The sequence below is a fragment of the Rhinopithecus roxellana genome, chromosome 20, assembly GCF_007565055.1.
Source record: "Rhinopithecus roxellana isolate Shanxi Qingling chromosome 20, ASM756505v1, whole genome shotgun sequence".
Taxonomy (NCBI): domain Eukaryota; kingdom Metazoa; phylum Chordata; class Mammalia; order Primates; family Cercopithecidae; genus Rhinopithecus; species Rhinopithecus roxellana.
Window position 1 is genome coordinate 63,493,071 of NC_044568.1, and position 105,980 is coordinate 63,599,050.

A 105,980-nucleotide genomic window follows, 5' to 3' on the forward strand; every position below is an offset into this window, starting at 1 on the left:
TGGCCTGAACCCGGGAAGCAGAGCTTGCAGTGAGCCAATATTGAGCCACTGCACTCCAGCCTGGGCGACAGAGCTAGACTCTGTCTCAAAAAATAAATAAATAAATAAATAAAATAAATAACTTAGGTAAATGTAATAGGATAAATGTCTATAAATGAACTTTTCAAGTAATTTGAAATTTTTAAGTTACGTTACATTAAATAAAATAATAGATATTCGTTAAATGTCTGGGTCAATTTGTTTCATTAAAAACTAATATTTTTAATGAAATACAGGAACACACTTGTATTTATATTCAGTAATTTGGTTCATTTAAAAATATTATTTTAAAATAATATTCAATTTAATTGAATATTACTCAATTTAATTGAATATTAAATATTAATTAATTAATATTAAATAATAAGTAAAATATTATTTTAATGAACCAAATTACTGACTATAAATACAAGTGTGTTCTTTGATGCTTACATTTTGTAAAATATTATATTTATTGGGTCTATTAATACATGCAAAAATTTTATTATGGAAAAACATGTTTTTAAAAATTACGAAATGGCAGCCAGGAGGACTACTTGAAGCCAGTTCAAGACCAGCCTGGACAACATAGCAAGACCCTTTCTCTATGAAAAAATGTAGAAATTAGCCAGGTGTAGTGGTACACCACCTGTAGTCTTAGCTATTTCAGAGGCTGAGGCAAGAGGGTCACTTGAGCCCAGGAGTTTGAGGGTGCAGTGAGCTACGATCACACCACTGCACTCCAGCCTGGGCAATAGAGCAAGACCTTGCCTGGGATAGTAACTCTTTCCTTCAACCTTTTCATCAACTCTTGTAACTTTTTTTTCTCCAATTCTGACTGCCCTGATGACCTGACACTGAAATGTTTATCTTAAAGGCCTAGAAGAATAATGCTTTCTATTACTGTAACTTGATTCTGTATTCTTGGCTACTCTTGATGTGTCTGAATTGTTGCCAGAAAACTTCTCATTCTGTTACTAAGAATCACCTATTCCCCTTCTCAAGGCACAAGTTTTCTTGTTTGTTTACTTTCTTCCTTTTTTTTTTTTTTTTTTTAGATGGAGTCTTGCTCTGTTGCCAGGCTGGAGTACAGTGGTGTGATCTCAGCTCACCGCAACCTCTGCCTCCCGGTTTCAAGCGATTCCTCTGTCTCAGCCTCCCAAGTAGCTGTAACTACTGGTGTGCACCACCACGCCCGGCTAATTTTTTGTATTTTAGTAGAGACAGGGTTTTACCATGTTGGCCAGGATCTCATTATCCTCCCACCTCGGCCTTCCAAAGTGCTGGGATTACAGGCACGAGCCACCGTGCCTGGCCCCTTAGATTCTTAAGTTATATTGGTCTGTAGTTTCTTTTCTTGTGTCTTTATCTGGCTTTAGTATCAGAGTAATGCTGGTTTCTTAAAATGAGTTGGGAAGTGTTTCCTCCTCTCCTATTTTTGGAAGAGTTTAAGAATGATTGGTGCTAATTTATTTTTAAATGTTTGGTAGAAAACACCGCATGTTCTCGCTCATAAGTGGGAGTTGAACAATGAGAACGCATCGACACAGGGAAGTGAACATCACACACCAGGGCCTGTTGGATGGTGGGGGACTGGCGGAGGGATAGCATTAGGAGAAATACCTAGTGTAGGTAATGGGTTGATGGGTGCAGCAAACCACCGTGGCACGTGTATACCTATGTAACAAACCTGCACATTCTGCACGTGTACCCCAGAACTTAAAGTATAATAAAAAATATATATAATAAATAAAATACAAGTCTCCAAGAAAGAAAAAAAAATGTTTGGTAGAATTCACCATGAAACTATTAGGCCTGGACTTTTCTTGTTTGGACGAGTTTTTGATTATTAATTCAATTTCTTTCCTTGTTGTAGGTATGTTCAGATTTTCTATTTCTCATTAAGTGAATTAGGTCAATTTTGTGTGTCTGGGAATTTGTCCATCTCCTCTAGGTTATCTAATTGGTTGGCAAACAATTGTTCATAGTTTTCTCTCATAGTCCTTTTTATTTCTATAAGGTAGATAGTAAGGTCCCCACTTTCATTTCTGATTTAACTTATTTTCATCTTCTCTCTTTTTGTTTTAGTTTAGCTAAAGGTTCGTCAATTTTATTAATCTTTTCAAAGAACTAACTTTTAGTTTCATTGATTTTCTCTTTTCTGATCTTGATTATTTCCTCCCTTCTGCTAGTTTTGGGTTTGGTTTGCTTTTCTTTTTCTAGTTCCTTATAGAGTTGGGATAATGATTTGAGATCTTCTCTCTCTCCTTTTTTTTTTTTGAGACGGAGTCTCGCTCTGTCGCCCAGGCTGGAGTACAGTGGCACAATCTTGGCTCACTAAAACCTCTGCCTCCTGGATTCAAGCGATTCTCCTGCCTCAGCCTCCCGAGTAGCTGAGATTACAGGCACCCGCCACCACGCCAGGCTGATTTTTTTTTTTTTTTTTTTTTTGTATTTTTAGTAGAGACGGGGTTTCACCATGTTGGCCAGGCTGGTCTTGAACTCCTAACCTTGAGATCCGCCTGCCTCGGCCTCCCAAAGTGCTGGGATTACAGACGTGAGCCACCGCGCCGGGCCTCTCTCTTTTTTTCCTTTTGTAGCCATGTATAGCTATAAACTATCCTTCGAGGACTACTTTTGCTGCATCCTGTAAGTTTTGGTATGTTGTATCTTTTATTTTATTTGTCTCTAAGTGCTTTCTAATCTCCCTTGTGGTTTCTTCTTTGACCCACTAGTTGTTTAAGTGTATGTTGTTTAATTTCTACATATTTGTGAATATTCCAGTTCTCTGTCTTATTTATTTCTAGTTTTATTCTATTGTAGTCAAAGAAGGTACTTTGTATGATTTTGATCTCTTTAAATTTATTGAGCAAAATATATCTTCATTTCCCTTGAGAAAATTTCCTCTTTGACTCATGAGTTATTTAGAGGCGTATTGTTTGATATGTGATTTGCAAATATTTTCTCCCAATCTGTAATTTGTCTTTTCATCCTCTTAAAAGGAACTTTGCAGAGCAAGTTTCAAATTTTGATCGTCTGATTTATCATTTTTTAATTTTTTTTTTTTTTTTGAGATGGCATCTCTGTCGCCCAGGCTGGAATGCAGTGGCACAATCTTAGCTCCCTGCAAGTTCCGCCTCCCGGGTTCACGTCATTCTCCTGCCTCAGCCTCCTGAGTAGCTGGGACTACAGGCGCCCGCCACCACGCCCGGCTAATTTTTTGTATTTTTGTAGTAGAGACGGGGTTTCACTGTGTGAGCCAGGATGGTCTCGATCTCCTGACCTCGTGATCTGCCCGCCTTGGTCTCCCAAAGTGCTGGAATTACAGGTGTGAGCCACCACACCCGGCCATCATTTTTTAATTTTAAGAATAATGGCTTTGGGGCTGGGCGCAGTGGTTCATGCCTGTAATCCCAGCACTTTGGGAGGCTAAGGCAGGTGGATCACTTGAGGTCAGGAGCTCGAGACCAGCCTGGCCAATATGCTGAAACCCCGTCTCTACCAAAAAAAAAAAAAAAAAAAAAAAAAAAAAAAGATTAGCTGAGCGTGGTGGCACATGCCTGTAGCCCCAGTTTGTTGGGAGGCTGAGGCAGGAGAATTGCTTGAGCCCTGAGGTGGGGGTTTCAGTAAGCTGAGGTCACGCCACTGTACTCCAGCCCGGCAACAGAGGGAGACTCCGTCTCAAAAAAAAAAAAAAAAAAAAAGAAGAAGAAGAAAAAGAAAAAAAATAATAATGGCTTTGGTGTCATGCCTAAGAATTCTTCTTCTAGCCTTAGGTCCTGAAGATTTTCTTCTACATGTTCTTCTTCAAGTTTTTGTTTGTTTGTTTTTAATTTTTGTGAGTTTTTTTTTTTCAAATGGCAACTCCAAGATAAAGCCAAATTATTTTCAATATTGTACAATTTTTAGTATGAATAACCATTCTGATTAAATAGACTCATTTGGCCAGGCATGGTGGCTCATGCTTATAATCCCAACACTTTGGGAGGCCAACGCATAAGGATTGCTTGAGTTCAGAAGTTCAAGATCAGCCTGGGCAACACAGGGAGACCCCTGTCTCTACTAAAAGTAAAAAAATTTTTAAAGGCTCATTTAAACTTTTTTCAAACATTGACGCTTTCTCAACAGGAAATGTCTTTTAATTCTGCACAGTTCTCTCTGCTTTCTTCTAAAAGGTTCCTTGTTTTACATTTTACATTTAAATCTATGATCCATTCAGGCAATTTTTGCATAGAATATGAGGTTTAGGTGAAGTTCATTTTTTTGTCCAGTTACTCCATCACCATTTGAACACCACATATCTGGCAAAGGACTAATATCTAGAATATTTAAACTCTCAGAACTCAAGTTTTTAAAAAAGAATTCAACTAAAACTGGGCAAAAGACATGGATGGACATTTCACCAATGAGGCTAAACAGATGGCAAATAAGTACAGGAAGACATGTACATCATCACCAGGCACTAAAGAAATGCCAATTAAAACCATGATGAGGCCGGGTGTGGTGGCTCACGCCTATAATCCCAGCACTTTGGGAGGCCAAGGTGGGTGGATCACCTGAGGTCAGGAGTTCAAGACCAGTCTGGCCAATATGGTGAAACCCTGTCTTACTAAAAATACAAAAAATAGACAAGTGTGCTGGTGCACTTCTGTAGTCCCAGCTACTTGGGAGGCTGAGGCTGGGGAATTACTGGAACCCAGGAGGTGGAGGTTGCATTGAGCTGAGATAGTGCCACTGCGCTCCAGCCTGGGCAACAGAGTGAGACTCCATCTCAAAATAAAACAAAACAAAACAAAAAAACGTGATGATGTATCACTATTCACCGGTTAGAATAGCTAAAAATTCAGACAGGGACAAAACAAAATGCTGCTGCAGATGCAGAGAAACTGAATGTCTTGCACATTGATGGTGGTACAGTTAAAAAAAGAAAAGAAAAGAAAAAAATTCCAAAAGGTTATACATTGTATGATTTTGTTTATAGCAGATCAGTATAGTCATCCTGTAGCTGCTGTGAATGTTGACAGCTGAAGACTCACACAGCTTCCCCCTCATCCGGAAGGACTGCCCTGGGCAGAAAGGAGGCTGCCTCTTGTTCCAGAGCTTCATGTTGCAGATTTCCCCATGGAGCCTCCACTGACTACATCCTTGTTTCACTTTTTCTTCCCCTGCGCTATCCTACCCACTGCTCTCCTGAGAGCCTTCCTTCAATAAATCACATGCCCCTGTGTTACCTGTTGAAGGTGTCCGGGTTCTTGGAGTCTTGAACAAAGAATTGGGCAATAGGCACAAACAAAGCAAGGAAAAAATGAAGCAACAAAAGCAGAGATTTATTGAAAACAAAGGTACACTCCACAGGCTGGGAGCCAGCCTGAGCATAGGGGCTCAAGAGTTCCATTACAGAATTTTCTGGGGTTTAAATACCCTCTAGAGGTTTCCACTGGTTACTTGGTATACACCCTATGTAAATGAAGAAGAGGAAGTTAAGTTGCTAAGTCACTTACTCAGTGAACACCATATGTAAATGAAGAAAATATTTCCTGTCATAGCCTACGTGTTTCCATTTTATCTAGTTCTAGGAAGTCAGCGTGAATCAGCTTTATGTCCCTGCCTGCAGACCCTATTCTCCTGCCTCACCTGAATCTCTCCACCTAAGACAGGAAGAAAAATGGTGGTTCAGGAGAGGAAGAACAATAGCAGGGCGGAGAATCACCAAGGCGGGGTTCAAGTGAGTCTCCCCTCTCAGGCTCCCGAGTAGCTGGGATTCCAGGCATGCACCACCATGTCCAGCTAATTTTTGTATTTTTAGTAGAGACAGGGTTTCCCCCATGTTGGCCGGGATAGTCTCGAACTCCTGACCTCAGGTCATCCGGCCACCTCAGCCTCCCAAAGGGCTGGGATTACAAGCATGAGCCACTGCGCCCAGCCCCCAGTTCTGTTCTTTCAGAGGCAAATAGTCTGTTGAGTAAACGTGTGACACTACTTAGACTTTCTAGCTGAAGATGTAGTTAATCTTAAGAAAACCTGACTCACACTATAAGGATGTTCTGCGATGACCTTAAAGGAGGAAGTGATTTTTTTTCCACTTTGGTCTCTTCCCTAGTACCCTCCCCGCCCCGCCAATATTATCCAGCACAGAGAAGTGAACACCAGAAGCTTCTCTCCAACTTGCAGTTTTTCTCTAAACTTCCAGTCCTTCCCACACCGTGTCCTGGTTATGGTAGTTGCTGAGAACTTATTCTATTCTGAATCCCCAGCCCCGAAAGAAGGCCTGGCCCTGACGTGTACAGCGTAGTTACGGAGTGACTTTAAGGAAGGCAAGGAGAGTGTGGAAAGGACGGGAGGAGCATAGCAGGAGGAAGGGAGGGCTCGTGGCTCTGAGCTTCCTAGAAAGCGGCTCTAGGGAGCTGGGGCACCGTGAGCCTGGCGGTTGGCAGCTGAGCCAGGTCGGAGGGGGAAGTGTCGCAGCATTCCCTGCAGGCGTCCCAGACCTGAGGCACTGGCCTCCGCAGGGCACAGGACAGAAACAGCCGTCCAAGTAGCTGAGTGGAGGGACCCTGCTCAAGTGCAGCTGCAGTGGCCGGGGTTTCCCTCAGGTAGGATCGGGGCTCCTTGTCGCCGCCAGCCACGTGTGGTGTCGGGTACAGCCAGTGGAGCGCAGGGCGCGGACACCAGGGAAGGGGGTGCAGGGGAACTCCCGCGGGCCTCGTGTTTGCAGACTTCTCCCTTGGGCAGGAGGCGGTCGTGGGAAAGAAGGCGGAAGAGCGAGCTTTTTGGAACTCGGCACGGGACAGATTGGACGCACATCCCTCCGGAGGCACGAAGGTGAGCATGGGGTCTCCCCAGGAGGCGGCCGGGCCGAGGGGCTGCAGCCAGATTCCTGGGCAGTGATGGGAAGAACCGGGGATGAGGTGGCCCGGTCCGAGTTCCTGGAACTCAGCACCGAGTTGGTTTCATTTCCTCGGCTCTGATGGTGGAACTGCCTGCTCGGATCTCGCACTACCTTCTGTCAAAGCGAGAGGCCCAGTAGCGGTGAGGGTCGTGGAGGACAGGGACACGAGAACAAGTAACCTGATGTCTTCTCAGAAAAAGGAAGCCTTCAGGTTTGCAGGCTGAAGGTGAGAGAAAGAGAGACAGAGAGAGAGGGGGAAGAGGTAAATGTCTGATAATCTTTATTTTATTTTTATTTTTTGGAGGGAAGAGGTGAATTTGAATTGTTATTGCCATTTAAAGATTTTTCACTTTTAAAATTAGTAACCTGTTTTCTCATAGTAACATATGAACATAATCCCCTTTTTCTTTTTATGTATTTATTATTAGAGATGGGGTCTCCCTCTGTTGCCCAGGCTGGAGTGCAGTAGTACAATCATAGCTCACTGCAGCCTCCGAAACTCCTGGGCTCAAGTGATCCTCCCGCCAGATCCTCCCAAGTAGCTAGGACTACAAGGTACACACCATCAGACCCAGTTAAATTTTTTTTTTTGCATTTTTTGGTAGAGCCAGGGTCTCACTTTTTTACCCAGGCTGGTCTCAAACTCCTGGGCTCAGGTGATCCTCCTACTTCACCCTCCTGAAGTGCTGGGATTACAGGTGTGAGCCACTGCGGCTGGCCTGAACATATTCTTAGTTGTTTGTTTTACATATTATAAATAGCACTGCAGTGAACATCTTAGTAGCCATCTGTCTACACACACAAGCTTTTCTACATCATAAGTTCCTAGAAATTCAAATTGCCCAGTCTACCCATGTATATATTTATATTCTCTTTCTTCCCTTAGAGCTCATATACTTAATAAGCCCTTAAACAATTGAAGTCATTGTAGGGAGCTTTTTTCCCGACGTTTTGCCGTTTTTAATGTATTTTAATATCATACAGGCAAGTCCCCTTTTCTTTATTTTTTAAAATCCTGGTTATCCCTACTAATTTCCTGTTTCAAATGAACTTTTCATTTTGTTTCAATGCCAAAATATGTCATTAGATGTCTTACTGGAACTGCATTAAATTGGATTTAAATTTGGGAAGGATTGCTGGGTTGGTCTATTTTAGTCTTCCCAGCCAGAAACATGACACTTCTTCTCTTTCCTCCTTTCTTCAAGCTTTGTTTTGTGCAATTTTCTTTTTTTTTTTTTTTTTTTTTTTTTTTTTTCCTTTTGAGATGGATGATCTCGGCTCAGTGCAACCTCCACCTCCCGGGTTCAAGCAATTCTCCTCCCTCAGCCTCCCGAGTAGCTGGGATTAAAGGCACCTGCTACCATGCTCAGCTAATTTTAGTATCTTTAGTAGAGATGGAATTTCACCATGTTGGCCAGGCTGATCTCAAACTCCCAACTTCAGGTGATCCACCTGCCTCAGCTTCCCAAAGTACTGAGATTACAGGCGTGAGCCACTGCGCCCGCTACAATTTTCTTCATACCATGCCATCATTGTATAATTATTTTAAATTGTTTGTCACTTCTATGGGTGCGATATTTTCCCCACTTTCCTTTCTGATTAGTTAGTGCTGAGATATGGCTTTCTGATGAGGCTGGTAGTAAGATAACTGGAGCCTGGAGCTAAGAAGCTAAAATTTGCAAGATTCCTTGAACAACATTGTCACATGTGCTTCTGTTTCTGGTGCAACAGAGAAAGCGTAAAACCCTTTGCCCTCACAATTCCCAAGAAATAGCCTTGAAGATACCTGCCTAGCTCTGCCTCCCGGGTTCACGCCATTCTCCTGCCTCAGCCTCCTGAGTAGCTGGGACTACAGGCGCCTGCCACCTCGCCCGGCTAATTTTTTCTATTTTTAGTAGAGACGGGGTTTCACCATGTTAGCCAGGATGGTCTCGATCTCCTGACCTCGTGATCCGCCCGTCTCGGCCTCCCAAGGTGCTGGGATTACAGGCTTGAGCCACCGCACCCGACCGAGATCCGTTAGTCTTTTTAGGATTGCCCTAATAACTCTTACCTCCCTTGCCTAATCACTGTAACTCTCAGGCAGCAAAAATGCAAATATATCAATTGCTCATTTATTTAGTTTCACTTCTGCCAGTGCCTCACTCATGTTTTAAAGACATATTTGGGCTCCAGACCAAGCTGTTATTTAATCCATAAACTGGTGGTAATACTTAACCTACCTTTTTCACTGAGTTGTTAAAAAAAAAAAAAAGGCCAGGTGCGGTGGCTCACACCTGTAATCCCAGCACTTTGGGAGGCTGAGGCAGGTGGATCACAAGGTCAGGAGTTCAAGATCAGCCTGGCCAACATGGTGAAACCCCGCCTCTAATAAAAACTACAAAAATTAGCCGAGCGTAGTGGCAGGCACCTGTGGTTCCAGCTACTCGGGAGGCTGAGGCAGAAGAATCGCTTGAACCCGGGGGGGTGGAGGTTGCAGTGAGCCGCGATTGTGTCACTGCACTTCAGCCTGGGTGACAGGGCGAGACTCTATCTCAAAAAATAAAAACAACTAACTTTGTTTTTTGTTGTCATTGTTATTGGTGGTAGTGGTGGTATTTTTGAAACACAGTCTTATTCTGTTGCCCAGGCTGGATGGAGTCAGTGGCACACTCATGGCTCACTGCAGCCTTGACCTCCCAGCCTCAATCAATTCTCCCTCCTCAGGTTCTGGAGTAGCTGGGACTACAGGCAAGCACCACCACATCCAGCACATTTTTGTGGTTTTTTTTAGAGACAGGGTTTCACCATGTTGCCCAGGCTGGTCTCGAACTCAGGCTCATGTGATCCCCCGGCCTCAGCCTCACAAAGTGCTGGGATTACAGGTTTGAGCCATCACACCCTACCCTAACTTTATTTAAAATACTTTGAAAACTGGTTTCATGGCTTTGTGATTATTTGAATGCAACTTCCCTGAACCACAGTATCTTCACTTTTCACCTGTTTGTTTTTTCTAGACAGGGTCTCTCTCTGTTTCCCAGGCTGGAGTGCAGTGGTGTCATCATAGCTCACTGCAGCCTTGACCTCGTAGGCTCAAGCAATTCTCCCACCTCAGCCTCCTGAGTAACTGGGACTACAGGTCCCAGCTAATTTTTGCATTTTTAGTAGAGATAGGTCTCGCTGTGTTGCCCAGAATGGTCTGGAACTCCTGGCCTCAAGCAATCCTCCCACCTTTACCTCCCAAAATGTTGGGATAACAGGCATGAACTACCATGCCCAGCCAGTATCTTCATCTGTTAAATGAAAATAACCGGCCGGGCACGGTGGCTCAAGCCTGTAATCCCAGCGCTTTGGGAGGCCGAGACGGGCGGATCACGAGGTCAGAAGATCGAGACCATCCTGGCTAACATGGTGAAACCCCGTCTCTACTAAAAAATACAAAAAACTAGCCGGGTGAGGTGGCGGGCGCCTGTAGTCCCAGCTACTCGGGAGGCTGAGGCAGGAGAATGGCGTAAACCCGGGAGGCGGAGCTTGCAGTGAGCTGAGATCCGGCCACTGAACTCCAGCCCGGGCGACAGAGCGAGACTCCGTCTCAAAAAAATAAAAAATAAAAATAAAATAAAATAAAATTAAATTAAAAAAAAAAAAAAAAAGAAAATAACCATGGAGAGCTGGGGGTTCCAGAGCACTTAGGATGTAGTAGGTGAATTGAGAGATCTAGCATCATCATTATTATCATCATTCATTGCTGAACACAGTTGGCTTTAGTTGCAAATAAAGCAAACATGATTCCAACTGCCTTAAACAATCAGGGAGGTAATTGGTCCATGAAACCTGTAGTTAGGGGATGGGGTCAGGGTCAGCTCAAACCAGTTGCTCGATGTTGTCATCAAGGACTCAGATTCTTTCTCCCTTTCCATTCTACTATGCTCAGGTTAGCCTCATTCCAAGCTTTAGGATCAGGGCTCTGTGTTTCCTCACTCATGTTCAGACAAGAGAGAGAGGTTGAGAGTAGGAAGCTGGCACTGCAGCCTCAACCTCCTAGGCTCAAGAAATCCTCCTATCTCAACTTCCCAGGCAGCTGAGACTAGAGGTGTGTGCCATCATACCAGGCTAATTTATTATATATATAATATATATGGAATATTATATATGTATTACAATATATATGTAATATATTACATTTTTTTTGAGATAGTGCAACCTCTGCCCCCTGGGTTCAAGCAATTCTTCTGACTCAGCCTTCTGAGTAGCTGGAATTACAGGCATGCACCTCAACACCCAGCTAATTTTTGTATTTTTAGTAGAGACGGGGTTTCACCATGTTTGCCAGGCTGGTTTCCAACTCCTGACCTCAAGTGATCTGCCCTCCTCAGCCTTCCAAAGTGCTGGGATTACAGGTGTGAGCCACTGCGCCCAGCCAATTTTATATTTTATTTATTTTATTTTATTATATTTTTTATTTTTCTAGAGAAAGGGTCTCACTTTGCTGTCCAGACTGATCTGGAACTCCTGGCCTCAAGCAATCCTCCTGCCTCTTCCTCTCAAAGTGTTGGGATTACCGGTGGGAGCCACCTTGCTCAGCTGCATTTTTCTTAAAGGACTGTAGGAAGAAACTGAAGAAATTTTTGTAGGAAAAATGAAAGATAGACAGTCCACATGTTTTAAGAAAAAGATAAAGAAACATACTTATCTGTGGCAGTAAAGACTAGCCCAGCTCACTTCACTCATTTGAATTACCTGCCTGGCCCCTGAAACCTCTATGCTTTAGCAGGATATATTTGTAATAGGCAAAACTGATGTAAACATACCGACCTGAAAATTTACATGCAATACAAGTTTATTCCTTGATCACTTAACAGTCCATGACAGACGTTCCAGATCTGTGGGTAGCTCTTCTCCAAGCGATGATCCAGGGACTCAGGACCCTTCTTGGGGCTCCACCACCCCTAGGGCCGCTTCATCACACGCAGCCAGCCAGCAAAGGGAGAGTGTGTGGAGGCAGCAAAGTTGCCCCAGTCCGAAGTAGAGCGGGTCACATGCACTTAAACCCCATTGGTGTGAACTAGTCACACGGCCACATCACGCTGCAAGGAAAGCTGGGAGATGTCGTTCCGGCTGGACCAGCTCTTCCCAGCTACAACTCTATTATTGTGGGAGGGCAGAACAGGTTTTGGTGGGCAGCAAACCATCTCCATCTTGCATGAAAATGCTAGGGAGACCTCCTCAGGCATTTAAATCACAGACCCCTTTGATTCTTTCTTAGCCAAGTAGTGAATATGCAGGAGATTTGGGGATTTCACCAAATTACATTCATTTCTTCCAGGCATGGAAAATTTGAAGCACATTATCACCCTTGGCCAGGTCATCCACAAACAGTGTGAAGAGATGAAATACTGCAAGAAACAGTGCCGGCGCCTGGGCCACCGTGTCCTCGGCCTGGTCAAGTCTCTGGAGATGCTCCAGGACCAAGGAAAGAGGAGCGTGCCCTCTGAGGAGTTAACCGCAGCCATGAACTGCTTCAAGGCTGCCCTGGAGGAGGCTAATGGGGAGATAGAAAAGTTCAGCAATAGATCCAATATCTGCAGGTTTCTAACAGCAAGCCAGGACAAAATACTCTTCAAGGACGTGAACAAGAACCTGAATGATGTCTGGAAGGAGCTCTCGCTGTTACTTCAGATTGAGCAACGCATGCCTGTTTCACGCATAAGCCAAGGAGCATCCTGGGCACAGGAAGATGAGCAGGATGCAGACGAAGACAGGCGAGCCTTCCAGATGCTAAGAAGGGGCAAGTTGGGTTTTTGGTGGGGAGTGGGAGTGCAGTTGAACACATTTTAGCCTCACTTTAATTCACCAAAGGAGCAGCAAGGATGAAGTTTGAGCAGCTGTAACATACTTGTAGCTCAAAACTCCTAACATCCTTTGGCCCAGATATATGGCGGGGGCTGGTGAAATTTGGGCAAGTCAGTGTAGAGGAGTTGTTTGTTTTGTTTCGTTTTTTGAGACAGGGTCTCTTTTGCACGGGCTGGAGGACAGTGGCACAATCATAGCTCACCGTAGCCTCAGGCTCAAGTGATTCTCCCACCTCAGCCTCTGGAGTAGCTGGGACTATAGGTGTGCATGCCACCATGCCCAGCTAATTTTTATTTTCTTTTTTGCAAATAGAGAGTCTCACTATGTTGCCCAGGCTGGAGTAGAACTCCTGGCCTCAAGTGATCCTCTTGCCTCAGCCTCCCAAAGTGCTGGGATTACAGGCACCTAGGAGGTCGAGGCTGCAGTGAGCCATGATTATTCCACTGCTCTGCAGTCTGGGTGACAGAGCGAGATCCTGTCTCCAAAATCAAAGGGTGGAGGGGGGCCAGCATGAGAAGTAAATCTCCCTCCTTGACCTCGGGGGCCCCATTTCCCATTCTGAGGACGTGAGACCTTCAGTACTGAAACTGGGGAAGTCTAATGGATACCATATAGACAAACTGATAATCTAATCCATTGTTGCTAGAAGGATATTTGTGCAACCTTTATCAAAATGTGAGATACAATCACACGATCTACCAGTTTCTTGAATACCCTTCTGGAGATTTAAGTATATATATTTTATTGTTGTCACACAGTCAGCATCATACCAAACACATTGTTCTGTTTCTTCTTTTCTCATTAAATAATTTTAAATATCTCCCATGTAAATATCCATAGAATTATATAGCTTGTTTTCCTACTTGGCATCTATCCTACTGTTTTGTTTTGTTGTATGATCATACCAGCAGCATACAAATTCAAAAACAACCCAATACATACACCCATCATTTTTTCCCATTTTTTGTGATAAAATATACGTAATATAAAATTTACCATTTCAACCATTTTTAGATGCCAATTCAGTGGCATCAAGTATATTCACATGGTTCTGAAACCATCACCACCATCTATCACCAGAACTTTTTTTCTTTTCTTTCTTTCTTTCTTTTCTTTTCTTTTCTTTTTTTTTTTTTTTTTTTGAGACAGAGTCTTGCTCTATCACCCAGGCTGGAGAGCAGTGGCACAGTCTTGGCTCACTGCAACCTCTGCCTCCTGGGTTCAAGCAATTCTTGTGCCTCAGCCACCCGAGTAGTTGGGATTACAGGCATGTGCCACCACACCCAGCTTACTTTTGTATTTTTAGTAGAGACGGGGTTTTACCATCTCTACTGACCAGTTTGACCAGGCTGGTCTCAAACTCCTGACCTCAAGTAATCTGCCTGACTCAGCCTCCCAAAGTGCTAGGTTACAGGCATGAGCCACCACGCCTGGCCTATTTCAAGATATCTTTATGAGAAATTCCCGGAAGTGGAATTATTAGGTAAAATCACTAGGTCAAAGACTATAGGCATTTTAAATTTTGATAGAAGTTGCACAGATATTACTCCTACCAACAATGCATGAGGTTATCTTCTTCTCTATACTTTTCCCATAAGAGACTTTCCCACTTTTGGTAGTCAGGGTTTCATGTCCCCAGAACTCAGTCCTGGGCAGAAAGGGATGGTTGACCACTGTAAATAGTGTGTTGTGGCCGGGCGCGGTGGCTCAAGCCTGTAATCCCAGCACTTTGGGAGGCCGAGATGGGCGGATCACGAGGTCAGGAGATCGAGACCATCCTGGCTAACACGGTGAAACCCCGTCTCTACTAAAAATACAAAAAAAAACTAGCCGGGCGAGGTGGCGGACGCCTGTAGTCCCAGCTACTCCGGAGGCTGAGGCAGGAGAATGGCATAAACTCGGGAGGCGGAGCTTGCAGTGAGCTGAGATCTGGCCACTGCACTCCAGCCTAGGCGACAGAGCGAGACTCCGTCTCAACAAAAAAAAAAGAAAAAAAAAATAGTGTGTTGTAAATTTTCCAACATGTTTCTGAGTATATAAATCAGGATAGATTTGATTATGCTATAGTTTAAAAAAAAAACAACAACTCAGTGTTCTAAAAAAACAAGTTTATTTCTCATTCAGGCAAAGTCCAGGGGACTCTCCAAGGTGAATGTCCTCCTTCTAGGACACTTTCAATAGTATAGCACTCCCATGTTGACACAAACTGTCTTCACTTCCAAAGCAGCCAGGTTGGAACCTTATGCAGAGTCAGTTCAATGCTCCCTCTGGGAAGTGACAGATATCTCTTTCCTTCATTTCTTAGCCAAAGTGAGTTACCCAACTATGCTTTAATGCATTTCTTATATGCTTAGAAGTAGAAATCTGAATATTGGTGATCAGTAGTAATCCCATCATAATGAATATGATAGGTAAAAAATGATATCTCAACAGTTTTAATTAGCATTTTAGTTTTGATTGGCATGTGATTTTAATTTGTTTTGAGCATTCACTGCCCTTTTTTCCTGCAGATAATGAAGAAATAGAAGCTTCACTGAGACGATTAGAAATCAACATGAAAGAAATCAAGGAAACTTTGAGGCAGTGTAAGTTTTCATGTGCCCTGCTGTTTCTGATGGCCCCCAAACTAGAAGTCATCAATTTACTGGGACCCCAGCCTCCCCCTACCCCTGCATTTGTCCATTTTCTGTGCTGGATGACTGGAAGCAGCCCACAGGTTTGGGGATCCATTCATGGCTAGCCCAGGCTTCTGTCCATGGACTAACATCCAGAGGGGGCTTCTTGACCAGTAAGATATCTTCTTTTTTTTTTTTTTTTTTTTTGAGACGGAGTCTCGCTCTGCCACCCAGGCTGGAGTGTAGTGGCCGGATCTCAGCTCACTGCAAGCTCCGCCCCCCGGGGTTTACACCATTCTCCTGCCTCAGCCTCCCGAGTAGCTGGGACTACAGGCGCCCGCCACCTCGCCCGGCTAGTTTTCTGTATTTTTAGTAGAGACGGGGTTTCACGGTGTTAGCCAGGAGGGTCTCGATCTCCTGACCTCGTGATCCGCCCGTCTCGGCCTCCCAGAGTGCTGGGATTACAGGCTTGAGCCACCGCGCCCGGCCTATTCATAGAGATTTTTAAGTACTTTGACAGCTATTAGAAGATATCTTACTGGGCCGGGCGCGGTGGCTCAAGCCTGTAATCCTAGCACTTTGGGAGGCCGAGACGGGCGGATCACGAGGTCAGGAGATCGAGACCCTCCTGGCTAACACCGTGAAACCCCGTCTCTACTAAAAATACAGAAAACTAGCCGGGCGAGGTGGCGGGCGCCTGTAGTCCCAGCTACTCGGGAGGCTGAGGCAGGAGAATGGCGTGAACCTGGGAGGCGGAGCTTGCAGTGAGCTGAGATCCGGCCACTGCACTCCAGCCTGGGCGACACAGCAAGACTCCGTCTCAAAAAAAAAAAAAAAAAAAAAAAAATCTCTATGAATAGCATCAAAGCTTCAGTTCGGTGGCTGAATTTCCAAGAAAAAATTCAAATCAAATTTAAAATGCCCACTCATTCATTCATTCAACAAAACTGTGAGTATCTGTTTTATGCCAGAGGCCATGCAAAGAGGGGACTAAGATGCAGAGAAGGACACTGCCTTCCAGGAGCGCATGGGGTAGAGGAGAAAAGAGGAAAGACAGACAGTGAACACACAACAGCAAGGTTACCGAGCTTGAACTATGTCCCTAACTACTAGATCTGAAATGACTAGACCAGATGCCAGATGCTCAAATGCCAAGCTCTGGGTAACAGAAATAGAGATCCTTCCAGGATGAGATAGACGAGTCTGGATGAGGGTTAAGGCTGGAAGGACATGTGGGATTTGAAGAGGAGAGAAAAGAAGTGGATGACACATTCTGTTAACTATCCAACTGTGTCTCTACTGGCCACTCAGAGGCACTGGAGCCGCTCCCTTGGGCTGAGTCGATCAGAAGCCCCAGCCACGACCAACTCTGGTTCATATTGTAGAGCTTCCCACTCACACATCACAAGGATGCCACCTCCCTTAGGACCCCTTCCTCTGCTCATTGACTCTTTTGTCTTCTTTCCTCTTGGGGCTGAGGTCAGATTTACTACCAAAATGCATGCAGGAGATCCCACAAGAGCAAATCAAGGAGATCAAGAAGGAGCAGCTTTCAGGATCCCCGTGGATTCTGCTAAGGAAAAATAAAGTCAGCACATTTTATAAAGGAGAATACCACAGAGCTCCAGTGACCATAAAAGTATTCAACAACCCCCAGGCTGGCAGCATTGCGTAAGTTGTTTTGTGTGGTTCTCTCGTGTGTACCAATAATTATTCTCTGTAACTCTCCAGGGACAGAGGGGTAATGTCTCCATTTTTAGATGAGGAAGCCTCGGCCTCAAAGGGTTAAATGACTGCTCTCCACTATTAAAGAGCAGTCTTGACTTAAATACATCTTTCCGCCTCAGTTCTAGTCTTCTCTCCTTTATTCATGTATATATTTAAAAAAAAACAAAAAAACTTTCTCTTCCAACCCTGTTTCCCAGTTGCTCATCCCCTCCCCAGACAGTAATTCTAGTGTGTTTTGTTTGTATCTGTTCTTGTAAAATGTATGCATACATTTTTCCTGTTCACAACTGGTAGAGTTACATGTCTGTTGCCTCCTTTCCTCACTTTTCTCACTCAACATCATGAAACATGTTCCATCATTGGACTCCTTAATTTCTGTCTGCCATCCATGGTGAAGATCCCCATTTTGACAATTTTTTATTTTTATTTTTATTTTTTTTTTGAGACAAGGTCTCACTCTGTTGTCCAGGCTGGAGTGCAGTGGTGAGATCATAGCTCATTGCAGCCTTAACCTCCCAGGCGCCAGCAATCCTCACACCTCAGCCTCCCAAGTAGCTGGGACAGCAGGTGTGCACCACCATGCTTGGCTAATTTTTAAATTTTTTGTAGAGACAGGGTCCCACTGTGTTGCCCAGGCTGGTCTGGAACTCCTGGACTCAAGCGCCTCCTGCCTCAGCCTTCCAAAGTGCTGGAATAACAGGCGTGAGCCATATATTTTGTCTAATTTTTGTTTTTCCAGTGATGGAACCCAGTCAACTACCAACTTCTTCCCACCAAAAAGATGCCATACTAAGTATCCCTTTAGGGACCTGTATGAGAATTCTTTGGGATATAGCACCAGGACAGAAAATGATGGGCCACAGGATATGTGTATATTAAGTGACTAAGTACTACCAGGCAACTCTTCAGAACAGAGTGTCTATGCCTGCACTCCCACAAGCAACCTCATTAACCCTTAGTGTTATCCAGCTTTCTAATTACTTTCATCCTTCTAGTTATAAAGTGATCAATATCTTATAGTTATTTGAACTTTCATTTCTGTTTTTACTAATGAATTCAAGCCCTTATTTACATGTTTTAGCTATTTGGGTTTTCTCTTCCATAGATTGCCTATTCATATCCTCTGCCCTTTTTTCCATCACGGTTGCTGCTTTTGTCTTGTCTGTTTGTAGATCTTTGTATATTGTGGAAATCAAGCACTTGTCAGCTTTAGATATTGCAAGCTTTTTATTTGTGCTCTGGAGGTACCCTTCTCCACCTCTAGATCTTAAAGGCATTCTATATTTTCTTCTCTTAACTTTACAGTTTTATTTTTTATATTTAGGTTTTAATCCACATTAATCCACCTACTAGAATCTACCTTTGTATGTGACATTATGTAGGGCCAACTTTTATTTTTAGCCACATAGTCAGTTTTCTCTATACCATCTATTAAGTGGTCTGTCTTTTCCTTGCTGATTTGTGGTACCATATTTATTGTATATTAAGTTTTTATGTAGACATGGATCTGACTCCGATCTCTCTAATCTTTCCCACTGATCAATTTGTCTGTTTCTGTACCAATGACACACTGTCACTGTGTTTTTCATATGACTTTGCAGTAAGTTTTGGTATCTGGTAAAAGAACTTCCTCCTGATTCTTCTTTTTCGGTTTGACTTAGCTAAATAAATATCAAAGAAAGTTTTATCACACTCCTCAAAATACGATCAAGATTTTGATTGAGACCGTATTTTTAACAGTTTTATTGAGATATATTTTACATACCATAAGATTTACCTATTTAAAATGTACAGCTTAATGACTTTAAGTATATTTACAGGCTGGGTGCAGTAGCTCACACCTGTAATCCCAGCACTTTGGGAAGCCAAAGCGGGCAGATCACCTGAGGTCAGGAGTTCAAGACCAGCCTGGCCAACATGGGGAAACCCCGTCTCTACTAAAAAATACAAAAATTAGCTGGGCATGGTGGCATGAGCCTATAATCCCAGCCACTTGGGAGGCTGAGGCAGGAGAATCACTTGACCCTTGGAGGCCAAGGTTGCAGTGAGCTGAGATTGTGCCACTGCACTCCAGCCTGGGTGACAGAGCAAGAGAAGAAGAAGAAGAAAGAAGAAGAAGAAAGAAGAAAGAAGAAGAAGAAGAAAGAAGAAGAAGAAAGAAGAAAGAAGAAAGAAGAATAGATGAAGAGAAGAACAGGGGAAGGGGGGAAGGGAGGAGGAAAGGGGAGGATGAAGAAGACAGGAAGAGGAGATAAGCCAAATAAGACCAGAATAAGAATAAGAAAAGAATAATAAGCATAAAGAAGAAGAGAGAAGGAAGGGAGGGAGGGAGAGAGAGAAGGAGGGAAACCCTATACCACTAGCAGTTATTCCTCATTCACCCCCATCACCACCATCCTGAGCCCCAGGCAACACTCCTACCTTCTGTCTCTATAGATTTGCCTTTTCCAAATCTTTAATGTCAGTGGAATAATATAATACGTGATATGTTGAGTCTGGCTTCTTTCACTTAGCATGATGTTTTCAAGGTTCATCTATATTGTAGCAAGTATCATTTCTTCATTCCTTTTTATGGCTGAATGATAGTCTGTTGTATGGACATCTTATTTATCCATTGATCAGTTGATGAACCCTGTGTTTTTTCCACTTTTTGATTATTATGAATAATGTTTCTGTGTACATTCACATACAGGTTTTGGGGTTTTTTTTATTTTGTTCTGTTTAACATAGAGTCTTGCTCTTTCACTCATGCTGGAGTGTAGTGGTGTGACATCAGCTCAACCGCAACCTCCACCTCCTGGGTTCAAGCAATTCTCATGCCTCAGCCTCCGGAGTAGCTGGGACTACAGGCATGCACCAACATGCCCAGCTAATTTTTGTATTATTAGTGGTGACGAGTTTTGCCATGTTGGCCAGGCTGGTCTGAAACTCGTAACCTCAAGTGATCCACCCACCTTGGCCTCCCCAAATGCTGGGGTTACAGGCTTGAGCCACTGCACCTGGCCCTCCTGTGTTTTCTTCTAAGAGTTTATAGTTTTGGCTGTTATATTTAGGTTTCCAATGTTGAGTTAATTTTGGTGTATTTTATAAGGTCATTCAACTTCATTTTTCTGCATGTTGATATCCAGATGTCCCAGAACCATTTGTTTAAAAGACTGTGCTGGCCTGGCACTGCAGCTCACATTTGTAATCCTAGCACTTTGGGAGGCCGAGGCAGGTGGATCACTTGAGGTCAGGAGTTCGAGACCAGCCTACCCAACATGGTGAAACCCCATCTCTACTAAAAATACAAAAGTTAGCTGGGCGTTGGCTGGGCACAGTGGCTCATGCCTGTAATCCTAGCACTTTGGGAGGCCAACGTGGGCAGATCACCAGGTCAGGAGATCAAGACCATCCTGGCTAACATAGTGAAACCCCATCTCTACTAAAAATACAAAAAATTAGCCAGGCGTGGTGGCAGGCGCCTGTAGTCCCAGCTACTTGGGAGGCTGAGGCAGTAGAATTGTTTGAACCCAGGAGGCAGGTGTTGCAGTGAGCAGAAATTGCACCACTGCACTCTAGCCTGGGTGACAGAGCGCGTTCCAAAAAAAAAAAAAAAAAAAAAACTGTGAAAAATCAACTGGCTTTATATGTATGACTTTACTTCTGGACTCCCAATTCTATTCCATTGATCTATTTGTCTAGTCTTATGATAGCACTATACTGTCTTCATTACGGTAGCCTTGTGATATGTTTGAAATTGAGAAGTATGAGTCTTCCAGCTTTGTTCTTTTTTTGCAAGACTGTCTTGGCTATCCTGAATTCCTTTCATTTCCATACAAATTTTAGGAATATCTTGTCAATTTCTGTTTTCGTTTTTGCTTTTTTTTTTTTTTTTTTTTTTTGGCAACTACAAATTGGGTAAGGATTGCATTGAACCTGTAGGTCAATTTGGAAAATGTTATCATCTTAATGATACAAAGTCTTCCTATTCAAGAACATGGGACATCTTTCCATTTCTTTAGCTCTTTTGAAATTTCTTGCCAGGTGCAGTGACTCATGCCTATAATCCCAGCACTTTGGGAGGCTGAGGCAGGAGGATCACCTGAGGTCAGGAGTTCGAGACTAGTCTGGCCAACATGGTGAAACCCCGTCTCTAGTAAAAATACAAAAATTAGCTGGGCGTGGTGGCAGGTGCCTGTAATCCCAGCTATTCGGGAGGCTGAGGCAGGAGAATCGCTTGAACCTGGGAGGCAGAGGTTGCAGTGAGCCGAGATCCCACCATTGCACTCCAGCCTAGGCAACAAGAGTGAGACTCCATCTCAAAAAACAAACAAACAAACCAAAACAAAATTCTTTCAAAAATTTAGGTACAAAATTTTCAGGGTAAGACTTGCACTTCTTTTATAAATTTATTGCTAAGTATTTCATTCCCTTTATGCTATTGGAAATGACAATTTTTAATTTAATCTTTTGATTGTTAATTGCTAGCAGATAGAAATACAATTGATTTTTGTAGGTTCTGAACCTGCCCTGTTTCTCTGACAGACCTTGGACAAGCCTCCTTTACCCTTTGAGTCTAAGACTCAAAGTGAATGAACAGATTGGATTGAGTTGGTGGTTCCAGTGATCCTCTTTAATAATTTACCTGCCCACATTTTTTAAGGCCCACGTTTTGGAAGGAATTTTGGTTATAAGATTTCACTTAATAAATATCCTTATTTGGCCGGGCGCGGTGGCTCAAGCCTGTAGTCCCAGCACTTTGGGAGGCCGAGACGGGCAGATCATGAGGTCAGGAGATCAAGACCATCCTGGCTAACACGGTGAAACCTGGTCTCTACTGAAAAAATACAAAAAACTAGCCGGGCCAGGTGGCGGGTGCTTGTAGTCCCAGTTACTCGGGAGGCTGAGACAGGAGAATGGCGTAAACCCGGGAGGCAGAGCTTGCAGTGAGCTGAGATCTGGCCACTGCACTCCAGCCCGGGCATCAGAGCGAGACTCCGTCTCAAAAAATAAATAAATAAATAAATAAATAAATAGCCTTATTTTTATTAATCAAAGACACACATCACAGGCTGGGCACAGTGACTCATACCTGTAATCCCAGCACTTTGGGAGGCGGAGGTGGGCTGATCACTTGAGGCCAGGAGTTTGACACCAGCCTGGCCAACATGGTGAAACCACGTCTCTACAAAAAAAATACAAAAATTAGCCAAGCATGGGGGCACGCACCTGCAGTTCCAGCTACTCAGGTGGCTGAGGCATGAGAATCGCTTCAACCTGGGAGGTGGAGGCTGCAGTGAGCCAAGATCGCACCACTGCACTCCAGCCTGGGCGACAGAGCAAGACCCTGTCTCCAATTAAAAAAAAAAAAAAAAAGACAATCACCACGACCTGTCAGAGTATATGCTAAACAACAGATTACAGCCTAAAAACAATAACAAATACTTGACTTTTTAGTTTGCCTAGGAAAGCCCTGTAGGTCATAAAAATACAACTCTATCAGACTATTTTAATTAGTGAAAAGATATTAACAAGCCCCATTAATATCTCACAGACCCCGAGGGACTAATTGTGCTGCTACAGGCACCCGAGGGGTTCTACATGTTGTCATCAGTAGCTGAGCTCATGCTGGCACCAGTTCTTACCTCCAGGAGATGCTGATACCCCCACCCCCACATACACAGAGGGTCACTACATTGAATGTTCTCTAAGGAACCTTCCAGTTCTGAAATCCCAATTTCTCCCTTTATCCTCATAGAATAGTGAGGCAGACTTTCAACGATGAGATCAAAACCATGAAGAAATTTGAATCTCCCAACATCCTGCGTATATTTGGGATTTGCATTGATGAAACAGGTAAGGAATGCTTCTGGGATTGGTCAAGCTTTGGATGGCCTGGAATATACCTCCTGTGTTTTAATGTGTTGCACTTTTTTTAAAGAACACCACAAAGGGTGGAATCTACAAAGTGTGATTATTATCAATGTTAATTTTTTTTTCATCCCAAGATGCATGTTCTCATCTTCTTTTAGGAGAGCAGGGCTGAAGGCTGAGGGTTGGTTTGCACTAACATGGCCACGTCTTCTCCTTTCAGCCCACTGGGAAATAAGGGGGTGCATGTTTAGATGCCAGCCTGGAAGAGGGGTGCATCTTGTTGCTCTAAAACATTATAAAGCTGCCAGGTGCAGTGGCTCACACCTATTATCCCAGCACTTTGGTAAGCCAAGACAGGCAGGTCACATGAGGTCAGGAGTTCAAGACCAGCCTGGCCAACATGGTGAAACCCCATCTCTACTAAAAATACAAAAATTAGCTGGGTCTGGTGGCAGGCACCAGTAGTCTCAGCTACTCAGGAGGCTGAGGTGGGAGAACTGCTTGAGCTACTCAGGTGGCTGAGGTGAGAGAATTGGGAAGCAGAGATTGCAGTGAGCTGAGGGTGCACCATTGCACTCCAGCCTGGGCAACAGAGCAAGACTCAGTCTCAAAAATAAAAACAAAAATAAAAATAAATTATAAAGCTGTCTGACTCGGCCGGGCGTGGTGGCTCAAGCCTGTAATCCCAGCACTTTGGGAGGCCGAGGCGGGCGGATCACGAGGTCAGGAGATCGAGACTGTCCTGGCTAACATGGTGAAACCTCGTCTCTACTAAAAAATACAAAAAACTAGCCGGGCGCGTTGGCGGGCGCCTGTAGTCCCCGCTACTTGGGAGGCTGAGGCAGGAGAATGGTGTGAACCTGGGAGGCGGAGCTTGCAGTGAGCTGAGATCCGGCCACTGCACTCCAGCCTGGGTGACAGAGCCAGACTCCGTCTCAAAAAAAAAAAAAAAAAGCTGTCTGACCCAAACAAGGAAAACACCCTTGGTCATCATTACTGTAGATCAAATCTAAAAGCAAAATTAACTTACCTGGCTGGGTGCAGTGGCTCATACCTGTAATCCCAGCACTTTGGGAGGCCGAGGCAGGTGGATCACAGGGTCAGGAGCTCGAGACCATCCTGGCCAACATGGTGAAACCCCGTCTCTACTAAAAATACAAAAATTAGCTGGGTGTGGTGGCACGTGCTGTAGTCCCAGCTACTCAGGAGGCTGAGGCAGGAGAATTGCTTGAAACCAGGAGGCGGAGGTTGCAGTGAGCCGAGATCACACCACTGCACTCTAGTCAGAGCAACAAAGTGAGACTCTGTCTCTAAAAAAAAAAAAAGTAACTTACCCCTTTACCAAGAGCCTCATGTGACAGGCTCTTTTTTTTTTTTCTCAATGTGACTACATTTTCTCTCATGGAATGACCCCTCCTGCTGGTCATGTTATGCTGCTCTTGACTAGAGAGAGGACAGAGCAACTCCTGTCTTATCCCCTTTGGAAGTTGCTCCACAGCCTCAGGCCAACTTGATTTCAGAGTGTGGAATCCCAATCTAAAAGCAAACGTAGGTCGGGTGTGGTGGCTCACATCTGTAATCCCAGCACTTTGGGAGGCCGAAGCAGGTGGATCATCTGAGGTCAGTTGTTCGAGAGCAGCCTGGCCAACATGCGGAAACCCTGTCTCTACTAAAAATACAAAAATTAGCTGGGTGTGGTGGTGGGTGCCTGTAATCCCAGCTACTTGGGAGGCTGAGGCAGGAGAATTGCATGAACCTGGGAGGCAGAGGTTGCACTGAGCCGGTATCATGCCACTGCACTCCAGCCTGGGTGACAGAGCTAGACACTGTCTTAAAAAAATTAAAAAATAAAACATAAAGGCAAATGTTCAGCAATGTTTATTCTCCTTGGGGACCGCTGAGGTGCCTGGCCCAGTCATACGTCAGTTTTGCAACTCAGGCCCATGAACAGGGATGTCGACTTCTTGCCTGAGTCCTCACCTGCCCCTGCCATGTGCACCCCACTCATTCCTCCCACACAGATGTACAAAGCTCCTTGTGAGCACCGTGTGAACAAGACAGACATATTTCCTGCCTTCTTGGGCTTCCAGCTGAGTGAGGAAGACCTTCCCCAAATAACTGCTCAAGAAAATTTAGAATTATACCAAGAAAAGGAGATGGAAGTAAAAAAAGAAAAAGAATTTTTTTTTTTTTTTTTTGAGACAGAGTCTCACTCTGTCTCTCAGGCTGGAGTGCAGTGGTGCGATCTGCTCACTGCAACCTCCACCTCCTAGGTTCAAGCAATTCTTCTGCTTCAGCCTCCCTAGTAGCTGTGACTACAGGCATGTGCCACCACACCTGGCTAATTTTTACATTTTTCGTAGAGACAAGGTTTCATCACGTTGGCCAGTCTGGTCTCAAACTCCTGGCCTCAAGTGATCCACCCGCTTCAGCCTCCCAAAGAGCCGGGATTACAGGCGTGAGTCACCACGCCTGGCAGAACATTTTTTTTTTTTTTTTTTGAGATGGAGTCTTGCTCTGTTGCCCAGGCTGGAGTGCAGTGGTACGATCTCTGTTCACTGCAACCTCTGCCTCGCAGTTTCAAGTGATTCTCCTGCCTCAGCCTCCCAAGTAACTGGGATTACAGGCACCTGCCACCACACCCAGCTACTTTTTGTATTTTTAGTAGAGACAGAGTTTCACCATGTAGGGCAGGCTGATCTCAAACTCCTGACCTCGGTCTCCCAAAGTGCTGGGATTACAGGTATGAGCCACCACACCCAGCCAATTTTTTTTTTTTTAAGGTAGAATTACGACAAGCCAAGTATTATGGAGAAGAGGATGGGAATTCTGGGCATATTTGGTCTGTTCAAGGAGGCTGGGGAGCAAAACTGTGGGCTGAATTGGGGGAGAAATGGGACTCACAGCAGAGCCAAGTCTATATCTGTACTGAGGCTGGGAGAGGTGGGCTAAGGACAGGGGAAGCTTTGAGTAGGGCAGGTCCTCATAGTGCCTGGCTTCTTTCCACCAGTGACTCCACCTCAATTCTCCATCGTCATGGAGTACTGTGAACTCGGGACCGTGAGGGAGCTGTTGGATAGGGAAGAAGACCTCCCACTCAGCAAGCGCATCGTCCTAGTCCTGGGGGCAGCCCAAGGCCTATACTGGTACGACGGGGTGAAAAGGTGCCAATAAGGGTTGGACGGGTCTGTCCACACTTCTGATACTCTCAGAGATGGTGAGAGAGCAGGCCGGAAGCTCCAGACAGTCTCTGTCCCATACGCTGTTTTACTATTTATTTTGATTACAGATAGGAGGGAGGAAGGAGGCTTAACCCAGGGAACACCAGCTCCCAGAACTGACGGTTGACTTTGATGTACACACTGCACTTATAGAGTTAGATAAGCCCTAATTTTGGAGTGGACAGATTTAGCATAAAAGTAAACATATCCAGTTAAATTTGAATGTTAGGAAAGCAATGAATCATTTTTTAGTATAAGTGCATCCTAAATATTGCATGGTATATACTTATACTAAATATCAAAAATATCAAATTTTATTTTATTTTATTTTATGTTTTGAGACAGGGTCTCACTCTCTTGCCCAGGCTGGAGTGCAGTGATGTGATCATAGCTCACTCAACCTCTCCCGAGCTCAGGCATTCTCCCACCTTAGCCTCCTGAGTAACTGGGACTATAGGCGCACACCCCTCAGCCAATTTTTTTTTTAATATTTTTTGTAGAGACAAGATTTTGCCATGATGCCTAAGCTGATCTTGAACTACTGGGCTCAAGCAATCATCCTGCCTCAGCTTTCCAAAGTGCTGGGATTACAGGCATGAGTCACTGCACCCAGTCCCAAATTTTGGATACACATTTCTTTTTTTTTCTTTTCTTTTTTTTTTTTTTTGAGACAGAGTCTCGCTTTGTTGCCCAGGCTGGAGTGCAGTGGTGCAATCTTGGCTTACTCCAAGCTCCGCCTCCCAGGTTCATTCCATTCTCCTGCCTCAGCCTCCTGAGTAGCTGGGACTACAGGCTACAAAATAGCCACCACACCTGGCTAATTTTTTTGTATTTTTAGTAGAGACGGGTTTTCACTGTGTTAGCCAGGATGGTCTCGATCTCATGACCTTGTGATCTGCCTGCATCGGCCTCCCAAAGTGCTGGGATTACAGGCATGAGCCGCCACCCCCGGTCACATTTCTTTTTAGTACAAGTATGTCATAAACAATTTATGGGCATAGATATATATATATATATTAGTACATGAATATGTATGTTAATTGCTTATCAGAAACTCAAATTTAATGGAGTATCTTGTGTTTTATTCAGCAAGTCTACCTATTCTCACCTGCAGAATCTATGGATTCTTAATCCCAAGGGTCCCCAAAGGTTAGTCCCTCACAAACCACCTGCAGGGTTTTAACTATATTACTACCAGTGTTATTTACTTAACATTTTTCATTACATTGACTCACTTTTTAAAAATCTGAATAAAGGCCAGGCGCGGTGGCTCATGCCTGTAATCCCAGCACTTTGAGAGGCCGAGGCGGGTGGATCACTTAAGGTCAGGAGTTCAAGACCAGCCTGGCCAACATGACGAACCCCTGTTTCTACTAAAAATACAGAAATTAGCCCAGCATGGTGCCGCAGGCCTGTAATCCCCAGCTACTCAGGAGGCTCGAAGCACAAGAATCACTTGAACCCAGGAGGCTGAGGTTTCAGTGAACTGATATACCACTGCACTCCAGCCTGGGTGACAAAGCAAGACTCCATCTCAAAAAAAAAAAAAAAAAATTGAAATAAAGTTTTTAAAAAGGACACTTTCTATTACTGCCATAAATTGAAAACCATGTCACTTGCCAAAAGTAGGTAACCACAAATGAAACCAAAACAATGTAATTAAATTCTGGCTGGATGAGGCTGCCTGCCAGAAGTTCTGTGGTCCAACCCACATTCTCTTTGTACAACGGAGATACTGGCAGAGTTAGACAAGTGTTAAGGATACCCAACATGAAGGCCGGGCGTAGTAGCTCACGCCTGTAATCCTAGCACTTTGGGAGGCTGAGGTGGGTAGATCACGAGGTCAGGAGATCAAGACCATCCTGCCCAACATGGTGAAACCTTGTCTCTCCTAAGAATACAAAAATTAGCTAGGCATGGTAGCAGGTGCCTGTAGTCCCAACTACTCAGGAGGCTGAGGCAGGAGAATCACTTGAACCTGGGAGGCAGAGGTTGCAGTGAGCCGAGATCACGCTACTGCACTCCAGTCCAGCAACAGAGTAAGACTCTGTCTCAAAAAAAAAAAAAAAAAAAAAAACACCAAACCCCAACTTTCTCCTTGATGTAATCAAAAGACTGGAGCAAATTGAAAGGAGAGTAATTTTCCCTTTATAAAATCTTGCATATCACCTTATCCCATACTTTTGGAAACACTGTCTTAGCTATTAATTTGAAATTATCAAGTTTGTTTCTTCTCAACTCCCTAAACTAGTGAGTTTAAGGAGAAATATTTTTGGCTGTTGTAGGGGACACTCTTAATATCCCCTCCAAATGACCTCTGATCCTTTTTACTAGCTCTATATACCCACCCCCTCTCAGCTCGCTTTGCTACTAAAAGTTAACAGCTGTAATCTTCAGAGGATTGCCTGTGGGCACTGGAGCTCTTTCACCCTTACAGACAGCTGAAAGTGCTCACGAGTTTTATATCCATCTGCCCCTGCCCTCCCCAACACAGTCCATAACCACTGACTGGTGTGAATGCAAAAGTCCAGTTCCTTTGCCTCCTGTGGGACATGCTCTGAGTTATAATTGTGCCCACAGGTCTCCATGAGACCACCTGAGCCTGGGATTTCACCTGAAATCAACCTCTTGTATGATTTCTTCTCCCATCCTGCTTCCTCCACTCCCTCAACCGTTTCTCCTGGGAGCACCTTCTTTTCGTTTGTTTGGGGGACTTTGGGAGTTTTTTTTTTTGAGACAGAGTCTCACTTTGTCGCCAAGGCTGGAGTGCAGTGGCATGATCTCGGCTCACTGCAACCTCCAGCTCCTGGGTGCAAGCAATTCTCCTGCCTCAGCCTCCCGAGTAGCTGGGATTACAGGCGCATGCCGCCATGCCCAGCTAATTTTTTGTAGTTTTATTAATAGCAGAGACGGGGTTTCACCATGTTGGCCAGGCTGGTCTCAAACTCCTGACCTCAAGTGATCCATCCACCTTGGTCTCCCAAAGTGTGGGATTACAGGCATGAGCCACTGTGCCTGGCCAAGGGAGCACCTTCTTGATATAATCCCTCGTACGTAAACCATGGCTCATGATCTGCTTCTGGGAGAATCTAAGCTCAGGCAGACACCATGACCACAACCCAACCTGGGACGCAGGGGCTTTGTGAAACCAAAACCCTTGTTTGGAAGTCAGCAGGACCCCAGCTCCACATTCTGTTTTGACCTGAAGGATCCCAGCAAGGTCCAGCGACCCAGCCATGCCTCTGCACACTCGGATCTGCCCAGCACTTCCCAGGCAAAGCAACACAGAGGCACCTTTGTCCTTTTCTACCTAAAGACACCCCTGATGCCAGATTACATGCACTTCAGAAGGGCTGTCATGCCCCCTTGTGCTATGAATCTCATCTCTGCTCCATACTTGCGGCTTGCGATTCTCAAACTTTGCCTCTGCATCCCAGTTTTTCGCATCTCTCTGTGGACAGGCACCCATGGTACTGTCCAGCCTCATTAGCCCAGTCATGATTGTCAGTCCCCCCAAGAAAGTTTGGGCAAAGGTCACTAATGCTCCCTGCCTTTGGCTGTGTCAGGCTACACCATTCAGAAGAACCTGAACTCCACGGAAAAATCAGAAGCTCAAACTTCCTGGTAACTCAAGGCTATCAAGTGAAGGTGAGTGTGCCCTCCAGGGGGTGCTTTGGGTCAAACCTGCATGAATGGTGCTAGGAGAGGGGCACGAATGTCTCAGAAAGGCTTGATTTTTGCCTTAGTTTATTTATTAATTAATTTATTTAGAGACGAGTCTCTTTCTGTCACCCGGGCTGGAGTGCAGTGAGTGAGATCGCCCCACTGTAACCTCTGCTTCCCAGGTCCAAGCGATTCTCCTGCCTCAGCCTCCCAGGTAGCTGGGATTATAGTCAAACACCACCACTCCCGACTAATTTTTGCATTTTTAATAGAGATAGGGTTTTACCGTGTTGGCCAGGTTGGTTTTGAACTCCTGGCCTGAAGTGATCCGCCCACCTCAGCCTCCCAAAGTGCTGGGATTACAGGCATGAGCCATCATGTCCAGCCTTGCCTTATTTTTAGAACTGAGTTCAATTTTAGTTTTTTAGTTTCAGAACTAAGTTCAACTTTCTGTGTGCCCACCACACAACAGACTCCATCTATGCCTCCTGTTCTGATGACTGCCTTCCCTCACTGCCCATTTAGCAGGGATGGGCTAAAAGTCATTTCCCCTTAGATGTCTGGACACCACTTCTGTGTCCCTATAACACACAACGGGGGATCTTCTTAGGTCTAAGGACTCAGACTCACAGGATAGGTCTAGGCCATACTTGTCATTCAGTTACTTAAAAGGATGTCCTGCAGAAAACACAGTGTCGGCAGCGCCAAACCTTTCCCTCCAGGGTGAGTCCTCACAGTCATCCAGGAGATACTCTCTTTGTCAGAGCCATAGGTGCTGGAGAAAGTGGCTCCCATTAGGTGGGTGTGGGTCATCCAGGCTTAGCAGCCCATGACCTGCAGGAGTCAGCATCTCTGATAACAACTCTGCAGGCATGCCTTCCAGTGTTTCTGCAAGGGACATGTCAGTTGCTGTTTTAAGAGCTGCCACATCTGGGCGTGGTGGCTCACGCCTGTAATCCCAACACTTTGGGAGGCTAAGACAGGTGGATCGCCTGAGGTCAGGAGTTCAAGACCAGCCTGGCCAACATAGTGAAACCCCATCTCTACTAAAAATACAAAAAATTAGCAGCCGTGGTGGCAGATGCCTGTAATCCCAGCTCCTAAGGAGGCTGAGGCAGGAGAATTGCTTGAACCCAGGAAGCAAGGTTTGCAGTGAGCCTAGATTGTGCTGTTGCACTCCAGTCCGGGCAACAAGAGCAAAACTCCATCTCCAAAAAAAAAAAAAAAGAAAAAAGAAAAGAGCTGCTACATGGCCGGGCATGGTGGCTTATGCCTGTAATCCCCACACTTTGGAAGGGAAGGCAGGAGGATCAGTTGAGCCCAGGAGTTCAAGACCAGCCTGGGCTACACAGTGAGACCTCCCCGTCTTCAAAAAATTTAAAAATCAGCCAGTCATGGCGGTGCACACCTGTAATTCCAGCTACTCAGGAGAGTGAGGCAGGAGGAGGATGGCTAGAGCCCAGGAGGTCAAGGCTGCAGTGAGCTATGTTTACGCCACTGCACCCTAGACTGGACAACAAAATGAGACCCTGTCTCAAAAAGTAAAAAAGAAAAATTGCTACAAAGCATTCCCATCAGCTGTTTACTGTGTAGTCCACTTACCCCCTTGATCCTGCCCAGAAGCTATCTAACAATCAGCAGTCATTTTTACTTTTATCATCAGCAACATTACTAAGGGCCATAGGTGACAGTCTACCTTTATCAGATTTCTAGGGGAACATAGCTAAGAAGTTCACTGAAAGTCAGATTTTCATACAGAAGAGGAAAAGATTTTGTGAACTCGGTGTCCATAATTCCCAAATGCTAAAAGAATTTTAGCGTTTTTCTTTGTCATCCATGGCTGGTTTTCTTTCTTCCAGTCTTATGAGTGTCAGAGACAGCCCTCAGTTAACAGCAGACAGGCCTTTTTTGTGTTTCAAATGTCTTTCCCCCTCTGCAGTGGTCACAGAAGTACTCCCAAAACACTGTGTCCACTTCTCTCACGCTCTTCACCCAGCCTGACTATGAGATGCGCTATTCCGCCTTTCACCCCTGGTATCCCATATGGCGCTAGATGTCAGAGAATGTCGGTGCTCAGGAAATGTGTGAGCAAGTGAATGAATGAATGAATGAAGGTGGATGAGCCATCTAAGTGCCTTATCCCTTTTCTCACATTGCCCACATGGTACCTGGCTGAGTTAGGGGCTAGCAGCCTTCTGTACACCAATGGTGTCAATGGCAGGTGTGCATGGGACAAGAACATACGCTCTCACTGATTGTGCTGTGGTTTAAGAACACCACGTGACCACGCAGGGGTGGGGGGATGACTCATACTCATCACACCAAAGCCGAAGGATCAGGCTGACCCCCCATAGGGTCAGATAGTATAGACGGAATGCCCCTATGCCATTTTTCCATCTGCTTCTCTGGGAAAAGGTGAGCCAGGCAGTGGCTCTATGATACCTCTCCACTCTCACTGAGTGGAGTTCAGTCCTTAACTGAGAAACCCCTATATTTTAACATAGTCATACTAGCAACAACTACAACTTAGCAGGTCTTACCGGTGCTTTATAACCATTATCTCAAGTAATCCCCCCTGTCATCACCCCATATTATAGAGAAGAAATCTCTTTGTGTTTTTCTTGGTCACTGCACTATGTTAAGTTGAACCCATAATGTTAACCAATAGAGTAGCCACACAGACAGAAGTCACTACAGGAAATAAATCCCTAAAGTAAAAGACAATTCCCTGGCAATTGTGTGTAGCAACAATCCCTGCCCTTTACTCATCTACCCAAGATCTTGCTTGTTTCTTTCTGTCTCTAAGTTGCCTCTCTGTCTAGCTTGCAGGATTTGAGTTGAGGCAAACACAGACTTCCATCAGTTTGAAAACTAAGAGAGAAAAGACAGACAGAGTCAAATCTACAGCATATATCTCACCTCAGAAACTGGAAAATATATATCATCGATATGACGTAAAGTCTGAAATATACAGGTACATTCATGTTCTGGTACAGATTCTAACTCAGATGTGCATGATAGGAAAACCCAAATCAAACTCCTCCAAGGACTACCTAAACTCAACTCTGTTGAATTAAATTGGGTAGTAATAAAAAAATTCACTGAGTTTTCTGGCAGTGGCTAGAGGGACAGGGGAAAGGGGAGACTAGTTATGGTTGTTCAGTTTCTTGGTTTTCTTTTAGCTTTGGAATCGTCCTCTGGGAAATCATCACTGGAAGGATCCCGTTTGAAGGTGAAGGCTGGCTCAGCCAGTGCTGGGCTTGTGTCCCCTGCCAATAGACCAGAAACTCCCCACCAGTGCTGCCCCTGGCAATTTGTTGTTTCATGTTGGAACCGCCTGGGCTGGTCAGTGGAATCGTTGGAAGCTCTTGTTGTTTCCATACTCAGAGTCCCTAGTTCTGATGCCAGCCATCAGCATCCAGAGAGATGTACGAGTACCGGAGTAGTTTTTTGAGGCTCTCATGCTATCATTTCCAGGCTGTAATTCTGAGAAGATCTACGAGCTGGTGGCTGTGAAGCGGCAGCAGGAGCCGCTGGGTGAAGACTGCCCTTCAGAGCTGCGGGAGATCATTGATGAGTGCCGGGCCCATGATCCCTCTGTGCGGCCCTCTGTGGATGGTAGGGTTCTTTCTGGTGTAAAGAGCGTGAGCCCCATGCTTATTTCACATTTGTGAAAGATTTCCTTTTCACCAGCTCCAAGGCAGTAGTTTACCATGAGGGGTGATTTTATCCGGGGAACATTTAGCAATGTCTGAAAGCATTTTTGTTTGTTATAAGGCCAGAGTGTTAGGATGGGGTGCGCTACTGTCATCTAGTGAATAAAGGCCAAGGATGATGGTTAAGCGCAGTTGATCACGCCTGTAATCCCAGCACTTTGGGAGGTTGAGATGGGCGGATCATATGAGGTCAGGAGTTTGAGACCAGCCTGGCCAACATGGTGAAACCTCATCTTACTAAAATTAGCCGGCCATGGTGGTACATGCCTGTAATCCCAGCTACTCAGGAGGCTGAGCCACGAGAATCTCTTGAACCTAGGAGGTGGAGGTTGCAGTGAGCCGAGATCACGCCACTGTACCACTGCACTCCAGTCTGGGCTACAGAGCAAGACTCCATCTCAAAAAAAAATGTTGGCCGGGCACGGTGGCTCACGCCTGTAATCCCAACACTTTAGGAGGCCAAGGTGGGTGGATCACCTGAGGTCAGGAGTTCGAGACCACCCTGGCCAGCATGATGAAACCTCGTCTCTACTAAAAATACAAAAATTAGCCAGGTATGTTGGCACATTCCTGTAGTCCTAGCTACTCGGGAGACTGAGGCGGGAGAATCACTTGAACCTGGGAGGCAGAGGTTTCAGAGAGCTGAGATCGCGCCATGGCACTCCAGCCTGGGCAACAGGGCGAGACTCCGTCTCAAAAAAAAGAATGCTATTCAACATCCTACAATGCATAGGACAGCCCACCACAGCAAAGAACTATCTGGCCCAAATGTCAATAGTGTAAGGGCTTCCAAAGGGCACTGTTTTATCCAAAGTGGTTTGGAAGGGCAGATTACTTTCCTCCTGCCTATTTCCTTCCTTTCTTTTTGTCTGTATCTGTCTATTTATCTTTTTTCTTTTTCTTTTTTTTTTTTTAGACAAGAGGTCTCATTACGTTGCCCAGGCCAGAGTATGGTGGCTATTCACAGGCAGGATCATGGCACTCTACAGCCTTGAACTCCTGGGCTCAAGTGATCCTCCTACCTCAGTCTCTAAAGTAGCTGGGACAACAGGCACCACCACAGCAGGCATTATCTTGTTGTCTTTTTGTCTTTCTATCTCTCTTTTTCTTCTGTCTTGCTTTATTTTTGCCTATCTTTCTCCTCTTTTCATCCCTCCTTGTCTGCCTGCCTTCCTTTTTTCAGCATCCTTGGGATTATCTCCTTGACGCAGACTTTTATCTCACTACATCATCAGCTGCTTCTCCATAGCTTCCTTACACTGTCTCCGTCCCTGGAAACATCTCTCTCTCCTATCCTAGACCTAAATCTCGCAGACTTTCCACAAAGCCCATACAAAAAAGAGAAGGGGCCGGGTGCTGTGGCTCATGCCTGTAATCTCAGCCCTTTGGGAGACCGAGGCGGGCAGATCACTTGAAGTCAGGATTTCAACACCAGCCTGGCCAACATAGTGAAATCCCATCTCTACTAAAAATACAAAAATTAACTGGGCGTAATGACACACACCTGTAATCCCAGTTACTCGGGAAGCTGAGGCAGAAGAATTGCTTGAACCCCAGAGGCAGAGGTTGCAGTGAGCTGAGATCATGCCACTGCACTCCAGCCCAGGCAACAGAGGAAGACTCGGAAAAAGGAAGGAAGGGAGGGAGGGAGGGAGAGAGGACGGAAGGAAGGAAAGAAGGAGCCATGAGTCCAGACTTTTGAGGCAGCTTCCAAGAATGTTCTCTCTACTTACAGAAGTCTCTAGCGTGAGGACTATTCTTCAAGGCCTTCTCACAGATAGTCTGTCGGGAAAACCTCTCACACTACCCGAGAGGGTCTCATCTGTCATCTCTCCTCTCCCTTCATCCACATCCCTATGTTTCAGAATGAAAAATCAAAGTCACAGCATAGTTTCTGTCTGAAACTTTCTCTTTATCACCACAGAGCAGAAGTGCAGACTTCATGATGCTTCCTGAAAAATTGGTCTTTAGGTGGATGATAAGCCAACAGTGATTTATACAATGCCGTCTTCCACTTCACTCTCTCCTCTGTCTTCTTTCTTCTTCTACCAAGCTCCCTTACAACCTAGAGTCCTCCTAGTATTAAGGAATCTAACACCAGAGACTAATTCACACTAAGATGTGAGTTTACCCCTTCCTATGAGGTGTTTGTGTTTTAAAAGTTGATCAAGTAAGATAACTTTATATCACAAAGGCATGAGTGCTGATGGTGGTTTAGGCGCCAGCCAGACCAGGGGGAATGCAGTTTCTAAGCAACTGTGCAATGTAGAAATGTCTTTGTGTTTCTAACTTGGCTCTCAGCTCCCTGCTCTGGTCTAATTTTCTGTTCATTCATCCACAGAAATCTTAAAGAAACTCTCTATCTTTACTAAGTAGTGTATCGAAATCTAAACCAAGGATTCCCTGGACAAGAAGCTGGCAGAGGCACAAATTGGACATCTCTCTCTCTCATATCCTTTGGTATTGAGTTATTTGTGGGTGCAAGGAGTGGGAGCATTTCTCTGTTACAAATAGAAAATAATTCCAGTCATACAGGACACATCCCACTCCAAATGATATTTCCAAAAACATATCTCTGACAGTAATTTTGATAGATGGTTTGTCAAATGTATCTTTCTGGGTGTCCATACCTCTTGGCAATGTAATTTGCAGCTCCTCCCATCCACAAATGAAGTCTCTTTCCCCACCATTTGAATCTGGGCTGGCACTGGCACTTGATTTGATCAATAGAATGTGGAAGAAGTGACTGTGTACCAGTTCCAAGCCTAGGTTTCAAGAGGCCTTTTAAATGTCTGTTGCAATGTTACCCAGCCATGAACATGTTGAGTGAGCATGCTGGAGAATGAAAGACCACATGAAGCAGAAACATGCTTTCCTAGCTGAAGTCATACTAGACCAACCAACATGGCAGCTAACACATGAATGAGGACAATCAAGACCAGAAGAACCACTCAAGCAGAGCCCAGTCCAAATTGCCCATTCACACAATCAGGAGCTAAATAAATTACTGTTGTCTTAACACTAAGTTTTGGGGTGGTTTGTTACACAACAGAAGTAACTGGGCAAACACTGTTCAATTCTTCCTCTTGCCCAAGGAATCAAGTACAAACTTCCTATTCAGATATCCATAGCCTTATGGATATCACCCATACCATACTTTCCAACCTGACTTTCCAATCATATCCCAGAGTTCTCCTACCAGAGATTGCAAACTCTAATACCTTTAGGGCCTAGGAAGGAACCTAAATGAATGCTTTGTGCCTAGAGGGGGCTTTAGTGAACAGATGAGCAAGAACAGCATCTGCTCAACTCCAGTCTAAACTTTGACACATAGAATGGGATTCCAACATTTCCAGAGTTTTCCATTTTGTCAAAAGAGCTAGAAAGTTTGATTTTTCTGTGATGTCCTTATTTTTAAAGGTTAGTATCTCATTAAACCTTATTTTAGGCTGGGCACGATGGCTCACGCCTGAAATCCCAGCACTTTGGGAGGCCAAAGCAGGAGGATCACCTGAGGTCAGGACTTCAAGACCAGCCTTGCCAACACGGTGAAGCCCTGTTTCTACTAAAAATACAAAAATTAGCTGGGTGTGGTGGCCACATGCCTGTAATCCCAGTTACTCAGGAGGCTGAGGCATGAGAATCGTTTAAACCTGGGAGGTGGAGGTTGCAGTGAGGCATGATTGCACCACTGCACTCCAGCCTGAGTGACAGAGTGAGACCCCGTCTCAAAAAAAAAAAAAATTATTTTAATGCTGATAGGACAAACAAAAAATGTCCATATAGGAGCTGCCAGATTTTAATCCCTGCCAGACTCAAACCTATGTTTGTGGTGCTTTCATTCTAGATTTCTTTTTTTTTTTTTTTGAGACATAGTTTCACTCTTGTTGCCCAGACTGGAATGCAATAGTGTGATCTTGGCTCACTGCAACCTCTGCTTCCCAGGTTTAAGTGATTCTCCTGCCTCAGCCTCCCAAGTGTCTGGGATTACAGGTGTGCATCACCATACCCGGCTAATTTTGTATTTTTAGTAGAGACGGGGTTTCACCGTGTTGGTCAGGCTGGTCTCGAGCTCCTGACCTCAAGTTATCTGCCTGCCTCGGCCTCCCAAAGTGCTGGGATTATAGACATGAGCCACCATGCCTGGTCTCATTCTAGATTTCTTATACTTTTGTTCATGGTGTGTGCTTTGCCTAGGATACACTAACCCCTGCCTCTAAAGTTACATTTTTTTCAGAACTCATTCTAAATCATTCAACAGCAAATGTGCTAGCCATTGTTTCAATCACTGAGAAGGCAGCAATAAAAATACATTTGGATCTTGTATTCTAGTAATCATCTGTGATGAATAAAATTATGGCTGATTTTTATTATTATTATTATGAGACAGGGTTTCACTGTGTTGACTAGATTAGTCTTGAACTTCTGGGTATTACTATTTTCTTTCCTTCCTTTTTTCTCTGTTTTTTTTTTTTTTTTTTTTTTTTTTTTTTTTTTTTTTTTTTTGAGGCAGAGTCTGCTGTGTTGCCCAGGCTGGTCTGGAACTCCTGACCTCAAGGGATCCTCCCACTTAGTCTGCTCCCAAAGTGCTGGGATTACAGGCATGAGCCTCCATGCCCAGCCATGTTTTCATCTTTAAAATCATTTGTTCTATTTACTGTAGAAGTTACAGTGAAAATTCTCCTTGGTAGATGAATTATTCATACTCTGGCAGACCCACAATTATTATAGGTGAATTTACTGTAAAACTGAGAAAGCTGAATTTTCAGGGCCTTTTACTTACACAGGATGCCTTCCAAGGCTCTGTACCTGATTTTTCCCAACACTTATGTATGAAAATTTCCAGATACACAGAAAAGTCAGTGCAATGGTACTGTGAATAACCATACACCTATCACCTAAACTCTACAACTATTTATTATATTTGTTTTATCACATACCCGTTTATCTACTTGTGCCTCTTTCTATCCATTAATCCATCCTAATTTTGTATGCACTTCATTCCTAAACACTTCCGCATTTATGCCATTAGCTGAAGTTTACCTCTGTATGGGCTTTTTTTTGGGGGGGGGGTGGAAAGGTAAGTTTTTGCTGTGAAAAATTTGTGTGAAATGCACAAATCTTAAAGATAGCATTTAGATGAGTTTTGCCAAATGCATACATATGAGTAATCCGAACCCTATCAAGATAATGAACATTATGGCCGGGTGTGGTGGCTCATGCCTGTAATTCCAGCACTTAGGGGGGCTGAGGCAGGTGGATCACCTGAGGTCAGGAGTTCAAGACCAGCCTGGCCAATATAGTGAAACCCTATCTCTACTAAAAATACAAAAATTTGCTGGTCATGGTGGCACAAGCCTGTAGTCCCAGCTACTCGGGAGGCTGAGGCAGGAGAATCACCTGATCCTGGGAGGCAGAGGTTGCAGTGAGCTGAGATTGCCATTGCACTCCAGCCTGGGTGACAAGAGTGACACCCTATCTAAAAAAAAAAAGTTCCAGAGCTAAAAAAGATTATTGATATGGCACAAAGTGATCTACTAGTCCAAAGTTCAAAAACATTTTAATGAAGTCCATTTATATATATTTTGTTTGCTTTCCAATGGAATACTATGTTTATTGAGGCAAAATCACATTATTTTTAGTTCTTGGAGTCAACAAGCATACACAAATGTTCTTCAACACAGTTATTAAAAACACAAGACCAAGTTGAATGTGCCAAAGAGATACCACTCAGTTGGGTTTTCTAGAGCCATCAGGAAGAAAATTAGAGAAGGGATTTACGTGGTTGGTTTCCATAGCTTGATAGACCAAACACTAAAAAAACTGCCACAACAACAAACAGCAGAATTTTTATCCATACAGGAATGGAGCATCCCTTTTTTTTGTATTTTCTCACTTGACATCTGTCAAGGGAACATAGTTACGAACATATTTAGATGAAAATGACTCCTCCATCCTCAAATCACTGAGTTCTAATGGCCGGCCTGGAGCTCCTTTGATTGGTCTGCGGCAACTAGCACTAATTCTTGTTGGTGTAGCTGCTTCACAGGGGAACGTTTCCTTAGGAATGTCCCTTTCTACTCTTCCTGTGTTTTTTCTCTCACTTCAGCCCTTGTCAATGGTTTATTTGGTGTTCTTCTGGGTATGTCTGAGAATTCAGTGACTGGCAGAATAGGAGATGCATGCTTGAAATTTCCATTCACCCTATTGACAACTAAGGATTCATTGTCTGAAGCCATTATAGTTTCATCTATGGGAGTACTCGCTGAAATTACTGCACCATCTATACGAAAATATTCTGAAGCGTGCACCCTTTTCTTTGAAATTCTTCTTGACTCTTTTGTAGATTCCCTAGTTAATAATGCCTGCAGAGGTCTGCCTTTTGGAGATCCACTTGTTCATTCAGTCCCAGTTATTCCAGCTTGAGAATAGCTCTTGTTATGCTCAACTCTTCTTTGTTTGAGGGTTACTGGAGTCTTTGCCCTTCAGCCGTTCTCTCTTCTCGAGCTTGAGCTCTATTTTAGGGTCTTCTTCATTGTCACTATATGTGTCAGAATCATTACTTCCATTCTGCCTTGCATTTTCTGCTGAAGAAGAAATTGTTGGCAGAGGAGAAGATCTTGATTCTGTTCCTTGCTCCCTCGCTTTCAAAAGCTTTTTCTCACATAGCTTCCTGGTTGTTCCCACAATAGGACCAGGATTCACTCCGTATTTCACAAGCTGATCCAAAAGATCTTCATTAATGGGTTCTGTTACATCTAGATCGTCTTTATCATCTTGTCTGGGTTTATCAGTTTTCTTTGTGGCTTTCCTGTCGGCGGCCGGCCCGGAGCCGAGACGGATGTGGGCTCGCGCTCCTCGTAGCTGGAGAATTCCGGGGGCCCGTTGCTGTTGGCGCTGGTGGCGAGCGGCGGCCCTGCCAAGTGATTTGAGACTGTTTAGTAGCTCAGATCCATTACAGCTGTTTGAGATTGAAGAGACTGTGTAGGCAAAGTCTTTTGCGTGAGCTCTTCAACCCCATGAGAGGATACATATGAACTGGACTGTCCTACGCCTCTTTACAGGGTCCGAAATTCAAAATATTGAAATATTTAGAAATTATTCGATTAACTACTATCCTTTGGATACAGATAACTCCTTCACTAAAGCGTTAGGGACAAGCAGCAGGAGTCACAGTTTTTTTTTTTTTTTTTGAGGCAGAGTCTCACTCTGTCGCCGGGGCTGGAGTGCAGTGGCCGGATCTCAGCTCACTGCAAGCTCCGCCTCCCGGGTTTACGCCATTCTCCTGCCTCAGCCTCCCAAGTAGCTGGGACTACAGGCGCCCGCCACCTCGCCCGGCTAGTTTTTTGTATTTTTAGTAGAGACGGGGTTTCACCGTGTTAGCCAGGATGGTCTCGATCTCCTGACCTCGTGATCCGCCCGTCTCGGCCTCCCAAAGTGCTGGGATTACAGGCTTGAGCCACCGCGCCCGGCCGGAGTCACAGTTTTAATATTTTCATCTCCATTCCAAAATGGGTCGAGAAATCATATAACTTTCTCCCGCCAGAAAGTTCAAATAAAACGCGCTGGAAAAAAAAAAAAAAAAAAAAAAAACCCTTTTATTTTTCCGGGGCGGGCACAAGGTGACGGACGTAGATTGCTGCCAATTGTAGGAGGCTTCCTCGAGAGCGGTCCCGCCTCGTCAGTTTATGAACAACTAGCCAATGAGAGCGCCGCTGGTTCAGCTAGCGGGGACCCATTGAAGAAGAAGAGTGAGTATTGGCCACAGCCTAGGGCTTCTGTCCAATAGGAGCATACCTGCCGGCGGCTCTGGCGGGAGCTTCAGCGGCTCCGGAAGTGGCCGTTGGCGTAGGTGCATTCGGAGTTCTGCTGTGGTAACTAGAGAGTCTTCGGTGGGCTCGCGAGCCAGGCCGCGGCCTGCTGGTTTCAGGTGAGGAGGGGTCTTGCTTCTCCCCAGGCCTTGGGCCTCTAACTCCGGGATAAACTTCCCCACGCCTGATTCCTGGATTGGGGTCCAGGAGACACCCCACGAGGTGGGCTGCACGCGGGCTTGGAACCCGGCAGCCTGAGAGGATTCGGGCCCTCTGGGCGGCGCCAATGGTCGGGTCTGAGGAGCCCGAACCCTAGCGCTTATCTGGGTTGCTGGGCGTTGGGGGCTGGGCATGCGGGAGCTCGGGGCGATGTCGGAAGGAGCCGAGTTCGCTGTTGCGGGGCGTGCCCTGGCCAGGGTGGGAGGTCGCCCGGCCCTTCCCCCGAGAGCCTAGCCTCGGGCTCCTCAGCGGCGATGCCTGCGTCCGCTCTGCGCTCCGTTACTTCATCACTTTAAAGTTGACGGAAGAACTGCATTTTTAATTTCATCATGGAAACTGTGTCGTAAAGACTTGTATTATCCCTATTTTACAGGCGAACAAGTTGAGTCGAGGTTTCCCCATGTAGTAAAAGAACAAGGATTTAATATTTCTTTCTCTCTCTGTCTCTGTCCCTCTCCCTCTCCCTCCCCCTCTCCCCCTCCCCCCTCTCTGCCCCCTCTCTGCCCCTTCTCCTGCCCCCTCCCTCCTCCCCCTCCCTCCTCCCCCCCTCCCTGCTCCCCCCCTCCCTGCTCTCTCTCCCTCTCCCCGCGCCCTCCCCCCTCCCCCTCCCTCCCTCCCTCCCTCCCTTCCTTTTTCATGTTAAATAAACTAAGTCCAGTCAAGCCGGGCGCAGTGGCTCAAGTCTGTAATCCCAGCACTTTGGCCGAGGCAGGCAGATCACCTGAAGTCGGGAGTTCGAGACCAGCCTGACCAACATGGAGAAACCCCGTCTCTACTGAAAATACAAAATTAGCCAGGCTTGGTGGCGGGTGCCTGTAATCCCAGTTACTCGGGAGGCTGAGGCAGGTGAATCGCTTGAACCCAGAGGCAGAGTTTGCGGTGAGCCGAGATCACACCATTGCACTCCAGCCTGGGCAACAAGAGTGAAACTCCATCTAAAAAAAAAAAAAAACCTAAGAAACGAAGGGAAGTCTCCCTGTTGCGCCCAGGCTGGAAGAGCTCACTGCAGTCTCGAACTCCCATGCCCCAGGGATCCTCCCGCCTCTGCTTCCCACAATAGATGGGACCACAGGTGCTCACCACCACGCACAGCTCATTGTTTTCTTTTTCTTTCTTTTTTTTTTTTTTTTTAAGACGGATTCTTATTCTGTCGCCCATGCTGGAGTGCAATGGCCCGGTCTCGGCTCACTGTAACCTCTGCCTCCCGGGTTCAAGCGATTCTCCTGCCTCAGCCTCCGAAGTAGCTGGGATTACAGGAATGTGCCACCACACCTGGTTAATTTTTGTATTTTTAGTGGAGACGAGGTTTCACCATATTGGCCAGGCCAGTCTGGGACTCCGACCTCAAGTGGTCCGCCCTCGGCCTCCCAAAGTGCTGGGATTACAGGTGTGAGCCACCGCACCTGACCTGTTCTATTTTTCTTTTTCGATAGAAATGGGAATTTCACTGTGTTGCCCAAGCTGGTCTTGAACACCGGAGCGTAAGCGATCCATCCGCCTGGGCATCCCAATATCCGGGGATCACAGGCGTGACCCTCCGTGCTGGCCAGAGCAAAGATTTGAACCGAGGTTGGCCCGACTTCCCCTGCCCACCTCCTCTCAACCTTTAATTGAGGGGCTTTCATCCTGCCTGTTGTGGGCATTGATTGAAACCTGAAGAATAAAGATGACAAGTCTGAGGTTAACGTTTTGGACCCCGACACAGCACACATAAAAAGAAGCATTTGTGTGACATGCTCAAGGTTTGGGGTGCACAGCCCATGGTCTCTTGCTCTGGGCACCTCCAACTGGCCTACAGTGGTTAAGAAGCTTCGGCTCCAGAACCACACCGTTCTATAGAACTTCGTGCGACAAGGAAAATGTTCTGTATTTCTGCTGTCCAGAATGGGAGCCACCCGCCCTAATAGTGGGTCTCTAGCACTTGAAATGTGTCCTGCGCGACAAAGGAACTTTCTTTCTTTCTTTTTTTTTTTTTTGAGACGGAGTCTTACTCTGTCTCCCGGGCTGGAGTGCAGTGGTGTAATCTCGGCTCACTGTAACCTCCACCCTCCAGGTTCAAGGGGTTCTTCTGCCTCAGCCTCCCGAGTAGCTGGGACCACAGGTGCATACCATCACGCCTGGCTAATTGTATTTTTTGTAGAGACGCGATTTTGCCATGTTGCCCAGGCTGGTCTCCAACTCCTGGTCCCAAGCTACCTGCCTCAGTCTCCCAAAGTGCTGGGATTAATAGGTGTGGGCCCCAGCTCCTGGCCGAACTTGATTTTTATTTAATTTAAATAACCATATGGGAGTAGACAGTGTGGCGGCCCCTTAGATTCTGCTCTTTTTAGTCTGTTTCTACCCTTTGTCTTCCTGAAGGCTGAGTTGCTTAATGTTTCTTAAGTACATCTACACAAGTAGCTTGGGTCTTACTTATGTTGTGACACACAATTCTTGGGAGACTGTTGTTGTACCCTAGAAACATATTAAAAGCTTTTAGTTAGCCAGCTGCAGTGGCTCACTCCTGTAATCCCAGCACTTTGGGAAGCTGAGGCAGGAGGGTTGCTTGAGCTGAGGAGTTCAAGACCAGACTGGGCAACGTGGGAAACACTATCTATACAAAAAATGTTTAAAACTTAAAGTATCTCACATCGTTCAGTTTGCAGACTTTCTTTCCCATTTATTTTCACTACTGCACCACTCTCCATCCTGTGGAGGCCGCGCCAGGCCTGCTCTGGTGATTTTAAGAAACTTGACTGTTGGCTGGGCGCAGTGGCTCACACCTATAGTCCCAGCACTTTGGGATGCTGAGGCAGGCGGATCACCAGGTCAGGGGATCGAGACCATCCTGCTAATACGGTGAAACCCTGTCTCTAACACAGAAGAAACTCCTTACCAAGGCCCATGGGCCTTTTAATGATGGTGTCCTGTTCATCAGTCAAACCCATGCTCATCAGGGACCTATTATGCACTGATTTCCTTCTGAAACTTCCTTGGCTCTTTGCAGAGCCAGTTTCTTTTAATCCTTCACGCCTCAGCCCAGTTTTCACTCTTTAAAAGACTACTTCCCTCAGAGTTGTGTCTTAGTTGGTCCTCCTTGTCTCCTCAACCCCAAACATCATAATCTATAATTTTCTCATGTATTCGTTTATTGACATCTTACTTGCTGGAATGTTAACTCTGATACATGGGGTCTTGTTTTTGCCTCTAAGGTGTCTGCATAACAGGTGCTTAGTAAATACTAGTTGAACTCACATTTCCTCGTAAGTCAGATGAAAATAAAAGCACGTGCCTTACTTCACAAAGTAATTGAGAGGATAAGTTATACTGATATACTTTAAAAACTAGGTGGTAGAGAGGCACAGTGGCTCAGTCCTGTTGTCCTGGTGCATGAGGAGGTGAGGCCAGGCGTTCAAGACCAGTTTGGGCAACATAGGAAGCCTTCATCTATATGACAACAAAAAAATTTTTTTTTTTTTTTTTTTTTTTTTTTGAGACGGAGTCTAGCTCTGTCGCCCAGGCTGGAGTGCAGTGGCGCAATCTCGGCTCACTGCAAGCTCCGCCTCCCGGGTTTACGCCATTCTCCTGCCTCAGCCTCCCGAGTAGCTGGGACTACAGGCGCCCGCCTCATTGCCCGGCTAGTTTTTTGTATTTTTTAGTAGAGACGGGGTTTCACCGTGTAGACCAGGATGGTCTCAATCTCCTGACCTCATGATCCACCCGTCTCGGCCTCCCAAAGTGTTGGGATTACAGGCTTGAGCCACCGCGCCCGGCCGCAAAAAATTTTTTTTTAATTTAAAAGCTAGGTGGTAGTTTTCAAAATGATGTAATGGAATTAAAGATAGGAAACATGAACATAGGTGCTTAATATTTGTTGAATAGGCGAACATGATGGAATTAGAGATGGAAAACAAAAATGAAAGGGATAGGATAAAGTTTGCTTAGCCTTTTTGGAAAAATCAGGTAAATTTCCATTTTGAGTTAGTAACTCAGTTAATTTTGCAAGTGTAAAAAATGTCCTTTCTCTGTTTATCCTTTATAGATCTTTCTGTTTTGGAAGATACTACTGTGATGACAGGACTTCATGTTTTCTAAGGACAAACTGGAAAACTGGTTATAAATGCTTGTTATAGAGAAGAAAGTCCATTACCAAACACTTCTGACTTAAAATTTAAATAGTTAAAATATTCTCTTGAAGCTTCTCAGTCTTGCTAAGAATGATATTAAGCATAAAATCAGAAAGATTAAATATGATTCTGTCACCTACATAGCATGTTTTATCTATTTTATTAATACTTTTTGCAAATAATTGTTTCCCTAGTGATGGCTCATGAAGCAATGGAATATGATCTTCAGGTACAGTTAAATCATGCTGAAGAACAGCCAGCTTCTGCTGACGTGGCCAGCAGCCAAGGGGGACCAGCCCTTCTCCAGCCTGTTCCTGCTGATGTGGTCAGCAGCCAAGGGGGACCACTCATCCTCCAGCCAGCTCCTGAAGTGATTGGCAGCCAAGTGACACCACCCCTACTCCAGCCTGCTCCACAACTGTCTATTGACCTGACAGAAGTGGAGGTCTTGGGAGAAGACAATGTGGAGGACATCAATCCAAGAACTTCAGAACAACATAGGCAGGGATCTGATGCTAATCACACCATCGGAGCATCTTCATTGCATTCAATGACCAACTTCATCAGTGGACTGCAGAGACTTCATGGCATGCTGGAATTCCTGAGACCTTCATCTTCAAACCACAGTGTAGGGCCAATGAGAACAAGAAGGAGGGTATCTGCTTCACGGAGGGCAAGAGCCGGAGGGTCTCAGAGGACAGACAGTGCCAGGTAAATCAATATATGAATAAGTCTGTGATCATTGCTGTACTAGGAATTGTGAAACTGAGGCTCTGCCATTCAAGGACTGACAGTGTGACTCTTGGCAAGTCAGATAACTTCTGACCCCCAGTTCCTCATAAGTCAGATGGAAATAAAATTGCTTGCCTTACTTCACAAAGTAATGAGGGGATAAGTTAAACGATTGTGCCTTGAAAACTAGGTGGTAGTTTGTTGGCAATCTTTGTAGAGATTGGCTGTTCTTCAGATTGTGTCTTGTACACCAAAAACTCTTTCTTCACTTGCAAATCTACTCTACTCACCCAAATTCATTATTCACTGGCATTCCACCGAGAGGCACAATTAATTAATTTTCTTTCATAGTCTTGGTTTGAACTTGCCTCTTGAAGGGCTTAGCTGTCAAGTCTTTTTTTTTTTTGAGACGGAGTCTTGCTCTGCCGCCCAGGCTGGAGTGCAGTGGCCGGCTCTCAGCTCACTGCAAGCTCCGCCTCCCGGGTTTACGCCATTCTCCTGTCTCAGCCTCCCGAGTAGCTGGGACTACAGGCGCCCGCCTCGTCGCCCGGCTAGTTTTTTTTTGTATTTTTTAGTAGAGACGGGGTTTCACCGTATTAGCCAGGATGGTCTCGATCTCCTGACCTCATGATCCGCCCGTCTCGGCCTCCCAAAGTGCTGGGATTACAGGCTTGAGCCACCGCGCCCGGCCAGCTGTCAAGTCTTAGTAGGGTTGTTATGAAGAATAACAATTGCCTGTACCCTGTCTGTTGTTTTTTGTTTGTTTATTTGTTTGTTTGTTTTGAGACGGAGTCTCACTCTGTTGCCCAGGCTGGAGTACAGTGGTGCGATCTCGGCTCACTACAACCTCCATCTCCCAGATTCAAGGGATTCTCCTGCCTCAGCCTCCCGAGTAGCTGGCATTACAGGCGCATGGCACCACCCCCAACTAATTAAACCTGTCTGTTTTTTTAACTTCTTACTTTACTTGAAGTATTTTATTTCACATTTGAAATGTCTTCTAAGTGTTTTCAATATATTTAGAAATATAATTCAACTTCTAATTTGTATGTGAAGGAAACTTGTACCCTGAGAGAGAGCTTTGTTCAGGGTCTCATAGCTGTAGCATAGAGGAGTTAGCATGGGTATTGGAACCTGGATCTGCCCTGTTTTCTACACAGGCAGATGGAGGAAGCTTCGATCAAATCCATTTGTTTTCTCTTTCTTCTTCTTTTAATTATTATTTTTGAGACAGGGTCTCACTGTGCCCAGGCTGGAGTACAGTGGTGCAATCACACACAGCTCACTGCAGCCTCGACCTCCCCAGGCTCAGGCGATCTTCCTACCCTAGCCTCTTGATTAGCTGGGACTACAGGCATACACAACCATGCCGATGTTTTCTAACACTGTGAAAATACTGAGATGGTACTAAAAAGTGGTAGCTAGGTCGTCCATTACTCATGTTTTACAAATGAGGAAGCCGATGGGATAATTTGTGATTTGGTTGTGATAAGGCTGGATTGGAATTGTGCCTTCTGAATCTGGATTCAGCATTCCTTTTCATGGATCCTGCTGATTTTAATGTTGGGCTTGCCATGACTGTGGCTCCAGTGTCTGTAGTGCCCATCAAGGATGACAGATGCCTAGTTCTGTGTTGACAAGAGTTGCAAATGCATGTTACTGTGGTTTTTTTGTTTTGTTTTGTTTTTAAGACAAGAGTCTTGCTCTGTCACTCAGACTGGAGTGCAGTGGCTCTACCTCAGCTCACCACGACCTCTGGCTCCTGGGTTCAAGCGATTCTTGTGCCTCAGCCTCCTGAGTAGCTGGGATTACAGGCGTGTGCCAGCAGGTCTGGCTATAGTCTGTTACTTTATTTATTTATTTATTTATTTATTTATTTATTTATCTTGAGGCAGAGTCTCACTCTGTCGCCTGGGCTGGAGTGCAGTGGCGCGATCTCTGCTCACTGCAAGCTCCGCCTCCCGGGTTCACGCCATTCTCCTGCCTCAGCCTCCCAAATAGCTGGGACTACAGGCGCCCACCACCGCACCCGGCTAATTTTTTTGTATTTTTGGTAGAGACGGGGTTTCACCATGTTGGCCAGGATGGTCTCGATCTCCTGACCTCGTGATCCGCCTGCCTTGGCCTCCCAAAGTGCAGGGATTACAGGCGTGAGCCACTGCACCTAGCCTATAGTCTGTTATTTTAAGATGTCATTACTCACATTATAAAGGCAGAGTAAGATTTCATACATTTGTGTTACAGGTGAAGGCACCTTATGGTGTAATTTGGGGACCGTGCCAAAGTAAATATGGGCTAACTTTTCATGACTGAGAGTTATGAGTGGTGTCTTCAGGAACTGACTGACTGTCAGGAGGCCTCTTGCAGTAGTCCTCAGTCTTGTTTATACACGCACTCATTCTTGTTGGGGGAGGCAGTGGATTCCGCTTGGTCAGGCCCACTGACTTGTATTAACCAACATAAGGGTGGCACTTATAAACCAGATGCCAACTTACAAAGAAAAATAAAATCACTAGAGGGCCACACAGAAGCCAAACTCTAGTGAGAAAATTGCTCAATATGGCTGGGCATGGTGGCTCACGCCTGTAATTCCAGAACTTTGGGAGGCCAAGGCAGGCGGATCCCTTTAGGCCAAGATGGCGAAACCCCATCTCTACTAAAAATACAAAAAATTAGCCGGGTGTGGTGGCACACACCTGTGGTCCCAGCTACTTGGGAGGTTGAGGCATGAGAATTGCTTGAACCTAAGAGGCAGAGGTTGCCTTGAGCCAAGATCTTGTCATCTAGCCTGGGTGACAAGAATGACTCTCTGTCTTAAAAAAAAAAAATTGGCCGGGCACGGTGGCTCAAGCCTGTAATCCCAGCACTTTGGGAGGCCGAGACGGGTGGCTCACGAGGTCAGGAGATCGAGACCATCCTGGCTAACACGGTGAAACCCCGTCTCTACTAAAAAATACAAAACACTAGCCGGGCGTGGTGGTGGGCGCCTATAGTCCCAGCTGCTCGGAGGCTGAGGCAGGAGAATGGCGTGAACCCGGGAGGTGGAGCTTGCATTGAGCCGAGATCCGGCCACTGCACTCCAGCCTGGGCGACAGAGCGAGACTCCGTCTCAAAAAAAAAAAAAAAATTTTTTTTTTCTTACAGAATCTGTTCAGGGAAAGAGTTATACAGAATTTAAATGTTGAAAGATGTCAGTCAAGCTATTTGGCAGCCATAATCTGTCTCCACAAAGGGAATAACCTAAAAGGTCAGGAAGTGTGCAGTTCAATGGAAATAACATCAGTTCTGGAGCCAGATAAATGTGATTAAAACTTTTTTCCCTAAAGTATGAGCTTTCCCAGGACTAATCACTTGTAACTTCTGAATTTCTTGAGATGAAATTCTCAGTGTGGTGTTTGACATTTACTCATCTGACAGACTGTCCCTGGGCCAGGTGTTGAAAGCCTGGGCCAAGGTGAACAGCTTTTGACTCACAGTCAGCCAAGAAGCCAAAGCTACAGAAAGCTAAGTAGTGAGCTTATTCTTCCCAACAGGCTTAGCTGAGGTCTCAAACTCCCTTCTTATTTTTTTGAGGCGGTTTCATTCTGGCTGCGGGGGTCATCACTCATTCATCAAATATTGATAACACTCCTCTGTATGAGAGACTAAACTTTGACCTAAATATATTGGTGAATAACACAGATTACAATATTGTTTTCGTGGAGCATATGGAGTCTAGGACTACAGAGAGTAAGGAAGGGGCAAAATATATTTAATTCAAAGACGGTAAGTGCAGGGAAGGAGGAGGATTTCTTGGGTTCTAAATCTGTGCTCCCAAGGAGAAACCCCAGCACTGCTTCCTGTTGGTTTTCGTAGTTCTCCTTTCCTGTGTTCTTGCCTGACTTTGGATATTCTTTACTACATAAAAGCAGTATTAAAGAGTGATTTTTTTTTTAAGTGTCTTACCACTTTTTTACTGGGTTCTATGTAGAATTCTATTGATATACATGTCAACAGCCTAACTCTAGTTTGTATTTGATTAAATCCTCTTATAAAATGCTTTTCTTATGTGTTTAGTCTTATGTAGCTATAGCTGCTGTTCACTCAGAATCTCAAGAAATGGAGTTGGTAAAGTTGCTTAGCACCGTTTAAAAAGAAAACCTGGCTAGGCACAGTGGCTCACACCTGTAATCGCAGCACTTCGGGAGGCCGAGGTGGGCGAATCACCTGAGGTCATGAGTTCGAGACCAGCCTGGCCAACATGGTAAAACCCTGTCTCTACTAAAAATACAAAAATTAGCCAGGTGTGGTGGCGGGTGCCTGTAATCCCAGCTACTCAGGAGACCAAGTCAGGAGGTGGAGGTTGCAGTGAGCCGAGATTGCGCCACGACACTCCAGCCTAGGTCACAGAGTGAGACTCCGTCTCAAAAAAAAAGAAAGAGAAAACCTGGGTGATGTCAGCGAAAATGGCAGAGTAAGGACCACAGAGAATTATCTCCATAAAAGTAGTGAAAGAACTGGCAGAATTTGTCAGGATCAACTTTTTCATAATTTGGGAAACTGAATGTTTACAGCAATCCAGGGAGGGCTGTTTAAAGAAAAACAGTCAAATCTCAATGAGCTCTATGGCATTCCTTATTCTTGTCCCCTTCTCCAGCTCCTGGGTAGTTGTGAAAATCATCTGCCTGTAATCGTAGTAAAAACCAACAGCCTGGCAGGCACCAGAGGGATTGGAGCACCTTCAAAGCCTCATTCCCAGAGAATTATCTTTCTGTGACCTGTTTGGTGGTTCTCTGGAAAACCCCATTTGCAAGACTACTCTTAGAGCAATGCAGAGTGTGAAAAGCCTAAATCATTTTCCCTGGGGCCTGCCTAAGGTAATGGATATTCAGTGGGATAAACAATAAACTAACCAATAAGAGGGAAAGGAAAATCTAGGAATGAGATCAATTCAGTCACATCTTCTAAGTCTAGTTCTCTTGCTGTTTCTATCTGCAGTTACTTCCTTAACTGAAATGTTGAGCCCCTCAAAGTCATCTGTAAGAGTTGACATCAACTTCTTCTAAATTTCTGTTAATGTTGATATTTTGGCCTCCTCCCATGAATCATGAATGTTCTTAGGTGCATCAAAGATATTGGATCCCCCAGGCACAGTAGCTCATGCCTGTAATCCCAGCACTTTGGGAGGCTGAAGTGGGCAGATGGCTTGAGCTCAGGAGCTCAAGACCAACCTGGCCAACATGTTGAAACCCTGTCTCTACAAAAAATACAAAAATTAGCTGGGCTTGGTGGTGTATGCCTGTAGTCCCAGCTGCTTAGGAGGCTGAGGTGAAAGGTTCCAGTGAGTCAATATCGTGCCACTGCACTCCAGCCTGAGTGACAGAGCCAGACCCTGCTCCAAAAAAAAAGAATGGTGGATCTTTTCAAGGTTTTCGATTTACTTTGTCCAGATCCATTAGAGGAATCACTGGCAGCTATCATCTTAAGAAATTTAAAAAAAATAAAAAATAAAAAAAGCTTTCCCCCACAACTAAGAGTCACAACAAAATATTTCTTTTTTTCTTTTCTTTTTTTTTTTTTTTTTTTGTGAGACAGGGTCTCACTCTGTTGCCCAGGCTGGAGTACAGTGGTGTGATCATGGCTCACTGCAGCCTCAACCTCCCCAGGCTCAGGTGATCCTCTGCCTCAGCCTACGGAGTAGCTGGTACTAAAGGCACAAACCACCACACCCAGCTAATTTTTTCTATTTTTTGTAGAGATGTTGTTTCATTAAAGTACTGAGATTACAGGTGTGAGCCACTGTGCCCGGCCTTATTTCTTAAATAAAAAGTCTTGAAAGTTGGGCTGCAGAATGTTTTGTTAACAGACATGAAAATAACATTAATCACCATCAGAGCTCTTGGTTTACTGGGTGCATTGTCACTGAGCAGTGATATGTTTAAGGAATCCTTTTTTCTGAATAGTAGGTTTCAACAGTGGGCTTAAAATACTCAGTGAATACTCAGTAAGACATGCTCTAAACAGATAAGCTGTTATCTAGGCTTTGTAGTTCCTTTTAGAGAGCACAGACATAGGCCAGGTGTGGCGGCTCATGCCTGTAATGCCAACACTTTGGGAGGCAGAGGTGGGCGGATCACAAGGTCAGGAGATCGAGACCATCCTGGCTAACACGGTGAAACCTCGTCTCTACTAAAAATACAAAAAATTAGCCAAGTGTGGTGGCGGGCGCCTGTATTCCCAGCTACTCAGGAGACTGAGGCAGGAGAATTGCGTGAACCCGGGAGGCGGAGCTTGCAGTGATCCAAGATCACACCACTGCACTCCAGCCTGGGCGACAGAGCAAGGCTCCGTCTCAAAAAAAAAAAAAAGGCATCATCTTCAACTGAAGTCGCCAGCAGCATTATCCCCTAACAAGAGAGTCAGCCTGTCCTTTGAACCTTGAAGCCAGGCGCTGACTTCTCTTTAGCTGCAGAAGTCCTACATGGTATCTTCTTCCCATAGAAGGCTGTTTCATCTACACTGAGAATCTGTTTAGTGTAGACACTTCTCATCAATTGTCTTAGCTAGATCTTCTGGATAACTTGGTACAGTTTCTATGTCAGCACTTGCTGCTGCTGCTTGCACTTTTATTTTATGAAGACAGTATCTTTCCCTAAACCTCATGAACCAGCCTCTGCTTTCTTCCAGCTTTTCACCTGCAGCTTCCTCACTTTCAGCTTTCATAGAATTAAAGAGAGTTGGGGCCTTGCTCTGGATTAGGGATTGGCTTAAGGGAATGTTGCGGCTGGTTTGATCTTCTATCCAGACCACTAAAACTGTCTCCATATCAGCAATAAGGCTGTCTTATCAGCCTTGCTTGTAGCACTTAATTTTCTTCAGGAACTTTTCCTTTGCATTCACCATTTGGCTATTGGTGCAAAAGGCCTGGCTTCTGGCCTATCCCAGCTTTTGACATGCCTTCCTCACTAAGCTTAATCACTTTAGCTTAGTGATTTAAAGTAAGAGATGTATGACTCTTCCCTTAATTGAACACTGAGGCCATTGTAGGGTTACTAATTGGCCTAATTTCAGTATTATTTTGTCTCAGGGAATAGGGAAGCCCAAGGAGAGGGAGGGAGGGGAATGGCTGGTCGGTGGAGCAATCAACATACACAACATTTACTAAGTTCACCATCTTACGTGGGTGTGATTCTTGCACACCAAACATGTGGAAATTAACACACCTAAATAATCAGAAGAACAAACAAAACCCAACACAGGCAGGCAGAAGAAAATAATAAAGATTAGCATATAAATAAATAAAATAGAGAATAAAAAAAGAGAGAAAATGAACTAATCAAAAAGTTGGTTCTTCTAAAAGATCAACAAAATTGACAGACTTTAAGCTAGACCGACCAAGAAATCGAGAAGACTCAAAGTACTAAAAATCAAGAATGGAGGAGAGGACATGACTACCAAATAGGAGGGGAAATGACTGCTTGTAGGTGCGGGTCCCTTTTAGATGTAACAAAAATGTTTTGAAACCAGATAATGGTTATGATTATGATTACATAACCTTGTGGTTATGCTAAAAAAAAAAGCAAAAAAAAAAAAAAAACACTGAATTGTACACTTTTAAATTGTGGATTTTGTAGTATATTAATTATATCTCAATTTCCAAAAAAGAAAAAGCAACTTGATTGCTATTTCTTCTTTCGATTTATTGACATTTCTTTTTTTAAAAGGGCGAAAAATCTTGTCTATTGAGTTGGACACTAAGTAGTGTTTATTTTGTTCTAGTTAGCATTCGGTCATCTTTTTTTTTAGTAGAAAGCCCTAATTCATCAATAAATTGCACCCAAACTATTAGAAATCAAAATTTTTCTGTGTAAGCTGTCCCCAACAATTTTTCTGGGTAATAATCAATATTTTATTTAATGTCAATTATTAGAACTTACAGTAGGTCACCTGTCAGTAATACTTAGTAATTATTAGTGAGGTGGTATATTTTAAAGTTTAGAGCCCTTTTGTTTTAAAAATTTTTTTAATAGAGATGGTGTCTCACTTTGTTGGCTAGTCTGGTCTCAAACTTCTGGCCTCAAGCAGTCCTCCTGCGTTGGCCTTCCAGAGTGCTGGGATTACAGGCGTGAGCCACCACGGTCAGCTGTTTTTTTAATTTTTATTTTTTCTTCTTTTTTTTTTTTTTTTTGAGACGGAGTCTTGCTCTGTCGCCCGGGCTGGAGTGCAGTGGCCGGATCTCAGCTCACTGCAAGCTCCGCCTTCCGGGTTTACGCCATTCTCCTGCCTCAGCCTCCGGAGTAGCTGGGACTACAGACGCCCACCACCTCGCCCGGCTAGCTTTTTGTATTTTTTTTAGTAGAGACGGGGTTTCACCGTGTTAGCCAGGATGGTCTCGATCTCCTGACCTCGTGATCCGCCCGTCTCGGCCTCCCAAAGTGCTGGGATTACAGGCTTGAGCCACCGCGCCCGGCCTCTTATTTTTTTTTGAAGATGGAGTCTCACTCTTGTACCCAGGCAGGAGTGCAGTAGCACAATCATAACTCACACACTGTGGCCTCAAACTCTCAGGCTCAAGTGATCCTCCTGCCTCGGCCTCCCAAGTTTTTTGGGTGTCATTTTTCTGGGTTTTTTTTTTTTGTTTTTTGTTTTTGTTTTAAGACAAATCTTGCTCTGACAACCAGGCTGGAGTATGGGCGCTGTTGTGGCTCACTGCAGCCTCAATCTCCCAGGCTCAAGCCATCCTCCCACCTTGGCCTCCCAAGTAGCTGAAACTACAGGAGCATACCACTATGCCTGGCTATAGTATAAAGTTACATTAATTTGTCTGGGTGTGGTGGCTTAAACGCCTGTAATCCCAGCACTTTGGGAGGCCGAGGTGGGTGGATCATTTGAGGTCAGGAGTTCGAGACCAGCTTGGCCAACATGGTAAGACCCCTGTCTCTACTAAATATAAAGTTTCATTAATTCTGTGACATAAGTGGCCTCAAACTCCTCAGCTCAAGCTGGAGTATGCTTTGTTATTCCAAGAATCAGGGAAACTGAGGTACAGTAGTGGTTATTTTAAACTCAGCCAGCCAAGATAGATTTGGAGTATTAGATTTGGCCCTAGATCTTCTCATCATTCTAAGTTATTTTTTTGATATCATATTATTATTTATGTTTTTTATCTTAAAACTAACATTATTTAAATTTTAAAAGAAAAATACTGTCCTAAAATGAGAGGTGAAGAAATTATAGAAGCCAGACTCTGTATTGTACTCCAAAATACCTTGGTCTAGGTGGCTGCAATAGCAAAATCCCGTGAGGCCATATTTGGGCAACAAAGCCCTTTTTCTTCTTGCTCACCTCCGTTTTCAGCTACCTAATACCAGCATACAGATTGCTGAGTTTGACCTTTAAAGATACTGACAATATGGCCAAGATAGCCAGTAAAATAGAATCGGCTTATAACAGTAGGATCAAGCTCCCGTGTGGGCTAATGTAGCAGTGGTTGAGTGGTGAAAGATAATATCCAGGAGGCCAGTCTCCCCTTATCTGCTATTCCTGCTTCAGCTTTCAAAGGCAGCAGTTAATGGCCTGGAGATGGGTTGAAGTGATAGGATTTACTTCAAATCACTATAGATTGTTTTTGTGATGATAGTTCATTGTACTGTAATTCTGTTGTCTTTCTGTGTACATAGGTTGAGAGCACCATTGGATGCTTACTTTCAAGTGAGCAGGACCCAGCCTGACTTGCCAGCTACCACATATGATTCAGAGACTAGGAATCCTGTGTCTGAAGACTTGCAGGTGTCTAGTAGTTCTGATTCTGACAGTGACAGCTCTGCAGAGTATGGAGGGGTTGTTGACCAAGCAGAGGAATCTGGAGCTGTCATTTTAGAAGGTCAGTATCTTACCAGGTTTGGACTCACAAGGCTAACATCCACAAAGCTTAAACTTCAGAAGGCTAGAAACTAGATTTGTGCTTTGACACTTTCCCTTTTCTCCCCTAAGTGTTGTGGATTCCTGTTTTATAGAGCCTTCACTGGCCATAATTATATAGAGAGGATTTGATCTGACTTACAGCTTAATGTAATTTGTGACCCAGTGAGTCAGTCACTTTTTAATGGCATTTTATATTCTCTTTCACTTTTTTAGACATGTGAGAAAGTAGGTTCTTTTTCTTTTTTTTCTTTTTTTATTTTTTGAGGCAAGGTCTGGCTCTGTCCCTCCAATGACAACTGGAGTGCAGCAACAACGATTTCAGCTTACTGCAACCTCCACTTCTTGGGCCCAAGCCATTCTCCCACCTCAGCCTCCCCACTAACTAGGACTACAGGCACATACCACCACACCTGGCTAATTTTTTAAATTTTTTTGTAGAGACAGGGTTTTTCCATGTTCCCCCAGCTGGTTGTAAACTCCTGAGCTCAAGAGTTCCACCTGCCTCAGCCTCCCAAAGTGCTGGGATTACAGACATGAGCCACTGCACCCGGCCTAGATTCTTTATTTAAAAGTTTTGTAAATTCAGCACCCTGTCTAGGCTAACACTTTGGAGTCCTGGTATAATGTTATGTGTTACGCAAGTGGAACTTTATTTAACAGTCGTAGGCAGAGACCCCTAAAGTAGATGTCCAGCTTACGTTAAGAATGTTCTGATCCCCAGAGGGTGCTCTTTCAGTATATTTTCCTACTGAAAGAATATTCTTGGATTATGAATTGAAATATAATCAATGAAAATCTGTAAGTTCATATTTATGTAATTTTCCAAAACCTCATTTATCACTATCGTAAGTTGTTAGAACCCCAACTAATTACTCCAAAAACTAGTAAATAAAGGGTCAGGAATATATTAATATTTTGCCTTCCTGTATAAACTGTATTTCAGACAACCAGATAGTTGATGAAGGGGGTTTTTTTGTTGTTTTTCATTCACAGCTCACTGTAGCCTTGACCTCCCAGGCTAAAGCGATCCTCAGCCACCTGAGTAGCTAGGACTACATGTGTGTGCCACCACACCTGGCTAATTTTTTTTGTAGCTATGGGGTTCTCCCTATGTTGTCCAGGCTTGAAGGTTTGTTTTTTTTGTTGTTTTTGTTTTTTTTGAGACGTAGTCTCGCTCTGTCTCCCAGGCTGGAGTGCAGTGGCGTGATCTCCGCTCACTGCAAGCTCTGTCGCCTCCTGGGTTCACGCCGTTCTCATGCCTCAGCCTCCTGAGAAGCTGGGACTACAGGCGCCCGCCACCACGCCCGGCTAATTTTTTTGTATTTTTAGTAGAGATGGGGTTTCACCGTGTTTGCCAGGATGGTCTCGATCTCCTGACCTCCTGATCCGCCCACCTTGGCCTCCCAAAGTGCTGGGATTACAGGTGTGAGCCACTGCGCCCGGCCGAAGGTTTTTTTAATAGAAAAATTTCAGCTAATTGCAGCAGGAACGATAGAAAAGTCATCATTTTGTGACTCCTAATTAAATTATATGTCTAGGCAAAGATCATCAGTGGATCCTAAAACCATTAGGTTGCAGGGTTGATGGGATTCCTTTTAATACAAGGACCAGGATGATACCACCTGAACCCGTTGGTCAATCTTAGCATCTCAAAAAAATAGGATAGCAAGACCATATGTGCCTCTTAATGTGCTGCAATCAGAAATACTCATGCCACTTAGGAATACTGTACACACAAACACACACACACACGCCAGTCCCCCACCCCCAATGCCAAAAAAAAAACAACACTGAATCTGCTCAAGACTCTTCTAACAACCAGGTTGCATAGTTTGTAGAAAAAGGGGTGGAGGAACAAGATAATACCTCAGAGATGTAATCATTTAAATTAAAAATGTAGAACAGTCTACAAATGGAACATCTTTCTAGACCTAAATGTATATGGAAATTTAACATATTGTGAACAGAATATCTCAAATCTGTGAGGACAATTTTTAATGTTTTATATAACACCAAACCAACATAGTTTATGATTCCACTTACATAAAATGTCCAGAAAAGGCAAATCTACAGAGACAATATTAGTGGTTGCCTGGGGCTGCAGGTGCAAATGTGAAGTGACTCTAAATGGGCATAAAGGATCTTTGTGGGCTGATAGAAATATTTTAAATTGGGTTATGGTGATGGTTGCACAATGCTCAATTTATTGTATGTAAAAGTTAAACAATTTCATGAAGAAGCAATCATCCAAATTCAGGTTGTGTAGGACTTTTCATAAGACAAATGACCTGACAAATCAGTGACAAACAGAGGGGAAAAAATGGGTGAGGGGGAATTGTAATAAAATGAAAAAGACTTAAGAGACATCACAAGCTCATTATGGAGACCTTTTTTGGATTCTGATTGCAATAAATCTGTAGACAGCAGCTTCAAAACTGTCGGGAAATTTTTTGGGAGGCCGAGGTGGGTGGATCACAAGGTCAGGAGATCGAGACCATCCTGGCTAACATGGTGAAACTCCGTCTCTACTAAAAATACAAAAAATTAGCTGGGCCTGGCAGCGTGCACCTGTAGTCCCAGCTACTCAGGAGGCTGAGGCAGGAGAAAACTGTTAAGAAATTTTGAATATGAACTGGATGCCTGGGTATTCAGTGGTATTGGAGGATTATTGTTAATATTCTTAGGTATAATAATTACACAGTGTTCATGTCAAAAAAAGAAAAAAAATTCTTGTCAGTGTTGCAGAAGTTTTTGCAAGTATAATGACATCTTAAAGTTTGTTAAGGATTCCAACCAAAAGAAAATAATGGAATGGGGGCTTAGGTGGAACAAGATTGGCAAAATATTGATTATTTTTTAAATTGAGTGATGGGTACTTGTGGCTTAACTGTACTGTTCTGTCTACTTTTATGTATGTTTGAGAATTTTCAAACTAAGTTTTTAAAAATAAATTCACTGATGGACCTGGGGAAATTGTTATCCCTTTTGCAGGAACACTGTCAATTAGAAATGGGAAACTAGTGAGTCAGGCTCTCTCCTGCTAGCTTCTAATACCTGACATATCTTACTTTGTATTTTACCTATCCTATCATTTCTGGAAATGACTTGGCAGAGCAACTAGCAGGTGTCTCAGCAGAGCAAGAAGTTACATGTATCGATGGAGGCAAGACCCTCCCCAAACAGGTAATATGAACATCATTTTATTTTTATGTTATTTTATTTTATTTTATTTTTTTAGAGAGTAGGTCTCACTCTCACCTAGGTTAGAGTGCAGTGGTGCAATCGTAACTCACTGTAGCTTCAAACTCCTGGACTCAAGGGATCCTCCCACTTCAGCCTCCTGAATAGCTGGAACTACAGGTAATGCCACCACACTCGGCTAAATTTTTTGTTTTTTGTAGACAGAGTCTCACTATGTTATCTAGCTGGTTTCGAACTCCTAGGCGCAAGGGATTGTCCTGCCTCAGCCTCCCAAACCATTGAGATTGTAGGCATGAGCCACCATGCCCAACTTGAATATCCCTTTTTTTTTTTTTTTTTTTTTTTTTTTTTTGAGATGGACTCTCACTCTGTTGCCCAAGGTGGAGTGCATTAGTGCGATCTTGGCTCACCACAATCTCCACCTCCCGGGTTAAAGCAATTCTCCTACCTCAGCCTCCCGAGCAGCTGGGACTACAGGCACGCACCACCACGCCCAGCTAATTTTTGTATTTTAAGTAGAGACGGGGTTTCACCATACTGGCCAGACTGGGCTTGAACTCCTGACCTTGTGATCCACCCACTCGGCCTCCCAAAGTGCTGGGATTACAGGTGTGAACCACCATGCCTGGCCTCTGAATATCCTTTTAAATAAAAGGTTTGGGGTTTTGGCCGGGCACAGTGGCTTACACCTGTAATCCCAGCACTTTGGGAGGCCGAGGCAGGCAGATCACCTGAAGTCGGGAGTTTGAGACCAGCCTGGCCAACATGGTGAAACTTCGTCTCTACCAAAAAGGTGGGGGGAGGGGGGGTGCTGCAGGTTAACATGGAAGCTTACAGGCTTTGTAGGCAAGAGTTCCAGGTGTGGATCCTATCCCAGTTCCTCATTGTTTGTGTGACTGCTGTCTCTTAGATTTAAAAATGGGTAGGGAGGAGTATTGAGAATAATCTGTCCTGTCTAGCCAACAAGGTTAAGTACCAGTTGAAAAAACAGACATAAATGTGCTTTATAAATTATTAAGCACATTCGCCAGGTGTGGTGGCATGTGTCTGTAGTCCTAGCTACTTAGGGAGGCTGAGGCAGGATTGCTTGATCCTGGAAGGTCAAGGCTTCAGTGAGCCATGATGACAACACTGCACTCCAGGGCAACAGAGTGGGACCCTGTCTCAATAAAAAAATTAAAATTAAAAAAAAACTATCAGGCAGAATATGTTTAGTAGGTGATAATTTTTATTTGTAAAAATAATGGGCTGGGCGCGGTGGCTCATGCCTATAATCCCAGCACTGTGGGAGGCCGAGGCGGGCAAATCACCTGAGGTCAGGAGTTCGAGACCAGACTGGCCAACATAGTGAAACCCCATCTCTACTAAAAATACAAAACTTAGCTGGGTGTGATGGCACACGCCTATTAATCGCAGCTATTCAGGAGGCTGAGATAGGGGAATTGCTTGAACCTGGGAAGCAGAGGTTGCAGTGAGCCCAGATAGCGCCACTGAGCTCCAGCTTGGGAGACAGAGCAATATTTTGTCTCAAAAAATAATCATCATTATCATCATTATCTTGGCTGGGCGCAGTGGCTCACACCTGTAATCCCAGCACTGTGGGAAGCCAAGGTGGGTGCATCACCTGAGGATAGGAGTTTGAGACCAGTCTGGCCAACATGGTGAAACCCCATCTCTACTAAAAATACAAAAAGTAACCGGATATGGGGGCATGTGCCTGTAGTCCCAGCTAGTCGGGAAGGTGAGACAGGAGAATCGCTTGAATCCGGGAGGCGGAGGTTGCGTTGAGTGGAATTCGTGCCACTGCACTCCAGCCTGGGTAACAGAGCGAGACTCCATCTCAAAATAAAATAAAATAACACCTATACATCATTGTCCTCAATATGATTTATTTACATCTGCTGTGAATTTTGCCAATCTCAAAACATCATTTATCTACATTTTGCATATTTCTATATGCTCTTTGTGTTTTTATTTGAGTCTGGCTCATTTTTCCTAGCTTATTACATCTTGGAGAGCTTTCTGCTATCAGTACATAAAATTGAATCTTTTTTTGAGACGGAGTCTCGCTCTGTTGCCCAGGCTGGACTGCAATGACGTGATCTTGGCTCACTGCAAGCTCTGCCTCCTGGGTTCATGCCATTCTCTTGCCTCAGCCTCCTGTAGCTGGGACTACAGGTGCCCGCTACCACGCCCGGCTAATTTTTTGTTTTTTATTTTTTTTATTTTTTTAAGTGGAGACTGGGTTTCATAGTGTTAGCCAGGATGGTCTCGATTTCCTGACTTCGTGATCTGCCCGCCTCGGCCTCCCAAAGTGCTGGGATTACAGGCGTGAGCCACCATGCCTGGCCTAATCTTGTTCTTATTAATAGGTACATGGCATTCCGTCATACAAATACATTTTGAATTAATTTTTTCTTTTTCTTTTTTTTTTGGAACGAAGTCTCGCTCTGTTGCCAGGCTGGAGTACAGTGGTGCGATCTCGGCTCACTGCAACCTCCGCCTCCCAAGGTCAAGTGATTCCCCTGCCTCAGCCTCCTGAGCAGCTGGCACTACAGGCACACACCGTCACGCCTGGCTAATTTTTTGTATTTTAGTAGAAATGGGGTTTCACCATGTCGGCCTGGATGGTCTCAATCTCCTGACCTCGTGATCTGCCTGCCTCGGCCTCCCAAAGTGCTGGGATTACAGGCGTGAGCCACTGCGCCCAACGGATTAATTCTTTTCTTATCATGTAAAGCATGGTTTGGTGTATGGTGGCACATGCCTGTGTTGTCTCAACTACTTTGGAGGGTAATAATACTTTTTTTTCTTGATAGAAATCATGCTACACTGAACTTTTTTGAGACAGGGTCTCATTCTGTCCCTCATGCTGGAGTGCAGTGGCACAATCATAACTCACTGCAGCCTCAATATCCCTGGCTCAGGTGATGCTTCTGCCTCAGCCTCCTGACTACTTGGGACTACAGTCATGTGCCACCACACATGGCTAATTTTTTAAATTTTTAACAGAGACAAGGTTTTGCTATGTTGTCCAGTCTGGTTTCAAACTCCTGAGCTGACGCAATCCTCCTGCCTTGGCCTCCCAGTGAGCTGGGACTATAGGCGTGAATTACCACGCCTGGCCTGCTTGGAACAATCTTACATAATTATCTTAGAAAATAATTGTGACTGACCGCGTGTAGTCGCTCATGCCTGTAGTCCCTGCACTTTGAGGGGCAGAGGTGGGTGGATCACGAGGTAGGAGATCGAGACTATCCTGGCTAACATTGTGAAACCCCATCTCTACTAAAAATACAAAAAGTCAGGTGTCGTGGCTGGCACCTGTAGTCCCAGCTTCTCGGGAGGCTGAGGCAGGAGAATGGCGTGAACCCCGGAGGCAGAGCTTGCATTGAGCTGAGTTTGCGCCACTGCACTCCAGCCTGGGTGAGAGAGTGAGACTCTGTCTCAAAAAAAAAATATATATATATATATTTGTGACTATGATCATGGGCTGCATAATAGTTCAGTCAACAACAGACCACATGTATGATGGTTGTCCCATTAGATTATAATACCAGGCCGGGTGCAGTGGTTCACACTTGTAATCCCAGCCTTTGGGAGACCAAGGCGGTCAGATCACTTGAGGTCAGGAGTTCAAGACCAGCCTAGCCAATGTGGCGAAACCCTGTCTCTACTAAAAATACAATAATTAACCAGGCGTGGTGGTTCGTGCCTGTAATCCCAGCTACTTGGGAGGCTGAGGCAAGAGAATCACTTGAACCCAGGAGGCAGAGGTTACAGTGAGCCACGATCTTGCACCACTGCACTCCAGCCTGGGCGACCAAACAAGACTCTGTCTTTAAAACAAAACCATATTTTTATTGTGCCTTTTCTATGTTTAGATACACAAGATACCACTGTGCTACAGTTGCCTGCAGTATTTGGTACAGTAACATGCTGTACAGGTTTGTTGCCTAAGGATGTAATAGTTGACACAAGTCTAGGTTTGTTTAAGTACTTCTGGGATCATTCAGTGACAAAATCGCCTAAAGATGCATTTCTCAGAATGTATTCCTGTTGTCAAGCAATGCATGACTGTATATCCATGAGATACCTCTAGCAGAGAGATTGCTATGCCAAAGGAAAGATATATGTGTTTTAATTTTCATGGATAATGCCAAATACTGCTCCAGAAATCTGTGCCGCTTTATATGTAAGACAGCAGTGTATAAGCATGTCCATTTCTTGTTTACCCTCAACAGTGATTGATGTCATCAGACATCAGTTTATACTAGTCTAATAGATGAAAAATGGTCTCTTTAATTTACATTTCTTCAATTATAAGCAAACACTTATTGACCATTGTGTTTTCTTGTAAGCATTTGTATCCTTTCTTTGGTTTCTTTTTTTTTCCTCTGATACACATGAGCTAAATATTTTATAGCTGCTATTCTTTATATGGATAGCTGCTTTTCTTCCTTTGAGTGAAGGAAAAAGTATCCAAGAATTTTATAAGATTAAAAGAGTAGCAGAGTTTTCATAGCTTATATTTTGCCACATTGTATCCTAGAAAGAATGACAAGTGATTCATAGGTGTTACAAGTTTTCTGTAGCCCTTTTAATTGTTTGTATCTCTTTTTTCCACTTTTGTTAACTTGTTAGTTGCATATCTTTTTCAAGATTGATTTTATGTTTTCTCTAATTTGAATATATTCTGGTTTCCATCTAGCCATCTCCCCAGAAGTCGGAGCCTCTGCTACCTTCTGCCTCTGTGGATGAGGAAGAAGGGGACACTTGTACAATATGTCTGGAACAGTGGACCAATGCTGGAGACCACCGGCTCTCAGCATTACGCTGTGGGCATCTCTTTGGGTATAGTTGCATTTCCACGTGGCTCAAAGGACAAGTACGAAAATGTCCCCAGGTAAGGACCATAGGTAAGGACACATTAACATGTTAAGTCAGGCAGATTCCTAGAACCACTCTAATTATGTCCTATTGGGTTATTTAGTGCAACAAGAAAGCCAGGCACAGTGACATTGTCGTCCTTTATGCCCGAACCCTGAGAGCTTTGGACACTAGTGAACAGGAGCGCATGAAAAGGTAGGTGGTGAGAGTATGCCTGGCTGGAATGTTCCGTTTTGGTTCATTGTAGGCACATTTGAAAAACGAGGTATGAGTCAATCGTAGTGAGATTTTACTTGACCTGTGACTTGGGATCTCTGGGGATCATTGATAGTATGTTTTAACGCTGTTATTTATAATTCATGTCTGATCATCTTCTTAAGGAAGTCTGCATCGTTGGCCTTACATAGAGCATTAAACACAAGGATCTGGCACATTACCTAACTGTTGCCATTTTTGCTTCTCATATCCCTGAGCCCCCCACAACAGTTCTCCGTATAGAAAACTCATAAGTGAAGCTTTGCACATGCCGTGCAATGTAAAAAATTGCCAGGATTTTGGAAGCACATAAACATTTGCTAGTAACACCACTCAATATATGCTTCAAAAATATTGAAGAACATACACACCATTGAGAAAGGTGCAGGGACATGGGTTCTCTCACACTTTACTGGTTAGGATGTACACAGGCAAAGTCATTTTGAGACATCCTTGGAAATGTGTCTCTAAAGCCTTTGATCTAGTAATAATTGTTCAGGCATTTGTTCTAAAGAAGCATTGAAGAGTGTGTACAAAGATTTACTTAATGAAACTTCATTTAGCTTCATTCAGGAGGCTGAGGCTTCATTCAGGAGGCTGAGGCACGAGAAACGCTTGAACCTGGGAGGCGGAGGTTACTGTGAGCCGAGATTGTGCCACTGCACTCTCTCAAAAAAAAAAAAAAAAAAAGGTACACTGGAATTCCATGGAGAACTACTTTCATGAATTAGGTGTTCATCATTCCCAAGAGTGATTCTGTATTTGATTAGCTATATTTGTATTTGTAAATTATACATAGTATGATATAGAAAGTTTTGTTTGGGTTTTTGGTTTGTTTGTTTTGAGATAGAGTTTTGCTCTTGTTGCCCAGGCTAGAGTGCAATGGTATGATCTTGGCTCACTGCAACTTCTCGCCTCCCAGGTTCAAGCAGTTCTCCTGCCTCAGTCTCCCAAGTAACTGAGATTACAGGCGTCCACCACAATCCCCAGCTAATTTTTTTTTTGTGTTTTTAGTAGAGATGGGGTGTCACCATGTTGGTCAGGCTGGTCTGTAACTCCTGACCTTGTGATCAACCCACCTCGGACTCCCAAAGTGCTGAGATTATAGGCGTGAGGCACCGCACCCGGCCAGAAAGTTTTTATACTTTATGCAAATGTTAGTTTATAATTTTTTTTTTCTGTAGCTTGCTTTTTTGCTTAATATTATGCTTTGGGAGTGTATCCTAGTTGATCCATGGGGCTCTCGTTTTTCTTTCATTTCAATTTCTTGATAATATTCTAGTTCCCTAGTCAAAATTAATTTGTTTAGGCCAGGCGCGGTGGCTCACACCTGTAATCCCAGCACTTTGGGGGGCTGAGGTGGGCAGATCATGAGGTCAGGAGTTCGAGACCAGCCTGGCCAACATGGTAAAACCCCGTTTCTACTAAAAATACAAAAAATTAGCTGGGCATGGTGGCATGCACCTGTAGTCCTAGCTACTCGGGAGACTGAGGCAGGAGGATAGCTTGAACCCAGGAGACCGAGGTTTCAGTGAACCGAGATCACACCATTGCACTCCTGCTTGGGCAACAATAGCGAAACTCTGTCTCAAAAAAAAAATTATCTAATTGTATTTTACATTGGTAGACATTTAGGTTGTCTCCACTTGTTGTTAACATTAGCCATGCTGCAGAGAGACAGGTCTAGCAATGGAATTGCTTTATTATGAGGCACATTTAATTTCTACTTTACCTAAATATTGTCAAATTATTCTTCTAACTTAAACTTTTCTTGTTTAAAAAAACATGAGAGATTTCTCATTTTTTCATACCTTTGCGAATTTTATTTATTTATTTACTTTGAGACAGAGTCTCGCTCTGTCGCCCAGGCTGGAGTGCAGTGGCGCAATCTCAGCTCACTGCAACCTCCGCCTCCTGGGTTTAAGTGATTCTCCTGCCTCAGCCTTATGAGTAGCCACGACTATGGGCATGCCACCATGCCTGGCTAATTTTTTGTATTTTTAATAGACATGCGGTTTCACCATCTTGGCCAGGCTGGTCTTGAACTCCTGACCTCATGATCCACCCACCTCTGCCTCCCAAAGTGCTGGGATTACAGGTGTGAGCTACCACGCCTGGCCAAAAAGAATTTTTTTTTAAGACAGGGTCTTGCTCTGTCACAAAGGCCAGAGTGCAGTGGCGCCGTCAAACTCCTAGGCTCAGGCAGTTCCCCAACCTCAGCATCCCATGTAGCTGGAAGTACAGGCACATGCCACCACACCTGACTCATAATTTACCAAGTAGTATATTTTTCTGTACAAATTTTCATTGCTACTTCTATCCTTAATTAAGTTTCCAGCTGGGCGCATTGGCTCACGCCTGTAATCCCAGTACTTTGGGAGGCCGAGACGGGTGGATCACGAGGTCAAAAGTTCGAGACCAGCCTGACCAACATGGTGAAACCCTGTCTCTACTAAGAATTCAAAAATTAGCTGGGCGTGGTGGCACACACCTGTAATCCCAGCTACTCAGGAGGCGGAGGCAGGAGAATCGCTTGAACCCGGGAGGAGGCGGAGGTTGCGGTGAGCCGAGATCACGCCACTGTACTCCAGCCTGGGCAACAGAGAGAGACTTCGTCTCAAAAAAAAAAAAAATTAAGTTTCCATGTATGAATGGGCTACAGTAGTCCCCCGTTAGCCACAAGGAATACATTCCAAGAGCCCCCAGTGAATGCCTGAAACCATAGTATGTTTTTTCCTATACATACAAACCTAAAGGTTAATTTATAAATTAGAAACAGTAAGAGATTAACAATAAATAATAAAATAAAGCAATTATACCAATATACTATAATAAGTTATGTGAATGTGGTCTTAATCTCTCAACATATCTCAAGTTTTGTGGGTTATGGATGATCACAGATACCGGAAACCATGGAAAATGAAACTAGATAAGGGGACACTACTGTACTCTTGTTCCACGGTCTTTTTGTTAATTATTTCTCCAATATTCCAAGTTATAATTTATTGTAGCTTTAATATATGTCACCCCACTTTGTTCTGCAAAAGTGTTTTTTGCTATTTTTGGCATTGTTCTTCATATTAATTTTTAAAAATTAAGTTGTTAAGTTCCATGAAAAAAACTTCGGGATCTTGATTGAAATTGCATTAAAAAATTATTGTGGAGTAACTTGAGAAGTACCATATTTGTGATAGTGAGTCTTTTCAGTCATGAACATGATGTAATATCCTTCCATTCACTGTTTTCTTGTGTCTTTCACAAGTGTATTTTGCTTCATAAAGGTCCTACCTAGCCTTTTACTTTACAGTCACATGCTGCATATTGACCTTTGGGTCAGTGACAGATTCTGTATACGATGGTGGCCCCATAAGATTATAATGGAACTGAAAATTCTGTTACATAAGTGATGTTGTAATCATTGAAATGTCTTAGCGCGCCGGGCGTGGTGGCTCACACCTGTAATCCCAGCACTTTGGGAGGCTGAGGCAGGTGGATCACTTGAGGCCAGGAGTTTGAGAACAGCCTGGGCAACATGGTGAAACTCTGTCTCTACTAAAAATGTAAAAATTATCTGGGCATGGTGGCAGGCGCCTGTCATCTCAGTTACTCGGGAGACTGAGGCAAGGGAATCTCTTGAACCCGGGGGCAAATGTAGCAGTGAGCCTGGATCACGCTACTGCACTCCAGCCTGGGCAACGGAGCGAGACTCAGGCAAAAAAAAAAAAAAAAAAAATCTTACCTCAATACATTACCTTTTCTATGTTTAGATACATAAGTACCATTATATTACAGTTGCCTATAGTATTCAGATTCAGTTGCCTATAGTATTATATTACAGTTGCCTATAGTATTCAGATTTATACACGTTTGTGGCCTGGGAGCAATAGTGTATAGCTTAGGTGTGTAGTAGGCTTTACTGTATAGGTTTCTGTAAGTACATTCTGTAATGTTCACATGACGAAATCACCTAACAACACATTTCTCAGAACATGCCCGCATCATTAAGCTGCACATGACTCTATTTCTAGATTGCTGTTAAAATTGTTGTGAATAAAATTTTTTAACTTAGATTTACTAATCAGTTATCTGATATGGGGACTGCTGTTGATATAATTTTTTTGGTCTTGAGTCCGGCAGCCTTGCTAAACTGTAATCATTTGTGGGTTCTCTTAAATTTGCCGTAAAAATTAATAAGGGCAGGTTTATCTCTTCCAATTTTCATATCTTTTTCTTGCATATCTTACTGGAATGGAATTCCGTCTTTGCATTTCATATTTTGAGACTTTTTAGGTACATACAAATGTATGACTATTATTCTTGGTGAATGTGTCCTTTTATGATACATTGTTTCTCGTTATGCCTATTTATGCTTTTTCCTTAATTCTATTTTTTTTTTTTTTTTTTTTTTTTTTTTTTTTTTTTTTTTTTTTTTTTGAGACGGAGTCTGGCTCTGTCTCCCAGGCTGGAGTGCAGTGGCCGGATCTCAGCTCACTGCAAGCTCCGCCTCCCGGGTTTACGCCATTCTCCTGCCTCAGCCTCCGAGTAGCTGGGACCACAGGCGCCCGCCACCTCGCCCGGCTAGTTTTTTGTATTTTTAGTAGAGACGGGGTTTCACCGTGTTAGCCAGGATGGTCTCGATCTCCTGACCTCGTGATCCGCCCGTCTCAGCCTCCCAAAGTGCTGGGATTACAGGCTTGAGCCACCGCGCCCGGCTACTTTTTCCTTAATTCTAATTGGTCTTTCTTTCTTTGGCATTTGCTTGATGTCTACTTTTGCCCTTTTTAACTTCACATTCTTTTTTGGGTTATATTATTTGAGTATCTCATGAACAACCAACAGCTTACTGTTTTCTTTTTAATCCAGTAACCTTGGCCTTTTTAACATGTCAGTTTAATCTTTTATAATTTGCTTAGCTAAACACTAGATTAGCTCTGTTCTCTCGTTTTGCCTGTGGCATTTTTAGTCGTAGTCAAATTTTCTAGTGGTAGTCAGATTCCTGACCATCACTCCGTGCTTACCTCAAAATCTGTCTCTGGAGAGATTTTTCTCTTTTTATATTTTATTCACTATCATAACATATTTATAGCAAAGAATGTGCATCATAGCATGAACTTTACTCTACCATCTTGATGGGAAGTCTTCTGTAGCCTTCCTAATCCCCAGTTGTTCCTGGCTTTCCCCCTCTAGTTCCCTACTGAAGGAACAGATGCTAAGGAAGCAGGCCGAGTTAGAATCAGCACAGTGCCGACTCCAACTACAGGTCCTCACTGATGAGTGCACTAGGCTTCAAAGCCGTGTTCAGGTATGTTTATCCTTTCTAACCCAAATAACTTTTGGAATAGGAATGGAAGAGGAATCTAAATGCTACTTATGTTCATCTCAGAAATAATAGGATTTGCCAAGTTATTTAGGAAATACACATGACCAACTGCTTATTTTATTTCTGATTAGGGCATCTGTTCAAAACTTACTACACACTTTATGATGAAATCTATAGTCTGAATTTTATTTTTATTTTTTTATTTTTTTGAGATAGAGTCTCATTCTGTCGCCTAGGCTGGAGTGCAGTGATGTGATCTTGGCTCACTGCAACCTCTGCCTCCTGGGTTCAAGCGGTTCTCCTGCCTCAGTCTCAGCATTTCGAGGAGCTGGGATTACAGGCACCCACCACCATGCCCAGCTAATTTTTGTACTTTTAGTAGAGACAGGGTTTCACCATGTTGGCCGGGCTAGTCTCGAACTCCTGACCTCAGGTGATCGGCCCGCCTTGGCTTCCCAAAGTGCTGGGATTACAGGCGTAAGCACCGCACCTGGCCTTACAATCTGAATTTTAGAAAAAATTAAATAGCCAACCAAGAATTCCAAACTTGTTTAAGTAAATCTACCAATAAAATGAGGGCTTTACCAGGAGTTAGAAGGTTACAGTGAACTGTGATCGCACTACTGCACACCAGCCTGGATGCCATGGGTGATGGAGTGAGACCCTGTCTGCTTTTTTTTTCTTTAAATGACTTTAAACAAAACCGTCATTAAGGACTTTCAACCCTCATATTATGATTCTGTGCTCTCCTTATTTCACTTGCTTGTTGGCATACTGTAAAAAATCAACAGTTCTGGCCGGGTGTGGTGGCTTACGCCTGTAATCCCAGAACTTTGGGAGGCCGAGGCGGATGGATCACCTGAGGTCAGGAGTTCAAGACCAGTCTGGCCAACATGGTGAAGCCCCATCTCTACTAAAAATATTAAAAAATTAGCTGGGCATGGTAGTGGGCACCTGTAATCCCAGCTACTCAGGAGGCTGAGGCAGAAGGGCTTGAACCCAGGACATGGAGGTTGCAGTGAGCCAACATGGTCCCACTGCACTCCTGGGTGACAGAGTAAGACTTCGTCTCAAAAAAAAAAAAAAAAAACTCAGCAGTTCTCTAGGATTTATGTTAACATTTTCATGTAATGGATAAGAAATTTTCTGTATAAGATCAAGGAATTGTGTTTGAGGGGAATATCAAATTAAAAAGCTTTGTATTTATCAAATCTTTTTCGTTTTAGGACTTGCAAAAGCTTATGTCACATCAAAATCAGAATTTACAGCAACCCAGGGGCTCCCAAGCATGGGTCCTGAGCTGCTCACCCTCCAGCCAGGGCCAGCACAAGCACAAGTACCACTTCCAAAAGACCTTCACAGTATCTCAGGCAGGAAACTGCCGGATCATGGCATACTGTGATGCTCTGAGCTGCCTGGTGATATCACAGCCTTCTCCTCAGGCCTCTTTTCTTCCAGGTAAAGAGTCTAGAACCTCAGCTTTCATATTCTTTATTAGACTCCATGTGTTTATTTCCTTGTCCTTTTGGAAAATTCAAGACTCAAGGCTCACCAAATCACCTTTCCCTATCAGTTCCTTGTTAATGCAAGTACCCCAGGGTGTAGCAAAGATGTCTTTACTGTCTATTGACTTCATTCTGTAAATTTATTAACCAAGAGGGTAGAAATACTGATAACCATGACAAAGCAGATGGTGAGGTCCTTGGAAGTGTAGGTTACTGATAGAGTCCAAGAAGGACATATATGTCCTATTCAAATTACAGATTCTTTTTAGACTGGAAATGTTTGACAAAACACTACCCTAAGGGTAATTCAAGGTGAAACAAAATTTAACACTTATTTTCAGTAGTGTTCAAGTTAACAATTTCCAAATAAGAGAATTTAAGGAGTACACTATTTTATTAATGCTAGATTAATTTTCTTTCAACATACTTTGTGCTTTTTAAGCTTAATTTTAGGTTTTCTAAATGTTGAAAACCAAGTCTTTTCAAATGCTCAATTAAATCATTTCTAAATCTTGCAGATGTTTCTTTCTGCTGTCTTCAGCATAAGATTTCTGTCAACTGCAAGACCCCTTTGCTTTAACATAGTTTTATAATGTTCCTTTATCCCATCTAAGTTTTTAATAATAAGATTTGTCATCAAATAGAACCAACAAATTGGAAAAATAACTATTTTCTAATGTTCCCCAAATTGGGAATGTGTTCTGTTCTTTTTTTCTTAACATGTCCATTCCAGTCTGCTTGATAGTGTGCTGGTGTTGATTTGTCATTGTTCCCCTTAATGATTAACTTGGTGTGTATTTCTGTTACCTTGTTTTTTTTTTTCTTTTTCTTTTCTTTTCTTTTTGAGACAGAGTCTCGCTCTGTTGCTCAGGCTGGAGTTCAGTGGCGTGATCTCAGCTCACTGCAACCTCTGCCTCCTGGGTTCAAGAGATTCTCCTGCCTCAGCCTCCTGAGTAGCTGAGACTACAGGTGCATGCCACCATGCCTAGTTAATTTTTGTATTTGAAATGGGGTTTTAACATTTTGGTCAGGCTGGTCTCAAACTCCTGACCTCAGGTGATCCACCCATCTCGGGCTCCCAAAGTACTGGGATTATAGGCATGAGCCACCATGCCCAGCGACCTTGTTGATTTAAAGCCTACACCTGGCCAGGCGCGGTGGCTCAAGCCTGTAATCCCAGCACTTTGGGAGGCCGAGACAGGCGGATCACGAGGTCAGGAGATCGAGACCATCCTGGCTAACATGGTGAAACCCCGCCTCTACTAAAAATACAAAAAACTAGCCGGGCGTGGTGGTGGGCGCCTGTAGTCCCAGCTACTCGGGAGGCTGAGGCAGGAGAATGGCGTAAACCCGGGAGGCGGCGCTTGCAGTGAGCTGAGATCTGGCCACTGCACTCCAGCCTGGGCGACAGAGCGAGACTCCGTCTCAAAAAAAAAAAAAAAAAGCCTATACCTGCACCTGCACCCACCCTCCACCCCCTTTTTTTTTTCCTCTCTGGCTGTCCTAATTCTGCTAGAAGAAAGTGCAATAAGCTACGTACTTGGTTCCCTGGAGAAGCTGAAGCTGTCTTGAATCTAGGATTTGACGCATTTTTAGAGAATTTAACTCAACTGGGCACAGTGGCTTGTGCCTATAATCCCAGCAGCTTGGGAGGCCAAGGCGGGAGGATCGTTTGGGCCCAGGAGTGTGAGTCTCACTATGTCTGGGCAACATAGTGAGACTCCATCGCTATAAAAAAAAATTTTTTTTTTAACTAGGTTGGTGTGGTGGCACACTTCTCTGGTCCCAGATACTTGGGAGGCTGAGTTGGGAGGATCACTTGAGCCTAGGAGATCAAGGCTGCTGTGAGCCGTGATGGTGCCACTGTACCTTAGCATTGGTGATAGAGTGAGACCCTGTTTATATATATAACTTAGTTAAAAATAATTGTTATAGCTTAGTAAGAGAACACAGTAACAAATAGTTTTAAAAGGTTATTGGGTTTTGTTGGTTATTTTTACCCCTTTCGGGAATGTGGGTACTTGAATTGTCATCTGTTTCATTTCATTTCAGACAGATGTGACATATCTTTTTTTTTTTTTTTTTTTTTTTTGAGGCGGAGTCTCGCTCTGTCGCCCGGACTGGAGTGCAGTGGCCGGATCTCAGTTCACTGCAAGCTCCGCCTCCCGGGTTTGCGCCATTCTCCCGCCTCAGCCTCCCGAGTAGCTGGGACTACAGGCGCCCGCCACCTCGCCCGGCTAGTTTTTGTATTTTTAGTAGAGACGGGGTTTCACTGTGTTAGCCAGGATGGTCTCGATCTCCTGACCTCGTGATCCGCCCGTCTCGGCCTCCCAAAGTGCTGGGATTACAGGCTTGAGCCACCGCGCCCGGCCAGATGTGACATATCTTGACAGACATTTATTTTCATTCTCTATTGTTCACTGTTCCTTCCGCATGTAGAGTGTCTGTGGTTCTAGTGAAATATTCTCTCTCAACAGCTTTATTGAAATATAATTAACAGTAAACTGTACATATTTAAAGTATACAATTTGATTACTTTTCACATATGTAATACACCCCTGAAACCATCACTACAATCAACATAACTTTAATTTTTTTTTGACACAAGATCTAGTTAATATCGCCCAGGCTGGAATGCAGGGAGGGGTGTGATCTCAGCTCATTACAACCTCTGCCTCCTGGGCTCAAGTCATCCTTCCACCTCAGCCTCTCGAATAACTGGGAGTACAGGCTTGCCCCACTATACCCAGCTAATTCTCATATTTTTTGTAGCAACAGGGTTTCACCATATTTCCCAGGCTGGTCTCGAACTGATGAGCTCAAGCAAGCCACCCACCTCAGCCTCCCAGAGTGCTGGGATTCCAGGCATAAGCTACCACACTTGACCATGAACATGTGTATTACCCCAAAAGTTTCCCTATGGCCTTTTATAATCTCACCTGCCCCTCCCTCCTCTCCCATCCCCAGCAGTCACTGCTTTTTGTCACTACAGATGAGTTTGCATTTTCTAGAATTTTACATAAATGGAATCATACAGTGTTAACCATTTTTTGGTCTGACTTCTTTCTCACTGCATGATTTTTTATTGTAGTATATATTAGTAGTTAATTCCTTTTTAATGGATAGTATTCCGTCCTACCTGTATACAGTAGGTTTGTTTATCCATTTACCTGGACGTTTGAAATGGGTTATACTTTTTTTTTTTCCTTCTTTTCATTGTCATGAGGCAAGCGTGGGTTGTACTCCCTTTTCTCTCCTCTCTTCTCTCTTCTCTCTCTTCCTCTTCCTCTTCCTCTTCCCTTCTCTGACAGAGTTTTGCTGTGGTTAGCGTTACCCAGGCTGGAGTGTAGGGTGCAATCTCGACTCACTGCAACCTCCGCCTCCCAGGTTCAAACGACTGTCCTGCCTCAACCTCCCGAGTAGCTGAGATTACAGGAACTTGCCACCACGCCTGGCTAATTTTTTGTATTTTTAGTAGAGACAGGGTTTCACTGTGTTGGCCAGGCTTGTCTTGAATTCCTGACCTTAGGTAATCCACCTGCCTCCGCCTCCCAAAGGTTTGGGATTACAGAGGTGAGACACCACGCCCGGCCCGGGTTATACTTTTTTAAATAAATCATAGGCTGGGCGCAGTGGCTCATGCCTGTAATCCCAGCACTTCGGGAGGCTAAGTCGAGTAGATCACTTGAGGCCAAGAGTTCGAAAGCAGCCTGGCCAATACAGTGAAACCCCATCTCTACCAAAAAATACAAAAGTTAGCTGGGCGTGGTGGCGCATGCCTGTAATCCCAGCTGCTCGAGAGGCTGAGGCAGGAGAATTGCTTGAACCCAGGAGGCAGAGGTTGTAGTGAGCCAAGATTATGTCACTGCTTTTTAGCCTGGGCAACAGAGTGAGACCCTGTCTCCAAAATAAATGAATGAATTATAACACTGGAGAACTGTCATTTGACCAGCTGGTTCCCAAGGACTGATATGCGAAGAAAGGTGGACAAAGGAGCTACTTGAAAAAGTAGTTTGCATTGCCCTAGGTTCACTTTCAGTGATCTGTTTCATACATTTTGCCTTTGGCAGGCTTTGGTGTTAAGATGTTGAGTACTGCCAACATGAGAAGCAGTCAGTACATTCCGATGCATGGCAAACAGATCCGTGGACTGGCTTTTAGCAGTTACTCCAGAGGCTTGCTACTCTCTGCTTCCCTAGACAACACTATTAAACTGACCAGGTGAGTGATTTGGGGAGGAAGGTGGAGACTGGGCTGTTTGGTGTTGAGTAGCATGGAATTAGTATCAGTGTTACGATGACCTTAGCTCTGTTTTTTTGGTCTGAGACTGTGTCTTCTTAGATCCATTTAAAATACATTGCTTTTAGAAGTGGGCACAGCAGGTTACAAAACTGTTTCCTGTTTCTTTAAAATTATATATATTACAAAAAATGTCTTAAACATATTTTAAGGAGATGAGAATAAAACTCTGAAGTTGGTGGAGGCCAGCCGTGGTGGCTCACACCTGTAATCTTAGCACTTTGGGAGGCCGAGGCAGGCGGATCATCTGAAGGTCAGGGGTTTGAGACCAGCCTGGCCAACATGGTGAAACCCGTCTTTACTAAAAATACAAAAATTAGCTGGGCATGGTGTCAGAAACCTGTAATCCTAGCTACCAGGGAGGCTGAGGCAGGAGAATCATTTGAACCTGGGAAGTAGAGGTTGCAGTGAGCCAGGATCAAGATACTGCACTCCAGCCTGGGCGACAGAGCAAGGCTGTGTCTCAAAAAAAAAAAAATAGTAAATGAATAAATACATAAATAAATAAATAAAATTTAAAAATAAAGTTTGTGAAATGACAGGATGAAGGGAGCTTTGGTACCTGACATCAGAGTCGCCATACTAGGTCGGTACTGTTTACTCCTAGTCCTGGTCTGTTTCTCCTAGTCCTGGTCTGTTACCTGGACAATTCTGTGTAACAGAGATGTTCGCCAACCACTCACTGCCCTTGGGTACCATGATGACTTCTTTTATACCCTTACTTAGTTACAGTGTTTTATCTGTCACATGCTCTGTGAGTACTGTGAACCAGATGTGAGTGTGCTCCATGCCTTTATAAGTATTGTTTTAAAAATAAGGTAGAAAAATGTTACATACCAAAGTGTTGGTTGGATTATTATTTATTTATTTATTTACATATTTATTTTTGAGAGAGAGAGAGAGAGAGTCTTGCTCTGTCACCCAGGCTGGAGTGCAGCGGCGCAATCTCGGCTCACTGCACCCTCCGCCTCCCGGGTTCAAGTGATTCTCCTGCCTCAGCTTCGCGAGTAGCTGCGATTACAGATGCACGCCACCACACCTAGCTAATTTTTGTCTTTTTAGTAGAGATGGGGTTTCGCTATGTTGGCCAGGCTGGTCTCGAATTCCTTACCTCAAGTGATCTGTCTGCCTCAGACTTCCAAAGTGTGGGATTACAGGCATGAGCTACCATGCCCAGCCCCTTTAATTTATTATTTTACTTCTTTACAACTCAAGAGGAAAACCTGTGACCCCCAAAACAAATGTTATGGAATTTAAAGGAGTTACCTGGGCAGATCCTAGAAAAAATAGGAAATCCAGATAGTTTGGGTATATGAGTGTGTTCTCAAGGGTTAATGATCATTTAAATGATAATCTTTACATCTTTGTAATGTATTTGATTTTCTTTTTTTTTTTTTTTTTTTGAGACGGAGTCTTGCTCTGTCGCCCGGGCTGGAGTGCAGTGGCCGGATCTCAGCTCACTGCAAGCTCCGCCGCCCGGGTTTATGCCGTTCTCCTGCCTCAGCCTCCCAAGTAGCTGGGACTACAGGCGCCCGCCACCTCGCCCGGCTAGTTTTTTGTAGTTTTTAGTAGAGACGGGGTTTCATTGGGTTAGCCAGGATGGTCTCGATCTCCTGACCTCGTGATCCGCCCATCTCGGCCTCCCAAAGTGCTGGGATTACAGGCTTGAGCTACCGAGCCTGGCCGATTTTCTTAATGCAGTTGTAAAAGTCTTTTGTAATTCCACAGCCTGGAGACAAATACCGTGGTCCAGACTTACAATGCTGGACGTCCTGTCTGGAGCTGTTGCTGGTGTCTTGATGAGACTAACTACATCTATGCTGGACTGGCCAATGGTTCAATTCTGGTATATGACGTGCGGAACACGAGCAGTCATGTGCAGGAGTTAGTAGCTCAGAAAGCCAGGTAGGGAGCCACTCACTCTTTTCCTGGTAGCAACTTTCTCTTGGCTTATTATTGTGTTAATCGTCTCTTCAGAGGGTGTTAAACAGTTGGTCAGAAATCCTTACAGTTTTTGAAGATCCACTTGATCTCACTTCAGAAGCAATAACATTCTTATTAACAAGAGTTTGTATTCATGATATTTCATATGACGGAGAGTTCTGGTACAAGTATAGCCAGGTTCATAGTCAGTAATCATCTAATATGGCAAAACAGAGTCAGATCTATGTTCAGAACCTAGCTCCACTACTTAGAAGTTGTGTGACCTTAGTTGTGTTTCTTGGCCCATTGTGAGCTTAATCTGTAAAATCTGGTCAATACAGACTTGCTTTAATAGCCACATGTCACCGGGCGCAGTGGCTCACGCCTGTAATCCCAGCACTTTGGGAAGACGAGACGGACAGATCACGAGGTCAGGAATTCGAGACCAGCCTAACCAATGTGGTGAAACCCCATCTGTACTAAAAATTCAAAAAAAAAATAGGCATGCGTGGTGGCGCATGCTTATAATCCCAGCTACTCAGGAGACTGAGGCAGGAGAATCTCTTGAACCTAGGAGGTGGAGGTTGCAGTGAGCCGAGATTGAACCATTGCACTCCAACCTGGATGACAGAGTGAGATGCCGTCTCAAAAAAAATAGCCACACGTCTAGCACATGGGAAGAGATCAGTTAAGGATAGCATAATCAAAAGTGATTTAAAACTTCCCTAATCCAAAGCTAAACCAACTTGTTTGAAGATACTGTATTATTATTATCTATCATTTAATCCAGTTATGAGATTGAGAAGTTTATAAAGTCAGCCCAAGTTCTGAGGATGCATGGCCACCAGCACCACTCTGTTTTAGAATGTGTTGAGCTGCCCTGTATGTATGAAGTTCTCAGAAGGGGAGTAGGGTCTGTGACCTGACCAAAATGAAAAGTATCTTAACAGATAATTTATGTTTCCAACTGGATATATTAAAAAAGAGCAAGGAGAGCCAAACATAAAGATATCATAAAATACGGCAAGGTTTTTTTTGTTGTTTTTGTTTTTGTTTTGGTGGTGGTGGTGGTGGTGGTGATTTTTTGTTTTATTTTTTTTAAGACGGTGTCCCACTCTCACCCAGGCTATAGTGGAGTGGCACAGTCTTGGCTCACTGCATCCTCCACCTCCCGAGTAGCTGGGACTACCTCCATGCGCTACCACACCTGACTAACTTTTGTATTTTCAGTAGAGATGGGGTTTCACTCATATGGTCTCAAACCTGTGACCTCAAGTGATTCTCCCACCTCGGCTTTCCAAAGTGCTGGGATTACAGGCGTGACCCACCATGCCCAGCCAAACATGGCAAATTTTAAAATAGCAAGAAAAAAATACTTGTATGTATTATTCATTTTTATTTGTGTTTACTTTGATTACCTTTATTGTGACAGGGAAAATGAAATAAAACAGGCAAGTAGACTTTGGCAACTTTAGCATGAATGATTTCACAGCAGAAATGAGTTCATAGGAACACAGTCTGAAGGATGATATTTCTGAGAGAATTCTTGGCGCATAGTCCTAGTCATATGCTTGCAGAAGGAAATTTAGACAATCTAAAACAGTCCTGTTTCTGAATTAAAATGTAGCTGCTTTTAGCTGTATTTTAATTTTGGGGTCTGTCATCTACAACTTGGGATCTTTATTTTGTTATGTATATAAGCTTTGTTTCTTTCCTGACTTTTCTCATGTGGCTAAACCCATTTCGAGGAGCTTCACGTCAGTCAAGCTTCCTAGTAATTGTGATCTTGTATCCCTTAAATTTCCTAGTGCTTTTTTTCCTTTTCTTTTAGAGCATCTAGTATCTCCCCTGAAATTAGTTTCAGAGTATTATATGATGTCCTTTTGTTTCTACAGAGAGGGTTGCTAATTTTTATCAGATGTCAGAGGATAGTGACTAAAGGTGTTTAACCTCTGTAGAGGTGGGAATGTGCTTGAGGGTTCCTGGTAGTGGGGTCTGGAGCCGTCTGAGTTTTGGAATGTGAGATACAGTTTCCTTACTTTCCTTTCAGATGCCCACTGGTCTCCTTGTCATACATGCCCAGAGCTGCCTCAGCTGCATTTCCATATGGTGGGGTGCTGGCTGGAACCTTGGAGGATGCTTCATTCTGGGAACAGAAAATGGACTTTTCTCATTGGCCTCATGTGCTGCCCTTGGAGCCAGGGGGCTGCATAGACTTTCAGACAGAGAACAGCTCCCGGCACTGTCTTGTGACCTACAGGCCTGGTGAGTAGTACTGGGGTCTCCCGTGGTTTATTTGGGAGCACAGTGGTAGAGAAGAGGGAAGGAGAGTTCGATCCTACCCTTTGGGTGGCTGTGGTACTGCTCACAGACTAACAAAGATACGTTGTAGCTCTTCCTTCTACAGGGAGGATGGTGGCTTCAGGCTCCCCCACAGAGCCTGCCTCCCTGCTCCTTACATGTGAGGACTGGAGCATATTCTGCCAGGTACTCCTGGAAGCGAATTAGCCACTTAGGAGCCCCTACAACTTAGAACAGTAGTGGAATGAGGGGCCGGCTCTAGGTCGTTGAGCCATCTTGAGATCACTTTCATATCTTCTGCCTGCCTCTCACTTCCCCTGAGAGAAAGGTCCAGATTAGGGCAGCCACATAGTACCCCGGCTGGCATATCGTCTTTTCCTCCTTATTTGGGCCGACAAAGGTAAATAAGGGGAAATGGACAACAATGGTTGTGTGGGCCCAGCCAGCTGAACATCTTTGCCTCTGGAATCAGAGGTGGAACGCGTAACAGCAGACTGTGCTTCATTCACAGGTTCTTTCTAGGCAAAGCGTCATGAATCGAAATTCCTGGTAAACTGTACTGATGGTCAGTGTTGTAGGTTTTTTCTTTCTAATGTGGTCTTGAGGTCTCTGTCAGGAGAATGGCTATAAACTGTAGCCCTGTCCTGCCAAACTCTAGGGAGTTCGTTGTGGGTGTTCATAGTGTACCTTCCACAGGATACTCCTTTGTCCTGGCAGATGGCCTAATACCTGCCTGACTCATGACCAGGTGTCCCTCTCACAGGAAACTTGTTTATACTGGCCCTTGTGGCGCTTGTCTGACCTGTGTCCAGTTCATTTCCCTTAAGATAGTGACTCTCTACAAGATCCCTGATTAGGAAAGACGTTAGGTTCAGGTGTGTTGGTCAGGTGAGACACAAAGGAGGCAACGCACAAAACACAGGAAATAACGGAATCAGCTTACTTGACAGATCCCACAGAGAAGAGGGCAGCATGCTTCAGGGGCCAGTGGGAAGAAGGGGGAGCCATCCAGGACAGGCCTGCTCCCTTAGGGGTGGGGTAGGGGTGGAGGGGAGGGACAAGTGGGCTATATTTCCACCCTCTGCTCAGGGAAGGGATGTTTTAACTAGACCAAAGTTGACAGGGTACATCTGGGTTTCAGATAATTTATGCCAGTCCTAAAAACAGATGCTGAGGTCACAACTGTATTAAGCAAATTTATAACAGTCAGGCAGATGTATAGTCAGAGTTAGTCATTAAATGCTCACACTTCTGCTAGTTGTGAGTGGGTCTACTCATGTTTTTAAGTTTTGTTTGAGCTGAGAAACATCTCAGTAGCACTTCAGACCCTTTGGCTCTTCGTCATCCCACAGCTCTGCTGTCTCCAAGACTGTGATTTGCTCTGACTGGTGTACAAAGCCTGGGGGTCCTATTTTGTTCTCTGGCTTTTGTTTGCCTCCCAGCAGAATTTCAGATACATGTTTCCCTTTCTGTAGCCTGCTTTCACATTATAAAAATGTGCAGTCCCAGAGGCTAATGAAGTTCTCACTGGGGGAAGGGAAAAACCTTTTACTGAGAATTCTTAAGAGAGAAATCCCCCAGCAGAGGTCTGGCAGGAGACTGATTTTACTAAAACAGATAACTCACTCTCAGAATTGTTTTTCTCTTAAGCAAAAAGCTATTGTAGATAACTTGATTTCTAGCCTACGGTTCTAAATTTCACTGATGCTATGATATTGTTCTTTAATTTGTTTTGTAGCTGTTCTTGGTGGTTAAGCATTTATGGCTTTTCCATCCAACTAGGTTGTAAGCGTGTGAGGTTTGGGTACTTGGTTAATTTTTTGTGTAGCATCCCCATGGTGCAGCACTGATTTCTCTGTCCCATAGATAAAAATCACACCACCATACGAAGTGTGCTGATGGAAATGTCCTACCGACTGGATGACACTGGAAATCCAGTCTGCTCCTGCCAGCCTGTACATACATTTTTTGGAGGACCGACTTGCAAACTATTGACCAAAAATGCCATTTTCCAAAGCCCAGAGAATGATGGCAACATCCTGGTGTGTACTGGGGATGAAGCAGCAAATTCTGCCCTGGTGAGCCTGTTATTTTTTACTTTCATATAAAAAGTAGTTTTGCTTAAAATACTGGTAAGGGAAAACGTGAACATTTTTTTACAGAAGCTCATAAAGCAAAAAAGTGTAAGTTCTGCTCTGTAATCCCACATATCCGCATATGTGTGTATGTGAGGTTGCTTGGTTTACATATGCTTTCCATACTGCTTTGTAGATCTTGACTCACTGCTGCAACCTCTACCTCCTGGGTTCAAGTGATTCTCCTGCCTCAGCCTCCTGAGTAGCTGGGATTACAGGCACCCACCACCACACCCACCTGATTTTTGTATTTTTAGTAGAGACAGGGTTTCACTGTGTTGACCAGGCTGGTCTCGAACTCCTGACCTCAAGTGATCCGCCAGCCTTGGCCTCCCGAAGTGCTGGGATTATAGACATGAGCCATTGTACCCAGCTGAGATGTTCTTGAACCTGAGTCTAATTAAGGCTTAGAGTAGCACTGTCCAATACAGTCACACTAGTCACATGAGCACTTAAAGTGTGCTTAGTGCCAAGGAAGAACTTAATGTTTTACTTTATTTTTAATCAAGTTAAATATAAACTTATGTGACTAGAGGCCACCATATTGTATAGTGCCACTCTAGAAGCTAGCGCTAAGTTTCATTGACTGGAGTTGCAGGGAATAGAGGAGAACAAGTTTAATGATAACACAAAGTATATACACAAGTCCAGGTTGTGGGCGTTCTGTAAGACAGCTGATCCGGCTTCCACAACAAGTCAATGGCAGAAGAAAAAAGGTGGGATCACAGACGGGAGCCATGGCGCCCGGCCCGGCCTTTTTTTTTTTTTTAAAACAGATGCATACTTTTTTTTTTTTTTTTTCTTGAGACAGTCTCGCTGTGTTACCCAGACTGGAGTGCAGTGGCGCAGTCTCGGCTCACTGCCACCTCTGCCTTCCAGGTTCAAGGAATTATTGTGCCTCAGCTTCCCAAGTAGCTGGGTGCACACCGCCATACCCGGCAAATTTTTGTTTTTAGTGGAGACGCGGTTTTGCCATGTTTCCCAGGCTGGTCTCAAACTCCTGGGCTCAAGCAGTCTTCTCACCTCAGCCTCACAAACTGCTAGGATTACAAGCATGAGCCACCGTGCCTGGTCATACTTTTTTTTTTTTTTTGAGACAGGGTCTCGCTCTATTGCCCAGGCTGGGGTGCAGAGGTGCAATCTTGGCTTACTGCAACCTCCACCTCCTGGGTTCGAGTGATTCTTGTGCTTCAGCCTCCCAAGTAGCTGGAACTATGGGTGTGTGCCACCATGCCTGGCTGACTCTACTTTTTAATACTTTAAAATATTTTTCTTTTTTAGGAGACAGTATCTTGCTCAGTCCAGACTGGAGGGCAGTAGTGTGATCATGGCTCACTGTAGCCTCAAACTCCTCAGCTTAAGCAATCCTCTTTTACCCTCTTGAGTAGCTGGGACTGCAGGCATGCACTACCACACCTGGCTAATTTTTTAATTTCTTATAGAGATGGGAATCTTGCTCTGTTGTCCCAGCTGGTCTCTATCTCCTATCCTTAAGCTGTCGTCCCATCTCAGACTCCCAAAGTGTTGGAATTACAGGTGTGAGACACCATGCCTGGCCAATAATAAATTTTTAGAGGCCAGACGCGGTGGCTCACTTCTGTAATCCCAGCACTTTGGGAGACCAAGATGGATGGATCATGTGAGGTCAGGAGTTCAAGACCATCCTGGCCAACATGGTGAAACCCCATCTCTACTAAAAATACAAGAAAATTAGCAGGTGTGGTGGCAGCTACTTGAGAGGCTGAGGCAGGAGAATTGCTTGAACCCAGGAGGCAGATGTTGCAGTGAGCCAAGATTTGCGCCACAGCACTCTAGCCTGGGCGACAAGAGCGAGACTCTGTCTCAAGAAAAAAAAAAAGGTGAGTTCCGTGAGGGCAAAGACAGGGACTTTATTTTATTTACCCTTCTGTCCCTAGAAGAGCCTGACACATAGATTGAATGAATGGAAGCTGGGCTTTATTTTCAGATCCACTTACAGGTAGACTAATTGCTGATTACAGTAGGTGAGGCTGTATCTGAACTATGTCAGGTGTGCTGGCTTTGAGCAACCTTGCGAAGGTTAGGGATGGTCCGCTTTGCTCTCCAGGTAGTGTTCTCTCTGCAGCCTTTCAGACTTGTTTGATGATGAAGTAAAGGAAGTCCCTTCATGTACTGACTGGGTTCTGACCCTTCCCTCTGCTTGCGTTCTTTAGCTGTGGGATGCTGCCAGTGGCTCGTTGCTCCAGGACCTACAGACCGATCAGCCTGTCTTGGACATCTGCCCATTTGAGGTGAACCATAACAGCTACTTGGCTACCTTAACAGAGAAGATGGTCCACATCTATAAGTGGGAGTGACCGTGGTCTTGAAACCTTGAAGGCCTGCTGCTGGTTAAATGTTGTTTGTTAGCACCTAGCAGTCCCAAGCAAGATCCCTGTTTATTGTCTGCAGCCTAGAATATTGGGGATCATGGTTTGTTTGCATTAATATGATTCTAGGACTTTAGGTCACTGAGACACTACAGATTGTGTATCTGTTATGTCCACTAAAAGAGTAATTGATGGGTACTTTATCTACATTATCCATTTCTTGGGTTTAAAGCCTTCATTTACCATTATTGTATACTGGAAATTCTTATTTTCTGTATTTTCTATGTGACTTTCTGGACCTTAGAGAGTGTCCTCTCATCATCTAGGATGTGAGTAGGCATCAGGCATTTTCTGGGGGATATGATATCCCATCTGAGTTGTCCTGTCACTTAGGTATCCTTGAAGGGACTAACCGTTGTCTTGATACTGATTTGATGCAACGTAGATATAAAAGAGTATTATTCAGTTGAACACAAGAGGGCACTGTAAAACCTTGTGTCTGGTTTATTTCTGACCTTGAAGGCTGACAATCTTTTAGTAACTTGTCTCATCCCCACAGAAGTGTGTGATAGAGCACACCTGGGTGTGCTTTGTGGCAACAACACTTGTGTTCCAGGTGTGAAGTGCTGGGACATTGGCAGACTCAGTGATGGAAGCAGCTAGTGAACTATTCTCTTTGCTGATGCCTAGTGCATTAAGTTTATTGTTTTGTGAAAGGTAAGGAAAGAGGCCAGTTGTTTGAGTGGTGGGGAAAATTTTGTTTTTTCTAGCCAGCTTAGGAACTCAGGATTGGTTTTATCCAAGCTAGTGCTTTGAAGAACACTATCTCTTGCCAGGAAAAGATGAGTGATAGGTCAAAGGTTTTACTTGAGTCTCCCCTAGAGATCAGGAGAAAAGACATAAGAGAAATTCAGACTGCTATTGAAAACATGAGAAGAACTTGTCTCCCATTTTGAGAGAGTTCCTATCTAAATAAAGCCAATCCCTCAGACTGAGGGGCTGTTCTTAAGTGTTCTTTATACATTCCAGGTAAAGCCTTCCCCATGTGAAACTGATGTTTGATTCCACTTTCCTCTGATTTGCCTCCCTAACCTTTTCTAAGGTTCAGTTTGTATTTCTTTGACTTGCCTCAGACTACTTGACCAAACCACTATCCACAACACAATATGCTTCAAGATGTGGGCAGGTCAGTGTCCTGTTCATGGGAGAAAATGGCTAACAATCTGATTTTCTCAAATGATTGCTGAAGAGTTGTTACCGTTTTTATTATAAACACTGACCTGTCAATTCAAGAGCTGTTTCTAGGATCTTTCTCTCCAGTAAGGGGTTGTTGCAGTAGATTTCCCCAGAGTTCCAAGTTTCAGTTTGCCTTTTAATGACCCTTTAATATTTTAGGACATAATTTTTTCCTTTTTAAAATTTTTTGTAGAAATAGATGTTTCACTATGTTGTCCAGGCTGGTCTTGAACTCCTGGCCGCAAGCAATTCTCCCGTCTTGGCCTCCTAAAGTGCCAAGATTATAGGCGTGAGCCACTGCACCCGGCCCCTATTTGAAGACATACTTTGTAAAAGCTAGCTTCTAGAACCTGAGAAAAGCTCTTTTCTCCGAGGAGATATTCCTTTTGATATGTTAATGATTAATGATTAAGAGTGGCTGCCCAGGCCTGGAGTTTCAGTGACAGAATAGGATTGGAATTAAAAAGCAGAACTCATCTGGTTTCAGCAGATTGCCACCAAGAGGATGCAGGTGGTCAGGCCCCAACTGGCTTTGTCTTTGGCCCTGGGCAGGTTAGGATTTGACTTGCTTTGAAGTACTTGATGCTGATTGATTTCCCTAAAAGTAGGAAGCAAGAGACTTAACTATGAGGAACATTAGGTGAATCCTAAGTCTCACCAGTCCTTGCATTAGTACATTAAATTTGGATATTTTGTAAGCAAATTCATATGACCGTGACTGATTAAAGAAAAAAACCTTGTCCAGCCTGACCAACATGGTGAAACCCCATCTCTACTAAACATACAAAATTAACTGGGCGCAGTGGTGAGCACGCCTGTAATCCCAGCCACTCAGGAGGCTGAGGCAGTAGAATTGCTTGAACCTGGGAGGCAGAGGTTGCAGTGAGTCAAGATCACGCCACTGCACTCCAGCCTGAGTGACAGAGCAAGACTCCATCTCAAAAAAAAAAAAAAAACCTTGACGCCATTCCCAATCCCCGTTGTAGGACATCACATTTATAAATCCAGACTTTAGTCTTCTGGGCTCCACCAGGCTCTGCCCCACCATATTCCTTTGTCACTACCTCTAAGGTTTTTTCCCCACTTGAGGATTTGGAGTTAAACGAACTCAAAATACCTTGTCATTGTATATATTCTTGCCCCTGCTTTGAAAAGAGGGCAATGGGAACTCTGTTTATACCCTGTTTTAATGTTTCTGTTTTATGTTTTAATGTTAATATGAAAATAAAGAATTTGCTATGTATAGTGGCTCCTAGTGCCTTTTGTTTCTTTGACTTCTAGAGGCAGGAACATGTCTGCCTCTTGGGAGAGGGATATAATCCCAACCTGGTAAATTTCTCTCTTTTTTTTTTTTTTTTTTTTTTAAACAGAGTCTCACTCTGTAGCCCTAGCTGGGGTCCAGTGGTGCCATCTCGTCTCACTGCAAACTCTGCCTCCTGGGTTCAAGAGATTCTCCTGCCTCAGCCTCCTGAGTAGTTGGGATTACAGGCGTGTACCATCATGCTTGGCTAATTTTTGTATTTTTAGTAGAGACGGGTTTCAGCATTTTGGTTAGGCTGGTCTCGAATTCCTGTCCTCGTGATCCGTCTGCCTCAGTCTCCCAAAGTGCTGGGATTACAGGCATGAGGCACCGTGCCCGGCCTTTTTCTTTTTTTTTTAACAGAGTCTCTCTCTCTTGTCCCAGGCTGGAGCGCAGTGGTTCAGTCTCAGCTCACTGCAGCCTCTGCCTCATTCCTCCTGAGTACCTGCGATTACAGGTGCCTGCAACAATACCTGGCTTACTTCTCTATTTTTAGTAGAGATGGAGTTTTACCATGTTGGCCAGGCTGGTCTCTAACTCCTGACCTCAAGTGATTTGCCCATCTTAACAGCATCCCAAAGTACTGGGATTACAGGCAAGAGCCACCTCACCCAGCCATAGATTTTCTATTTTTCACACTAATAAAGTGGTTGAGGCTTTAGCTTGCAGTTCTGTTTTGCTATTGCCAATGGAAAGCGATATGTTTGCCTTTTAACCCTGTGTCCTGGCCGTGTGGCTCACGCCTGTAATCCCAGTACTTTGGGAGGCAAAGGTGGGCAGATCACCTGAGGTCAGGAGTTCAAGGTCAGCCTGGCTAACATGGTGAAACCTCGTCTCTGCTAAATGATACAAAAATTGGCTGGTTGTAGTGGTGGGTGCCTGTAATCCCAGCTACTCGGGGCTGAGGCAGGAGAATTGCTTAAACCTGGGAGGCAGAGGTTGCAGTTAGCTGAGAGCACACCACTGTACTCCAGCCTGGGTGAAAAAGTAAGACTCCGTCTCAAAAAAAAAAAAAAAAAAAAAGCCCTGGTCATGTGTCTGTTTACTCTCAGATCTAGGGATCTACATTTCCCAGACTCTTGCCTGTTGGCTTCCTGCTAGTTTATTTGAATCCAGGAGACTGTAAAGTGGGAGGAAGGGAGAGGAGAGGACTTTTGTTTCCTTTATTTCTACTAGTCATTGGCAGCACTTCTGACTGTGGCAGCAGCAGTGGGCAAGTATGGGTTTCAGGGTTCCTGCTCAGCACAGTCCTGGACACCTGCCTCACTTTCTTTGTTCTGTTTGAGTTCCAGATCTTCGTTGCCATAAATCATGGTGCTCTGCAATTAGGCTGGAAAGACTGAAAATGTTTTCCAGTTTCTAGCTGAACAGCGAATGGAGTATACTGGATTCCAGGAGAACTGAATCCATAGGTATAAGCTTACTGACTTCATGGAGCCTGATGCTCTAAGGGACAATGACAGAGGTCCTAGGATAGAAGTAAACCCCAAATTACAAAACCCAACACCATTGTTTTTGTTTTTCACAATACCCTCCTTTTTGTTTTCCATGTCAGTGATTGAGTATAAGTGAAAATCTGAAAAAAATTTTTTATAAGAAACGCGGTCTGTCACTCAATCTAGAGTGCAGTGGCACTGTCCTATCTCTGCATCCTCAAACTCAGTCTGGGATAATCCTGTGTCCTCAACCTCCTGAGTAGCTGGGACTGTAGTTGTGGACTACTCTGCCCAGCCAGTTTTTGTTGTTGTTGTTGTTGCTGTTTTGGTAGAGACAGGGGTCTTGCTTTGTTGCCCAACTGGTCTCAAACTTCTAGTTAAGCAGTCCTCCCGCCTCAGCCTCCCAAAACATTGGGATTGCAGGTATAAGCCACCATGCCTGGCCAAAATTCTAAAAATAGACATTTGTTTGTCCTTGTTCTTAGTCAACATATGTTTGGTAAAAATCTCTGCTGTTTTGTTTTATCTCTTTATAGTTTAATATATTAAGTAATGTCTTAGTAAATATGTATTACTAATAAGTAATTCTTAATGTTACAGAATATGTATTATTATTCTATCTTACAGGGGAAGAAACAGGTTAAAAATCCTAATAAAGGCTGGGTGCGGTGGCTCATGCCTGTAATCCCAGCACTTTGGGAAGCCGAGGAGGGTGGATCACCTGAGGTCAGGAGTTCGAGACCAGCCTGGCCAACATGGCGTAGCCCCATCTCTACTAAAAATACAAAAATTAGCTGGGCATGGTGGCCCACACCTGTAATCCCAGCTTCTTTTTTTTTTTTTTTTTTTTTTTTCAGATGGAGTCTCGCTCTTTTGCCCAGGTGCCTGTAGTCCCAGCTACTCGGGAGGCTGAGGTAGGAGAATGGCATGAACCTGGGGCGGGGCAGAGCTTGCTGTGAGCCGAGATCGTGCCACTGCACTCCAGCCTGGGTGACACAGCGAGACCCCATCTCAAAAAGAAGAGTGGCAGGGCTACTGACACAGGCCCATTTCTGGAAGACTCAGTGACAGGTAACTTTTGCATGAGGACTGTCCTATGGCCTTGGCCAACTTTCTTTTTTGTTTTTTTGAGATGGAGTTTCAATCTTGTCTCCCAGGCTGGAGTGCAATGGCGCTATCTTGGCTCACTGCAAGCTTTGCCTCCCGGGTTCAAGTAATTCTCCTGCTTCAGCCTCCCGAGTAGCTGGGAATACAGGTATGCATGCACCACCACACCCGGATAAGTTTTTGTGTGTTTTTAGCAGAGACAGGGTTTCTCCATGGTGGTCAGGCTGGTCTTGAACTCCTCACCTCAGGTGATCTGCCCACCTTGGCCTCCCAAATTGCCGGGATTACAAACGTGAGCCACTGCGCCTGGCCTTGGCCAACTTTCTTAGAAATGAATTTCAGTTTAAGTTGAATCTTAGATGTTTCCACCGAATCCTCCTATCCTTCCTTCCCTCCCTCTGTACTTCACACAGCGTTGGACCTGCATCATGGTCACATGGCTCTCTCAGCCACCTCATTTTTCCTACAACTGTTGCCCCTAATAAATTTCTTGCATAGCTAATCCCTTTTTGTTGTCTGCTTCCTGGCAGACCTGGACTCACACAAGTAGTGCCAGGAGTGTTCCAAGAAAACAGGTGGTAAGACGGGCTGATTGGGGCCCCAAAATAATAAAGACCTGGTGGCAATGTTTAACTGCCAGAAGCCAGGAGACCACAATTACCACCATTACCAGCAAGATCAAACAAGATGACCAAGGGCCAGATGTGGTGGCTCATGCCTATAATTCCAGCACTTTGGGAGGCGGGAGGCCAAGGCAGGAGGATCACTTGAGGTCAGGAGTTCGAGACTAGCTTAGCCAACATGGTGAAACCCTGTCTGTATTAAAAATACAAAAATTTGCCAGGTGGGGTGGCTCATGCCTGTAATCCCAGCACCTTGGGAGGCGGAAGCAGGAGGATCACGAGGTCATGAGATCGAGACCATCCTGGCTAACACAGTGAAACCCCATCTCTACTAAAAATACAAAAAATTAGCCGGGCATGGTGGCGCACACCTGTAGTCCCAGCTACTCAGTAGGCTGAGGCAGGAGAATCACTTGAACCCCGGAGGCAGTGGTTGCAGTGAACCAAGATGGTGCCACTGCACTCCAGCATGGGTGACAGAGTGAGACTCCATCTCAAAAAAAATTAATAATAAAATGACAACAAAGGGGTCTTGACGAGCGGGGAGTATAGAGGTGGTTAATAAGGATAACTTCACCCAAGACCAGCAAGGGAACTATTCAACATCTATAGCCAATAAGGGCCACAAGAATGGAGGATCAGCCAGGTGCGGTGGCTCACGCCTGTAATCCCAGCACTTTGGGAGGCCGAGGCGGGCGGATCACAAGGTCAGGAGATCGAGACCATCCTGGCTAACATGGTGAAACCCCATCTCTACTAAAAATACAAAAAAATTAGCCGGGCGTGGTGACGGGCACCTGTAGTCCCAGCTACTCAGGAGGCTGAGGCAGGAGAATGGCATGAACCCAGGAGGCGGAGCTTGCAGTGAACGGAGATCGTGCCACTGCACTCCAGCCTGGACAACTGAATGAGACTCCATCCCAAAAAAGATAAAAAAAAGAATGGCGGAACAGGAGGCTAAGGGTGGTCACCTCCAATAAGTCCTGCTCCTTTGCCCAGTTTCTAGATCTGAGGTTTGTTTTTTTTTTTTTTTTTTTTTTTTTGAGACAGAGTCTCAGTCATCCAGGCTAGAGTGCAGAGGTGCAATCTTGGCTCACTGCAACCTCTACTTCCAAAGTTCAAGCGATTCTCCTGCCTCAGCTCCTAAGTAGCTAGGACTACAGGCATGTACCACCATGCCTGGCTAATTTTCATATTTTTAGAGAGACAGGTTTCACCATGTTGGCCAGGATGGTCTCCATCTCTTGACCTCATGATCCACCCACCTCAGCCTCCCAAAGTGCTGGGATTACAGGTGTGAGCCACCACCGATCTGCCCGATCTGAGCCAATTTTCAGATCTAGAATTCACTGATGAAAGTATTGGTCAGGAGCCTAACACCAAAGACCCTACCACACCATGGCACAAGGGTCCTCAGACCTTCCCCAAAGGAACTCATGGCTGCTTACTTGGGTGACTGTACACTGGCAAAAGGGAAATAACTAAACATTTTGAAGACTATTGGACACAGACTTAAAGGTGAAATCGATCATCAGAGGCCTAAAACATCATTATAGTCCCCCTGGCCTATAGAGGCCAGTTAATAAATGGACTCCTGGCTAAAGTGGTAAAGTATGGCTCTCACCTCACTGGATGTGTGGACCTACCCAGAGATTTACATAGTCCCCAAATATATAACTGGAAGTGACCTGGAATAACCCCACATTGTATTTCTGGCCTGTGGGGCAGGAACTGTCATGGGCAGGAAAGGCCAGATGTAAACCTGTGAAATTGCTCCCTACCCCTGACTAAAATATGTTAAAAACAATGTTCTGAGGCCGGGCACAGTGGCTGTAATCCCAGCACTTTAGGAGGCCAAAGTGGGCAGATCACCTGAAGTCAGGAGTTTGAGACCAGCCTGGCCAACATCGTGAAACCCCGTCTCTACTAAAAATACAAAAATTAACAGCATGGTGGCAGGTCCCTGTAGCTGAGGCAGGAGAATCGCTTGAACCTGGGAGGCAGAGGTTGCAGTGAGCCAAGATCATGCCATTGCACTCCAGCCTGGGGGACAAGAGCAAGACTTCGTCTCAAAAATAAATAAAAACAATTTTCTGAGAGTACAAGTCTGAGGTGCAGGGAGTCATGGCAAGACAGGCGTTTAGAAAGTTTCTTCCACTCTTTGAACGAGTACTGGTTGAAAGGAGCGCTGCTGAAACTGTAACCAAAGGAGGCATTATGTTTCCAGAAAAATCTCAAGGAAAAGTATTGCAAGCAATAGTAGTCACTGTTGGATTGGGTTCTAAAGGAAAGGGTGGAGAGATTCAGCCAGTTACCATGAAAGCTGGAGATAAAGTTCTTCCCGACTATGGAGGCACCAAAGTAGTTATAGATGACAAGGATTATTTCCTATTTAGAGATGGTGACATTCTTAGGAAGTACGTAGACTGAAATAAGACACTATTGAAATGGCATCAGCATGAAGCTGCCCGTTCCACTGAAGTTCTGAAATCTTTTTTTTTTTATTTATTTTTTTTGAGACAGAGTCTCACTCTGTCGCTCAGGCTGGAGTGCAGTGGTGCAATCTCGGCTCATTGCAAGCTCCGCCTGCCGGGTTCACACCACTCTCCTGCCTCAGCCTCCCAAATAGCTGGAACTACAGGCGCCCGCCGCCACACCCAGCTTATTTTTTGTATTTTTATTAGAGACGGGGCTGAAATCTTTCATCATGTAAATAATTTTCGTATCTCTCTTTTATAATAAACATGATAACTAATGACAAAAAAAGTGTTCCATTGGGAGGATGGGGATTTGTGAAGATTAGAGTCACTATTAAAGACCTAAAGAATGCAAGGGTGGTTCTGAAAGATGGTGGAGAGTGAAAACTTTTCCCAATTGGTGGAAATGCTGGCTATGCTCTTAGTCATTCCACTTTGTATGTAAGATGAGAATATATACAGATTCCTGGACAAAGTCCAATGGCCTGGAGTAGAGGCACATGTATGAACATATGGGAGTGAGTACAATATATAAATATTTTTGTATCTCTTAATAATGCCCATCAGAAAGCCTCTACCATAAAAAGGCACTGAACAACCAAGTAAGCAAAATGACTCAGCCAATTGACATGAGCTAGCCTCTAGCTCCTCCAGACCTGACATGCTGGACACATGAACAGAGCAGCCATAGCTCAGTAGCATCATGGACTCCCGCTCACCAAGGTACATCTAGCTACTGCTGCCTCTGAATGTCCAACTTGTCAGCAACCGAGAGCAACACTGAGTCTTTTTTTTTTTTTTTTTTTTTTTTTGAGACAGAGGCTTGCTCTGTTGCCAGACTGGAGTGCCATGGCATGATCTCGGCTCACTGCAACCTCTGCTTCCCGGGTTCAAGCAATTCTCCTGCCTCAGTCTCCTGAGTAGCTGGGATTACAGGTGTGCGTCACCATACCTGACTAATGTTTGTATTTTTAGTAGAGACGGGGTTTCACCATGTTGGTCAGGATGGTCTTGATCTCTTGACCTTGTGATCTGCCTGCTTCAGCCTCCCAAAGTGCTGAGATTACAGGCTTGAGCCACCGCGCCTAGCCTGCAACACTGAGTCTTTGAAAGGCGAAAAGGCACGTTTCTAAAGAAGACCAAGCAGCCACTTGGTAGCAAGTCAACTACATTTGGCTTCTTCCATCTGCAAAGGCCATTTTATCCTCACAGTGATAGACTGCCTATTCTGGGTATGGGTTTGCCTTTCTCACTCTCAGAACGTCAGCCAGTGGTATGCCTGATTGAGTTCAGATTGACACACAGCATTGCATCTGGTCCAGGGGACCCTATCAACAGTGAACGGACCCATGACCATGAGTCTGCTGGTCATATCCTCTACCACACCATCCACAAGCAGCCAACTAATAAAATCCTGTTAATGACATTTTAAAGGGACAGCTGAAGCACTAGCTGAGAACATTCTGAAAGATAGGATGCAGATCTTCAGGATGCAGCGCTAAGTTAGAGACTGTGCTAATTCCTTTTTTTTTTTTTTTTTTTTTTTTTTTTTTTTGAGAAGGAGTCTCGCTCTGTCACCCAGGCTGGAGTGCAGTGGCCAGATCTCAGCTCACTGCAAACTCCGCCTCCCGGGTTTACGCCATTCTCCTGCCTCAGCCTCCCGAGTAGCTGGGACTACAGGCGCCCGCCACCTCGCCCGGCTAGTTTTTTGTATTTTTTTAGTAGAGACGGGGTTTCACCGTGTTAGCCAGGATGGTCTCGATCTCCTGACCTCGTGATCCGCCCGCCTCGGCCTCCCAAAGTGCTGGGATTACAGGCTTGAGCCACCGCGCCCGGCCGTGCTAATTCCTGATAGGAAAATTACATGGGTCCAGGTGCCAGGCATGACCCCACTTACTGTCACTCCTGATGACCCAGGTGATTTTGTGCTTCCCATCCCAGCAATTCTGAGCCCTGCATGGTTGAAGGTCCTGGGTTCCTACAGGAAGCGCACTTTGCCAGGTGACGCAGCAAGGGTCCTAATGAACTACAAGTTACGGCTGCCGCCAGGGCACTTTGGACTCCTCGAGCACGCCCAGAGACCAGTATGTAAGAAAAGGACTTCCCATATTGGCAGTAGTAATTAACCCTCATCAACAGGAGGCAGTAGGGTTGCTTTTATATAATGGGGACGGGGGAAACACCCAAGTGATCCATGCAGGTGGCTGCTGGCGCCTCCTGGCCCTTCTGTAACTGAAGAGACATGTACAGCCACACCACACCACACTGAGAAGGGTATGATGACAAAGACCACCAGCAGCACCACCCTAGGAATGAAGGTTTGTGTCACATCACCAGGTAAGCCACCAAGACTTCTGAAGTAATAGCTGATTGTAAAAGAAACTCAGAATGGAGCAAGGAGAGGATGAATAGCAATTGAGGTCTGAGATCAATTGCAATGATGAATGTTAGTTTATCCCACTAACCTCCCTCTTTTGAAGTTTTTCTCACAGAAAGAGAAGCCCATGGGAACTATGGCTTAGCTGCTTACCAAACTTGAACAGAGAAGTAAATCTGTGAAGCAGAAAGGGTGGAATAGAGTGGTCATGAAATATGCTTCTCAAATCTCCAACCATGAGGAATGTAATTGACCAATGGTCCCAGCTGTTGTGCTCTGAAACCCATCATTGTGTTCACTCTGAGGCCATACTCCCCACAGGTTACTCCTAGCCAATCTCTGAACTTGGCAGAGATGCTACGGCAGAGATGTTCCCATTTCTGGGAGGATTTACTTCTTTTTTCTCTTAAGGCAGAGTCTCGCTCTGTCGCCCAGCCTGGACTGCAGTGTCATGATCCCGACTCATGGCAACCTCCACCTCCCAAGTTCAAGCAATTCTCCTGCCTCAGCCTCCAGAGTAGCTGGGATTACGGGCATGTGCCACCACGCCTGGCTGATTTTTGTATTTTTAGCAGAGATGGGGTTTTGCCATGTTGGCCAGCTGGTCTTGAACTCCTGACCTCAAGTAATCCACCCACCTCGGCCTCCCAAAGTGCTGGGATTAGAGACGTGAGCCACTGAGCCCGGCCTGGCTTTACTCCAATTAAGTGTTTTGCTATGGCTAATCTTATCTGGAGAGTGCTTGTCAGAGAACCCAGAACAACACACCAGCAGGCAGTGGTGGAGCAGATGGTGAAACCAGCCAGTCCAGGCTGGTTCTCCTAACCACAATGCCATCCCCAAAGCAGGTGATACATAGGACTGCTCCAAAAAGAATTGCTGATTAAGTGAATGAAAATAAAAATGACAATGTTGACAAGGAGTTAATTTTCCCAGGGGAAAACAGAAATGTTGAGACTTGGGGGAAGGGCATTAACGGGTAACAAAAAAATTTCAGGGTAAAAGTGTTAAAACTTTATGGGTCAATGTTACTTCTGTTTGATCTTGAGATCTGGATATGGCAAAGGTCAGGAAGTTGCCTGAGGAAAAGAAGTCCACCAGAGCAGGCATGCACTAGACCGACAGTAGCCAAAGAGCAGCAGGGACCAGTGCTGGGTTAGTTGTTAGGGGTGGCCCAGGCCCGTAATCTCAGCACTTTGGGAGGTTGAGGCAGGAGGACTGCTTGAGCCTAGGAGTTTGAGACCAGCCTGAGCAACAGCACGACCTCATCTCTACTAAAAAAAAATTTTATTTAGCCAGGTATGGTGGCACGCAGCTATAGTCCTTGCTACTTGGGAGACTGAGATAGGCAAGATCTCTTGAGCCCAAGAAGTCAAGACTGCAGTGAGCTGTGAAGCTGTGATTGTGCCACTGCACTCCAGCCTGGGCAACAGAGCAAGATCCTGTCTCAAAAAAAAAAGAGAAGGCCGGGCGCAGTGGCTCACGCCTGTAATCCCAGCACTTTGGGAGGCCGAGGAGGGTGGATCACGAGGTCAGGAGATCGAGACTATCCTGGCTAACACGGTGAAACCCCATCTCTACTAAAAATGCAAAAAGTTAGCTGGGCGTGGTGGCAGGTGCCTATAGTCCCAGCTACTTGGGAGGCTGAGGCAGGAGAATGGCGTGAACCCAGGAGGCGGAGCTTGCAGTGAGCCGAGATCGTGCCACTGCACTCCAGCCTGGGCGACTGAGAGAGACTCCGTCTCAAAAAAAAAAAGAAAAAAGGGTAATTGTGAGGTAGTTGAAGACCCCACCTCTGCCAGCTCTTGCTTGGGGATTATATTATGCCCTTGCTAAAAGCCCTCCAAGAGCTTCTCATTCCGTTTAGATTTAAGTAGATTTAAGCCTAATGCAATTGTTTTCTATTTATCCAATCTGTTCTTTGTTACTTTATTCCTACCCTTTTTGCCTTCTTTGGATTAATCAAATGCTTTTCATTTCAGTGTTTTTTCTCTTTTTTTTTTTTTTTTTTTTTTGAGACAGAGTCTCACTCTGTCGCTCAGGCTGGAGTGCAGTGGCAGGATCTCATCTCACTGCAACCTATGCCTCCTGGGTTCAAGCATTCTCATGCCTCAGCCTCCTTAATAGCTGGGATTACAGGTGCACACCACCATGCCTGGGTAATTTTTGTATTTTTATTATGTATTATTTTATTTACTTATTTTTTGGAGACAGTTTCACTCTGTCTCCCAGGCTGGGAGACAGCCTGTTAACTCCTTGTCAACATTGTCATTTTTATTTTCATTCACTTAATCAGCAATTCTTTTTGGAGCAGTCCTATGTATCACCTGCTTTGGGGATGGCATTGTGGTTAGGAGAACCAGCCTGGACTGTCTCAGCTGGCACAGCTGTCTCAGTGGCACAGTCTCAGCTCACTGCAACCTCTGCCTCCCGGGTTCAAGGGATTCTCCTGGCCGGCGTGGTGGCTCACGCCTTTAATCCCAGCACTTTGGGAGGCTGAGGCCGGCGGATCACGAGGTCAGGAGATCGAGACCATCCTGGCTAACATGGTGAAACCCCGTCTCTACCAAAAACTACAAAGAACAAAATTAGCCGGGTGTGGTGGCGGGTGCCTGTAGTCCCAGCTACTTGGGATGCTGAGGCAGGAGAATGGCGTGAACCAGGGAGGCAGAGCTTGCAGTGAACCGAGATAGCGCCACTGCACTCCAACCTGGGTGAAAGAGCGAGACTCTGTCTCAAAAAAAAAAAAAGATTTTCCCGCCTCAGCCTCCCAAGTAACTGTGACTACAGGCACTTGCCACCACACCCAGCTACTTTTTTGTATTTTTAGTAGAGACAGGGTTTCACCGTGTTGGCCAGGTCTCAAACTTCTGACCTCAGGTGATCCCCCCCACCTCGGCCTCCCAAATTGCTGGGATTATAGGCATGAGCCACTGCATCCGGACAGACTGTTTTTTCTCTTCTATTATCTTTACACTTACACATTCATGTATTGTTTTAATGTTAACCCTAAGCTCTTGGGCCTAGCAATTCTAATCTGCATCCTTGATTACATGCTATGTGCTATGGGAGTCACATATTTTAGTTTTACATATGTTCTAAATCTCTCATTATGGTTGTCTAAAACAATTAGTATTATTAATTGTCTCCATGTTGACTTTTCCAGTGCTCCTATTTCTTCCTGCAGTCCTAGGCTACAAATGGGATCACTTGCCGTCAGCCTAGGGTAATGCAGATCAGCTGGCAATGAATTCACTCAGCTTTTGTATGTCTGAAAATGTCTTTATTTTACCTCCTTTAAAAAAATAGAACCAATTGTATTTTTAAAAATTTTGTATCAACATAAAACTCACCATTTTAACTTTTTTTTTTTTTTTTTGAGACAAGGGCTCTTTTTTGGAGACGGGAGCTGTCACTCAGGCTGGAGTGCAGTGGCACAATCATATCTCACTGCAGCCTCAGACCCTGGACTGAAGCCATTTTCCCACCTCAGCCTCCTGAGTAGCTGGGACCACAGGAATGTGCCATCACGCTCAGCTAATTTTTTATTTTTGGTAGAGACAGGGTCTCACTATATTGCCCAGGCTGGTCTGGAACTCCTGGTGTCAAGCATTTCTCTTGCCTTAGAATCCCAAAGTACTGGGATTACAAGCCTGTGCGACCGCACATGGTCTCCTGGAACTTCTTGAATCTGTAGGTTTATATCTTTCATCCGTGTGGGGGAAAACTCATGGCATTGCCTCTTCAAATATTGAGCCTTCCCTATTCTCTTTCTCTCCTTTTGAGACTCTACAGTTTGACTGTGCCTTACATATCTCTTACACTATTTTTTAAATTCTTTTTTTCTGTTTTTTTCGTGTGTGTGTGTGTGTGTGTTTTTAAGACATTTTCTATTAACCTGTGGCCAGTTCACTAATTCTGTCTTCTGCCACATCCAGTCTGCTGTTATAATCATATAACAATTTTTTATTTTTTATTTTTTATTTTTTTTTGAGACGGAGTCTCCCTCTGTCACCCAGTCTGGAGTGTAGTGGCATGATCTTGGCTCACTGCAAGCTCCATCTCCCAGGTTTACGCCATTCTCCTGCCTCAGCCTCCCAAGTAGCTGGGACTACAGGCGCCTGCCACCATGCCTAGCTAATTTTTGGTATTTTTAGTAGAGATGGGGTTTCACTGTGTTAGCCAGGATAGTCTTGATCTCCTGACCTCGTGATCTGCCCGCGTCAGCCTCCCAAAGTGCTGGGATTACAGGCGTGAGCAACCACGCCTGGCAAATTTTTTTTTTTTTTTTTTTTTTTTTTTTTGAGACGAAGTCTCACTCTATTGCCAGGCTAGAGTGTAGTGGTGCGATCTCAGCTTACTGCAACCTCCACCTTCCAGGCTCAAGTGATTCTTGTGCCTCAGCCTCCCAAGTAGCCGTGACCAAGGCGTCCGCCACCACACCCAGCTAATTTTTGTATTTTTAGTACATATGGGGTTTTGCCATGTTGGCCAGGCTGGTCTCAAACTCCTGGGCTCAAGTGATCTGCCAGCCTCAGCCTCCCAAAGCTCTGGGACTATAGGCATGAGCCATTGTGCCCTGCCCTCATATAATAATAAATTTTAATTCAGTTCTAGAATGTCAATTTGATTTTTTTTTATTATTTTTTTTCTGTTTTGTTTTGTTTTGTTTTTTTTGACAGTCTCGCTCTGTTGCCCAGGCTGGAGTGCAGTGGCGTAATCTTGGCTGACTGCAAGCTCCACCTCCTGGGTTCACGCCATTCTGCTGCCTCAGCCTCCCGAGTAGCTGGGACTACAGGTGCCTACCACCACGTTGGCTAATTTTTTTTTTTTTTTTTTTGAGACGGAGTCTGGCTCTGTCGCCCAGCCTGGAGTGCGGTGGCCGGATCTCAGCTCACTGCAAGCTCTGCCTCCCAGGTTTACGCCATTCTCCTGCCTCCGCCTCCCAAGTAGCTGGGACTACAGGCGCCCGCCTCATCGCCCGGCTAGTTTTTTGTATTCTTTAGTAGAGACGGGGTTTCACCGTATTAGCCAGGATGGTCTCAATCTCCTGACCTCGTGATCAGCCCGTCTCGGCCTCCCAAAGTGCTGGGATTACAGGCTTGAGCCACCGCGCCCGGCCTAATTTTTTGTATTTTTAGTAGAGATGGGGTTTCCCCATGTTAGCCAGGATGGTCTCGATCTCCTGACCTTGTGATCTGCCTGCCTTGGCCTCCCAAAGTGCTGGAATTACAGGCGTGAGCCACAGCGCCTGGCCTATTTATGTTTTTTGAGACAGAGTTTCGCTCTTGTTGCCCAGGCTGGAGTGCAATGGCGTGATCTCAGCTCACTGCCGGCTCTGCCTCCCAGGTTCAAGCAATTATCCTGCCTCAGCCTCCCAAGTAGCTGGGATTACAGGCACCTGCCACCATGCCCAGCTAATTTTTTGTATTTCTAGTGAGATGGGGTTTCACTATGTTGGCCAGACTGGTCTCAAACTCCTGACCTCAGGCGATCCACCCGCCTTGGCTTTCCAAAGTGCTAGGATTACAGGTATTAGCCACCATGCCCAGCTCATTTGATTTTTTTGTTTGTTTGTTTTGTTTTTAAACAGTTTTGGTCTTGTTGCCCAGACTGGAGTACAATGGCGTGATCTCGGCTCACTGCAACCTCCACTTCCCAGGTTCAAGCAGTTCTGCTGTCTCAGCCTCCCAAGTAGCTGGGATTATAGGCACATGCTACCATGCCTGGCTAATTTTTGTATATATCTTTTTATCTGCATGGTCTAGCAATGAATCAAAAATTACAGAGGCTCTGGATGATGTAATCATTCTTCCAAAAAAGATTGAGGTTTTCTTCTTATGGACAGAGTAGTGGTGGATCACCTTGACCTCACTGAGGCACATTTTAGGCTTTACTGGGTTTGGTTTATCATAGTTTTGCACTTTATTCTAGGGCAAGGTCCTTATTCCTAGGCTGTTGTTCTTTCTCGTGGGATGTGGCCTTTACTTTTAGGGTGTAGCCCTTTTGAGGCCTCAGTTAAAAGCCCAGAGTGTTTGCCAAGGCTTTTGTCCCTTGGCAGGGTTTAAACTTTAACATCGATTTCCCCAGCACTTGTGTGGCTGCTGAAGCTTCTGTTCAGCTATTACTCTCTCAGCTATTGTTTGCTTCTGTCTTTGTTAGAGTCTCATTCTGTGCATGCACAGTTAGGAGTCAGCCAGTGACTTGAGAAACATTTCTTCACAGATTTTTGGCTTTCTGGCTCTATCTCTGTGGTTTCTTAAGGGTCTGCAGTGTTTTGATCCTTGTCTCAGTCACTTTGGAGGCTGTGTTTTTTTAGCCCAATAAAGATTGTTACTTTCGGCCGGGTGCGGTGGCTCACGCCTGTAATCCCAGCACTTTGGGAGGCCGAGGAGGGTGAATCACGAGGTCAAGAGATTGAGACCATCCTGGCCAACATTTTAGTCTCTACTAAAAATACAAAAATTAGCTGGGCGTGGTGGTAGGTGCCTGTAGTCCCAACTACTTGGGAGGCTGAGGCAGGAGAATCATTTGAACCCAGGAGACGGAGGTTGCAGTGAGCCGAGATCCTGCCACTGTACTCCTGCCTGGTGACAGAGCAAGACTCCATCTCCAAAAAAAAAAAGATTGTTACTTTCTAGAGGAGCTCAATTCCTCTCAGCCAAAATTTGGACAATATGCTAAAAAAAAAAAAAAAAATTCTGAGGTCGGGTGTGGTGGCTCATGCCTGTAATCCTAGCACTTTGGGAGGCCGAGGCAGGTGAATCACCTAAGCTCAGGAGTTTGAGACCAGTCTGACCAGTACCATGAAACCCCGTCTCCAGTAAAAATACAAAAATTAGCCAGGCATTGTGGGGGGCGCCTGTAATGCCAGCTACTCGGGAGGATGAGACAGGAGAATTGCTTGAACCCAGGAGGTGAAGATTGCAGTGAGGAAAGATCGCACCACTGCCCTCCAGCTTGGGTGACAGAGGAAGACTCCATCTCAAAAAAATAAAAATAAAAATCTGGGCTGGAGCTTCCCTGTGTACACCACTTTTCTCAAGGATTGTAGCTTCTCATTTCCTGACTGCATTGGCTTCTTTCTTATTCCTTCTAAAGATATTTCATATGTTTTAACTAGTTTTCATGGTTTTATTTCAGTGGAAATACAAGGTCTTAGTCATGTTTGAAATCAGAAGCATCCGCTATTACATGTATGTATAGGGTTTACAGGGCCTTATATTGGCCAGGCATGATGGCTTACATCTGTAATCCTATCACTTTGAGAGGCCGAGGCAGAAGGATCGCTTGAGCCCAGGAGTTCAAGATCAGCCTGGGCAACAGAGTGAGACTCTGTCTCTATTAAATAATAATAATAATAATTAAAGGGAAAAGAAAAGGCTTTATATGATCTGATATGATCTGACTTCTGGCCAGTTCTTTGGCTCACCCACCCACTGCTTCTTCCACTCCTCTTTTTTTTTTTTTTTTTTTTTTTTGAGGCAGAGTCTCGGTCTTGTCACCCAGGCTGGAGTGCAATGGTGCCATCTCGGCTCACTGGAATCTCCGCCTCTCAGGTTCAAGCTATTCTCCTGCCTCAGCCTCCTGTTCTCTTTTTCTCATTTCAATTTAGCACACAGGTCTTCTTTGTTTTGTTTTGTTTTGTTTTTTGAGATCGAGTCTCATTCTGTCAGCCAGGCTGGAGTGCAGTGCCACAATCTCAGCTCACTGCAACCTCTGCCTCCCGGGTTCAAGTGATTCTCCTGCCTCAGCCTCCTGAGTAGCTGATACTACAGGCACCTGCCACCACACCCAGCTAATTTTTGTATTTTTAGTAGAGACGGAGTTTCACCTTGTTGAACAGGCTGGTCTTGAACTCCTGACCTCAAGTGATCTACCCATCTCGGCCTCCCAAAGTGCTGGGATTACAGGCATGAGCCACAGCACCAACCTCCATTTTTTTTTTTTTTTAAATTTTTCTGAGACAGGGTCTCACTCTTTCACCCAGGCTGGAGTGCAGTGGCATGATCTCAGCTCACTGCAACCTCCACCTGCCACTTTCAAGTGATCCTCCCGCTTAAGCCTCCTGAGTAACTGGAACTATAGGTTGCACCATTATGCACGGCTAATTTTTGTATTTTTAGTAGAGGCAGGGTTTCTCCATGTTGGTCAGGCGCCTCTCGAACTCCTGACCTGAGGTGATGCACCCACCTCAGCCTCCCAAAGTGCTGGGATTACAGGTGTCAGCCACCGCGCCTAACAGGCCTTCATTTTGAATGCTTATTCCCACCTCCTTAGAATCTTGAACTAGTTATTAACTTCTGATTTTGGAACACTTTAGAGCCTTCTTTTCATAGTTGCACTTTGGGAGGCCGAGGCAGGCGATCACCTGAAGTCAGGAGTTCGAGACTAGCCTGGCCATCATTGTAAAATCCATCTCTACTAAAAATACAAAAACTAGCTGGGCATGATGGCAGGCACCTGTAATCCTAGTTAGTTGGGGAGGCTGAGGCAGAAGAATCACTTGAACCCAGGAGGCAGAGGTTGCAGAGCTGAGATCATGTAATTGTACAGCAACCTGGCCAACAAGAGCAAAACACTCCGTCTCAAAAACAAAACAAAACAAAACAAAACAAAACAAAACCAAATTCTGAACAGGCCAGGTGCAGGGCTCACACCTGTAACCCCAGAACTTTGGGAGGCTGAGGTGGAAGGATCACTTGAGCTCGGGAGGCTGAGGATGCAGTGAGCATGATCATGCCATTATACTCTAGTCTGGGTGACAGAATAAGAACCTATCTCAAAAACAAAATACTAAAATTACAAAAAAATAATTAGCTGGTCATGGTGGCACACACCAGTAGTCCCAGCTACTGAGAAGGCTGAGGCGGGAAGACTGCTTGAGCCCAGGACGTTGAGGGTGCAGTGAGCCACAATTATCATGCCACTGCACTCTACCCTGGGTGACAAAGGGAGACCCTGTCTCAAAATAAACGAGGAAAATGCTCATGGCTGGGCCTGGTGGGAGGCTGAGGCAAGAGAATCGCTTTCACCCGGGAGGCAGAGGTTGCGGTGAGCCGAGATCACACCACTACACTTCAGCCTGGTAACACAGCAGGACTCCTCTCAAAAAAAAAAAGAAAAAAGAAAAAAGGATTCCCCGTTTCTGATAGAGATAGTATATTTTACATGGAAAAGCCAATTAGGCCAGGAGACCTGAATTAGGGCAACTGTCTTTCCACGGGTTTGGGGGCTCGTGGCTTCTGTCTATGCTTGCCTGACACAGCCCGAACTGGCCAGGTTCCCAGATTTATCTCAGTTTCTTGCTTCCTGGTCACTGAGATTTCAAGATAGGCATGTGTACTCCTCCCTATCTCTGGAGGCAATCTGTGGCTGTGGTTTCCTCAGTTTAGGCTGAAAGATAAGTAACTGCTGGCTTGTCTAGGATTGTCAATTTCTAGTTAAACTGGCTTAAAATAATCTCCCACTTGTCTAAACACATGCAGACCCAGCATTGAAAATTGATGGAGGCCAGGCGCAGTGCCTCACGCCTGTAATCCTAGCACTCTGGGAGGCCGAGGTAGGCAGATCACCTGAGGTTTGGGATCTGAGACCAGCCTGGCCAACGTAGCAAAACCCTATCACTACTAAAACTACAAAAATTAGCCGGGTGTGGTGGCACATGCCTGTAATCCCAGCTACTTGGGAGGCTGAGGCAGGAGAACTGCTTGAACCCAGGAGGTGGAGGTTGCAGTGAGCAGAGACCTTGCCACTGCACTCCAATCTGGGCCACAGAGTGAGACTCTGTCTCAAAAAGAAAAAAAAAATCTAACATAACCTAGTGACATCTCAAGGACTTCTGGTGATGTCTCCAGCCTGACTGAAACTTATCTATGCCAAGTGTTTGCTAATAAACATGGGGCTGCCTTAGTCAATGCTCAAGGTTAGCAGCAGCCTCACGATCATTATTAAGGCAGTAACAAAGGTGACCGTTGGTGGAGATGCCAACAAGCTCTCATTCCCCATGACAGAGGCCTGGGGTCAGCCACAGTGGGTAATTTGTATTCACAGAATATCTTCAGTCTCAGGGGCTCCTTTTAGGTTCCCTGAGCTCCTGACTTCCCAGGTTCTAATTATGTCTAATCTGGTCTTGACTGATCATTTGTGGGTCAGGACAGCAGAAGCTGCATTTTTGGACACAATCACCAGGGAAGATTACACATCCCAAACTGCCCTCATTCCCCAACATGTGGATGGACAAAGTGGGATAAAAGTGCGCCAGGGTGGTGGGAAGCCCCAGGGATTCTGGTGGCTAGCCTAGCTGTCTACAGGATGGTAGAGTTCTTCTTGGGTCGCTCATTTAATCCCTCTGCGCAGAACTGTTAACATCTCTGTGCCATTCTTCAGCTAAATGAGAACCTAACGCAGGCCTGATGCATGGCTCAGATTACACAGCGGATGTGAAGAGGCTTTGGGAACATATCCTCTCTCCTAAGGACAGGGAGGGGATGCTAGCGTGGGGTGCCTGCGATATTGCATGCCGGTCAATGAGAACAGTTACCGACACAGACTTAACCCAAGTCCTCCAAGTGTGTTTTATTATTTTTTCATCCTTTAAACATGAATCTAAATGTTGGCTTAAAATCAGGATTTACGCACAAAGGGCTTCACAGTTTATTAACAATACTGGCTATGACTTTTGGAATTCCATGTTGTGGGCCAGGCACTTCCCTTATTATTATTTTGAATCTTGTCAATGGCACTTTACATTTGAGCTCTTGCCCATTCTACCAGAGCAAGGATTATAACCTTAATTTTTTTCTTACCCCAAGACCTATGCTCTTAACCCTATTCAATGCTGTCTCTCTCTTTGGCTAGGAAAGACTTCTGAAGCAGGTGGAAGGAAGGAGGGAGCGATGCAAGGAGAAGCTTTCCGATTCCGTAACACACCTGGTT

The 105,980-nt window shown here is 44.7% G+C and overlaps 2 protein-coding genes and 2 pseudogenes across 11 annotated transcripts; 3 read left to right on the forward strand and 1 right to left on the reverse strand.

Moving 5' to 3' along the window:
* The first annotated feature begins 5,585 nt into the window (after positions 1 to 5,585).
* Positions 5,586 to 36,563, forward strand: MLKL (mixed lineage kinase domain like pseudokinase). 8 transcript variants are annotated; one of them, XM_030925330.1, is made up of 13 exons: positions 5,586 to 5,743; positions 6,528 to 6,611; positions 6,751 to 6,840; positions 12,213 to 12,674; positions 15,250 to 15,324; positions 16,839 to 17,025; positions 22,823 to 22,920; positions 25,949 to 26,084; positions 29,726 to 29,807; positions 32,645 to 32,796; positions 33,005 to 33,054; positions 33,300 to 33,440; positions 35,880 to 36,563. In XM_030925330.1, exons 4-13 carry the CDS (start codon positions 12,215 to 12,217, stop codon positions 35,912 to 35,914), a joined length of 1,416 nt encoding a protein of 471 aa, XP_030781190.1. In that variant the 5' UTR covers positions 5,586 to 5,743; positions 6,528 to 6,611; positions 6,751 to 6,840; positions 12,213 to 12,214; the 3' UTR covers positions 35,915 to 36,563. The 8 variants fall into 8 exon arrangements, with proteins under 8 accessions (XP_030781190.1, XP_010381261.1, XP_030781188.1 ...); XM_010382959.2 differs by lacking the exon at positions 6,528 to 6,611; XM_030925326.1 differs by lacking the exons at positions 5,586 to 5,743; positions 6,528 to 6,611 and adding an exon at positions 5,865 to 6,235.
* A 2,608-nt stretch (positions 36,564 to 39,171) lies between these two features.
* On the reverse strand, positions 39,172 to 41,702 carry LOC104677858 (annotated as a pseudogene).
* Positions 41,267 to 86,965, forward strand: RFWD3 (ring finger and WD repeat domain 3). 3 transcript variants are annotated; one of them, XM_030925248.1, is made up of 14 exons: positions 41,267 to 41,468; positions 43,002 to 43,137; positions 45,869 to 46,385; positions 56,066 to 56,268; positions 59,422 to 59,492; positions 64,222 to 64,416; positions 64,504 to 64,595; positions 69,843 to 69,957; positions 71,202 to 71,433; positions 75,551 to 75,701; positions 77,508 to 77,684; positions 79,753 to 79,967; positions 81,870 to 82,081; positions 84,331 to 86,678. In XM_030925248.1, exons 3-14 carry the CDS (start codon positions 45,871 to 45,873, stop codon positions 84,472 to 84,474), a joined length of 2,322 nt encoding a protein of 773 aa, XP_030781108.1. In that variant the 5' UTR covers positions 41,267 to 41,468; positions 43,002 to 43,137; positions 45,869 to 45,870; the 3' UTR covers positions 84,475 to 86,678. The 3 variants fall into 3 exon arrangements, with proteins under 3 accessions (XP_030781108.1, XP_010381259.2, XP_030781109.1); XM_010382957.2 differs by lacking the exon at positions 43,002 to 43,137 and having other exon boundaries at positions 84,331 to 86,965; XM_030925249.1 differs by lacking the exons at positions 43,002 to 43,137; positions 77,508 to 77,684 and having other exon boundaries at positions 84,331 to 84,734.
* A 5,243-nt stretch (positions 86,966 to 92,208) lies between these two features.
* Positions 92,209 to 92,727, forward strand: LOC104677828 (annotated as a pseudogene).
* The last annotated feature ends 13,253 nt before the right edge of the window (positions 92,728 to 105,980 follow it).

Bases quoted from the DNA above. Each gene is read 5' to 3' on its own strand.
- RFWD3 (XM_010382957.2), top strand. From the start codon at position 45,871: ATGGCTCATGAAGCAATGGAATATGATCTTCAGGTACAGTTAAATCAT. The intron at 69,958-71,201 runs GTATGTTTATCC...TTTTCGTTTTAG, and splicing joins GGCTTCAAAGCCGTGTTCAG to GACTTGCAAAAGCTTATGTC. The intron at 82,082-84,330 runs GTGAGCCTGTTA...TGCGTTCTTTAG, and splicing joins AAGCAGCAAATTCTGCCCTG to CTGTGGGATGCTGCCAGTGG.
- MLKL (XM_030925326.1), top strand. From the start codon at position 6,058: ATGTTCTGCGATGACCTTAAAGGAGGAAGTGATTTTTTTTCCACTTTG. The intron at 6,236-6,750 runs GTAGTTGCTGAG...TCCCTTGGGCAG, and splicing joins CACACCGTGTCCTGGTTATG to GAGGCGGTCGTGGGAAAGAA. The intron at 33,441-35,879 runs GTAGGGTTCTTT...ATTCATCCACAG, and splicing joins TGTGCGGCCCTCTGTGGATG to AAATCTTAAAGAAACTCTCT.